Genomic DNA, 116,580 nt, shown 5'->3' with positions numbered 1-116,580 from the left:
GATGTAAACAAATTTGTGCCATATATTTGAGAGAAATAAGCTTTTTTTTGTATGGACAATTTCTAAGATATTTTATTTCAACTCATGAAACATGGGACCAAAACTTTACCTGTTGTGTTTGTATAAACAACATGCATTCAAAGATTTTACTGAGTTACAGTTCATATAAGGAAATCAGTCAATTGAAATAAATAAATTAGGCCCTAATCTACGTATTTCACATGAATGGGAATACAGATATGCATCTGTTGGTCACAGATACCTTTGCAAAAAAGATAGGAGTGTGGATCAGAAAACCAGCCAGTATCTAGTGTGACCACCATTTGCCTCATGCAGCGCAAGACATCTCTGTCGCATAGAGTTGATCGAGCTGTTGATTGTGGCCTGTGGAATGTTGTCCCACTCCTCTTCAATGGCTGTGCGAAGTTGCTGGATATTGGCGGGAACTGGAACACGCTGTCGTACGCGTCGATCCAGAGTATCCCAAACATGCTCAATGGGTGGTGACATGTCTGTTGAGTATGCAGGCCATGGAAGAACTGGGACATTTTAAGCTTCAGGAATTGTGTACAGATCCTTGCGACATGGGGCCGTGCATTATCATGCTGAAACATGTGATGGCGGCAGATGAATGGCACGACAATGGGCCTCAGGATCTCATCACGGTATCTCTGTGCATTCAAATTACCATCGATAAAATGCAATTGTGTTCGTAGCTTATGCCTGCCCATACCATAACCCCACCGCCTCCATGGGGCACTCTGCCAATGGCACGACAATGGGCCTCAGGATCTCATCACGGTATCTCTGTGCATTCAAATTACCATCGATAAAATGCAATTGTGTTCGTTGTCCGTAGCTTATGCCTGCCCATACCATAACCCCACCGCCTCCATGGGGCACTCTGTTCACAACATTGACATCAGTAAACCGCTCGCCCACACAACGCCATTTTAGTGGCCTTTTACATTTACGTCATTTAGTAGACGCTCTTATCCAGAGCGACTTACAAATTGGTGCATTCACCCTATAGCCAGTGGGATAACCACTTTACAAATTATTATTATTATTATTTTTTTTTTGGGGGGGGATTACTTTATCCTATCCCAGGTATTCCTTAAAGAGGTGGGGTTTCAAATGTCTCCGGAAGGTGGTGAGTGACTCCGCTGTCCTGGCGTCGTGAGGGAGCTTGTTCCACCATTGGGGTGCCAGAGCAGCGAACAGTTTTGACTGGGCTGAGCGGGAACTATGCTTCCGCAGAGGAAGGGGAGCCAGCAGGCCAGAGGTGGATGAACGCAATGCCCTCGTTTGGGTGTAGGGACTGATCAGAGCCTGAAGGTACGGAGGTGCCGTTCCCCTCACAGCTCCATAGGCAAGCACCATGGTCTTGTAACAGATGCGAGCTTCAACTGGAAGCCAGTGGAGTGTGCGGAGGAGCGGGGTGACGTGAGAGAACTTGGGAAGGTTGAACACCAGACGGGCTGCGGCATTCTGGATGAGTTGTAGGGGTTTAATGGCACAGGCAGGGAGCCCAGCCAACAGCGAGTTGCAGTAATCCAGACGGGAGATGACAAGTGCCTGGATTAGGACCTGTGCCGCTTCCTGTGTAAGGCAGGGTCGTACTCTCCGAATGTTGTAGAGCATGAACCTGCAGGATCGGGTCACCGCCTTGATGTTAGCGGAGAACGACAGGGTGTTGTCCACAGCACAAGGTACACCTGTGTAATGATCATACTGTTTAATCAGCTTCTTGATATGCCACACCTGTCAGGTAGATGGATTATCCTGGCAAAGGAGAAATGCTTACTAACAGGGATATAAGCACATTTCTACACAAAATTTGAGCGAAATAAGCTTTTTGTGCGTATGGAAAGATGGCAGCTATCTCCTCTGAAACAGTCATGAGGGTCCTGGCAGCTTCGACATCTGTCAGGTGGGCCTACCCATCCCCTCTCTCCTCCCCTCCCTCTTAAAAAGTAAAAAAGCTTCCTCCCTCTTCTATGCCCCATTTCAGATGGATTCCCATTCACCACATTATTGTTTATGTCCTCATATACAGAGCCAAAGACTCAGTGAAACATTTCAGTGACACGGAAAAGCAGTGGTTACGCTTTCGGCTTCAATGAGTTTGCATCACTCCAGAACTTTGTCAGCCATTTTGCCAACCAGCCTCTGCTGGGCACTGAGACAGGTTAACTTGAGACCAGTTCTACAGACCTTACTGAATTCAAACTCTAAACCTAACCATTTCCCTGCTGTATATTAATATTTTCAACTGAAATATACCCTTTGGTATACCCTTGAGACCCCTCACCTAAACCTTGACCTTCCATTCACCCAGGTACCCTCATCGTCCTTAAATGCCCATATCGATGGTGTGTAGAAGAGCCATCCATCTACGAGTCTGTGCAGGTTCACACCGCCATGCAGACAGGATGAACAGAGCGCGACCTGGTGGCTAACGCTCCATCGGTATGATAACAAGCTAATTTATGAGTGAAGCACACACGAGTTAATCATAAGTATGAAAAAATTTATGCACTCTTAACTGTAAGTCGCTCTGGATAAGAGCGTCTGCTAAATGACGTAAATGTAAAAATAACAACAGTGACTTAGGTCAAGTATCACAAACCTAAAAGGTGAGAGAAACAAAGCTTGAACTGGCTACCTCTTAGTCCAAATGCTTAACTAATGGGGGTAGAGTCAGAGCAAAATAGCCTAACAAATGAATGTTTATCGTTTTCAGTCACAGATAAAAGGAAGATGGCAACATGAAGCGGAGAGAAGAGGAGCTGACAGATGTTGACAGCCAAAATAGGCATATTCCCACAATGAACTAAAAGTTCTTAACCTCAAGACTGGTAGCTTGTCACTCCTGTTAGCCAGAGATCCTCTCTGCTCCACATAGATTAGATGACTGCCTGGTAACCTAAGACAAAAGACAAGTGGGCTCTGAACATCTAAACAATATCCATGTTTACCATGCAATTTCTGGTACATGCACAATGCCAATGTTGTAGATATATATATATATATATATATATATATATTTTTTTGTGATACTTCAGTTCCTCCAGGAATTCCTTTTTCTAAATTGACCGATATCTTTCACTGGTTGACATTTGCTTGATCTTACATTTTACTCAACAAGATGTCACCCTCATACTATGTTTTCTGTGAATATTTATTTTAAGAAAATGGCTACATAAGAGTCACACAGTTTAATTACAAAAAACACAAGTAAGGAAGGGGTTACATTCAAGTATTAGAACATGAAGGACAAACAGTACAGCATCAAGACACTATCAAACAACATGGCTCTGTTGCGGCAAGACTGACATCTGTGTGTGTGATAGAGATATTAAAAAGATGTCAGTTTCCTTTTTCATGATCTGATCACAATCTTGTGATTCTGCCACAGAACAGTCCTTTTGTTGTCAAGGTGATACTCCTATGCAACCTCCACTACCTGCCGTAGCTCTTCGATTAGTGGTACGAGCTCTTTCTCCAGACTGATGATCAAACCTACAAACAACATCAGTTAAGTTTGGATAACCCTTCAGAATGCTGTACTTTTCATCCTCATTCATGCAGAGGAGATATGATAAGTAGAGATCTTTATCTTACCTGTGTTGGCAGTACTGCTTGCAATGAAACTGATCACCAATGGTAATCGGTTAAACTGCACAATCTGGCAAAAGGAGAGGCGATCAAACAAGATTGTCAGTATAACAAGGCACATACAGTGCATTCGGAAAATATTCAGACCCCTTTACTTTTTCCACATTTTGTTAAGTTACAGCCTTACTCTAAAATGTATTAAATATAAAGAACAGAAATACCTTATTTACATAAGTATTCAGACCCTTTGCTATAAGACTCGAAATTGAGCTCAGGTGCATCCTGTTTCCATTGCTCATCCTTGATGTTTCTACAACTTGATTGGAATCCACCTGTGGTAAATTAAATTGATTGGATATGATTTGGAAAGGCACACACCTGTCTATATAAGGTCCCACAGTTGACGTCAGAGCAAAGAAACAAGCCATGAGGTCGAAGGAATTGTCTGTAGAGCTCCGAGACAGGATTGTGTCGAGGCACAGATCTGGGGAAGGGTACCAAAATAATTTGCAGCTTTGAAGGTCCCCAAGAACACAGTGGCCTCCATCATTCTTAAATGGAAGAAGTTTGGAACCACCAACTCTTCCTAGAGCTGGCAGCCCGGCCAAACTGAGCAATCGGGGGAGAAGGACCTTGGTCAGGGAGGTGGCAAAGAACCCAATGGTCACTCTGACAGAGCTCCTCTGTGGAGATGGGAGAACCTTCCAGAAGGACAACCATCTCTGCAGCACTCCACCAATCAGGCATTTATGGTAGAGTGGCCAGACAGAAGCCACTCCTCAGTAAAAAGCTGATCTGATGAAACCAAGATTGAACTCTTTGGCCTGAATGCAGAGCGTCACGTCTGGAGGAAACCTGGCACCATCCCTACCGTGAAGCATGGCGGCAGCATCATGCTGTGGGGATGTTTTTCAGCGGCAGGGACTGGGAGACTAGTCAGGATCGAGGGAAAGATGAACGGAGCAAAGTACAGAGAGATCCTTGATGAAAACCTGCTCCAGAGCGCTCAGGACCTCAGACTGAGCGATGGTTCACCTTCCATCAGGACAACGACCCTAAGGACACAGCCAAGACAACGCAGGAGTGGCTTTTGGACAAGTCTCTGAATATCCTTGAGTGGCCCAGCCAGAGCCCGGACTGGATCCCGATCTAACATCTCTGGAGAGACCTGAAAATAGCTGTGCAGCGACGCTCCCCATCCAACCTGACAGAGCTTGAGAAGATCTGCAGAGAAGAATGGGAGAAACTCCCCAAATACAGGTGTACCAAGATTGTAGTCATACCCAAGAATACTATTTAATCGCTGCCAAAGGTGCTTCAACAAAGTACTGAGTAAAGGGTCTGAATACTTATGTAAATGTAATATTTCAGTTTTTTTTTTTTTTATACATTTGCCAACATTTCAAAAAAACTGTTTTTACTTTGTCATTATGGGGTATTATGTGTAGATTGAGGGGGGAAACGATTTAATCCATTTTAGAATAAGGCTGTAACGTAACAAAATGTGGAAAAAGTCAAGGGGTCTGAATACTTTCCTGTAGGTCAGTGTTTCTCAATCCATTCCTGGGGAGCCCCAGGGAATGCACACTTGTTCTAGCCCAGCACTAACACACCTGACTCAACTTATCAAGTCACCCCAGGCCAAGGCAACAATGTAGTGTTAGGTCTAGATTTAACTTACCTGGTATGTGTTATAGTAGCAGATGATGCTCTTGTTTTTGGAGAGCCCTAGCTTACTGCCCTGGTCGGTGGCCAATGCAAAGGTGGAGAGGAAGCCTGGCCGTAGTGCATATTCTGGTGCGTTATCATTCGCCACTGAAGGAGAAAATATCAGGTACACTGAGCACAACACATTGGACATGGATAAGAGAAGGTCAACTAAATGACCTAGCTTTTAGAACAGAACCCAGTTGTGAGGAGACCTACCTTTGATAACTGGGACACCATCCCTGTCTGTCACTACGATTGCATGAAGACCTTCAACACTGGTGGATAAGGAGAAAGAGAGCAGCACAAGACATAGCTGACTAAACTCCAGTCCATGGTGAAGGAAGTTTCTGATCAACGCCAACGGAGTGGAGCAGAGACCAGGCTTTGTGGAATTCAGTACCTACTACATTGACGCGCCCAAGGTCAATACTTCAAAAAATTTAAATTATGAAACGCTTACCTTGTACCTATGTTTGTCCTCCATACTTTCTCAATAAACTTTAATCAAATGCAACCACCGACTGTTTCCTTGTTGAGATTCAAATTGGCACATGCACATTTGCCATTTTAGAGTAACAGTAATGAGCAAAGTCTGTGGATGTATGTGATTAACGTTTAATGTTAAAGTAAGGATTTCAGCAAACAAAGGCACGCCCGTAACTACAGAGGACAAACATAAATACAAGGTAAGCGTTTCATTATTTATTTTTAAGTATTGACCTTGGGCAAATCGATGTAGTTGGAGCTGAATTCCACAAAGCCTGGTCTCTGCTCCACTTAGTTGGTCGAGTTCGTCAGAAACTTCCTTCACCATGGAGTGGAGTTTAGTCAGCTACACATTACATAATTCGTTAGTCAAATTAATATTAGGTTTCAGCAACAGAAGAATCACAATGAACACACCATAATCATACAACAAACATACCTTGGTAGTTGTTTGTACAAGTATCTCTTCAAGTCCTGCAACAAATGTGTCAATGTGTTAGAATAACACAGACCAGATAGCTAACTACACTCGTGAAGCAACTGGCTATGACTTCATCTGGCTAACGTTAGATCGTTATAATTAGTGATTGTGTTCAAATAATTAATACTTACATCCGCCATGGTGGAAATGTATTTTATTCCCCCGTCAATTACTAAAAGAGAGAACTGAATTATGGCAAGGGTGTCTGTAAAACTAAATAATATCAGCAGGCATTTTTGTGCTCTCCCAAGCTTCCGTTGACAGCTAGCCATCTCCAGCTGATACTGGGTTTAGGAAGGTTACGTAATGTTAGCTAGTTAGCTGAACTTGGTTGTTTTTAATACGCACCTACTTACCAAATGGCATTTACACTAGCTACAAGGTATGACTACCTTTATCGGATACTTTTAAAATGCACAGTATTGGTGAATGCTAATGCATGGTTACCTTATTTTCTTGCTTTAATTGGAACAAAATCGTCGATGCTTTTCTGACTCAGCTTCAGTACAAAGAAATCACATGACTGACTTGATCAGAGCGGAAGGGGCGAAGCAAGAGGATTTACTCAGCCCAAAATCTTACCGCGTGCGATATGCCCTTATTTGTTTGGAGGTCTATGAGAGAGTGTCGAATTACGTAAGGCTTATTTGATCGAATAGAAGTTTCGTAATGTTTAGGCTCTTACAAATGTACTAATATAAGTGGATGCAAATGAAATTCCGGCAAATTTGATAAAAACGACTTAGTATCTGCACTCTAATTGGCTAGAATGGTCCCACCTGATCTCGCCGCCTGCCTTCCATCTTGGTCAAGTCAGAGCTATCTGCAATCCTTGGAACGTCGCTACCCATAACCCTTACCTAACCCTAACTTTAACCATTTCAAAAATAAACTTCAATGGGGTAGGGACGTCCCAAGGATTCCGGATAGCACCGACTCTTCCATCTTTGAGGACATGTATTGCCATTGTTAGAGCAGTCACTCAACTATCTTGTCAATATAATAGATGTTTGACTTGACCCATGTTGAGCCAGCAACATCCGGGTTACGCTGTTCGAAAATGCTTCAAAATAAGAGCCCTGTAAACAGTTCTGTACCACCGAGTATCCAAAAACATTGCATTTCTGCAAATGGATGTAATGTGCATTATACCTATTACCAAACCTAGCAGAATGAAAAAGAATAAAAAGAGAGCAATTAAGAAATAGATTAGATAGATAGTGGGCTACTTAGTCTGCTTCTCTGGGTTTGTCATTCCCCCAGTTCAAATATAGAAAACTATTTATAGTACACAGGCGTCAACTTTTCTTCCCAAACTCTTACTTGACAACATAATAAGAGGTCTTGCTGAGAATTTACCTCAAGGTTTGAAATCTGAATTTAGCAATAAGGCTCTGTGTGGGGTGTGATTGTACTTTAATGAAGTGAATAGACTCTGATTGATATCAAAGGCATACATATTTACATTGGCTGTTTCTTATGCATGTTTATTTAGTGTTGCTACTAGGCCACTGGTGCTGTGACTGTAAATATACTTTCAATAGGCTGGTACAGGCCTCCAGATCCAATCAAGTATGTGCTGATGCGACCTCATACTATTGAGATAAGCAATCCCAGTTACTAAATATGATCTTGCCTTAGCAGTTTGAGTGAAATCTTAAGGATATCTGGCTTGCTGTAGTGTGAATATGCTGTTGACCAAAGGATAAAGCACAATAGCTATTTGTATTATCATTTGTAGTTTATATAATGGTGATTTGGTTGACAACTAGTTTTGTGATATGTGGTATACCCCTCACTTCACTCTACTGTTACAGTCATGATCTTTATCTTAATCATTTCTGCCTACTCTATAGCAATGGGGGACTTTCAGCAATTTGAACAGGACTTCTACCAGTCAGGGTATTACATCGATGACCAGGGACAGGTGGCCTACGACTACGGCGATGGCTATGACCATAACCCAGAGTATGAGGATGAGTAAGTATATGGGGTAAACTCTGCATTCCTGAGTGGTGGTGTAAAACTATTCATTCAACTTTTGGACTGGGAAGATTTGAATGTGTCAATAAGAAGGTAAATTACATTATGTCATCATAGAAAGGGAGGGGTACAATGGGGGCACATCCCTCTCATCTTCCCCTACGTTTTTGGAAAGAAAGTAGATACATTTAGCCAGTAAGATTTGTGTTTTGTTATTAGTGGCATAGATGTGTCCATGCCTGGTGTGTTTGCCCCCTCTACGGGCCAGCCTTATACAGGACAGGCCTTCCAGCCACCAATGCCTGCTGGGACATATCAATACACAGCTGGAACAGACGGATCATATAAAGAAGAGTCTCCATTGCTGGAGGGTAAGACCTGAGTCACTAGTACTGCTCTAAACTGGGGGTTTATTCAACACATTGTTTTATCTGGGGATGAATCTTTAACAGAACTCAAATTAAAGAATAACATATTTCAATGTGAAAGTGTATATGGGTCTTCTCATATTCACATCTGTTTTTATTCATCTGTTGTTTATTTGTGCAGAGCTTGGCATTAATTTTGAGCACATATGGCAGAAGACGTTGACAGTGCTGAACCCTATGATGCCAGCTGATGGCAGCATCATGAATGAGACCGACCTGACGGGCCCTATTCTGTTCTGTATTGCTCTGGGTGCCACTTTACTTATGGTGAGGAACCTCCGGATCAGCTCATGTCCGTGTGTGTGTGTGCTTCATATTTTCACAGCCAAGTCATCATAAGACACTATTCAAATAAAAAGCATTTGTAGCTATGTAAATGTGCATGTACTGTACTGAAAGCATGTACTGTAACTAAATGCATTTACCATTTTATGTAGGCAGGCAAATCCCACTTTGGCTATGTCTATGGGATCAGTGCCATCGGCTGCATGGCGATGTACACCCTGTTGACCCTGCTGAGTTCCCTGACTGTGTCCTATGGCTGTGTAGCCAGTGTTCTGGGATACTGCCTCCTCCCCATGGTTGCACTATCTGCTTTTGCAGTCATCTTTTCCCTACAGTGAGTAGGCCTATCCAGTCCAGAAACAATAAAAAGGTTACCTAAATAATATTGCGTAAAACAACTGATATTGTCTCATCTTGATTTATTTTCTGTCATGTCCTTTGTTGTAAATTTTTTCAAATCTGACTTTTGATTTCTATACAGAGGGATCGTTGGAACTATCCTGGCCTTGCTGGTGATTGGCTGGTGCAGTTTCTCAGCTTCCAAGATCTTCATTTCCACCCTGGCTATGGAGGGCCAGCAGCTGTTGGTAGCGTACCCCTGTGCTCTGCTTTATGGAGTCTTTGCCTTGCTAACAGTGTTCTAAAGCCCACTACTGTCACTGACTGTCAACAGAGATCCCATTTCTGAGGCACTACGTTAGGCACTACGTGTCCCGTATGGGTGTCAGTGTGGTATATGGGTTATAGTTATACAACGTTTTATTTGTTGTATTCCTTTCTTTTTATGAAATGGGGACTTGTTTTCTTCATTGGGGTTACTTTACATTGTGAAAAATGTAATCTGGGTGTGTGATTGGTTGACATTTGTCCATTGGAATGTGCCAATAAATTTGAAATGTTACATTGTGTCAAAAGGCAACACTGACTTAAATTTGAATTATGGAACTAACGAAGACCATGTTTAAAAGCTATCAAACTTTTTTTTTTTTTTTTTTACAGTAATCCACTGTATCTTGTGTTTAAAAAAAGCATATATTCAGGATATGAAAACATACATTGAGTAAAACATACACTACATGACCAAAAGTATGTGGACACCTGCTAGTCAAACATCTCATTCCAAAATCATGGGCATTAATATGGAGTTGGTCCCCCTTTGCTGCTATAACAGCCTCCACTCTTCTGGGAAGGCTTTCTACTAGATGTTGGAACATTGCTGCAGGGACTTGCTTCCATTCAGCCACAAGAGCATTAGTGAGGTCGGGCACTGATGTTGGGCCATTAGGCCTGGCTCGCAGTCGGCGTTCCAATTCATCACAGAGGTGTTTGATGGGGTTGAGGTCAGGGCTCTGTGCAGGCTAGTCAAGTTCTTCCACACCGATCTCGACAAACCATTTCTGTACGGACCTCGCTTTGTGCACAGGGACATTGTCATGCTGAAACAGGAAAAGGCCTTACCCAAACTGTTGCCACAAAGTTGGAAGCACAGATTCGTCTAGAATGTAATTGTATTCTGTAGCATTAAGATTTCCCTTAACTGGAACTAAGGGGCCTAGCCCGAACCATGAATATCAGCCCCAGACCATTATTCCTCCTCCAACAAACTTTACAGTTGGCACTATGCATTGGGGCAGGTAGCGTTCTCCTGGCATCCGCCAAACCCACTCCAGAGAACTGCTCCAGAGTCCAATGGCGCGCAAGCTTTACACCACTCCAGCCGACGCTTGGCATTACGCATGGTGATCTTAGGCTAGTGTGCGGCTGCTCGGCCATGGAAACCCATTTTATGAAGCTCCCGACAAACAGTTATTGTGCTGACATTGCTTCCAGAGGCAGTTTGGAACTCGGTAGTGAGTGTTGCAACCGAGGACAGGCGATTTTACCGCTTCTGCACTCGGCGGTCCCGTTCTGTGAGCTTGTGTGGCCTACGACTTCGTGGCTGAGCCATTGTTGCTCCTAGACTTTTCCACTTCACAATAACAGCACTTACAGTTGACCGGGGCAGCTCTAGCAGGACAGAAATTTGACGAACTGACTTGTTGGAAAGGTGGCATCCTATGACGGTGCCACGTTGAAAGTCACTGAGCTCTTCAGTACGGGCCATTCTATTGCCAATGTTTGTCTATGGAGATTGCATGGCTGTGTGCTCGATTTTATACAACTGTCAGCAAAGGGTGTGGCTGAAATAGCCAAATCCACTAATTTGAAGGAGTGTCCACATACCTTTGTATATACATTTTAGTCATTTAGCAGATGCTCTTAGCCAGAGAGACTTACAGTTAGTGCATACATTATTTATTTTAATTTTTTTCATACTGGCCCCCCGTGGGAATCGAACCCACAACCCTGGCGTTGCAAACGCCATGCTCTACCAACTGAGCTACATCCCTACCCTGGACGACGCTGGGCCAATTGTGCGCCGCCCCATGGGTCTCCCGGTCGCGGCCGGCTATGACAGAGCCTGGAATCGAACCAGGATCTCTAGTGGCACAGCTAGCACTGCGATGCAGTGCCTTAAACCACTGCGCCACTCGGGAGGTTATATGTAGTGTATTGAAAAATAGCTATAATTATTAATGTATAGATAACCTTACAAACCTACATGATTCTTCTAAATACAATAGCGCAAGAAACCCTTAAAGCTGGAATCCGCATTAGGTGAAACAGCGCCACTGGTCGCACCAGGCACATTTGTTATGGTTTTTGTTTTGTTTATGAATCGAGGAGAGAAGCATCCAGCATCTTGGTAAAAAAAATCATAATACATACTCTGCTGTTCTATCACAAGTGCAATGATGTCCGAGGGAAAAAGTGTTTGTTGTTTGAATTAACATCTTTGTTGTAAAATCGCAAACGAACGTGGCAGTTTCACTGCTACGGATTCCAGCTTTAAGTATGGTTTTTCTACATAAAGAATGAATTGTTCTTTCAAGAACACAGTCTTAAATTATTACGTCCAATTTATACTCACAAAGCAGCCCACTTACAAAAACATTTAAACTTTTAAAGTATTTTAAAAATCAGCAAAGAAATATGACGCATCGATTCTGATAAACACTTTTCCTTGGTAAAGTCTAATATGCAAAATAGTTAAAGTGTCTTTTTCTTTTTTACTGATCAAAAACAGATTTGTAGGACTTTAAAGATTTGTATCCATTCAATAACACATTTCCAAAACGGGTTGGCATAGCTGATTCACACAGCCTCAGGAATAATGCTGTATTTAGTGGATTAGTCTGTTTTACTGTAGGGTTTAGATCTCTACTGTATTGGTTTTACTATTGCATTGGTTATTTACTATTATTTTAACCATTTAGGCCATCAAGCATAAGGGACAAGTGGGAGTAATTGAGACACTGGGCCTAATATGACAACCCCTGATGTAAATACATATACAACAAATATTGAAGACCAAAGGTTGTGTTCTATTTCCAGCATAGTCAGTACACCCAGTCTCAGTTCCCAACATCTTTTCCCCATGGGTTTTTCAGAAGAGGTCAGCTGCCACGCAGGTTACCCTTCAAGACAGCAGGACGAGAAAGAAACAGATAAAGGCTGTTTTAAGTACTGTAACAATGTGTACCTTCACTGTAATTACCCTGTAATTACATAGGTATTAAATAGGAACACTTAATTTAAAAAGTGTGACTAGAAAGTTAAATTGTTATTAAAGGGGAATATTACTTAAACTATTTTTTAAATATATTCTTCATTAGTCCCCTTTTGATACAGTCCACATGTCAACATTGAAGTTTCATACTGCTTTCAGTCTCCAGGAAGTAAACACAGGCCCGCTAGGATACCTATGAGGAATAATATTGTTAATCTGTGTTTGTCAGACCAGGAGACATCCCGAAAATCGTTCTTCTCACAAAAACGTCTGAAGCATCCGAATGGTATGACCCCTCTATGGAAAGATGAGACTCTCTCTGTTTTGCTCTACGACCCCTACAGGCGTATTGGTCTTCACAAAGTTCGCTGCTTCAGTGTAATGAGATATTTTTGTCAGATGTTACTATGGTATACTGAAGTATAATTACAAGCATTCCATAAGTGTCAAATGCTTTTATTGACAATTACATTAAGTTTATGCAAAGAGTCAATATTTGCAGTGTTGACCCTTCTTTTTCAAGACCTCTGCAATCCACCCTGGCATGCTGTCAATTAACTTCTGGGCCACATCCTGACTGATGGCAGCCCATTCTTGCATAATCAATGCTTGGAGTTTGTCCGAATTTGTGGGTTTTTGTTTGTCCACCCGCCTCTTGAGGATTGACCACAAGTTCTCAATGGGATTAAGGTCTGGTGAGTTTCCTGGCCATGGACCCAAAATTTCGATGTTTTGTTCCCCGAGCCACTTAGTTATCACTTTTGCCTTATGGCAAGGTGCGCCATCATACTGGAAAAGGCATTGGTCGTCACCAAACTGTTCTTAGATGGTTGGGAGAAGTTTCTCTCTGAGGATGTGTGTTGGTACCATTCTTTATTCATGGCTGTGTTCTTAGGCAAAATTGTGAGTGAGCCCACTCCCTTGGCTGAGAAGCAACCCCACACATGAATGGTCTCAGGATGCTTTACTGTTGGCATGACACAGGACTGATGGTAGCACTCACCTTGTCTTCTCCGGACAAGGTGTTTTCTGGATGCCCCAAACAATCGGAAAGGGGATTCATCAGAAAAAATGACTTTACCCCAGTCCTCAGCAGTCCAATCCCTGTCCCTTTTGCAGAATATCAGTCTGTCCCTGATGTTTTTCCTGGAGAGAAGTGGCTTCTTTGCTGCCCTTCTTGACACCAGGCCATCCTCCAAAAGTCTTTGCCTCACTGTGCGTGCAGATGCACTCACACCTGCCTGCTGCCATTCCTGAGCAAGCTCTGCACTGGTGGTGCCCCGATCCCGCAGCTGAATCAACTTTAGGAGACGGTCCTGCCGCTTGCTGGACTTTCTTGGGCGCCCTGACGCCTTCTTCACAACAATTGAACCTCTCTCCTTGAAGTTCTTGATGATCCGAAAAATTGTTGATTTAGGTGCAACCTTACTAGCAGCAATATCCTTGCCTGTGAAGCCCTTTTTGTGCAAAGCAATGATGACGTCACGTGTTTCCTTGCAGGTAACCATGGTTAACAGAGGAAGAACAATGATTTCAAGCACCACCCTCCTTTTAAAGCTTCCAGTCTGTTATTCTAACTCAATCAGCATGACAGAGTGATCTCCAGCCTTGTCCTCGTCAACACTCTCACCTGTGTTAAGGAGATAATCACTGACATGATGGCAGCTGGTCCTTTTGTGGCAGGGCTGAAATGCAGTGGAAATGTTTTTGGGGGATTAAGTTCATTTTCATGGCAAAGAGGGACTTTGCAATTCATCTGATCACTCTTCATGACATTCTGGAGTATATGCAACTTGCCATCATCAAAACTGAGGAAGCAGACTTTGTGAAAATGTGTATTTGTATCATTCTCAAAACATTTGACCATGACTGTAGTATCCGAACAGTTTGGGCATCACACTAATATGACCTCTCCATGGAAAGGTAAGACGAACACCTACATGTTTTGCTCTAGGACGCTCACAAGCCTCAAGACTTGTCTGAAGGTAGCCCGGTACCAGTCTTAAAAAATACATGGCAGTATATATGGAAGTAGTTTAGTGCCAAAAAAAAGGGGTTAAATATAGGTAAAATAATAAATAATAATTTCCTGATCTTTCTTATATCTCTCAGATATATCTCTTTTATTTTTATTTTAACTTATCTATTTTTTATTAAACACTTATTTTTCTTTAAACTGCATTGTTGGTTAAGGGCTTGTAAGTAAGCATTTCACTGTAAGGTTGTATTCGGCGCATGTGACAAATACAATTTTATTTGATATATGACAGACACTTCAAAACTTACTTCATTTTGATTTATTGAATGAATCTGTTATTCAATGCGTTTCTATGGGCTAATAGCAGTAAGGCCAAATTCAATGTTTAATCAAATACATTTTTTATATATATTTTGTATACCTAAAGGGGTCCTAAATGTCCAAATCAAATAGCTAAAGGATCCTTGGTATGACCATTTAAAAACAATTCCATATGTTAGCTTGGTCACATCTCTGTTAAGATGCGACCTCTATTTCTTTGTCTTGTGTTGAGATTGTGCCCTCCATTGGAATGCAAGAAGGTGTTTTACATGGTGCATTCTTGTAAGGCTAATAATAATATAATTTAGTGGGTGCTTATTTGTCCTATTTCACACATGTACAAGTGTGTATTAATATGCATGTGTGAATTGGAAATGTTTTTGTTGTTGTAGCATATCCTGCTCTCCCTGAGACACCTTCAGAGAGTGGGGTCACAGCCAGGGTCTGCCAAATTAGCAAAAGCGTCCCTGGTGCAAGGGTCCCCGATTGTCGGCTCGGGATTAGACAACCTTTCTGACCACCCCGTTGCAAAATAAATGTACACATAAATGTTATTTAATCATTGCATCCAAACTGCTCGCGCGCGTCTGTCTAGACAACCTCTAAAATAGAACTTGTTCTATTTGTGACGCCTGACGCGCTGCAAGTCCCGCCTCTCCCATCTCCTCATTGGTTTTTAGGTGCATATACGCAGGATCATTGAAAAATGAACTGAGGTCCACACTCCAGTCGGTGGTGGTAATCCAGTTTAAAATTGGTTGCCAACCGCTATATAAAACCCAAAGAAGAAGAAGACTGAAGGTTGTGAGATTACTAGAAACTAACTCAGTTTACCATTTTATATGTGGATTAATTGTCTGAGTAGAGGACCTTGTGCATTTCAGGTAAAATAACAACCCAATGTTTATATCCCTGGACAAATTAGCTAGCAACAACAAGCTAGCTAAATAGCCATGAAAGTTTAATGCTTTTCGACCTGTCCCCAAATTAATATAGTTAGTTGAGAGTTCGTTTTGATATTTCAACCTGCGTGTCCTGATCGCGTCTGGTGTGGATGTACAAAATCAACATGCGCTATTGTTCATTTTCCTAATTGACACGTAAAAGTAAAAAATGTTCTGAGTTTTAAAAAAACTAGTTCTGCCATGGTAACAGCTAAAACAGGCAAACAGTAAACTGATATCCCCATAATTAATGAATTGGTCAAATATCGCCAAATAGGCAACAGCTAGTTGAGAGGTCACTGCAGATCAACAACCTAACAGTTCTTGTGCCCCCACTTTCCAACGCCATACCGCCGCAACCTATCAGCAAATGAAAGCTTCAGCAGATGAAAACTTTGATGACCTATTATAATGTTGTCAAGGATGCATCTGTTTTATAGCGGCATCCCTCTATGGTAGCAAGAGTAGGTTCCAGGAGAAAAGGATAAAGTGGAGTCTTTTCTCAAAGCTTTGATCAAATATTTCCCATATAAAACTTTGCTGCCATCAACATACAATGACTACAGTGGATTGTCCCTTTAAATGGAATACCGGAAGTGACAATTTTGTTCTGCGAAAAAAACCAAACACACGTGTCTCCCCACCAACCTAACGTTAGCTATCTATCTATCTAGCTAGTGACTGAACCGTCAACGATGGGGAAGAGAAAACAGAAGAATCAGATCTTCAACAATTTATCAAAAAAGCAGAAGAAGCATCTGAAAGAATTTGGGGAGGAGCATCCATTCCATGATATGTACGCAGCAATTCAAATTCACTGTGACTTGTATTCCTCAATTAGCTATAGCTAACGTAACTAGCTAGCAAATAGCTAGCTGACTGGCTACACATCACTTGACACTGCATATATATAAAGTCCATGTTTATAAATCAAATGTTTGAAATGATTAATTCTAGAGTCACAGAAAAGGCAGAGAAAACACAAATATTGGATCTGGTAAGTACTGTCTCATCGGCTAACTAGCTACTTATTTGACTTAAAATTAGTTAGCTAGCTAGTTAGCGTTTTTGAAATGTGTTTTCTCTTTGCTACAGCCAGACAGCCCGGTGCAGTCCAGTGCTGAAAGTGACGAGGATGACGAAACTGAGCAAAAGTCAGCATACCAGAAGTTGTTGTCAACTCTAAGCAGCCATGCAGACCACGAAAGCGAAGATGAGAGTGTAGATGGTGAAGAAGAGCATCTCAGTGAAGGCAAGTCAAAGTGCACACTGATTGAAGCATAGTTTTGCTTGCAGATATATTGAATATTGTTTACGTCATGATTGTCGTTTGTCTTTAGAACAGTCATGGAGTGACATTGCAGATCAGAATTTAGAATTGTCTATGCTGCTTGATTGTAGAAGGCAGTGATGGAGATGGTGAGGAAGATGAGGAATATCAAGAAGCAGGATATTATTTGACTGTGACACCAAAAGAGGCAGATGAGGAGGAAGCAGGACCAAATGAAGGGGGTGAGGATGCTATGGAGGACGAAACAGCAGGAGGAGTGGAGTTTGAGGACAAGGAACATGAGTCTCAGTTCTGTCTGGAGAACAACTTCTGTGGAGAAGGAGAACAGGAGGGCGCAGAGAGTACTGCTAAACAAGAGGACAAGGAAGGTAAGCGAACATTGAGAACGATTTAGTCCTCCTTCATTCTGGTTTTCTATCCATTTACATTTTAGTCATTTAGCAGACACTTTTATCCAGAGCGACTTACAGTTAGTGAGTGCATACATTTTCATACTGGCCCCCCATGGGAAACGAACCCACAACCCTGGCGTTGCAAGCGCCATGCTCTACCAACTGAGCTACAGGGGACTATCCAGCTCTGGAAGTCTTCATAGGTCAGTGCAGCAAACGACTCTTGAAGGTGTCTTTGGAGTGAAAAGGCAATGCTTCAATGTGTTTCCCATTTTTAAAATATCTTCCTGTCTTTTCTAGACCCCTTTAAGCTGCACCTTGACACAGAGATTAGCGAGGAGGACGTAACAAGGATCACTGCTGGCACTAAGGTCAAGACTCAGGTCAAGGTAAGCCCACATTCGTCTGAGCTTAATTATATTTGTATGTGTTCTTGTTTAAAGTTTTACGGCCAACATTGTGTAACCTCTCGTCATGTCCACCTTCACCATCCCCTTCCGCACACACATCACACCACAGTGGCCAAAACTGGGCACCCTCCTCTGCTCTTCCCCTCTGGAGAAATTTGGTCCTGCCGGCCAGGAGAAAGACAAAAGGCCTCTTGCACTCCACAAAGTCCTGGAAACTAACTGGACGTCTCTGAACCAGACCTCCAACCCAAAGGGGGCCGTGGAGGAGGTCAGTCCACTGCAGCTGGAGCTGCTGTCTCTCATGGGTTCCTACAGGGACGTGTACTTCCCAGAGAGCTCACCACTCACCAAGGGCCGGCAGGTCCGCAGTGCCTATTGCCTCCACGCACTCAACCACGTGCTGAAGGCCAACTCCGGCGTTCTGGGTCATAATGCCCAGATGAGGGAGAACCAAGCCGCGGACAAGGCCGTGGGGAACAAGGCCAGGGTTGAGCCACAGGATGAGCCCCGGGACCAAGGCCTGACCCGACCCAAGGTAAGGCACCTGTTTACTTGTGTACTTTGTCCCAATCCAGAGTAGCACCAAGGTGTGCTGATTAGTAATCCAGCTCTGTTGGAGGGACTGAATGTCGTTTACACATCTGGTTAGTCTACCCCTTTTCACCATCAAGATATTGTAATCAGTTCCCTCATGCGTCTGTGTACAGGTTCTGATCCTGGTGCCATTCCGAGATGGAGCGCTGCGTGTGGTCCAGACCCTCATCAGCCTCCTGGAGACCAAGGGCAGGAAGATGGATGTCAGCAACAAGAAGAGGTTCAAGGATGAGTTTGGAGAGGAGCCAGTGGACACGCCGCCCAACCTCTTCAGACCAGATGACTACACCGCCATTTTTTCTGGCAACATCGACGACCACTTCAGGATAGGTCAGTAAGCAAATAGGATGTGTATTACACTGCAGGCAAACTCAATGAGAATGTTTGTTATGTTGTCGTGTGTTTATATTTCCCTAAAATACCTTTATATTTCAGTACATTTACACAAAACATAGACATTCATTCACAATAGATTGCATTCCATTTTTGCCTCCACATTTGTCTCATTGCCGCTATATCTGACCATTATCGACCTTTGACCCCCACCCTCTTCAAACCAGGCGTGTCCATCTTGAGGAGAAGCATTCGGCTCTATGCACCCTTCTACTCTTCTGACATCATCATAGCGTCTCCGCTGGGCCTGCGTACGGTGCTGGGGGTGGAGGGCGAGTCCAAGCGGGACTTTGACTTTCTGTCCTCCATCGAGATACTGGTGGTGGACCAGGCTGACGTCTTCCTCATGCAGAACTGGGAGCACCTACTGGTAGGGTTACCTAGCTATAGTGTTAGGGTTACCTGCTAGTGCGGTTAGGTAGGGTTACCTATAGTGTTAGGGTTACCTGCTAGTGCGGTTAGGTAGGGTTACCTATAGTGTTAGGGTTACCTGCTAGTGCGGTTAGGTAGGGTTACCTATAGTGTTAGGGTTACCTGCTAGTGCGGTTAGGTAGGGTTACCTACCTATAGTGTTAGGGTTACCTGCTAGTGCGGTTAGGTAGGGTTACCTATAGTGTTAGGGTTACCTGCTAGTGCGGTTAGGTAGGGTTACCTATAGTGTTAGGGTTACCTGCTAGTGCGGTTAGGTAGGGTTACCTATAGTGTTAGGGTTACCTGCTAGTGCGGTTAGGTAGGGTTACCTATAGTGTTAGGGTTACCTGCTAGTGCGGTTAGGTAGGGTTACCTATAGTGTTAGGGTTACCTGCTAGTGCGGTTAGGTAGGGTTACCTATAGTGTTAGGGTTACCTGCTAGTGCGGTTAGGTAGGGTTACCTATAGTGTTAGGGTTACCTGCTAGTGCGGTTAGGTAGGGTTACCTATAGTGTTAGGGTTACCTGCTAGTGCGGTTAGGTAGGGTTACCTATAGTGTTAGGGTTACCTGCTAGTGCGGTTATGGAGCGCTACCGGCAGGGTTAGGCTGGATTGATAAACAGTAGCCTAGATTAAGTTGCCTCCATATTTTATCAAGTTCTGTTATAAGGACAATGTTAAACCAAGCCAAAAATATCTGCTTCTGCTATTGTAAATAATGTGTACAAATTAGGGAAGTATCACTATGGCATCATACAGGCTGCCTTTTTTTGTATTTTAGTGGATTACCTTCCTGTGTAAAGGGACCTTCTACACCACTGAACTTTTCTCAGTGTTGCTTTAACCACAATCCTTGCTGTGCTTTCTTCCAGCATGTGATGAAGCATCTGAACCTGCAGCCCTTGGACCCCCATGGGGTGGACTTCTCCAGGGTGCGCATGTGGAACCTGAACAACTGGGCCAAGTACTATCGCCAGACACTGGTGTTCAGCTCTATCCAGGACCCACAGATCAACAACATAATCTCTAAGCACTGCTTTAACTACCGTGGCCAGGTCAGTGTGCACTTAGCCTGTGTGGCCTCTTCAATCCACCGTCTGTACGATTTCAACTAATGAGTTATACGCCATGCCATTAGAAACATTGTTAATTGGGTATTATGAAAGTTATGTTTTTCACATTCTTATTCTAGGTTGCCACAAAGAATATGCCTATAACAGGCTCCATCTGCCAGGTTCTGGTTCAGCTCCCTCATGTCTTCCAGATGATCAAGTCTTACAGCTTCATGGACCAGGATGCAAGGTAAAGACCCACTCTGTACTCTTCAGCAGTATCCTACGATGGTATAAAATCTGGGCAGGAAATTAGGGTTGGGCTGATATATGATTAAATTGAATATTGTGATTTTTGACATTGACAATATATTGTGATACAAGACTATACTCTGTTTGAACTTCAGTTAGGCTTTATCAATATGTTGAAAATGAAGTCTAAATTAATTAACTAAGCTTTATTTTTTGCCATACTAAGATTATTTAATGAGAATGTGACTAATATCATAAACAAGAAGGAAAAAAATGCACCGTCTGGAAATATCTAGTCATTAACGGCGCAAAACGATAATATCAGATTTGGCGATATTTGGAGTAGCACACAGTGTCTTAGAGGTCTACCCAAATATCGCCAAATAAAGAAAAAATGAAGTCTCAGATTTGCAACGGACAGCCCTGGTGTAAGACACATAGGGAATACTAGAGGGCGCACTGCACTGATACGTTCCATGTCAAGACAAGATCAACCCTACTCTGCAAGTGGCAACTTTTAATACCACAAGATCAGATCGGACTACAGAGGAAATTCATGGTTTATTTATTATAGTGAGGTTTCATTGTAAACAATTGGAAGTCATTGACTACCTCCTATTGTGCTTAAATGTTATACTGACATCTTAAAATCAATCAATGAATAAAACCTTTTCTTAATTTAACCCCGTTTTCCCTGGCAGGTTCCAATTCTTTGTGGACAAGGTCCTGCCCCAGTACAGGGACTCGGTCATGTCCCACACGCTCATCTATGTTCCCTCATACTTCGACTACGTCCGGCTGCGCAACTACATGAAGAAGGAGGAGATGAACTTTGCCAGCATATGCGAGTACTCGACCAAGTCAGAGGTGTCCCGCGCCAGGCACTTTTTCCAGAAGGGAGATAAACAGTTTATTCTCTTCACCGAACGCTTCCACTTCTACAAGAGGTAAAAGTGGTGCTCCGTTTGAAATATGTCAGGCACATTTTTGTTGTCTGTAAACAGGAAGTTGTCCAGCTGTGTATAATAATGTTGCATTAAACTTTCCCATTGAATAATTATGTCAACCCCCCTATCAGATACACCATCAAGGGCATCCAGAACCTGATCTTCTATGGGCTGCCTTCCTACCCTCACTTCTACAGTGAGGTGTGCAACATGCTGCAGGCAGGGGGCCAAGGAGAGGAGGCTAGCTGGACTTGCACAGCCCTCTACTCCCGCTACGACGCCCAGCGCCTCGCTGCCATCACCGGGGCCCAGAGGGCCGCTCAGATGCTGCAGTCCCAGAAGCCTGTACACCTGTTCATCACTGGAGAAGAGAAGGGCCCTCTGGGCCCCTAATGCATAGATGGAAAGTGACTGATATCTGTAGGTAGAAAGAGGGAACTTCTCTTTCAACAGCCACTGTGTTTTTACTACACAGGTCATCAATGATGACGATCATGAAAATGTCTTGACTATAGTCAAACATATTGAGACATTTTACATAGGCTACTGTTGTAAAGAGTATCTCTGCTTTCTAATGATACCAACTTTGTCTCTTTGAATAATATGTAATTGAACAGTGATTTTTATAGGAATACACCCAAAGTTTCTGTCCGCTAGTAGTGTTTCAAGTGCCACTGGTATTAAAGCGATGTTACCTGAGACTTTAAGTGTCTTTTAACATTATTTTTAACACCAAAAAACTAGTCTGTGAAATAATGAGTATTACCAGTATTCAAATGTTTTGTTGTTTGTCATGTTAGCATATTGTTTTTAATTACTTTAAGCGATACGGATGTGCACCTCGGCTTTGTCCTTTTGTTACACATGGAGCTACTGCAGGGATGGGCAACTGGCCCCCCTTTTGTAGGCCCACAGACCAATGTCCAAAAATAATAATAATTTAGCTTTCTTAATTTTTTTATGAACTCAGTCGGGTTCTCAACTTAGTGTTGAAAATAAGAATAGTCAAATACACAAGATGCAATTTCGAAATTTGGTTGTGCATCAATAGTTTTTCTCTTATGTCAGTCACTGACAGTCACTCAATTAGCCATGTCAGCTAACAAGTTTTAGATTGGTAGTTAGTCTAGCCAGCTATCTAAATACCGACCGGGCACGCAGGGCATGTGCCCAGGGGCCCTGACCTCCAGGGGGCCCTCATTGATTTTGTTAGTCACGCTCACTCAGATATCATATTAACATGGCATAAGTCACTGCAAAATGTGTAGAATTGCAGGAAATCTGCTTTAAAACTGCTAAAATTAGTCCACCCCATAGCAAAATGGATAGAATTGCAGGAATGTAGCTTTAAAACAGCCAAAACTTTCTCTGCCCCATGGCAAAATGTGTAGAATTGCAGGAAATGTACTTAAAAACATCTCTCTGCTGTCAAGATGGGGACCAGTCAAATGTTTTGCCGGCGAGGTGCCCCCCCCCCCCCAACCAAATCTCCCTTAGGGCCCCTAAAAGGCAAGGGCCGGCCTACTAGTAATAATGCATTTAAAATGTAACTTTTTGTGTCACCCAACCAAATTCACATATAAATGAGTTATAGATATTTCATTCTCATCGAAAGCAAGTCTAAGACATATTACATCTATTCTATGTGCGTGCTATTTCTATGCTTCCCATTCTTAAATAACATTTTTGCACCTTCTACTTTCGGTTTTGTACACCAGCTGAAAATACAATATGGAAAATATATTTCACAGCGGTACAATGATTATCTACACAATGACTGCTTGTTTTGTCACAAACTGAAATTAGGCAACTATTAGAATTTTTGCAACCGTGGAGCGATTTCTGCACAGTGCATTAAGAGTTAAGTAGTTTAACTCCACAAATGGATTGATTGCACAAATCAGTTGACTGACTGCATGTGTGGGACCTACACCTGCGAGCCACTGCGGTCCCTCATGAGTTCAGAATGTTAAATATACACTGAACAAAAATGTAACGTGTAAAGTGTTGGTCCCATGTGCTAAAATAAAAGATCCCAGAAATGTTCCATACGCACAAAAAGCGTATTTGTCTCAGTTTGTGCACACATTTGTTTACATCCCCGTTAGTGAGCATTTCTCTTTTGCCAAGATAATCCACCCACTTGACAGGTGTGGCATATCAAGAAGCTGATTCAACAGCATGATCATTACACAGGTGCACCTGGTGCTGGGGACAATAAAAGGCCACTCTAAAATGTGCAGTTTTGCCCCACAACACAATGCTACAGATGTCTCAAGTTTTGAGGGAGCGTGCAATTGGCATGCTGACTGCAGGAATGTCCACCAGTTATCGCTAGAGAATTTATTGTTAATGTCTCTATCATAAGCCACCTTTGTCGTTAGAGAATTTGGCAGTACATCCAACCGGCCTCACAACGGCAGACCCCATGTATGACGTCGTGTGGGGAAGCAGTTTGCTGAAGTCAACATTGTGATTAGTGCCCCATGGTGGCAGTGGGGTTATGGTATGGGCAGGCATAAGCTACGGACAACGAGCACAATTGCATTTTATCGATGACAATTTGAATGCACACAGATACCATGACCCTGAGGCCCATCGTTGTCATTAATCCGCCGCCATTACCTCATGATAATACACGGCCCCATGTCGCAAGGATCTGTACACAATTCTTGGAAGCTGAAAAGGTCTGTTCTTCCATGGCCTGCATACTCAGACATATCACCCATTGAGCAGGTTTGTGATGCTCTGGATCGACGGCGTGTTGCAGTTCCCGCCAATATCCAGCAACTTCTTGCTCTCCATTTACTGTGGATCAATCGCGATGGAGGACATCTAGTGTTTTGCCTTCTTTCAGCTCTCCCTTCATCTCTGTCACTTCCGCTCCACCACTCTGTCTCGAGGTTGTGAAAGGTAATGGTTTACCTTTTGTGTCACAAAACGCCTTCGTACTGTCAGCATGTGCACTAACAGTTGACATTTAGATTGTACAATACTTATTTTTCTTATTTAATTTTAAATGGTACTTCACCTGTTTTTACTTGATTTCTTTGCAAACAAGTTTGTTTCCACTCTGTAGTTTTCATTACAGTTTCCCTGAAGGGATTATTTAAAGTTTACGTTCCACAATCAACAGCCTGATCAACTCCATGCGAAGGAGATTGGTCGTGCTGCAGGAGGCAAATGGTGGTAACACCAGATACTGACTGGTTTTCTAATCCACATCCCTACTTTTATTTATTAAGGTATGTGACCAATGGATGCATATCTGTATTCCCAGTCATGTGAAATCTATAGATTAGGGTTTAATGAATGTATTTCAATTGGCTGATTTCCTTATAGGAACTGACACTCAGGAAAATCGTTGCATTTATATTGTTGTTCAGTATAGTTAGTGAATCACTACTGTGGTAATATCCTCAAGGTGTGTGTTATCCAGTGTCCAATCACCTCTACCCAAAGGACACTGCCTTTTCTCCAGAAAGGACCACAACGTTATTCAGCGCTGCACCTACATTTTATTCATAAAAAAAATAAAAAATTTACAAAAGTTTCCATAGGAAAGCAATACAAATGTGCAATCCCATCTCTTTCGTATCCATTTTCAAATGCATCTTCAATACTAATAATTATCATTAACTGATGTACTACCTAGCAACAAACCAAAAAAAAAACATTAAATACAGAAAAGTAGAAGAGGAGAGGGACAGTCTGCATGTTGAGTCCCTACATTGAATAAAGGGTTCGGTGTGAAAGAGGATTCAGAGAAAATGTTGTACCTGGCGAAGTAATCCACCCTCAATCAGCCCTTTTAGAGTCATGAGATGTAGTAGTGGAGTCAACTGAAACTGGGAGCCTTCTAGGAGTCGGCGTTCAATTCCCACAGGGGGCCAGTATGAAAAAAATGTATGCACTCACTAACTATAAGTCGCTTTGGATAAGAGCGTCTGCTAAATGACTAAAACGTAAGAGAGATTCAGCCTCAGCTCAGGATTAGATCTGTCTTTCATACATAAAAGTGAGAAATGTGCACCAACATGCCCCTCTCATCCTCCAGTCAAGTAACTGGCCTTTCAACAGTACGAGTAAACAGAATAGGAAATGAATAAAAACACAGGATACTGGGCCCGTAGAGTGGCGATGGGTATGTATGGAATTATGTTTGTGTTGTGTTTAGAGCACACAGGTCTGGCAAGGCTTGGTGGGCAGCTCCAGGCTGCTCTCATGGCCACAGCTGGAAGTCACACAGGACACCTCCTCCACAGGAATGGGCATCCCATGGGCACAGATCTGCTGCATGCACTGCCTACACAGGACAAGAGAAAATCGATTTAGAAGCAGAAGGAAGGTTGAGGATTGATGATACATCACTGTATGGAGACATGCTGCCACAATCACATTCCATTTGTCTCTACGTATAATTATACTACATTTCCAATAACTTACCAAGCTGTGCGGGACATGATGTAGTAAATGTCTGGCTTCTGGAAGCCGTTGAAGGTAGAGGAGGCAGCCACTGTGTAGGCCCCCATGTTCTCAAACAGCAACCACTCTCCCACCTGCATGTCAGGCAGACTGCACACCTCAGCGATGCGGTCCAGGCCATCACAGGTTGGTCCCCAGATACTGCAGGGGTACATACGCTCATCTGGCTTTGGCTTCTGTAGGAGGATGAAGGGAGCAGGGATTAACAAACAAACTTATTTAATTGGTTTTATACATTTGCTTTTTGTGTGAGTTTGGTTGAAATGAAGTGTTTATGAGTGTTAAATCATCTTACCTTGTGCAGGGTAGGCAGGGGGTGAGCATGGTCATACAGAATACAGTTGAAGGAGCCGTAGACCCCATCGTTCACATAGTACATCAGAGTCCGGTCACTGGTCCAATCGTCATCCTCTGTAGGGGCAGAGAGTTGAATGAAACTTTGCTAGCTATTACTTTGGGTTGCGTGATGCAATTTTATTTGGCACATCAGGCAGTAGCCACAAGTTTGCAGATTGAGTCGAGTTTGCTGTTACCGTCAGAGGCAGACTGCTCGTTCATGATAACCTTCTTGGCGATGATGTTAACAGCTAGGGTGTAGGCAGAGGCCACGTAGTAGCGGCCTGGCTCTGCAATAATTCGAATCCCAGAGTCGGCAGGAAAATACTTGTCCAGCGCTGGGTTGATAACTGCTGTGATCTCCTCAAACTTGAGCTTGGTCTCCTCAGACCCAGGGAAACCGCCACCAATGTCCAGGAGGGTCATGTTGAAACCCACCTCAGCCTGAAGAAAACAGAACAAACAAAAGATGAGTTAGGCCTACCGCTGAGGGCCAACTGTGTCCCTTCTCTGGACGCGAACCCAACTTACCAGGTTATGGGTCCATTTATAAAATTGATCAATTCTGGTGATAAGTTAAAGCAGAGAAGGAAACTCACCCCCAAGTCGAAGACACAGCGGGCGTCAGAGATGGCCTGGCTGTAGGTGTCTGGGTCGGTGCAGCCGCTGCCCACGTGGAAACTGACCCCGATAACGTCCAGGCCCAGCTCCTTAGCCCGCTCCAGGAGACCCCGGCAGGCCTTCAGGGTGGCACCAAACTTCACACTCAGCCGGCAAACTGCCTTGGAATCATCTGTTGCAATGCGCAGTACCAGTCTAGACAAGGAGAGAGAAGTAAGAGGTGTACTTTCCTAGAGTAGCCAAATAAGTTACTTACAAATCCAAGTGTTTTCAGTGTGGCTAAAGAATGGTGGTGGAGGTATCTCTTACTTGGCATCGTCGTGGCACCGAGCCACCTTCATGAGCTCCACATCACTGTCGAAGGTCATCATCTGCACTCCGTGAGCAGAGGCATACTTGATCTGGGACACCTGCTTGCAGGGGTTGGCGTAGATGATCCTGCTAGCATCCACACCCAGAGACTGAACAATCTGGATCTCAGTCTGATGGGACAAAGACTGGGTCAGTACAAGAAACACACATTCACAGGGCAGTAGGGTTTGGAGGGGGTCAAGGCCATTTCAAGTCAGGAGCCGTTTAGAAAGAGACAAACCTTGCTTGCACAGTCAAAGCCGGCGCCCAAGGAGGCCAGGGTCGTGACAACAGCCCGGCTGTCGTTGCATTTGACAGCATAGAAGGGCGTGACGCGAGGCATGGCACGCGCCCATCGCATGTGCTTCTTCAGCACGTCACCCAAGTCGCACACGTAGAAGGCATCTTTATCATCCTTGAGGGGCAAAGACATGGATGCAAGGGATTAAGAAATACATACATCTTACACTGACAAATGCCTCGGCATCAAATCACACATCTCACACCAAATGCAGCAAAATCACAGACAACAGGAAGTTGTTCTTACCGACATGGACGTCTCGTTGATCTTTTGCTCAACAATGTCACGGGCACAGAAACCCTCCTCCAGGAAGGCAAAATCATCAGGAGCAAAAGTGTTCATGGTGGAAGAAAATGAAAACTGTGGAGAAAGGAAATCTGAGTTTAAATCGTAGCACAGACCCGAAAAAAACTGTCTCGTTGTTATCCAGTTTATCAGTGGGCTAGTTGTTCAAGGAATATCAATGTTGGCTCAGTGACTTGCACACTTTCCAAGGGCAATTCCCTGATAGTAAAATGCTTGTACAAGACTGCACATTGTCATCTGGAATGTGCCTAAATTACTAGCATAATTACTCCGAGCTACAGTACACCAATTACAACCAATCTCATAGGCCTGTACTGTAATATCTATTCTAGAATATATTGTGACATGCATGATGGAAATGACAGTGGATTGGAAAGCAACACTTACTTGGACAAGAAAGAGATGGAATTTGGCAAAGTAGTTTAATCAGGTGCAGAGCAGCCAAGGAGGTTCACCAGTGAAGTTGAAACCTTTCAGATATGACTCTAGGCCGGGGCCTGCAGAGTAGCCAGTGTGCGCTTTCCTAAAGCGATTATTCTGCAAACAGAAAGATCAAATATATGAAAATACAGTAGCATTAAAACAGGACAGTCAGTGTCATATGCTGTGTTAGCGTTTAATGGCCATTTCCATTATTCATTCAACCAGGCCCGTTAATAATATGCCATTTAGCAGACGCTTTTATCCAAAGCGATTTACAGTCATGTGCGCATACATTTTTACGTATGGGTGGTCCCGGGGATCGAACTCACTACCCTGGCGTTACAAGCGCCATGCTCTACCAATTGAGCTACAGCGGGTTAGATAATCATATAGCCTAGTATGACTGAGGAGCAGTTAACGTACTGTTAGCATCATCAGCAACAGTGTTATCAGAGAGCATTAATGGCCAATATACTTGCTTTTATACATTATCGGACAATCTGAAGGTTTTGTTTGTTGAACAACCACACCCTAGAGTAGGCCTACTACAGCGCGATCTTTTCTTCAGGTCTCTACTAACCCGCAAGTGAAGAACCGCCTCTATGACAAGGACGCGGCTAAATTATCCAATGAGCAGGGAGACCGTGGCTAAATCGTTAAGCGGCATGAAAAAAAAAAAACTATCAGTAAAGACTGACGCAGAAATTCCGCTTCTGACTGAACCAATTAGTATTTTATCTGCTTGGCGCGCCATTGTATTGGGCGCATTCGAAATTGCAGCCGACTTTAAAGGAGAGTCGAGACTGACCTCCAAATCACCCTGCCTCATAAATAATAACTACTCAATATTACTTATAGATTCGTTAGTCTGTCACAATTTACCCATGATACCTCATGGTTTTGATGCTCTCGAACACGGCCCAAAATTCTTAATTCATTCACACCATGCCAGCATGGCCACACGAGCTTCGTCAAAGTAGCCTACTAATGTTACCGGAATGCATTTCATCATGAAAAACATTTTAGCAAGCTAGCTAAAGACATTGTGTGGGGATTGGGAGTTGTTCACTTATGTAACAAAAACGTTCACCGAGTTTTGGCCAATCTCATTTCCGCGGTCCAAACCATACTCCAAACCCAACCCCAGGTTCGCCAAAGTATACACGTCGTCCCTTGGGGCTGCTCCAAACCCATCACTTCAATCAAACCGAAAAACCTATTATTAGAAGATAGTTAAGTAAAACTAGCCACTCGTTTTACGATGTGACATTGCCCCTTTACCCCGGGAGACCTGTACTGTTACACAGATCAATGTAATGTTACAGGTCTCCATGAGCGAATAGGCTAAATATGTCATTACCATAATATTACTTTAGCTAAACACAATTTGACTAAGCCAACGTGGATATCGCAAAGATTAAATGAATGCGATAGCCTACCTAGCTAGCCTGTTTAAAATACATTAAGTTACTGTGAAAATGTAGAATACATTATTGAAGAAGGCTTACCTTAAAAAGCATTTACAAAGAGTGTGTCCATTAGACCAGAATCCTGGAAAATATGACTCGTTTTTCCCTTGTCAGCCGAGTCTGTCACGAAACTGTGTAACGTTCTCTAGCTGAACTAGAACTGGAAAGTTGAGCCAAGCGTTTCGATACTACCGTATTTATAGAGGTGCTGTCTCCAAGGCAACACGCCAGCTGAAACCGGCCTTCAGTCTACGTAGGAACCGGTTTAGTCTTGTCACCGGCTCCATGTGCTCTTGGAGGAAGTAGGTTGGGGTAGCTAGAAATCCGTCTCTTAGTTCTCCTTCTTCTTCTTTGGTATCATGGCATTCGCACATTTTGTTTGTACATGCCGCCACCTACTGTGTGGTAGTGTGTGGTCAATCACGTTACATTTGTGATACTTTATTTTAAATTTTTGTAAGGGGGAAAAGGAACAAAATTGCACAACCAACTAACCCTACACCTATATACCACTATTTCACAAAAATAAAAACCACCACCCCATTCCACTACTTTGACCCTAACTGAACCTACACCAGGCCGACGGCCTTGGAGGACAGGACTCTTTCGTTCAACACACGTTGTATCTCTTCTGCAGTAACCCTTACAAAAAAACATTGCAGTTTTGAAACTACAGTAAAAGTGCAGTAACTGCAGTCGACTGTGATATTTTGGATGCAGTAATTGCAGAATAAATGCACTGTACTGCAGAGTCTGCAGTTACACTGCAACATTACTGCAGTAAAAAAAAAACAGTGTTATTTTGGAGGCAGTATTTGCAGCAAACTGCAGTTATACTGCACTCTAAGTGTACTGCACTTTGACTGCAATCTTTTTTCTTAAGGGAAAACCTTGTACACACAAGTACTTAATAATAATAATAATATGCCATTTAGCAGACGCTTTTATCCAAAGCGACTTACATGACTGCATACATTTTTGTGTATGGGTGGTCCCGGGGATCGAACCCACTACCCTGGCGTTACAAGCGCCGTGCTCTACCAGCTGAGCTACAGAGGACCACTTCTCTGCAGCTGCCGCCACAACATCTATTTTCTGTGATTTATGTTCAATTTCTGCAGTACAGTTGATAACCATGGCAATGAATGCTAAGAAGTCAACCTTACTGAAGTACAAATTCATATCACTCTTGTCCCATCATCCTCTTCTCTCTTCACTGCCTCAGCATATGATATATTCTGTTCTACTCTGACCCTGGCAACCTCAACCTGTCTCTCTTGCACCGGGCACTTCTGATCACCAGCAACATGGCCACCCCCACAATTGACACACACATTTTTTTCCACCGATACTACACATTTCTTTGTCTCATGCCCTCCTGCACACTTCTCACATCTTGGAACCTCCCTGCTACACACTGCTGCAACATGACCATAAGCTTGGCATCTGAAACACCTTAGTGGGTTTGGCACAAAAACTCTCACTGGAAACTAACATATCGTAACATGACTTTGTCAGGTAAAGACTCTGCTTTAAAACTCAAAAGGACAGAAAGTGTCTTCTCAGTTTCACCACGCTCGCCACCGGGTCTACACTACCGGTCAAAAGTTTTAGAACACCTACTCATTCAAGGGTTTTTCTTTATTTTTACTATTTTCTACATTGTAGAATTATAGTGAAGACATCAAAACTATGAAATAACACATATGCAATCATGTAGTAACCAAAAAAGTGTTAAACAAATCAAAATATATTTTATATTTGAGATTCTTCAAATAGCCACCCTTTGCCTTGATGACAGCTTTGCACACTCTTGGCATTCTCTCAATCAGCTTCACCTGGAATGCTTTTCCAACAGTCTTGAAGGAGTTCCCTCATGTGCTAAGCACTTGTTGGCTGCTTTTCCTTCACTCTGCCGTCCGACTCATCCCAAACCATCTCAATTGGGTTGAGGTCGGGGGATTGTGGAGGCCAGGTCATCTGATGCAGCACTCCATCACTCTCCTTCTTGGTAAAATAGCTCTTACACAGCCTGGAGGTGTGTTGGGTCGTTGTCCTGTTGAAAAACAAATTATAGTCCCATTAAGCCCAAACCAGATGGGATGGCATATCGCTGCAGAATGCTGTGGTAGTCATGCTTGAATTCTAAATAAATCATAGACAGTGTCACCAGCAAAGCACCTCCACACCTCCACACCTCCTCCTTCATGCTTTACGGTGGGAACTACACATGCATAGATCATCCGTTCACCCACACCGCGTCTCACAAAGACACGGCAGTTGGAACCCAAAATCTCCAATTTGGACTCCAGACCAAAGGACACATTTCCACCGGTCTAATGTCCATTGCTCGTGTTTCTTGGCCCAAGCAGGTCTCTTCTTATTATTGGTGTCCTTTAGTAGTGGTTTCTTAGCAGCAATTCGACCATGAAGGCCTGATTCACACAGTCCCCTCTGAACAGTTGATGTTGAGATGTGTCTGTGACTTGAACTCTGTGAAGCATTTATTTGGGCTGCAATTTCTGAGGCTGGTTACACTTATCCTCTGCAGCAGAGGTAACTCTGGGTCTTCCACTCCTGTGGTGGTCCTCATGATAGCCAGATTCATCATAGCGCTTGATGGTTTTTGCGACTACACTTGAAAAAACTTTAAAAGTTCTTCAAATGTTCCGTATTGACTGACCTTCATGTCTTAAAGTAATGATGGACTGTCGTTTCTCTTTGCTTATTTGAGCTGTTCTTGCCATAATATGGACTTGGTCTTTTACCAAATAGGGCTATCTTCTGTATACCCCCCTACCTTGTCACAACACAACTGATTGGCTCAAATGCAATAAGAAGGAAAGAAATTCCAGAAATTAACTTTTAAGAAGGCACACCTGTTAATTGAAATTCATTCCAGGTGACTACCTCATGAAGCTGGTTAAGAGAATGCCAAGAGTGTGCAAAGCTGTCATCAAGGCAAAGGGTGGCTACTTGGAAGAATCTCAAATATAACATATCTTTTGATTTGTTAAACACTTTTTTGGTTACTACATGATTCCGTATGTGTTATTTCATTGTTTTGAGTAGGTGTTCTAAAACTTTTGACCGGTAGTGTACATTGTACCGAACGGCGGGCATCACAGACACAGGGAATCTTCAATTTCAGTTGCTCCACCTCAACACTTAACGCCACAACAGTAATCACTATTTTCAAAGGCGCCCTGCTCCGGAGAGCAAAGCAAGTCACAGCCTTGTCCCTAGTCACGTGACATGAAGCGCCCGCTCCCTCTGGACAGAAGAAACACAGAAAATCATCACAAGTACACTTCGAGCTACCTTCACCGATTTCACAATACCCTACTTATTTTCAACCCAGGCTGAGAATACATATGGATCAGCCAAAAGGCAGGGATCCACTTTATCCAAAAATGTCACTCCCACTGGGCCTAAATCATCCTTTGCATGACCATCAGGGTGAGGCTCGGACTCAGAGGTCTTCACCACACCTGCCACCACAAGTAATTCATCCTCACTCTCGTCAGATTCAATTTCTGAGCTATCAGAGTCAGCAGAATACGGTTTGTACTTGGCGCTATTCTTCTTCAACACACATCTTCCCACTGCATTCGGCTCTTCTCCTTCTTCCTACTGTCCATAACCACATCTATCCATTCACCACACTGCTTGCAGAACACGCACTGATAACCTTTCTCCAATACCCACCTTCTGTTCCTTAGCCCAATTTAGTAGTCTAGCTATCTCTGGCCTCTCCATGGTCCCAAAATGTGCCACAGTCGTCAGCCAGATCTCTTCCTCGTCATCCATCTTCGTCACCTCATCTCTTCATTACCCGGCTCATGCCTTGTAAATGTCTTTCATAATGCAAACCAAATGATAGGCTACTTTGCAGTGCAGACCAACATAATTAAAACACAAAATGTGAAATGTTTAACATTTAAGTTTTACAACTTTAAAATAATTCTGAATATAAAATAATAATTGTCTTGCTATTGTGCCTTGAGCTAGAGAGCCACAACAGACAAGAATGCTTGCCATGATCAGTTCCACAACTTAACTTACCTGTGTTGGTTCTGAAGATGTTGTGTAAAAAATAATGTTTTTTGTTTAGAAACTTGCCTTTAGGGCAGTGCATTGGCCAAATTGGCCAACCTCCTTTCTTCAAGAATGACATCCACTGAGTTTAAAGAACATTAAGAACACCTTCCTAATATTGAGTTGCCCCCCCCATGGACTCTAAGAGGTGTCAAAAGGGATGCTGGCCTTTATACACAGCGTGAAAACCCCAGCAGCGTTGCAGTTCTTGACATAAACCGGTGTGCTTGTCATCTACTATCATGCCCTGTTCAAAGGCACATAAATATTTTGTCTTGCCCATTCACCCTCTGAATGGCACACATACACAATCCATGTCTCAATTGTCTTTAACCTGTCTCCTCCCCTTCAGCTACACTGATTGAAGTGGATTTAACAAGTGACATCAATAAGGGATCATAGCTTTCACCTGGATTCACCTGGTCAGTCTGTGTCATGGAAAGAGCAAGTGTTCTTAATGTTTTGTACACTCAGTGTATTTTCTCAGGAAGTTTTATTTTTCTGACCACCTTTATTTGTCGTCACACCTCTGATGGTCATTTTGCTCTTTCATTTGAAAGTGGGTCACATTTGGCATATCTGGACAGCATTCCGTGTCAAAGTGACATGACAAAGTTTGTCAAGACATGGGCTGGTTACTGATACTGGTTGACTTACTATAAGAACAATTCAGGATTTTTTCAAATAAAATAATATTTCCAAAGTGAATTCACTGAAGCATAGCCTACTGTATATAGAAGATGGTGAGGGTGCCCAGAGTACCAGCATCTTATACCGGCTCAGTCCTGAATGCCCCGGTCTTGAACAATCCAATAATTCAGTGACTGACTTGGTACTGTTATCACAGATGTACATGACATGTAATAGCAGCCCAGGCTACAGATAAATGCATCAGCTGTCGGCTGTAGAACCTTATCTGTGTCTGATAGGCCTCTCTGGATTTATCTCTAGAGGTCACTGAGACCAGCATAGGCTAACCCAGGCACTGTTATTGAGCAATAATGAGAGGCGAAATGGACACCCAAAATAGGTCCATTACTCTACAAATCTATTTTGTTTGGAGGTACTGTAATTGTAGAGTACAGATAGCCTCTCCCAATAAATCCCACAGACATGCTGATACAGTAGGCTACACATGTTGGTGGGGTCACGTGTAGACAGTGCCCTTGATGCTTAGTTGTCTGGCCCCGTTGGTGATCTGTGACCGTCTGATGCCTGCAGTGACAAAAGGTCCCACTGAAAACTATCCTTACAGAAAAGAACACAGGATTTCATGTGGAAACGTGTTTTTGGAATGTTATCACGTGTAGTTTAATGTTATCACGTTGCTTTACATGTAATCACACGTTATCACATTTCTTTCACATAAGATCACATGTGATCACATGAAAACATGTGTTTTTGGAACACTTTGAGTGTTCACATATGAAATTCATGTGTTTTTTCCATAAGGGTAGGAGCAGCAGGATATTAAGCTAATCAAACCGCGGTTAAACCATGTCACGTTGTATAATGATTAGAAGACAGGCGCAGGAATACGTATTAGGGGTTTTATTTACTCCACCCAACCGCAAGGTACGTCATGGAAAACGACGGGGATGAAGCCCAAAACAAACACGTATATATATAACAAAGGGATGTAACCCAAACAAAAGAGCGAGGTGTAACCTCTACACAATACACGGGACGAGATCCGTCATAACAAGAGCACAATACACGGTACTCACGAGACAATAATTTACAAGGACAATGGGGAACAGAGGATATACATATATATACACATACTAATCAGGGGGAATGGGAACCAGGTGTGCATAATGAGACAAGACAGTCCGGGATTGGTGGTAATGAACCAGATCAGTGATGCCTAGAAAGCCGGTGACGTAGACCTCCAGAGCTGGTGAACGGAATGAGCAGCAGTACCGGGGGGATCCGTGACAGTACCCCCTGCACCAGCGGCGGGACGACACCGGCCTCGGGGACAACCACAGGAACGCGGTGCGGGTCGATCAGGGCGCCGACGGTGAAAATCCCTGGTCAGTGAAGCGTCCAGGATGTCCACCGCAGGAACCCAGCACCACTCCTCTGGGCCGTACCCCTCCCAGTCGATGAGGTACTGGAGACGCCCCGCCCGACGCCTCGAATCCAGGACTTCACAGACTGAGTACGCCAGACCTCCCTCGATGTCCAGAGGAGGAGGCGGGGCGTCACTGGGTCCAGCCTCAGCAAGGGGACCAGGCACCACTGGCCTGAGAAGAGACACATGAAAAGTCGGGTTAATGAGGTAATCAGCAAGGAGTTGCAAACGGTACGTTACCTCATTAACCCTCCTCAGGACTTTAAACGGCCCCACAAACCGCAGGCTCAGCTTCCGGCAGGGCAAGCGGAGGGGCAGGTTCCAGGTGGAGAGCCAGACCCGGTCGTCTGGAGAGAAAACAGGCGCCTCACTGCGGTGGAGGTCGGCCTGTTCCTTGTGCCAATGCACGGCCCGCTGGAGACGAGTGTGCGCAGCGTTCCAGATCTCCTCAGCACGCCAAAACCACTCGTCCACCGCAGGGGCCTTGGTCTGGCTCGGATGCCAAGGTGCGAGGGCCGGCTGATACCACAACACGCACTGGAAAGGAGTGAGGTTAGTGGAGGAGTGGAGGGAATTATGCGCAAACTCAGCACAAGGTAGAAAATCCACCCACTCCCCCAATCAGTCCTGACAGTAACACCTCAGGGACCTGCCCACCTCCTGATTGACCCTCTCCACCTGCCCATTAGCTTGAGGACGGTACCCTGAGGTGAGACTGACCGTGACCCCCAGGCGTTCCATGAAAGCTTTCCATACGCGTGAGGTGAACTGAGGACCACGGTCTGACACAATGTCCTCCGGGATCCCGTAGTGACGGAAGACATGCGTAAAAAGAGCCTCCGCGGTTTGCATGGCCGACGGGAGCCCAGGCAGAGGAAGGAGGTGACAAGCTTTGGAAAACCGGTCCACAATGACGAGAACGGTGGTGTTCCCCTGGGAGGGGGGAAGGTCAGTGACAAAGTCCACTGAGAGGTGAGACCAGGGTCGTTGTGGAACCGGCAGGGGAAGGAGCTTTTCATAAGGGAGGTGTCTGGGTGTCTTAGACTGGGCACAGATGGAGCAGGAAGAGATGTAAACCCGTACGTCCCTAGCCAAGGTGGGCCACCAGTACTTCTCAGTCAGGCAGGCGATGATACAGCCTATCCCAGGATGACCAGACACAGGCGCTGTGTGCGTCCAGGAAAGGAGGCGGTCCCGCACACCCGTGGGCATGTAGGCGCGGTTCTCTGGGCACTGTGCAGGTGCGAGTTCTGTACGCAGGGCCTGCCGTATGTCGGCGTCCACGTCCCACACCACTGGCGCGATGATACGGAACGGAGGGATGATGGGGATCTACTCTCCTTGCCTCTCCTCTGCATCATAAAGGCGAGACAGGGCGTCCACCTTCACGTTCCACGAGCCTGGCCTATTAGTGGATAGAGGGCAGGTCGGGGAGAAATGACCCCTTTCTCCACCATAGGAGCAGAGGCCCAGATTCCTCCTTCTCCTACGCTCTGCCTCGGGAAAACGTGCAGACCCCACTCACCTCATATTCCTGACCAGGTCTACTATCAGGACAGGGGGACATGAGTAACACTGTTCACTTTAGTGAAAGACTGATTGTTTGACCCCGATCCGTCTTCAAAGTTTCTTCCTAGAGATTCCTGGAAATAACAAATGGACCACTTTTCCATGCCGCCATCGGTCCAATGCTTGCTTTCTGAGACTTTGGGGTTGGGAGTAGGCTAGATGTTAACACTCTTGGGAAAACTAAGAATTTGGTCATTAGTTATCCAATAGCACATATGGATACATTGGCATTACACTTTTAAGAGGCTGGTCATATGGGTTTCAGTTCAAAGCCTCTCATAGGAAATGTAATGCATCATGAAGACTACATAGAGTATCTGCGGTTTTGTGAAATGTATTCTCCAGATAAAAATGGGTCACAATCAAAGTAATAATATAATAATATGCCATTTAGCAGACACTTTTATCCAAAGCGACTTACAGTCATGTGCGCATACATTTTTACGTATGGGTGGTCCCGGGGATCGAACCCACTACCCTGGCGTTACAAGCGCCATGCTCTACCAATTGAGCTACAGAGGACCACAATTGGCATCGTCTCTTTCATGACCATAAGTTAGTTTCCATTCAGACTTCCACATTTACCGCCTGCTAGCATATGAAGTCATTCTTTAAACTATGCCTCAAAACCCCAAGAACCACACTGTTTTTGTTAATGAAATACAAAAGTTGAAAAGACGAAGAAGGGGTGGGGTAATGGAGGGCAAGCCAGACAACACAATCTGCTATGCTCCAGTTGTTGCTTTTTAAAAAATCCTTCCTTGGCGGGAAGCTCCGCCGCCGCCCCTACCCTTGCTTCTTATCTTGTTCTGGCAGATGGACACCCACCTACCCTGAGAAGCACACATTCCTGAGAAGGAAGTAGGCCTCAGATTGGAGGCTAATTTATTTACCACAGACATTTATCTGCTTGTTTAGAATGGCAGGGTCATGGGATATGGAGTGTGTAGCTGCAGTGACCCTGAGTTGAGGCAAAAATAATGCCCCCCTCTTCTCCTCTACCTCACCCCATCTCTCACTCTATTTATTTTTCTCTCTTTTCTGGTTCTCTCTCATTCTCTCCTCCCCTACCTCATGTAGCCTATTTTCCATCTATCTGTCTTCCTGGTGTGTATGGAGTCTCTGTTATCACTTCAGTGGTTTGCCATGGCCCAACCCTATAGCGAGGCCTCACACAAAGGTGATGATTGTTTAAGCACAAGGGCTGTGTGTGTGTGTTATGTATTGGTGTGTGTACGATTCTGTACGCCTTGACCAGGACACCAAATAGTAACTTTGTTTACACCTGTACCCAGGACACAGACACACACTGTTACACCAAGTATTTTCCGATTATTGACTCATGATGGAATTTCATTTTCATGAATTGCCATGGTAAGATGGGACGAGCCTTAATATGTCATGCTTATTACACAATGATGATGGGTTTACGGTGACATATTAAGGCTTGTCCCATCATATCATGACTCCAGCCCCTTGTCATCAAATCAAATCAAATGTTATTTGTCACATGCGCTGAATACAACAGGTGTAGACCTTACCGTGAAATGCTTACTTACAAGCCTTTAACCAACGATGCAGAATTTTTTTTTAAGTAAGAAAATATTTGCACAAAATAGTAATAATAATAATAATAATAAACAAAAGTAAGAAAAAAAGTAACATTATAAAATAACAATAACGAGGCTATATACAGGGGATACCGGTACTGAGTCAATGTGTGAGGGTACAGGTTAGTTGATGTAAATTGAGGTAATATGTACAGGTAGGGGTAAAGTGACTATGCATAGATAATAAACAGCGAGTAGCAGCAGTGTAAAAAAGGAGGTCAATGCAAATAGTCCCGGTAACCATTTCATTAACTGTTTAGAAGTCTAATGGCTTGGGGGTAGAAGCTGTTAAGGAGCCTTTTGGAACTAGACTTGGTGCTCCAGTACCGCTTGCCGTGCGGTAGCAGAGAGAACAGTCTATGACTAGGGTGGCTGGAGTCTTTGACAATTTTTTAAATCTAGACGATTCTGTGCTTCCAACTTTGTGGCAACAGTTTGGGGAAGGCCCTTTCCTGTATCAGCATGACATTGCCCCCGTGCACAAAGAAATTGAGCAACATTTCCATGCCCTGAAGACTTCAGGCTGTTCTGGAGGCAAAGGGAGTCCAACCCGGTACTAATAAAGTGTATATCTCCTGTGAGTCTGTGGTGTAAACAGTTTGCCTACGTGTCACACGTACTGACATGAGGTCACAAAGCTCTAAAGTTAATCCACATTTCCTTATTTCTTCTCTCTTTATCTATCCCTCTCTCTTCCCACTAAGTAGTAGAGCTCTATTGAACCAAACAAGATTAGTCTGAGCTGGGACTGCTGTCACAACAACAATAATAGCATCCACACATTGACTGCACTGGAAAAGAGGTCTTAACATTAGAGCCAGATCAAGGCAACATGGATATAGCAATTGTTAGGCTACATTATGAAATGACTATACATTTACGAAGCATTTGCCTGGTTTGATCAAATAATTAAGTGTTAACTCAGGCAGGTAAGATGAGATCTTATGAGGTGAGCCAATTAATGCAGTCTGACCTATTTGGCAGTGATGTGTTTGACTATTACTGAGTGTGCACTGATACACCAGTGTTCCTATCTTTGCACTCAATAACTCTCAGCCTCATGTGTGCACATCATGCTCTAGTAACATATTAGCTATGCCACTGCATCACTAGTTAAAAGCCCCTTGTAATAAACATCTTAGAATATGATAATTTGGCAGAAACCGCTATCCAACGTGATTATCTTGTGCCAAAGTAGAATTAGTTGTTTGAATGACCATCTATTATCAGCCCTCCATTAGTTGTACAATGTGTTGGACAATCACTTAACCTTTCCCCTTTGCTAATGGAATACCCTCAGTTGCAGTTCGGTTAGATACTACTTGCTTCTCTCTCTCTCTCTCTCTCTCTCTCTCTCTCTCTCTCTCTCTCTCTCTCTCTCTCTCTCTCTCTGTGTGTGTGGGTGGGTGGGTTGCTGATGTAGGTCGTTTCCATGGCTCTGGTGACTATAAAATAAAATAAGGCATGAAAAGATACACAACACATTTAAACAGAGAGAGACAGTTGTGGGTTTGGTTTATGGGTCTCCACTGATTTCACGCAACACAGAAGCTTTGACCTAAAACTGTTAGGTATGGCTTTGTCTACCCACATTTTCCACCCGGCAATTTTCCTCTGCTCCAAGTTGCGATTGCTTACGAAACCCAAGCAGGAATCATTGTGTTTACACACAATCACACACACCGCATGAGTCAATGGGTGACGCAGTGCGGTGATACTTATCCAATAGTGGTGGTGAGTCACTTTTTCTGCCTTGTCACCAGGATTTCACCCGGTGAAAGTGCATTTATCATGTTGTTTGTTGTTGTCTGCAATGTTTATTGGTGAAGAATAAAGTTGAATTAAAATTGAATCAAGCTTCCTTCTTTCCTGTTCCTCTTCAGCACTGTACTGTTTTGGAACTCTCATTCAACTTACCCAAACATGAAATGATTGCACAAAACACACACTCAAACACATCTACGCATAAACACAGGCACACCCACAGACGCACTCATAAACATCCACAAGGGTACACTGACCCAGACCTCACACACATTACAGCATTTGTACAAAGAATGTATAAACCTACACTCAGTGGCCAGTTTATTAGGTACACCCATCTATACCGAACAAAAATATAAACGTGTTGGTCTCATGTTTCATGAGCTGAAATAAAAGATCCCAGAAAGTTTGCATACGCACAAAAAGCTTATCTCTCTCAAATGTTGTGGACAAATTTGTTTACATCCCTGTTAGTGAACATTTCTCCTTTGCCAAGATAATCCATCCACCTGACAGGTGCGGCATATCAAGAAACTGATTAAACAGCATGATCATTACACAAGTGTACCTTGTGTTGGGGTTCGGGGACAATAAAAGGCCACTCTAAAATGAACAATTTGTCACACAACACAATGCCACAGATGTCTCAAGTTTTGAGGCATGCTGACTGCAGGAATGTCCACCAGAGCTGTTGCCAGAGAATTGAATGTTCATTTCTCTACCATAAGCTGCCTCCAACGTCGTTTAAGAGAATTTGGCAGTACGTCCAACCAGCCTCACAACAGCAGCATGTAACCACGCCAGCCCAGGACCTCCACATCCGGCTTCTTCACCTGCGGGATTGTCTGAGACCAGCCACCTGGACAGCTGATGAAACTGAGGAGTATTTCTGTCTGTAATAAAGCCCTTTTGTGTGGAAAGACTAATTCTGATTGGCTGGTCCTGACTCCCCGGTGGGTGGGCCTGGCTCCCAAGTGGGTGGGCCCATGCCCTCCCCATCCATGGCTGCGCCCCTGCCTAGTCATGTGAAATCCATAGATTAGGCCCTAATTTATTTATTTCAATTGACTGATTTCCTTTTATGAACTGTAACTCAGTAAAATCTTTGAAATTGTTGCATGTTGCGTTTATATTTTTGTTCAGTATAGTACCAGGTCGGAGCCCCCTTAGCCTGAATTCTTTGGGGAATGGACACGTGGCTCAATTGGTATCAAGGGACCTAACGTGTGCCAGGAAAACATTCCCCACACCATTACACCACCGCCACTAGCCTGTAACGTTGACACCAGGCAGGGTGGGGCCATGGACTCATGCTGCTTATATCTTGACTTTAGCTGATAAGAGTGGAACCCAGTGCTGTCGTCTGCTGCAATAGCCCATCCGTAACAAGGACCGACGAGTTGTGCGTTCTGAGATGCCGTTCTGCACACCACTGTTGTACTGTGCCGTTATTTGCCTGTTTGTGGCCCGCCTCTTAGCTTGCACGATTCTTGCCATTCTCCTTTGACCTCTCATCAACGAGCTGTTTTCACCCACAGGACTGCCACTGACTGGATGTTTTTTGTTTGTCGCAACATTCTCGGTAAACCCTTGACACCAGGAAAAAAGACCAGAAGGCCAGACTCTTTTGAGATACTAGAGCCTGGCACCGACGATCATACCACGCTCAAAGTCACTTAGGTCAATTGTTTTGCCCATTCTAATGTTCAATCAAACAGTAATTGAATTCCTTAATGCCTGTCTGCTTGCTTTATACAGCAAGCCATGGCCACGTGACTCACTGTCTGAAGGAGTGAAACATTTTCGTGAACGGGGTGGTGTACTTAATAAACCTAATAAACATTTTATTAGTACTGTAGGGTTTAGAATGTGATCCCCCATAAAGACAACACAACCCTTTATTTCCACTCAACAATGAGTATGCCTCTGGACAAACACATCTGCTGTAGGAATTCATCCCCAATTCAATTTATTACAATCCTGCTTCAGTTCTTTTTTGGCATGTACATTCTCTCCTTGCGTGACTTCATCCCAGAGATCCCACAATCACCTCATCTCTTTGGTATTTCCTTCGCAGACACACATGCCATTAAGTTTTGTCTACACCCGGGCTCCTATTTCCCATCCCTCCCATGATGAGCATGCTTCGTCTCCGATTCAGTTGCTCCTGGCATGAGATGTCAGTGTGAAATTACAAAACATTTATTTTGTTAACCCCACCCTCTTGCGCTAAACAATCTCTGTGAAGTTACAGTGTTATTCATTTGGGGAGGAGTGTGTCAGTGGGATGTTACAACTATTCATTAATTGGGAAAGGGAATTAATAGGAATGGAGGATGTTCCACTAATTAGCCCCCCAGTCACACAAAACGTGAGACGTGTTGTTGGGGGGTGGCGTGGCTGCCAAAAGTAAACTTGAGGCGGCCTGAGTGCTCCACCAGCTACTACTCAACTTGAAGCACCTAGCGCGTCCCATGTGTTCTCTCACTCATAACTGGCCATGAAGGAGAGGAAAGGAGGCAATTTTAGGCTATTGGCATCTAGGCCATCTCCTCCCACTATACCGTACTACCTCCCTCCTTCTCTTCCTGTAACCTTCCCTCCCCAAGGCTATGCACATGTACAGACGCATAGTGCTCAGATGTAGACATCTGTTTGATTCACTATTCCATGTGTGACCTACACTGAGTGTACAAAACATTAGGAACGCCTGCTCTTTTCATGACATAGACTGACCAGGTGAATCCAGGTGAAAGCTATGATCCCTTATTGATGTCACTTGTTAAATCCACTTCAATCAGTGTCGATGAAGGGGAGGAGATAGGTTGAAGAAGGAGTTTTAAGCCTTGAGACAATTGAGACACGGATTGTGTATGTGTGAAATTCAGAGAGTTAATAGGCAACACAAAATATTTAACTGAACAGGGTATGGTAGAAGGTACCAGCCACACCGGTTTGTGTCAAGAACTGCAACGCTGCTGGGCTTTTCACGCTCAACAGTTTCCCGTGTGTATCAAGAACGGTCCACCACCCAAAGGACATCCACCCAACTTGACATAACTGTGGGAAGCATTGGAGTCAACATGGGCCAGCATCCCTGTGGAACACTTTCGACACCTTGTGGAGTCCATGCCCCGACAAATTGAGGGAGTTCTAAGGGCAAAAAGGCGTGGTGCAACTCAATATTAGGAAGGTGTTCCTAATGTTTGGTATACTCAGTGTATATATGTGCCATTCAGAGGGTGAATGGGCAAGACAAAAGTTTGAAGTGACTTTAAACGGAGTATGGTAGTAGGTGCCAGGTACACCGGTTTGAGTGTATCAAGAACTGCAGCGCTTTCGACACCTTATAGAGTCCATGCCACGACGAATTGAGAATGTTCTGAGGGCAAAGGGGGGTGCAACTCAATATTAGGAAGGTGTTCCTAATGTTTTGTACACTCAGTGTCTATACACACTAACTAAGGGTGTGTTGGGCTGAGAAACCTTAATGTTTCTCAGGTCCATCTGTGTGTGTAAAGCGGAATGTTTATCTCTATGATCATTGCCTGAACTCTTGTGCCAAGTCCCATTGGGGTCATGCCAGGACATGAGAACCAATGGGGTGACTGTCAAAGCAGCTCACGACAGTGCACTGAGTATAGTTCAGAATGCCATCCGCCCTACCAAGGATGCCAGCTAAAGTATATGTATCTAGACAGACTGTCACAAATATCAAGTGATAGATTTCACCTTCGGGGATCGATAAAGACTTTACTCACCAACCAACAACTCTCTGTAAAAATGTATTCCTAGAAATCAGCCTCACACACCATACATTTATTTTGAAAGTGCAGTAATGCACATTAGCTCAATGCTCAATAGCATGCATGCATACTCAAATGTACAGCGCTGCACCAGTAACTCAGTCGTTGGTAGAACACACACACCTTCATAGCATCTGCAATGCACACTTGCATATATAACATTTTACTATTTAAAAGAGTGGAGGGGAGCTCACACACTTGTGAAATCTAATTTCACATCTTGACACATTTGTGGTTCTTCCTTGTTTAAAGTAAGTTATATTTTGACGGTAATTCATGAATTTGTTTTCGCTGCAAGGAGGCTATTCAGTCAATGGTAGCACACAGATAAAACCAAGTCATAGCGAAACAGTCAGGTTGGATTTTGTGACACTTGACTGGACATATTCAACCTTTACTACCAGTCCATGCCACTCAGTCCACTGTAGTGGGCCATTAGTTGCATAAGGAAGCCTTGTCCAGGCCTTTTCTGCCAACTCAGCATGTCTCCCTACCCTGGTTGACGGTCACAATGCTTTCATCTCTGAGCCGTCCCTCCCTGGGCCTTTCAAGTCTGGGTCATCCAGAGTTAGATTTGTGGTAGGGCAGAGACAGAGCGGAAAAGCTACTTTTTTCATGGGATATATTTTATGACTATTTAACGGTGCATAGGGGTCGAGCTGCTTGGGTTCTCTAGCTGCGATGGAGGAGGGCAGCAGCGGAGGTAGGAGAGATGCCCAGACGGCGGTGAGATCATTCTCTCCAGCCAAACGCCATGTGGGAAAGTAGGGAAAAATGCCCCACATCAGCACATTTCGCTCCACCCATCCTTCTGGAAGAGGAGGAGTTGAGACAAAAGAGGGATCAGAGAGAGAGAGAGAGAACGAGGTGAGAGAGATGAAGAGAGGAAAGTGTTTCCCTCCAAAAACGCCTTCTCCCTCTCTTTATGAATTACTACATTACTTTTCATACACTTCTCTCTCTATGTGTATTCTGACCTTAAACTTAAGCATGGGGGAAATTCCCTAATAATTCCACCACCTTTATTACATTTACATTTTAGTCATTTAGCAGACGCTCTTATCCAGAGCGACTTACAGGAGCAATTAGGGTTAAGTGCCTTGCTCAAGGGCACATTTACGTCATTTAGCAGACGCTCTTATCCAGAGCGACTACTAATTGGTGCATTCACCCTATAGCCAGTGGGATAAGCACTTTACAATTATACTATTTTTTTTTTTTTTTTTTTGGGGGGGGGGGGGGGGGGGGGATGCGTGAGGAAACCATGAATAAGGTTGAGCGAACCTGCCGTTTCCAAGTGGAAAAAGCATCTACTTTATTTTTTCCGATAGCAATAACAGCATTCTCCATGCACTGTAATGTATAAATTGATATGATAAGAGCTAGGTAAATGAGAAACCGGTTTGGATAAGGGGATTGTAAATATAGGCTAAATGACAATTGTTTTAGATCTACTTCACCTTATGATTGCTGGAGATGAATGAGAAACCAGTCATATGGCAGAAAACTGAAAAGCAAATCAACATGACAAGTAGGTCTATTTATGCCCCTTTCCCACAGTGAAGAATGAAATGCTGTGCCATTATGGAGCATTTTAATTGTATGGCTTTATAACTTGCAGTGATACATTTTAGATCACTAGCCAAATTGGATGACAAGGCAAAGAGTCGTGCCAAATGTAACCTTTGTGCTCTCTAGAATGTTTTAATCATATGCCCCGACTTTTCCTGTTTCCTTAAATGTCAAATATAATTTGCCACTATCGGTAGCGACCGTAAGTAATAACCACGAATATTTAACTGCCAATTTAGTTTTTGTTCCCTTCCCTACATTCGTATAATTCCATTCCAATGTTTTATTTAGCCTAACTTTGATTTTCTCTGTAAACGCTGTCATGTCCAGACTGTCATGTCCTGAGGTTGTGGCTCAGGGTCAAGTAATAGTGGATACTGTTTAATGCAAATTGAAGTAAAAATGCAGGCTTATTAAATCATTATGGGGCTCAAACCATTACTTTAAACTTGGCCCACAGTGCAAGACTTGGCACATCAGTGCGGGTAATTAAGGTATATTTATGTCATACTATTGTATACTCTTCTCCATATTAAAATGATATTGTAGGCTACAGTACTTCCAACAAAATGAATGTGGCAATTTTCAAAATGAATCAAACCACCTTTCTTTCGTTTGTGCGTAAAGGCTCTATTTTTCCATTAAGTAGGACTCATGATTATTCCCTAAACATAAATGATGTGTAAAATCTGACTGTTTTTAAATCTACCCATGAGTTCTGAAATGGAGACAAATATGAATATGTTTGTCACGGCTATCTTTCTATATTCTGAACGCATTCTCTAGTCTACATTCAAGTCTTGTGTCAAATTCAAATGAAAGGTACATCATATTTAAAGGGATTGCTTTAGAGAAAAGAACAGAAAAAAACGAATTTAATAAAAACTTCCTGATCAAATTGGTAGGCCACCCAGTTGGTGTGTTTTCTGGGGTTATTTCAAATGTATTCAGTGCGCGCAAGGGAACCATGCTCTAGGAAAGGCGTAAAATGTCCTATGTCAGAATCGGCCACATGGGGATTTGTCCACACACTTATGAGCATTAGTAGGCTACACAGTTAAAATCTTCAGCATCACAACATTCCCACACAATGTCACTGCTAATTACTAGGGCAAAGGCTGAAGTTTACGTAGTGACAAGAAAGGAACAACAGAGCACCCCTGTCATTTGAACCCTGGTTTGCTCATTAAACCAATAAAAGTCTCCATATGCCCCAGAAGACCTATGAAAGCGCTGACAAAGAATGTTCCAAGTGATGATGCAAAAACTTCCCAGGGTCAAAAAGCAGTCAGAAGTAAAATTTTTATATCTTTCCTAAAAATCCCCCTCTCCCCTGGCCCCTGCTCTTCGCTTTACACACTATGTAAGAGCTCCCTAACCCAACGTCAGAGCTCAGACGGTGACGTGTGTGTGGTCGCTTCTCAGGGAGGCCCATTCAAGCACACAGTAGAGGGGATTACTCTGTGAAAGCAGCCCCTCCTCGTTTGTTTTCTTCTCTGGGCTGCTTTGGCTGAAGCAGTGCACGCTGGTAAAAATGCCCATTTTGGTTGCCTCAATGCAAAATGGGAGAGCTCTTAATGACTGGTCTAAGGAAGTTACTGTTCGTCTTGCTGTGCTGTGAATGAGTCAGTAGTTCAAGATAAATAAATATAATGATTTGGTGACTCGATCAAATACTTTTCCAATAAATGAATGACGGGATTGTAGTGAAACAATCTTTCACACGTTTTTTGGAAGCTCTTTTGAATGTTTATTCAAAGGAGTTACATCCCAAGTTTTCAAACTGTCATCTTAGGTTAAATAATAAAGCATTTGAGTTAGTAAGCAGGTCAGTTAATTGGCACATGGGGTATTCAAGATAACACCAAATCAAATTCAAATAAGCAGTAGGCCTACAACCGCCAAAAAAGGTCAGAGGTAACATATCAATACACTGATCTGAGCTGATTTTAGACAGCCTAAACAGAAATGCATCCTATTGGTTATTTCAGTGTTCTCCTTTCTTTGTAATTTCTTGGAAAAAGAGTGATGTGCTACAGGAAATGCCAACTTAGCCTGACCCACTTCCTGTGGCCTAGATCTGGCGTATCCATGTTGATGGTTTTGTTGAGCAAAAAAAGAGGACCCTGCCAAAAAAATCAACAAGCGTGACCAGCTGTCCAGACCTGAGAAAGATAGACTAACCATTCCTACATCAGTCGGTTGGTTTGCTGTCTGAGGATAAGCTATCAAATGACAAACACAACCTCAGGCCTGAAAGAAATCAATTTCTCCAAAGTTCACTTTTTAACATCTCAGTTGACGGCTTGAATGAGCCTCTTACGTAAGTATGATTGTGGTGACACGCAGTCACCCTCTCACTTTCTTTCCCTCTTTTCTTCCCAAACAATGAGAAAAAGTAGGCCGGGGCGATCAGCTATGTGACCCGCTGACAGCACACAGCAGTGGTTGAGATACAAAAGGCTAGGGAAGCTACTGCATCTCCATTGTTCAGATCTAAATCATCTACCCACTGCCCATGCACCACTACCCATCACCCCACACACAACTGTGCCATGAAGAAAGAGTCCCCTGTTCCTGACCAACTGAAATGCATGTCATTATTGTATGAAGACCACAAGCCTTAACTCCTCAAAGACAGTCAAGATCCCTCACTAGTTCCGTATAGTCTCTGACTGCCCTCTATTTCTCTCAGCTTTACTACACACATTACTATATGGTCAAGGCCTTCCTTTTGAATGATACCATTGAATCTTGAGATATACTTGCATAACTTGGACGTTTGAGTAAATGCATTGACGTTAATAGGAGATTTGCAGACATTTAAGAGTTAGGAAGTTGATATGTCATAGTAGATAATTCATTGTATTTTGCATTACATGAGTGGAACAGTTTTCCTTTCTTTGTTTCGCCTGTTATACATCTCACTCTGCAGCAACCAACAATGGAAACTAGAATGCACAGCTTAAACTTTCTTTAGACATCTAATCTTTGGATTACATTTGTATGTCATACTCCACTCGCAATGAGCTGGGCAAAGTAAAATGAGCAGGGACGGCCTGTTCAATAGGGCGATATGGGCGACGCACTGCCAAACGGGAAAAGGAAGGGATTTTTTTTCTAATCAATTATATCACGGCAACAGTAGTTATCAGTGTTGTAATCTGATCTGACTGCCACTAAATGTCAAATCAGGCTAAAGTCGTGCTTCAAATGGCCCCGCCCGTTTTTGGGCGATTTCAGTCAGGTTGAAAATCGCCCAGAAGTCTCTCATAGCCTGTCATGTAAAATCTATTTTTTTCAAATTTCAAAGCTTTCAATACATTCTCTATGGGTGTCTGTGGGCTTGCACTTACGCGCTTTCGTCATACGTGACGTAACCATGAACGTAACTAAGCAAATAGCGGCTAGCAGCGTCTCTTTGCGACCTGCAGTGTGGCGTTATTTTATGTTTTTAATTTGTACACTTAGTGGCGTTATTTTATGTTTTTAATTTGTACACTTAGTTTACAAACATTCTGCCAACCATGGATTTCGAGTGGTGGGTTTTGGACTGATCTTGTTGATCGTGTACATACCCGCTACGAACGGACTAAATAATGAAAACGTTGCTGGCAGCGGAATCCAATACAGCTGGGAGACTTGGCTGGATGACAGAGTCCCGGACAGAGAAGTGGAGCCGGCCGGCTTCACCCTGGTCGGAGCGGACCTCGATCTGACAGTCACAGGGAAAATCGATCCTGGTAAGAGAGCGACTCTGTACCCCGAGCCCCGACATTGAACTGCTTTCTGTGTCACTGTGACCTTACTATCTGCCCCGTGAGTTCCCCCAATTGTTTGTTACCGTTGTGTACTGTTGATAATCACAAGTTTACTGGAGAACTGAGACCAAGTAGAGACTTTGGACAGGGTGGATATGCACAAGATTTTAGTCAGACCAAGCTATAACATTATATATTTACTACGACAGTACATTCAACCAAAAGCTAATATAACAAAGGCATCAGAGATTATTTATAATCTGTCACAGAAACTGGAATCCATCTCCCCAGATCAGTCAATAAATGCTTCTGGTATTGACTTATATGCTGCCCCTGTCTTCATGTTGTTGCTGGACATATCTTTTTTAAAATGTGTGTAGGTCACCTAAATCATCAGAAAAATTGCCCCTCCTGAGAATTTTTTCAGGAGCCGCCACTGAAAATGAGTATAACAATTCTAAGTGGGACTAGCCAGGGTAGAGGGTCAAGCACCAAACAGTCGGGAAGGAAGAGCAAGGGAGGCAGACAGTGCCTAAAGCCTCATGGTTTGAGGCCCCAGGCAGCAGTGTTTTAGGGAGGGGGTCGGGGTGAATTGCACAGCACCTCCTCCCATTTCAAAAGGGCCAGGGCAGGAGACAGGAGGGCCAGCCATGTGTGAACTGGGGGGATGAGAGGTCAAACGGAGAAAGCTGCTTCCAAGAATTGGGGCTCCATGTTCCCAGGACTTTTCTTCACCTCCTTTTTTCGCTTCCCTCCTTTCTTTTTCCATCTGTCTGGACTGGAGTGAAATAGTGGCCGTTTAATATCCACAGAAAGTGTTATGTCATACCAAGGAAGTCAAATATATTTGTGAAGCCCTTTAGAGTTGTTGGACATGCCAGTGGATGGACATGTATTATTGGGTGCTAATCATTATAAATAGTATGTCAGTTAATAAAATAAAACTCTCCCCATTCAACTGAGGCCTTGGGTCCAACTGTTGGACTTATTTTTGGATAGCTTTTTCCAGCATAGAACTGCATGTCAGTGCAATTATCCCCAGAGACCATAAGGCCACTATAAGAACATAACACAGACCAGGGAGGTATAAGTTTAGTAAAAATCGTTTATGGATCAGGCACGGAGCATAATACAGACATGTTCAGTCTGCACTACAGGAAATGTAGGATTGTGAAGTGAAAAAGAACACTGAAGGTCAGGAGCTTCTCACAGACACACATGGACACATACGTACAGTGCCGTCAGAAAGTATTCATACCCCTTGACTTTTTCCCAAATGTTGTTGTGTTACAGCCTGAATGTAGAATGGATTAAATTGAGATTTGTTTGTTACAGGCCTACACACAATATCCCATAATGTCAAAGTGGAATTATGTTTTTAGACATTTTTAAAACAAAAAGCTGAAATGTCTTGAGTCAATAAGTACTCAACACCTTTGTTATGGCAAGCCTAAATAAGTTCAGGAGTTATTAATTATACTTTGGATGGTGTATCAATACACCCTGTCACTACAAAGATACAGGTGTCCTTCCTAACTCAGTTGTTGGAGAGGAAGGAAACCGTTTAGGGATTTCACCATGAGGCCAATGGTGACTAAAACAGTCACAGAGTTTAATGGCTGTGATAGGAGAAAACTAAGGATGGATCAACCACATTGTAGTTACTGCACAATACTAACCTAATTGACAGAGTGAAAAGAAGGAAGCCTGTACAGAATACAAATATTCCAAAACATGCATCCTGCTTTCAACAAGGCACTAAAGTAATACTGCAAAAAAATTTGGCAAAGCAATTAACTTTTTGTTCTGAATACAAACTTATGTTTGGGGCAAATCCAATACAAGACATTACTGAGTACCACTCTCCATATTTTCAAGCATAGTGGTGGCTGCATCATGTTATGTGTATGCTTGTAATCATTAAGGACTGGGGAGTTTTTCAGGATAACAAATAAATGGAATGGAACTATGCACAGGCAAAATCATAGAGGAAAACCTGGTTCAATCTTCTTTCCACCAGACACTGGGAGATTAATTCACATTTCAGCAGGACAATAACCTAAAACATAAGGCCAAATCTACACTGGAGTTGCTTACCAAGAACACAGTGAATGTTCCTGAGTTGCCGAATTACAGTTTTGACTTAAATCTACTTGAAAATCTGGCAAGACCTGAAAACGGTTGTCTAGCAATTTTGCAATCAATAGATAATACACATTGTATCCTTTCATAGCAGCTCCACCAACATATCTTCATAACTGTGTTACAGGGCAGGTCACAATTGGTCAGCTCACTTTTGCATCACAACCTCTCGACTCCCAGACGGTAACAAAGTGTCATTCTACCATGATTCAAATAGACTTTGAATCATTTGACTTTGGGATTCTAAATCTCAGTAGTGTCACAGAGTCTGCTACCTCTGCCTCTACCTCAGTAGTGCCCCCTGCCTCTACTCCCTCTACTCACACCCCTACCTCTAAATCCGCCTCTACTCCCACCTCTGCCTCTAAATCCCCCTCTACCTCTACCCCTGCCTCTCTCACTCGATAGGTGTCCCGCGGACCTCCTCAGCTTCTTCCTCTCCTCGTGGTGATCACGCTCCGCCTGCTGCTGCCGCTGTTGCTGCTCCGACTGAAGGAGATCATTGAGAATGGAGAGGAAGAGAAAGGAGGAGAGGGAGGCAGAGAGAGATACTTTTAATTGGAGTATGCTTAAGTGACCTTATGCAAAAAAATAAATCGCTTTTCTATTATCAGACCTGTAATCAACATTGACCTTGGCACTCTGCTTCCTCCAGCTCACACTGTAGTACAGGGCATTTACCCAGCAGACAGACTCAAGTCTCTCTGCACGTGAGGGAGCCTTAGCCAAACCTAGCTTGGCCTTGCACCATCTGTGTCCCGTGCAAAACCAATGTTATTATTTTTTTAAACTGCAATGTCCACGCAACTCATTGATAATTGAAGCATTTTTCGAAGGGTGCTGACACAAGATACAAATACAAGACACAAGAGTCAGTCGCTGACCTGATTTGGGGGATCGACCTTTATCTGGGGTTATAACAACACAAAGTCAAAACAGCAGTCAAAAATGATAATGATCAAAGAATGTTCTGTGCCATTGGTCCTCTTCTGCGTGCACCATTACAGATTATACACAGTGGCTACTCTGCAGTGTCAACCTTAACCTGTACTTTCATATTTTGTGTAAATATGTATGTTTGGGGAAAACAGACTGATGGAGGTAAAATGTCAATGACAAGCTCTCTTTGTTACTGTTACTGAACCCAGGATCAGCAGAAATCCTGATTAGTAGTCAGTAGTCAAATGGAAAGTTGACCTCACCAACCCACAGTCACCCACACACTTCAAGATCACATTCCTCATTAATCATTCTGACTGAATGGACTACAAGTGAGAACAAATATGAAAAGGACTCTGGATAAAAGAGACTGCTCTATTTGAAAAGACAGGACTGTGGAGGTAGCATATGTTACACGCAAATCACACTGTCCCTTTCGGTGGCTTATTATGTAATGGTGTCACTGTCATGACTTACCTTCTTGAGGGTGAAGGTGAGCTGTTTGCTGCCGACAGCAGTGTCAGCCACGTTTACTGTTCCAGAACGTTCCTCCAGCTTCAGACGTTCCTCCAGTGACGCTCTGTTAAGACAGTAGACACATATGTCAACATGGGACACATAGGCAGTCTATCACGAGCATGAACAGATACATGCACACACAATATAATGGTGATTAAATGCAGTACCTAGAAAGCCTGTTTCCTATACTGCTTTCTCATAGGATTCCTGGTATTTTGCCTGTAAAAACAATTGTGCAATATTTCTTTCAAACAGCCCTATTTTTAAGTCTTTCTTGTCGGCATTCACCTTTTATATAGCCATTGCTTTTGCCGGGAAGGAGCAAGAGACGTTCCATTTTGACCCGGTTGTTGCGACCGTTGTCATGGTAACCTGACAGCTGCACGTTCTAAATTAGTCCGTTTAAATTCAGACCCTCCACTGCTTTAATTTCTTCACACTCACAACAGTAAAGCGAAAAACTCACCAGAAGCAGACGGACAGAGCAAGCAGAGAAAGGTGGGTGGGAAGGACGGGACAGGCAGAGCAGTGACTGTATGCTAGCATGACAGTCCATATCTCCAATCATCTTTGCTGATAGCGATGTGTTTCCATAAGTGGATGAATTGGTCTAATTTAGCATGTATGGTAAAGCCTCAACCCTTAGCTACCTCTTCCAATTCAAAAGAGCCAAAAAGCGTCAAAGAGGACAAACGCCCGCCCGGCTTCGGTTGGGTCATAATAATTCAAAACAATGCATTCTAAAATAAATCACACACACGCCTGTGTGGAAAAACTAATTCTGATTGGCTGGTCCTGGCTCCCCAGTGGGTGGGCCTGGCTCCCCAGTGGGTGGGTCCTATGCCCTCCCATGGACTGCGCCCATGCCCAGTCATGTGAAATCCATAGATTAGGGCCTAATGAATTTCTTTCAATTGACTGATTTCCTTATATGAACTACAACTCAGTAAAATCGTTGAAATTGTTCCATTTACATTTTTTTAAATGCCATTTAGCAGACGCTTTTATCCAAAGCGACTTACAGTCATGTGTGCATAAATTTTTACGTATGGGTGGTCCCGGGGATCGAACCCACTACCCTGGCGTTACAAGCGCCATGTTCGACCAATTGAGCTACAGAGGACGACATTACTATTATTATAGGACGACATTTACTACTATTTACCATTTAGTCTTATTTCACGCTAAACTAAAATATTTACTAAAATATTTGCTTTTTAATGAGTTTGAAGCACGAGATCCATGTAGAGGGTGTTTTACATAATGGGAGGTAACCCTTGGGATACCCTTCCCTTCCTATATTCGACCCTTGTCCTAATTTTTCCTGCTGCTTGCTGCATGTGTCCACCTGTCAATACAGTGATGGATGTGACAGCCGCTCTCAGGCCGTGACCAAGGCAGGCCACACATTTCTGTCTGCTGCAGAGAACACAGCACAGTCAGGCACCTTAACACAGTCATGTTTCCCTGCTAATCATTGTACTGGCAAAAAATAACTGACTACTCTATATACCATGTCCATGTGAGGGTTGATTATTTGTGCTGACTGACAGTAACAATGTGAAAATGAGTAACATTTGATGCAATCACTGTAGTACTACTCCATGCTTGCTTTGGATTGTGTGCTGTGACGTTCTGTGGCATCTATTCAAAATGTTATGGTTCAGAGGTTGTTCCTAGAGACTAGAGAGCGTCACAAGAAGCTCACAAAAAAAAAAAAATCTTACTAACTTCTGCAACTTCTGCTTGCGTGCCACGTCCCCGAAGCTGCGGAACTCCTCACCAGCCTTGATCTGGAAGAAGCGGGGCTGCTGACCCGGTTTCCTGCCCTGAGCCTGGTTCTGGGTGGAGTCCTGGTCCAGCAGGGTGGTGTTGCGGTCCTGCTGCTTCCTCTCCTGCCGCCTGCGGTCCCGTCCCTCCTCATATATGAGGCGCCGCTGCTCCCTGACCTCGTCCACCCAGCTCTTATCGTCATCAGAACTCTCGTCTGAGCTGCCACGCCCCTCTGGCTCCTCCTCTTCCTGGTCTGGTTCAGTCTTCAGAGAGGAAGAAGAGGGAGGTGGTGACATTGTAGAATTAGAATGGGTAGAAAGTTTGTTCACCTTGAAAGCCACAATCCATTTTCGGTGTAGGCTACGATTCAGAAGCTTATCTATCAAACTTCGGTATGGGTAGAAAGCTAGCTAGCTAGCCTTGTTACCTTTTCAGAGTCAATGGCTTGTTTGGCTAGCAGCCGCAGCTTCTTCCTCCTCTTCTGGCCCACTTTGGACACGATGGGGTTGAGCAGGCGGAACTCCTCACTCTGCTCCTCCACCTGGTAGTCTGGGTTCTCAAACATCACCTGGAAACGCTCGTCGCTAAGGATGCTGGGTAGAGCCTGGCAGAGGGGGCAGAAAGAGTGAGAGAGGATTTGATTAACAGTTTAGGCAGCTGACATTCGCTGGATGAGCATATTTGAGATAATATGTAACTGACAAAATAATGGAAACAAGTAAATGAGGGATACAAAGTATATTGAAAGCAGGTGCTTCCACACATATTTAGATTAGATTTTAGTCATTTAGCAGACACTCTTATCCAGAGTGACTTACAGGAGCAATTAAGGTTAAGTGCCTTGCTCAAGGGCACATCGACAGATTTTTCACCTAGTCGGCTTGGGGATTAGAACCAGCGACCTTTCGGTTACTGGCACAACGCTCTTAACCACTAAACTACCTGCCACAGGTGTGGTTCCTGAGATTATTAAGCAATTAACATTCCATCATGTTTAGGGTCACGTATATAAATGCTGGGCAGGCCATTATGTTGGCTACCATGGCTATGCCCCCATAAGATGGCAATGCTCCCATCCACAGGGCACGAGTGGTCACTGAATGGTTTGATGAGCATGAAAATGATGTAAACCATATGCCATGGCTGTCAGTCACCATATCTCAACACAATTGAACACTTATGGGAGATTCTGAAGTGGCGCTTGAGACAGCATTTTCCACCACCATTAACAAAACACCAAATGATGGAATTTCTTATGAAAGAATGGTGTCGCATCCCTCCAATAGAGTTCCAGACACTTGTAGAATCTATGCTAAGGTGCATTGAAGCTGTTCTGGCGGCTCGTGGTGGCCCAACGCCCTTTTAAGATACTTTATGTTGGTGTTTCCTTTATTTTGGCAGTTACCTGTACATGCCAGTTTCCTCTAGATTACCTTAGAACCAAAAATATATAAACCCAGCCTACAGCTCTGAAAATACCAGTATAGGGCTGTCCCCGACAAAAAATTAATAATGTTTTGGTCGACCGAGAGTCGTCTGTTCTTTCGACCAATCGATTGGTCCAAATGTTTCGATTAGTGTTTTCCCTATATAGACACACCCCATGTGTTTTAAACCCCCTAGAGTGTATGTCCACCCATAATAAAAAAATCCCCATACAAATCTGTCAATTTAAGCTAGAGATATCTGTTCTTTTGCATTGGCTGTGTCTCAATCCACCGCATCCGCCTATGTAACACTTCCAAATCTGCGGTGAAATGTGACAGAGCTAGAGCTGTGTTTGGCGGAGTATGAGACATCCCGAAAATCGCCTGTAGCGTCCAAACAGTTTGGGCTACACACTAATATGACCCCTCCGTGGAAAGGTGAGACTCTCACGAACACGTCGGTTGCTTTGCTATTGCCATTGCCGACTATGTAAAAATAGCCTACATAAAGCCAATAAATAAAAACATTGCAGGCTGTAAATATCCTGTAAATCACATTGGCTACGCATGGCCTGTCTGCAAGGAACCTGAAACATTGTATCAACTATCAACTTGGTTCGGCCTGAAGCTCTTGCTAGCAAACTTGCAACATTGTATAAAATATTCTGGGTCCTCCGTTTTCTGCACCAGTGAGCTCCGGACAGACACAGCTTTAGGCTATTCCGCAAGGGATAAGAAGTAATCAGGTAAGCCTATTTTATGATGTTTCCACCGGATCAGAGCATGACATTTTTTTCCCCTTTCACGCCAAGAGGTTTATGAAAGAGAGCTGGAAAGATTTTTCAAATAGGCTACGTTGAAGAACTATTGTCATTCTCAATGGACTTCGTTTACTTGCTGTTTGAGATGAAGAAAAAATTACTTTGAGAAGCGCAACAGTGGTGGTGAGTTATGAAATCCCCAAATGGGCATATTTAAATGCCTACATTTGCGCGCAGGCCAGGTAGCATAGGCCTACTTCTATGCATAATCAGGTGCGTGTCCTTACTCAACATTGACAGGAGATCTATACAAAAAAAGATAATGAATAAATGGACAACTAAATGGAATTAAATAAAACAAAACTTGTTCCTCACAAGTGTAGCCTAGGTTGTGCAGTCCGCAAACAACGTGTCCACTCCGACAATAAGAACGGTAAAAGACTGTAATAATAATATATTGAATGCATTAACAGAAATGACCATAACCAAGCAAACATTTTAGATGAGAAATGATGGGAATTAACAGTAAATGGTGACACTACTGGTGATCCATCCCTGCAGCCTCCGCAATTAATTAGTCCACTGAGACATGCGTGAATCAGACAGGTGTCTTGTGTGCCATAAAAAAAATAGATAGAAATACAGTGAGGGAAAAAAGTATTTGATCCCCTGCTGATTTTGTACGTTTGCCCACTGACAAAGACATGATCAGTCTATAATTTTAATGGTAGGTTTATTTGAACAGCGAGAGACAGAATAACAACAAAAAAATCCAGAAAAACGCATGTCAAAAATGTTATAAATTGATTTGCATTTTAATGAGGGAAATAAGTATTTGACCCCTCTGCAAAACATGATTTAGTACTTGGTGGCAAAACCCTTGTTGGCAATCACAGAGGTCAGACGTTTCTTGTAGTTGGCCACCAGGTTTGCACAGATCTCAGGAGGGATTTTGTTCCACTCCTCTTTGCAGATCTTCTCCAAGTCATTAAGGTTTCGAGGCTGACGTTTGGCAACTCGAACCTTCATCTCCCTCCACATATTTTCTATGGGATTAAGTTCTGGAGACTGGCTAGGCCACTCCAGGATCTTAATGTGCTTCTTCTTGAGCCACTCCTTTGTTGCCTTGGCCGTGTGTTTTGGGTCATTGTCATGCTGGAATACACATCCACAACCCATTTTCAATGCCCTGGCAGAGGGAAGGAGATTCTCACCCAAGATTTGACGGTACATGGCCCCGTCCATCGTCCCTTTGATGTGGTGAAGTTGTCCTGTCCCCTTAGCAGAAAAACACCCCCAAAGCATAATGTTTCCACCTCCATGTTTGACGGTGGGGATGGTGTTCTTGGGGTCATAGGCAGCATTCCTCCTCTTCCAAACACGGCGAGTTGAGTTGATGCCAAAGAGCTCGATTTTGGTCTCATCTGACCACAACACTTTCACCCAGTTCTCCTCTGAATCATTCAGATGTTCATTGGCAAACTTCAGACGGCCCTGTATATGTGCTTTCTTGAGCAGGGGGACCTTGCGGGTGCTGCAGGATTTCAGTCCTTCACAGCGTAGTGTGTTACCAATTGTTTTCTTGGTGACTATGGTCCCAGCTGCCTTGAGATCATTGACAAGATCCTACCGTGTAGTTCTGGGCTGATTCCTCACCGTTCTCATGATCATTGCAACTCCACGAGGTGAGATCTTGCATGGAGCCCCAGGCCGAGGGAGATTGACAGTTATTTTGTGTTTCTTCCATTTGAGAATAATCGCACCAACTGTTGTCACCTTCTCACCAAGCTGCATGGCGATGGTCTTGTAGCCCATTCCAGCCTTGTGTAGGTCTACAATCTTGTCCCTGACATCCTTGGAGAGCTCTTTGGTCTTGGCCATGGTGGAGAGTTTGGAATCTGATTGATTGATTGATTGCTTCGGTGGACAGGTGTCTTTTATACAGGTAACAAGCTGAGATTAGGAGCACTCCCTTTAAGAGTGTGCTCCTAATCTCAGCTCGTTACCTGTATAAAGGACACCTGGGAGCCAGAAATCTTTCTCGACCAACAGCCTATCGACCAAACAATCGACCAGTTGACTAAATGGGGTCAGCCCTAGACTAGTATGTGAAATCTGAGTATGTGCGCAGGTGTATTTGCTCCTACCTTGCCCTTCTTCTTCCTGGCAGACAGTTCCCCCTCGTCGTCTCCCTCCTCCATCAGTTTGAGAGCCAGCCCCTTGTTCACCTTGGGCAGCTTCTGTCTCAGCAACACAGAACATTTATACAACACAACACACAATATATTAGCTATATACATTTCTTAGATAACAACGTCTGTATCACCATGTCCTTCAATTAATCAATCAAATGTACACTACATGACCAAAAGTATGTGGACACCTGCTCATCGAACATCTCATTCCAAAATCATGGGCATTAATATGGAGTTGGTCCCCCCTTTGCTGCTATACAGTGCATTCGAAAATTATTCAGACGCCTTGACTTTTCCCACATTTTGTTACATTACAGCCTTATTCAAAAATGGATTAAATTGTTTTTTCCCCTCAATCTACACACAATACCCCATAATAACAAAGCGAAAACAGGTTTTTATAATTTTTTGCAAATGTATTCAAAATAAAAACAGAAATACCTTATTTACATAAGTATTCAGACACTTTGCTATGAGACTTGAAATTGAGCTCAGGTGCATCCTGTTTCCATTGATCAACCTTGAGATGTTTCTATGACTTGGAGTCCACCTGTGCTAAATTCAATTGATTGGACATGATTTGGAAAGGCACACACCTGTTTATATAAGGTCCCACAGTTGACAGTGCATGTCAGAGCAAAAACCAAGCCATGAGGTCAAAAGAATTATCCGTAGAGCTCCGAGACAGGATATTGTCTAGGCACAGATCTGGGGAAGGGTACCAAAACATTTCTGCAGCATTGAAGTTACCCAAGAACACAGTGGCCTCCATCATTATTAAATGGAAGAAGTTTGGAACCACCAAGACTCTTCCTAGAGCTGGCCGCCCGGCCAAACTGAGCAATCGGGGGAGAAGGGCCTTGGTCAGGGAGGTGACCAAGAACCCATTGGTCACTCTGACAGAGCTCCAGAGTTCCTCTGTGGAGATGGGAGAACCTTCCAGAAGGACAACCATCTCTGCAGCACTCCACCAATCAGGCCTTTATGGTAGAGTGGCCAGACGGAAGTCACTCCTCAGTAAAAGGCACATGACAGCCCGCTTGGAGTTTGCCAAAAGGCACCTAAAGGACTCTCAGACCATGAGAAACAAGATTCTCTGGCCTGATGAAACCAAGATCGAACTCTTTGGCCTGAATGCCAAGCGTCACATCTGGAGGAAACATGGCACCATCCCTACGGTGATGCGTGGTGGTGGCAGCATCATGCTGTGGGGATGTTTTCAGCGGCAGGGACTGGGAGATCGAGAGAAAGATGAACGGAGTAAAGTACAGAGAGATCCTTGATGAAAACCTGCACCAGAGTGTTCAGGACCTCAGACGGGGCGAAGGTTAAACTTCCAACAGGACAACGACCCTAAACACACAGCCAAGAAAACGCAGCAGTGGCTTCGGGACAAGTCTCTGAATGTCCTTGAGTGTCCCAGTCAGAGCCCGGACTTGAACCCGATCGAACATCTCTGGAGAGACCTGAAAATAGCTGTGCAGCAACGCTCCCCATCCAACCTGACAGAGCTTGAGAAGATCTGCAGAGAAGAATGGGAGAAACGCCCCAAATACAGGTGTGCCAAGCTTCTAGCGTCTGAATACTTTCCGAATGCACTGTAACAGCCTCCACTCTTCTGGAAAGGCTTTCCACTAGATGTTGGAACATTGCTGCGGGGACTTGCTTCCATTCAGCCACAAGAGCATTAGTGAGGTCGGGCACTGATGTTGGGCGATTAGGCCTGGCTTGCAGTCGGCGTTCCAATTAATCTCAAATGTGTTTGATGGGGTTGAGGTCAGGGCTCTGTGCAGGCCAGTCAAGTTCTTCCACACCAATCGACAAACCATTTCTTTATTGACCTCGCTTTGTGCACGGGGGCATTGTCATGCTGAAACAGGAAAGGGCCTTCCCCAAACTGTTGCCACAAAATTAGAAGCACAGAATCGTCTAGAATGTCATTGTATGCTGCAGCGTTAAGATTTCTCTTCACATGAAAAACAGCCCCAGACCATTATTCCTCCTCCACCAAACTTCACAGTTGGCACTGTGCATTGAGGCAAGTAGCGTTCTCCTGGCATCCTCCAAACCCCGATTCTGTCGGACTGCCTGATGGTGAAGCGTGATTCATCACTCCAGAGAACGCGTTTCCACTGCTCCAGAGTCCAATGGCGGCAAGCTTTACACCACTCCAGCCGACGCTTGGCATTGCGCATGGTGATTTTAGGCTTGTGTGCGGCTGCTTGGCCATGGAAACCAATTTCATGAAGCTCCCAACGAACAGTTCTTGTGCTGACGTTGCTTCAAGAGGCAGTTTGGAACTCGGTAGTGGGTGTTGCAACAGAGGACAGATGATTTTTACGCGCTTCAGCACTTGGCGGTCCCGTTCTGTGAGCTTGTGCGGCCTACGACTTCGCGGCTGAGCCGTTGTTGTTCCTAGACGTTTCCACTTCACAATATTTTTTATTTAACCTTTATTTAACTAGGCAAGACAGTTAAGAACAAATTCTTATTTAGAATGACGGCCTACACTGGCCAAACCCGGACGACGCTGGGCCAATCACAATAACAGCACTTACAGTTAACCGGGGCAGCTCTAGCAGGGCATGTGACGAACTTACTTGTTGGAACGGTGGCATCCTATGACGGTGCCACGTTGAAAGTCACTGAGCTCTTCAGTACGGGCCATTCTATTGCCAATGTTTGTCTATGGAGATTACATGGCTGTGTGCTCGATTTTATAAAACTGTCAGAAACGGATGTGGCTGAAATAGCCAAACTAATTTGAAGGGGTGTCCGCATACTTTTGGTGATGTAGTGTATTTTATAAAGCCCTTTTTACATTAGCAGTTGCTATTTTATAAAGTTATTTTTACATCCTTGTCTGTCTGAATGTATTATGTTTTTAACAATCACACAGAGTATAATATCCCACCTTGATTTGTACTCTCTGGGCCCTGGACTCTTCTATCTTTTGGCGAATCTTGTCCTTGCGGTACTCATCGTAGGCAAATGGATTGGCCATGGTCTTCACCTGGACAAGTCACACAAAATGTATTTAGACACACAACTCAATAACATCGACAATCAACTAAGAATATGCAGTTATACACACACACACAACCTACCTTATGGTACAGTCTGATGTCCATGAAGAAGCCATGCATGTAGGCCCGCAGTAAAGAAGATCCCACCAGGTGAGACAGACCTATAGTTGAACACAGGCCAGGTAACATTATAGATTGCATGTACATTAAACATATTTCCTGAACATGAGTGAACAGCTACATTATACATTTGTACAATGATTGATGATTTATTCATTTTATACAGTGCATTTTTTTTTATGTGCCTCAATCTACACACAATACCCCATAATGACAAAGCAAAAACACATTTTTTATTATTTTTGCAAATGTATATAAAAAAAGAAGAAATATCACAATTACATAAGTATTCAGACCCTTTACTCAGTAATTTGTTGAAGCACCTTTGGCAGTGATTACAGCCTCGAGTCTTCTTGGGTATGACGCTACAAGCTTTGCAACACCCGTCTTTGGGGAGTTTCTCCCATTTCTCTCTGCAGATCCTCTCAAGATCTGTCAGGTTGGATGGGGAGCGTCGTTGCACAGCTATTTTAAAGTCTCTCCAGAGATGTTCGCTCAGGTTCAAGTCCGGGCCCTGGCCGGGCCACTCAAGGACATTCAGAGACTTGTCCCGAAGCCACTCCTGCGTTGTCTTGGCTGTGTGCTTAGGATCGTTGTACTTTTGGAAGGTGAACCTTCGCCCCAGTCTGAGGTCCTGAGGGCTCTGGAGCAGGTTTTCATCAAGGATCTCTCTGTACTTTTCTCTGTTCATCTTTCCCTCGATCCTGACTAGTCTCCCAGTCCCTGCTGCTGAAAAACATCCCCACAGCATGATGCTGCCACCACCATGCTTCACCATAAGGATGGTGCCAGGTTTCCTCCAGATGTGACGCTTGGCATTCAGGCCAAAGAGTTCAATCTTGGTTTCATCAGGCCAGAGAATCTTGTTTCTCATGGTCTGAGAGTCCTTTAGGTACCTTTTGGCAAACTCCAAGTTGGCTGTCATGTGCCTTTTACTGAGGAGTGGCTTCCGTCTGGCCACTCTACCATAAAGGCCTGATTGGTGGAGTGCTGCAGAGATGGTTGTCCTTCTGGAACGTTCTCCCATCTCCACAGAGGAACTCTGGAGCTCTGTCAGAGTGACCATCAGGTTCTTGATCACCTCCCTGAACAAGGCCCTTCTCCACCGATTGCTCAGTTTGGCCGGGCGGCCAGCTCTAGGAAGAATCTTGGTGGTTCCAAACTTCTTCCATTTAAGAATGATGGAGGTCACTGTGTTCTTGGGGAACTTCAACGCTGCAGACATTTTTTGGTACCCTTCCCCAGATCTGTGCCGAGACAATATCCTGTCTCGGAGCTCTACGGATAATTCCTTTGACCTCATGGCTTGGTTTTTGCTCTGACATGCACTGTCAACTGTGGGACCTTATATAAACAGGTGTGTGCCTTTCCAAATCATGTCCAATCAATTGAATTTAGCACAGGTGGACTCCAATCAAGTTGTAGAAATATCTCAAGGATGATCAATGGAAACAGGATGCACCTGAGTTCAATTTCGAGTCTTATAGCAAAGGGTCTATATACTTATGTAAATACGTTTTTTAAATATATATATATATATATATAAATTAGCAAACATTTCTAAAAACCTCTTTTCACTTTGTCATTAAGGGGTATTGTGTGTAGATTGATGAGGAAAAACAATTATTTAATCAATTTTAGAATAAGGCTGTAACGTAACAAAATGTGGAAATGGGGGTCTGAATACTTTCTGAATGCACTGTATATCTCTATATTCAACCTCCCTTGGGCAGGCTACATTTCAAGTGAAACTCATTAAAATATTTGTACTCTTTCAAATTGGCTGACATGACAAGGACAGTAAGGCTTAGTAATTAACTTTGAGAAGCAGCCTGTTGGAATGTGCTGGAAGAAAATGACATGACTGTAGACAACTGGTTTCTACAGTTATTTGCCCTGAGGCAAATCAAGGCTGTTTGCTCCCATTTAAACTGACACAATCAGGACAGTAGGAAATAGAGGGTAGGCCTATAAGTGGCGATTAAAATCTTAAGCTTTTACTTCATATAACAGATTTTCATTTATCAATTATGCAACAACTGTTTTGTCAAAGCTCATGTCTTTCAACAGGATTGTAGCGATAGCTTGTTACATTTTTCTGCCAAAATAGGCCTTTCTGCTAACATAGCCATTTCAGCTATTTGGTAAGAAGACTTTTGAGAGAGTTTAGATAAAGTAGTGTAACATCAGCCGCCAGACACCATTCTTTCAGCACTGAATGAACTTGAGTTAGTGACTACCATGAGGCTTTTTGGTCTCTGCTTAGTTCACTGTAAGATCACTTTAGTTCAGGAATGTGTAGGAGTTGTGGCACACAAGGACTGTGTGTGTTTGTGTGTGGTAACCAGATAGAAACCCGCCTTCGTCAGAAATCTTACTCTATTCGCCCCGCTGCCGGTCTGTTACATAACAAGGACACATTTCACAGCTGCAGTGAACTGAACTCCCCTCCGCCCTAGTCCCTCTTCCCCCCCTCATCTACTCCAACCCTCTCTCTCCTTCCCTCCCTCCTTTTATCCCTCCCCAATAACCGCATTTCTCCTCCATGTCATTTGATCTCTTTAGTGCTGACCCAAGCATTCCTCTGTTCTTTCAACCCCCTCTGTTCACCACCCCTTCATCTTTCCCTATCCCTCCTTCCATCTCTTAATTTCTCTCTCCATTCTGCCAGTGTTTCCCTTTTAGGCGGGATGGGTAAGTCTGGGGTGTATTCATTACGCCGATTCTGTTGCAAAACATTTCTTAAATGGAAGGAAACGGGGGGAGAGACCTACCTAAATTTTTCCAATAGAAACTCTTGTTTTAGTTGCAAAAATGAGTACACCCCTGGCCTAGCGGTGTTGCCCCAACCTGCCTAAATACAAAATGGCCTCCACTGAATGAAAAGTGTAGTGTACACAGCCCTGGAAGGTTCCTCAAGAACTTTAGGCCAAAAATAACTTGAATGGCCCATTCCAATTCAAGGCCCTACCCTCTACGTAATAGGCACTTGTATTTCTGTACATTTGATAGGAACAAATATGTAATATCTGATAGGTAATATGCCAATAGCGTACTTCCACCCCCCTCTCACCCAGATTCTCTAGGTCCTTGCGGGTGACAAACTTGTAATCATCGTAGACTGTACTCTCAGGGCTCTCCTCCAGCTCCTCTGTCAGGTTGTCCAGGAAGGAGCACCAGCGAGGAGCAGGCCCCAGTGCCTACACAGGGACAACATGTAGGGGAGGAAGGAGAGACAAGAACAAGGGATGAAGTGAAGGAGGGACAAGGAAGGAACATTTGAAGAATTCTAATTCAATACATTTCTCCCTTTCTACTGCTCTTGAGGGCTGGTAAGGGAAGTAGGTGTTGGCAACATTCCAGTTCCTAGGTGTAGTTTCTTGTACCTATCCAATCCTTTAAGGGCTCTGAGGATGAATCGACAAGGATTGCCTGCGTTATCAGATTGGAATCACCCCTTTACTTAAGATAATTTAATGCCACTGGGTTCAATCCAAACTGACTTCTGTTTGTCTATCAAATCAGAGTTCAAAGTCTACAGAATGCCCCCTTCCTCAGTGTAATCATTGACGAGCCAATGGCTAATGTTAACTTCCAAACCTTTCCCTAATGTTCTATAGGCAGCGAAGGAGGCATGCATTGGAGGCCTTTGCACACCACCCGAGTTAAAAACCTAGGGAGAAACGAGCTCTCAGGAACTGGAATCATGCTCATCTAATCTATCCATGAATGATAGATTAGATTAGTAAACCAAACTAGTTGACAACTTTGTGTTATATTTGAGGTTACTGTTGATTCCATAGCATACCGGAGTGAAAAATGTAGCTATTTATTCAGGGAAGTTTGAGCACTGCTATGTGAATGTTTGATATGGGCCGCTGAAGTATTCCAAAACTCGAATAACCAAAAATATAATGTGTTTGCTGTTAACAGATAAACACAATATTTCCTAAGTTCAGTATTAGCTCTTTGTAGGCCCAAACACACGCTAGTTAAGAGCTTGTTGTTCCGTAGCTCAACACCACAGTGATCTAATCAGTGGTTGATGAATGGGACAGTACTTAGAAACAAATCGTGTGTCAGGGTCACCACATCATCTTTCTAAACAGAGACTACTTTACAGTACACACACATCATCTTCCTAAACAGAGACTACTTTACAGTGTACACATGCTTTTCCTAGAATAACTGAAAAGCTGGTATAGGGGTAGACACAAGACAACCTGTTGCTGAAGAACATTCACAACCCAACAAGGGCACTTTCTAGGTGAAAGCAGGTGGGCGGTTTTCTATGAATAGTGCCCTTGGTGTTTTTTTGCAGACCATAGAACACCAGCCAAACCAAACTGGACAAATGAAAGTCTCAAACACTAAAGCCCTCAAACAGAAATCGTCCTATCGTGCCTTCTCTATACTGCCTTGGTCTGTTTGGTTTCAATTCACACCCTGGAGTAAATCTATCTCATGGGAAGATTTACCTTTCAAACCAAACCTGCGGTACACTGAGGTATGCAAAACTAGCCTGAGGGAGCGTGAGGATTGTAGAACTCACAGGGATGTAGAACGTATTCATCTTGGGGTCTTCATTGGCAGTGAAGAGCATACCTGTGAAGTTAGGAGAGAATAAAAAAAGCGGGAATGAGTGAGATGAGCTAACGAAACAGACAGATCTTTTTCAGATACTAAAGTTAGCAAAGTAATAAACTAAAAAAGTGGAACTGTACAAAAAGGCTCATTGTCTGCTGGTTTTGTTTGACTCTAGTTAAAAAGCCTAACTTCATGTGCATGCAGTAGAAAAGTAGAAAGCAGCAAAATAACCAAAATGTCTTGTTGGGTTTTAAAATGTGTGCTACCATTATTGACAAAAGTGTGGCTTGCTCACATCTTCATCTGACAACAAATCATTAATATAAATGGTTCTGTGGATTTGCGAAATATGTGAAATTACAGCGATTACATCCTGAATGAATCCAGCTGAATCCAACAGACAATGGGCCTTTTTGTACAGTTCCACTTAGTTTATTACTTTGCTAACTTAAGTATGTGAAAAAGAATGTATGTACGGTTTGACAAAAACAGAGCCCTGCATGAGGGCCTCCGTCAATCCGGAGGACTGGGTGATCTCTCCGAGGCTGACATGAGTAAAGTTTTTAAACGGGTCAACACTTGTAAGGCCGCAGGGCCAGACGGTATTCCAGGGCGTGTACTCAGGGCATGCGCAGACCATCTGGCAGGTGTCTTCACAGACATTTTCAACCTCTCCTTGTCCCAGTCTGTAATCCCAACATGTTTCAAGCTGACTACCATCATTCTTGTCCCTAAAAACTCTAAGGCATTCTGCCACAATGCCTACCACCCTGTAGCACTCACATCTGTAATCATGAAGTGCTTTGAAAGGCTGGTCATGGCACACATCAACTCCATCAATCCCAGACACACCGGACCCACTCCAATTTGCATACCGCCCCAACAGATCCACAGACGACGCAATCTCAATTGCATTTCACTCTGCCCTCTCCCACCTAGAAATTAGGAATACCTATGTGAGGATTCTGTTCATCGACTACAGCTCAGTGTTCAATACCATAGTGCCCTTAAAGCTCGTCACCAAGCTCGGGACCCTGGGACTAAACACCCCACTCTGCAACTGGATCCTGGACTTCCTGACGAGCCGATTACAGGTGGTAAGGGTAGGCGACAACACCTCCGCCACGCTGACCCTCACACCAGCACAGTCGTGTAGAAGGCACGGCAGTGCCTCTTCTCCTTCAGGAGGCTGAAACTATTTGGCATGGCCCCTCAGATCCTTAGGAACTTTTACAGCTGCTCCATCGAGAGCATCCTGATTGGTTGAATCACCGTCTGGTATGGCAACTGCATCGCCCCCGACCAGAAGGCCAGCCATCCAGGACATACATGCCAGGCGATGTCTGAGAAAGGCCTTTAAAATTACCAAAGACTCCAGGCACCTGAGACATGGACGGTTCTCCATGCTCCAGTCCGGCAGACAGTATCGGTGCATCAAGGCTCAGACCAACAGACTCCTAAACAGCTTCTATCCCCTGGCCATTAGACTGTTAAATGGCTAACAACTATTGCTCCCCCTCACACCAACGCTGCTGCTAAAATGATTACTGATCATATTTATTACTACCTGCTGTTCATTGATTTTATTACCATTAGTATCTATCTATTTATCCTGCTACTGGTCACTATTACTCCTGTTAACATGTACACTGAGTGTACAAAACATTAGGAACACCGTACTAATATTGAGTTGCACACCCTTTGCCATCAAAACAGCCTCAGTTTTTCGGGGCATGGACTCTACCAGGTGTCGAAAGTGTTCCACAGGGATGCTGGCCCATGTTGACTCCAATGCTTCCCACAGTTGTGTCAAGTTGGCTGGATGTCCTTTGGGTGGTGGACCATTCTTGAAAAACCCAGCAGCGTTGCAGTTCTTGACAAACTGGTGTGCCTGACACCTACTACCACACCCTGTTCAAAGGCACTTCAATCTTTTGTCTTGTTCATTCACCCTCAATGGCACACATACTTTAACCGGTCTCCTCCCCTTCATCTACACTGATTGAAGTAGATATAACAAGTGACATCAATAAGGGATCATAGCTTTCACCTGGCTAGTCTGTCACGGAAAGAGCAGGTGTTCTTAATGTTTTGTACACTCAGTGTAGGTCAGTTGAGTAGTAGCTGACGGAGCACTACGAACGCCTCAAGTTTACTTTTGGCAGCCACGCCACCCCACAACAACATCTCACATTTTGTGTGACTGGGGGGCTAATTAGTGGAACATCCTCCATTCCTATTCGTTCCCTTTCCCAAGTCAGTCACTTTCAGTCACTTTCTTTTAGTCATTTAGCAGACGCTCTTATCCAGAGCGACTTACAGGAGCAATTAGGGTTAAGTGCCTTGCTCAAGGGCACAGACAGATTTTTCACCTAGTCGGCTCGGGGATTAGAACCAGCGACCTTTCGGTTACTGGCACAACGCTCTTAACCACTAAGCTACCTGCCGCTCCCACTGATACACTTCCACACCCCCCTACACACTGGAACTTCACAGAGATTTCTTAGAGCAAGAGGGCCAGCAGCACCTGAATCGGAGACAATGCATGCTCATCATGGGAGAGATGGGAAATAGGGGCCCAGGCGTAGACAAAACTTAATGGCATGTGTGTCTGCGAAGGAAATACCAAAGAAAGTAGGTGTGTGTGTGTGATCTCTGGGATGAAGTCACAAGGAGAGAATGTACATGCCAAAAAGAGAACTGAAGCAGGATCGTAATAAATTCGCCTGGATTCACCTTGTCAGTCTATGTCATGGAAAGAGCAGATGTTCCTAATGTTTCGTACACTCAGTGTATATTACCACTAGTCAGTGGCGGCTCCTGAAAAAATTCTCAGGAGGGGCAATTTTTCTGATGATTTAGGTGACCTACACACATTTAAAAAAAGATATGTCCAGCAACAACATGAAGACAGGGGCAGCATATAAGTCAATACCAGAAGCATTTATTGACTGATCTCAAAAGTGTTGGCTTACCAGGGTTGGTGGAGCCCTCAGTTTCATCTTTGCCTCGCAAAGCTAACTCAAACACTCCTAAAAACTTCACACACTGGATTAGCCGGCTGAGGATGTGGCGGTTCTTGCTAATGTCGTAGTAAATATATTTGTTATAGTGAATATGGAATATGATATGTTGAGTAAAATGTTGTGCTAAGATCTATTTAGGTCAGGAGCTGGTTATAAGTTCTGTTCCTATCCAATAACAATGGACAAAAGGGTCCTATCTTGTCAGCCTTGTCAGCAGGTGGCCAAGGACAACACCCACGCCATAGGCCTCTCAGTTCTTCCAACTCACGAGTTCTTGCTCTGAGGACACACACACACACACACACACACACATCATCACTGTTAAACACACACACACACACACACACATCATCACTGTTAAACACACACACACACACACACACACAAAAATCCCCTCTCTTAGGCTGAACATTTGAAGACAGAGAACCCGACTCAGAGCCAATGCAACAGTGACAGTAGCCTGCAGGGGACCTCGCCCAACTCATCAGGACCAATCAGAAGATCAGAACTACTAGATTGAACCTACTTCATTTATTGCATAAAATGTCTGCACACAATGTTTGGGCTCTCTTCAGATAATAATAATAATAATAATAATAATAATAATATGCCATTTAGCAGACGCTTTTATCCAAAGCGACTTACAGTCATGCGTGCATACATTTTTGTGTATGGGTGGTCCCGGGATCGAACCCACTACCTTGGCGTTACAAGCACCATGCTCTACCAGCTGAGCTACAGAAAGTGGATACTCATGGATGCGCATTGCAATTGTAAAATGTCAACACAATTGGAGACACCACGTCATTTTTGGAGACATGTTATTGACAGTAAACTATTGTAGATGCGACTGCTAACTAACTAAAACATTTTAGCTGGCTAGCTAATCATCTTAGCTAAATGTGGGGCAAACAATTCAGTTATTTACCGTTAATTTGAGGGATTGGGGTGAAATAAATCGAGTTACATAGTGATACTTTACGATATACTGTATTGACAATATCGCAATATTTTAGCGCTAGTTGGCTGTACCTGCACCAAAACACCATTATTGTTCCTTCATAGCTTGTTCTCAATCTTTTCACATTGGGAGCCAATTTGTTTTCAGCACTTTTATTTCCATGACTGATCAAAACTCGTTCTCATGGCTTTCTGATCCCTCTGCAACAGACATATGGTGCGCAATAAAATCACAGTATCGAATCGCAATACGTATAGAATCATGAGACTCGCAATGCTGATGCATATATCTTATCGTGAGGTTCCTGGCAATTCCCAGCCCAAGTTCATTTGCCACAACAAATCTCTTCGCTAGCAAACGCGATGTCTTCTCCAAAACGGCAATGTGTCTCCAGCAATGTTTACTTTTTTGACGTTCTATGGCATCTCCACTTTCCAAGCATATATGACCACATGTAATATTTTGGTAAGTGATGCAAATAGTGAACTATGTAGGGCCAGGATGTAAAATATATGTAGCTGCAGCAATTTCTCTTATCTGATATGGTAAGTAATGGGGCTTAATTTATAGCTCCCTAAGAGTTTGACGAACGGGTCCGTGAACGCGATTCCAGATATATTTACCTCTGAATAAACTGCCTTTATTACACCATATCCACATCCAGTAAACTTGTGATTATCAACACTAACCTCATCGTTGTGGCGGCGGACAGCTAGCCTGTATCCCTCGTCATCCAGTTGAGTGAGTGGCAATGTATTTTTTCGTTCGTACCAATTTTTGGAAAATCCTCGGGTGTAGGACTTTCCGCCTTTAGTAGAAACCTGTTGAATTATTAAATTTGGTCTGGGAGGTCCTAATTGTTTCGTTGCCAATTTATCTTCATTTGTTCGCCGACAAAAAGGAACTTATTTCAAACAATCCACTCTTTTCTCAGTTACGTTCATGGTTACGTAACGTATGACGAAAGCGTAAGTGCAAGCCCACAGACACCCATTGAGATTGTATTGAAGGCTCTGAAATTTGAAAAAATAGATTTTACATGGGAGTCTATGACAGAAGTTCTGGGCGATTTTCAATCTGACTGAAATCGCCCCAAAAGGGGGTGGAGCCATTTGAAGCACGACTTTAGCCTGATTCGACATTTAGAGGCAGTGTGGCACTGTGGCAGATCAGACGTATAGATTACAACACTGATAACTACTGTTGCCGTGATATAATTGATTAGAAAAAAAATCCCTTCCTTTTCCCGTTTGGCAGTGCGTCGCCCATATCGCCCTATTGAACAGGCCGTCCCTGCCACTAGTATATTACCATAAATATTGATATATTACTGCTACGATTCACTTTCCAGTCCTGTTTACATGTATATCCGCCTATCACGCCTACACTGACACTCTTGCACACACACACACACACCCACCACTTATGCTGCTGCCATACTGTTGACTATTTATCCTGCTACCAGTCAATTTCTCCTAATACCCAGCTATATGTACATATCTACCTCAAATACTCCAGTATCCTTGCACATTGTAAATTTGTTATTGGCACTGACCCTGTAAATAGCTTCCCATCTTACAGTGGCTTGCGAAAGTATACACCCCCCCTTGGCATTTTTCCTATTTTGTTGCTTTACAACCTGGAATTAAAATGGATTTTATGGGGGTTTGTATCATTTGATTTACACAACATGCCTACCACATTGAAGATGCAAAATATTTTTGAGCGTGCATAACTATTCACCCCCACCAAAGTCAATACTTTGTAGAGCCACCTTTTGCAGCAATTACAGCTGCAAGTCTGTTGGGGTATGTCTCTATAAGCTTGCCACATCTAGCCACTGGAATTTCTGCCCATTCTTCAAGGCAAAACTGCTCCAGCTTCTTCAAGTTGGATGGGTTCCGCTGGTGTACAGCAATCTTTAAGTCATACCACAGATTCTCAAGAGGTCTGGGCTTTGACTAGGCCATTCCAAGACATTTAAATGTTTCCCCTTAAACCACTTGAGTGTTGCTTTAGCAGTATGCTTAGGGTCATTGTCCTGCTGGAAGGTGAACCTCCGTCCCAGCCTCAAATCACTGGAAGACTGAAACAGGTTTCCCTCAAGAATTTCCCTGTATTTAGCACCATCCATCATTCCTTCAATTCTGACCAGTTTCCCAGTCGATGAAAAACATCCCCACAGCATGATGCTGCCACCACGCTTCACTGTGGGGATGGTGTTCTCGGGGTGATGAGAGGTGTTGGGTTTGCGCCAGACATAGAGTTTTCCTTGATGGCCAAAAAGCTCAATTTTAGTCTCATCAGTACCTTCTTCCATATGTTTGGGGAGTCTCCCACATGCCTTTTGGCGAACACCAAACATGTTTGCTTATTTTTTTCTTTAAGCAATGGCTTTTTTCTGGCCCCTCTTCCGTAAAGCCCAGCTCTGTGGAGTGTACGGCTTAAAGTGGTCCTATGGACAGATACTCCAATCTCCGCTGTGGAGCTTTGCAGCTCCTTCAGGGTTATCATTGGTTTCTTTGTTGCCTCTTTGATTAATGCCTTCCTTGCCTGGTCTGTGAGTTTTGGTGGGTGGCCCTCTATTGGCAGGTTTGTTGTGGTGCCATATTCTTTCAATTTTTTAATAATGGATTTAATGGTGCTCCGTGGGATGTTCAAAGTTTCAGATATTTTTTTATAAACCAACCCTATCTGTACTTCTCCACAACTTTGTCCCTGACCTGTTTGGAGAGCTACTTGGTCTTCATGGTGCCGCTTGCTTGGTGGTGCCCCTTGCTTAGTGGTGTTGCAGACTCTGGGGCCTTTCAGAACAGGTGTATATATACTGAGATCATGTGACACTTAGATTGCACACAGGTGGACTTTATTTAACTAATTATGTGACTTCTAAAAGTAATTGGTTGCACCAGATCTTATTTAGGGGCTTCATAGCAAAGGGGGTGAATACATATGCACGCACCACTTTTCCGTTATTTATTTTTTTCATTCCACTTCACCAATTTTGACTATTTTGTGTATGTCCATTACATGAAATCCAAATATATATCCATTTAAGTTACAAGTTGTAATGCAACAAAATAGGAAAAACGCCAAGGGGGATGGATACTTTTGCAAAGCACTGTATTTCTCGTGTTTTCTTTATTATATATTTATTTTTTATTAGTTAAACTATTTTGATATTGATTACGGCACTGTTTGGTAGAGCATGCAAGTTAATCATTTCAGTGTACTTGTGCATGTGATAAAAACTTGAACGAGAATCTTAAACACCTTAACTCAAGTGCTCACTAAAGATTGCTGTAATAAGACATCATTGCTGGTAGAGAAGCTGTCAGTGGATAGAGTGGCAGTCTTATTTCAAAAGCACAGTCCATGCCCTCATACAGTAGCACGGGGGTAGGCAACTAGATTCAGCCGCGGGCCGATTTTTGTTGGAGCGAATGGTCGGGGGTCCGGAAAATAATAATAATAATAATTAGTACACTGCAAATTGACCACAACTAAGCCCAGAAATAGGTTGTTATTTTCAAATACAATAATTTCTAACCTTAATCACATTGAGACACAATCACATCTTTTTTTTCTTTTTTTGTAGGAATACCTGGGAACAGATTTCCTAAATTATTATAGTTTTTTGATGAATTCCTGGTGATTTTACTGTTTTTTGTAACCTAAAACTAAATCACTTGCGGGCCGGTTCTGTTGCCGACCCCTGCTGTAGCATATCTCTGGAGCAGAAGAGGTAAGGACTTGTTGAGGTCACTGGGCACCATCTAGTGGTAGTTGAGCATTCTGGTAAATGACTACAAAGAAAATAACAGAGTGCCTGTTGGCCAACCCTCAGAGATAAACTTGGTACAGAAGAAATGTTTAGTATATCTGGCTCATTGTTAATAGAATATAACAGTGTGTCTGAGGTGATCTCACCAGAACCAGGGTAGATGCACACGTCGTTGATGTTAGTCTGGGGCTCAATGGAGGAGAACACTTTCCCCTAGGGTGAAACAGACCAGAGGTATGGTTAGAATATCAGTTCTAGCACTGTGATAGTCAATTAGTGGTCTGTCCTTCATCAACCAACTGTCCAATGACAAAGACATTTTTACTATAAAAAATGCAAAGGCATTTCCCCAAAATTACCACAACATTTAAATGGTAAATACTTAAAGCTGGAATATATTCCTTTTTGGGCAACCTTACCAAGTTCACATAGAAATATGAGTTATAGATATGTCATTCATGAAAAGCAAGTCTAAGAAGCGGTAGATCCGTTCTATGTGCACTGTTTCTACACTTCCCATTCTTAAGTTTAGTTTTTTTGTGTCTTTTATTTTCGGTTTTGTACACCAGTTTCAAACATCTGAAAATACAATATTTTTGGTTATGGAAAACATATTTCACAGCGGTTTAGATGGTACAATGATTCCCTACATTGCTTGTTTTGTCACAGAAACTGAAATTAGGCAAACTATTAGAATTTTAGCAACCAGGAAATGCCGGAGCAATTTTTGCATATTCAAAGTGAGTTTGGAATAGTGCAGTTGGCAATATTCTAAACCAGCATAAATCATCTTCGCTGTTTTTGCAACATCCAAGCAAAAAACATTAAGGTTTTCAAATGTCCAATCTGTCAAAATGGTACCAAATGTCTGGTTTTAAAAAACATTAAATCACATTTTTTCAACATTCATAAACATTTACTGTGTCTTTGTTCCAGATCTTGATGATCTTGGAGTCTGCAGTCAGAACCAGGTCTAGGTGGTCCTGGAAGTTGACAGACTTGATAGGAAGGCCGTAGTAATGGTCTTTTACCAGCAGGGGGTGACTGGAGCGCAGGTCGTAGAGGAGGACCTACAGTACCATGCAAACCGATTGTCAATAGGGAAAGTTGTGGGGAGGGCTACATTTAGGCAATAAGTCAAATTCAACATCTATTCCAGAGTTTTGTGCAATATCCCAGCTATTAGGACACAAAAGACACCTTCATTGTAAAAGTTCATACCTGCCCAGTGCTGGTTCCCACAGCCATGGTGAGAGAGCCGTTAAACTTGAGTGCGCTGACCGACGGTAAGCCCTCCACTCTAAAGACAAACACATTCAGATCATGGATTAGAACAATGGTGTTTTTCTAGATACATCTAACTGTTCATGTTCTAGTGGTGTACTTACTCTGCTCCTTCTGTGACGCTGCTCAGGGCACAGTCTAGCATCCCCACCCGACTTCGTACACGAGGGTCCCAGCACTCCACTTTTCCCTAGCCACCAACAACACAGGGAACACGGTTAGACACACACAGGCACACACACAAAATGTCCAATCCTCTTTGCGGCACATAGGCTCCACCCACCTCCGCTGTTCCTGAGGCCAACAGTTGATGGACAGGGTTGATGTCACACACATTGTGCTCCCTGTCAGTCATAGAAAGGGCAAAAAGAGACATGATCACAGTCTAGCATCCCATGCATAATGCCGAGTCTTGTAATGACTGTGTTTACTGTATTGTGTATTGTATTTTAATGTACAGCTGCCTTCACAAATAAAGTAAAGTATTGTACATGTATACTTACACAGCATCTGTCTGAAGGGAGTTGAGGAACCTGCCTTGCTCCAGATTGAGTCTGAATATCTCTGAGCTGAGAGAGAGGAAAAAGGTCTGTCTTACTGTAGAGTCAACAGTAACAAAACTCCAACTTGTCAAGTTGAAGCCAAGTCTAATGATACATAGGAAATCAAGACAGTGAATGCTCCACCTTCTTTTGGCTTTTAACCCTTACCTTGCCCCAACAAAGTAGAGGTCGCAGGAGGGGTAGTGGTAGGCAAAGTCCCTACCAAACTTGGGAATACGCGTCTTGTAGTAGTGTCCATGCTGCGAGTGGAACTCCACGTACCGGTTACAATGCAGAAACACCAGCTATACACACACACACAACAATATCAGGTTACATTTATTTCTTGAAAAAATAAAAGTTTAGGTAACCCCCACTGCAGGAAACAACCAAGGAAGTCTGTCTTACCTTCGAATAGTCATCGGACAGAATGTCAAAGGCCACAACTGTGAAGGAAAAAAACACTTTCAGAACTAGCTACAAGAAAAAATTATATCTACCGGCAAAGACTTTCGCAGAATGCAAAAGCTGTATTTATTGGTGACCATCACAGCATGGCAATTGTGTATGTTGGGTGTGTGTTTACTGAGAACGTGTGCCTGACTGCACCCTAGTTAAGTATTAAGTGTGAGTGTTCATTAGAGTCAGGACTGACTGAGACCATCACTGAGACAGCTGGATCCTCTTCCTATGGACCAGCCACTCACTTCACAACAAAAGGAGGGACGGATACTTGCAGGGATTCCCATAGCACACCGGAGTTCTAGAGGACCATAGAAGCAAAATATTTTTACATATACAACTAGTGGGTCTATCACTTACCGTCTGAATCCAGACACCGCTCAAACTTCAAGGACAACTGATACGTGTCATAGCATCGGATCCTGGGTTTGTATGTGCCTGAAAGGATGTTAAAAGAAGCTGACAAATCCATACATAACAGTAATTACTTAGAATACTGTCTACTCTAGTGATATGTGCCAAATTTAATCTGAAAGTGACAGCAAGCCAAATGCTCACCTGCTGCTAGAATGAACTGCCCATCCCTTGACACTTTGATGGAGGTGCACACTGTGGGCATCTCAAAGTCTTGGATGAGCTCGATCCTGCGTTGGATGTCTGAGAAAAAGCAGTTAGATAGGTGAGGCATTAAATAATAGTCTGACCACTTGGCCAGCACACAAACACCTGTAAGCCATTAGTTAGTAAAGGAATACTCACCAACATCTTTCTTTTGCAATGCCCTTTTCTTCCGATCTGAGAGCCACTGGGAAACAAATATTGAGACGTGTGTTATCACATACTCTGATTGTTATGTGAAGCTACTGCTTAATTTGTGACCTCATACACAATATCACAGCAATATCTAAACCTCCATGCTTGATGCCATGGCTGCAGCGTTAGCCTACTGACTGGCTAGTTGCCTAGCATGCCTTTGTTTCAAGAGAGCAATAGCTAAGGACTTAACTACGCAATTTAATAGGTTATCAATCTGTGATCAAATACTATTAGCAGTAGCTAAGTTAACTGGCTTATTTTTTATTGTAAATTAGCTTGCTAAACTATTAAGAAAGCTAGCTAGCCAACGTTAGCTAGCTAGCTACTAATGCAAACTTACCTCTGGAAGAGACTTTCCGTGGCTTAAGTTATAAATCTTCACATCATTCACACTGGATATCTGCATTGTCGAGGCTGTCAAAGATACTTTCCACTCATAACACTAATGTACAATAATTGTAAGTTCTGAGTATTAGTAAATATTCATGCCCCACGTTGCTACAAACAACGTTGGTCTGTACTTTTAGGTCCGTGTGGAAACGTGGACGCCACAAAACAGTAGATGGGGTTCCCATTGATTTCTGTGTAGAAAGTCTGTAGGTTTTGTTTTTGGATGTTATATCAATTTAAGAATATTGATGTACTAATTATTATACTATAAAATAGCGCAAACGGACACACTAAAGCATGGTAATAATTACAATCCTCCTGATAATCATTTTTACATTTTAACATTCTAGTCATTTAGCAGACGGACTTACAGGAACAATTAGGGTAAAGTTCCTTGCTCAAGGGCACATCGACAGATTTGTCATCTAGTCGGCTCGGGGATTCGAACCGGCGAAATAATTAAACTCCACTGTACCATACTGTACTGTAATGGTCACTCACGCATTCACTTAAAAGCATCCTGGTCTCATAGACTAGACATAACATAGTAAATGTAAATCTGAGACACTTAAATTTGTATGATATGTTATGTTTGGTATGGTTACATAAGACAGATGGTTACTTAAGGCAAAAACGAAAGTATGGTGGATAGGTGGGTGTATAACATGAATGTCTAGCAACCCAAAGATTGCTAATTTATCATTTTAGCTAATTAGCAACTTTTCAACTACTTTTTAGCTACTTTGCAACTACTTAGCATGTTAGCTAACCCTAACCCTAACCTTAGCCCTTTTTGCTAACCCTAACCCTAACCTTAACCCTTTAACCTAACTCCTAAACTTAACCCTTAACCCTAAAGTGGTCTACACAGAATACGCAAATAGGGCCAACGGAGCGTAGCGCAGTGCTGCAATGTCGTTTTTCATCACAAAAGGGGCGGCTCCTTGTAAGACAGTCCGTCATTCAACACAGTTTTTTTTCTACCTGGAAATTGAGACCCGACGTATCATTCCTTGCGAAGACTGAGGGGCAGTATTGAGTGAGTATTGCAAGGGAAGTCCCACCCCTGTATCTAAATCACATATTTTCCAGTATCCATTGTGGTAGTAATGTAGGCACTCACTACTGTAGTTCGCTCTGGATAAGAGCGCCTGCTAAATTACTAAAATGTAAATGTAAAATGTAAATGGTATAAACACGGAAGAGATGGACTTTCTGCTACTTCGCTTCTACTACTTGCAAGCTTCCTTTATTGCGCTTTTTTTTATTTTTTTATTTGCTGCGCGCAATGATGTCTATGTCTCTGTCCAGTTTTGAGGAGCCTCTATGCAAACTGGTGAGACATACGAGAACAACCCTTTGATGCGGTTGTATTCGGACAAGCACACAAAAGACAACAGCTGGAGGGAAATATAACGAAAGTTGAACACCGATACTGATATCAAAGAAACATGAAGAAAGATTTTTTATTTTATTTTTATTTTTTTAACCTTTATTTAACCAGGTAAGTTCTCATTTACAACTGCGACCTGGCCAAGATAAAGCAAAGCAGTGCGATAAAAACAACAACACAGAGTTACATATGGGGTAAACAAAACATAAAGTCAAAAATACAACAGAAAATATATATACAGTGTGTGCGAATGTAGTAAGTTATGGAGGTAAGGCAATAAATAGGCCATATTGCAAAATAGTTACAATTTCGTATAATACTGGAAAGATAGATGTGCAAAAGATGATGTGCAAATAGAGATACTGGGGTGCAAATTAGCAAAATAAATAACAATATGGGGATGAGGTAGTTGGGTGGGCTAATTTCAGAAAGGCTGTGTACAGGTGCAGTGATCGGTAAGCTGCTCTGACAACTGACGCTTAAAGTTAGTGAGGGAGATAAGAGTCTCCAGCTTCCGAGATTTTTGCAGTTCGTTCCAGTCATTGGCAGCAGAGAACTGGAAGGAATGGCGGCCAAAGGAGGTGTTGGCATTGGGGATGACCAGTGAGATATACCTGCTGGAGCGCAGACTAAGGGTGGGTGTTGCTATGGTGACCAGTGAGCTAAGATAAGACGGGGATTTGCCTAGCAGTGATTTATAGATGACCTGGAGCCAGTGGGTTTAGCGACGAATATGTAGTGAGGGCCAGCCAACAAGAGCGTACAGGTCACAATGGTGGGTAGTATATGGGGCTTTGGTGACAAAACGGATGGCACTGTGATAGACTACATCCAATTTGCTGAGTAGGGTGTTGGAGGCTATTTTGTAAATGACATCGCCGAAGTCAAGGATCGGTAGGATAGTCAGTTTTACGAGGGCATGTTTGGCAGCATGAGTGAAGGAGGCTTTGTTGCGAAATAGTAAGACGATTCTAGATCTAACTTTTGATTGGAGATGCTTAATGTGAGTCTGGAAGGAGAGTTTACAGTCTAACCAGACACCTAGGTATTTGTAGTTGCCCACATACTCTAGGTCAGACCCGCCGAGAGTAGTGATTCTAGTCGGGTGGGCAGGTGCAAGCAGCATTCGGTTGAAGAGCATGCATTTAGTTTTACTATTGTTTAAGAGCAGTTGGAGGCTACGGAAGGAGTGTTGTATGGCATTGAAGCTCGTTTGGAGGTTTGTTAACATAGTGTCCAATGAAGGGCCAGATGTATACAAAATGGTGTCGTCCGCATAGAGGTGGATCCGAGCATCACCAGCAGCAAGAGCGACATCATTGATATACACAGAGAATAGAGTCTGCCCGAGAATTGAACCCTGTGGCACGCCCATAGAGACGGCCAGAGGTCCAGACAACAGGCCCTCCGATTTGACACATTGAACTCTATCTGAGAAGTAGTTGGTGAACCAGGCGAGGCAGTCATTAGAGAAACCAAGGCTATTTAGTCTGCCAATAAGAATGCGGTGGTTGACAGAGTCGAAAGCCTTGGCCAGGTCGATGAAGACGGCTGCGCAGTACTGTCTTTTATCGATCGCGTTTATAATATCGTTTAGGACCTTGAGCGTGGCTGAGGTGCACCCATGACCAGTTCGGAAACCAGATTGCATAGCGGAGAAGGTACGGTGGGATTCGAAATGGTCGGTGATCTGTTTGTTAACTTGGCTTTCAAAAACTTTAGAAAGGCAGGGCAGGATGAATATAGGTCTATAACAGTTAGGATCTAGAGTGTCACCCCCTTTGAAGAGGGGGATGACCGCGGCAGCTTTCCAATCTCTGGGGATCTCAGACGTTACAAAAGAGAGGTTGAACAGGCTAGTAATAGGGGTTACGACAATTTCGGCGGCTAATTTTAGAAAGAAGGGTCCAGATTATCTAGCCCAGCTGATTTGTAGGGGTCCAGATTTTTTAGCTCTTTCAGAACATCAGCTGTCTGAATTTGTGTGAAGGAGAAGCGGGGGGGCATGAGCAAGTTGCAGCGGAGGGTGCAGAGCTGGTGGCCGGGGTAGTGGTAGCCAGGTGGAAAGCATGGCCAGCCGTAGCAAAATGCTTGTTGAAATTCTCGATTATTGTACATTTATCGGTGGTGACAGTGTTTCCTAGCCTCAGTGCAGTGGGCAGTTGGGAGGAGGTGCTCTTATTTTCCATGGACTTTACAGTGTCCCAAAACTTTTTGGAGTTAGTGCTACAGGATGCACATTTCTGTTTGAAAAAGCTAGCCTTTGCTTTCCTAACTGATTGTGTATATTGGTTCCTGACTTCCCTAAAAGTTGCATATCGCGGGGCTGTTCGATGCTAATGCAGTACGCCACAGGATGTTTTTGTGCTGGTCAAGGGCAGTCAAGTCTGAGGAGAACCAGGGGCTATATCTGTTCTTAGTTCTGATTTTTTGAATGGGGCATGCTTATTTAAGATTGAGAGGAAAGCACTTTTAAAGAACAACCAGGCATCCTATACTGACGGAATGAGGTCAATATCCATCCAGGATACCCGGGCCAGGTCAATTAGAAAGGCCTGCTCGCTAAAGTGTTTTAGGGAGCGTTTGACAGTGATGAGGGGTGGTCGTTTGATCGCGGACCCATTACGGACGCAGGCAATAAGGCAGTGATCGCTGAGATCCTGGTTGAAGACAGCGGAGGTGTATTTAGAGGGTAAATTTGTCAGGATGATATCTATGAGGGTGCCCATGTTTACAGATTTAGGGTTGTACCTGGTAGGTTCGTTGATCATTTGTGTGAGATTGAGGGCATCTAGTTTAGATTGTAGGTTGGCCGGGGTGTTAAGCATATCCCAGTTTAGGTCACCAAGCAGTACGAACTCTGAGGATAGATGGGGGGCAATCAGTTCACATATGGTGTCCAGGGCACAGCTCGGGGCTGAGGGGGGTCTGTAGCAAGCAGCAACAGTGAGAGACTTATTTCTGGAAAGGTGGATTTTCAGAATTGAAGGAATGATGGATGGCGCTAAATACAGGGAAATTCTTGAGGGAAACCTCATAGTAATGCACGCTCAAGTTTTCTGTTTTTTTTGTCTTATTTCTTGTTTATTTCACAAGAAAACATATTTTGCATCTTCAAAGTGTTAGGCATGTATTCACCCCCCAAAAAAAAAAAATCAATTTTAATTCCAGGTTGTAAGGCAACAAAATAGGAAGAATGCCAAGGGGGGTGAATACTTTCGCAAGCCACTGTAATACTGATTGTAATTCGTAACATACTGTATATAGGCCTAAGGCCGAGACAATAAAAAGACACAGTAGCAGAATAAATTCAACCACACATTTGTTTCATTATAAAACCGGAGAGCAACATCTGTCCGGTGAAGTCCACAAAACATATTGTAATGACAGACACTGGGAGACAGGAAGCAAGTACAGGGTGATGATTTAATAATAAATAGACATGAAACAAAGCAAGAACAGCGTCTGGATGAGAGAAACAAAACAACATCAATGCAACACGGGGATCAAACTAAGGAACAGACAGATATAGGGGAGGTAATTAAACAGTGATGAATTCCTGGTGAGTCCAATGAAACGCTGATGCGCGTAATGATGGTGACGTGTGCGTAATGATGGGTAGCCTGGTGCCCTTGAGTGCCAGGGAGGGGGAGCGGGAGCAGGCGTGACACATATTGCATGTAACAAACAGTTACATGACCTAAAGCATGGTCAAGCTAGGTAACGTTTCCGACATTTTCAGACAACTACTGATTTAGAACAACGGAGAGTTACCGCAAGTCGCAAAGAAAACAGGAGCTGACCCACTATTTCAGTACCATTTCAACTTCAACATCATCTAATCACCTATGCTTAGTCTAATACAGTGACAACTAAAAGATACCAAAAACGATTTAGTCCAATCAACGTAAGCTAAATATGATGTGGCTGTCCATGGCACTGATTTCTCTCTGTGTGTGTGTGTGTGTGTGTGTGTGTGGACATGTTTAACTATACTTGTGGGGACCAGAAGTCCCCACGAGAATAGTAAACAAACAAAAACTTGACCAAATGGGGACATTTTGTTGGTCCCTACAAGGTCAAATGCTATTTCTAGGGGGTTTAGGGTTAAGGTTAGAATTAGTGTTAGTGTTAGAATTAGGTTTAGGGTTAGGGTTAGGAGCTAGGGTTAGTTTTAGGGTTAGGAGCTAGGGTTAGGTTTTTGGGGTTACGGTTAGGGTTAGGGTTAGGGTTAGGGTAAGGGTACGGGTACGGGTACGGGTTAGGTTTAGGGTTAGGGAAAATAGGATTTCGAATAGGACTGAATTGTTAGTTGTACAAGACTGTGTGTGTGTGGTGTGTGTGTGCAAGTAGAAAAAACATGTTGACTCACCCTACTTAGAAACGCCATCCTCCTCTTCATGTTGCCTAAACAGTCTATGACTCTGTCATACAGTACACGCTTTTAGCTTTTGTTGTCTTAGATTACTTGGTTAAAATACTTGCTCGCTAGCCTAACTTCCTTTCATATGCCAGCTAGATAACATTAGCATTTTAGCTACATCTAGCTACATGTTGAACTTCCATCCTCTCAGGCCAGGGGTATAATGTACAGAGAATTAAGTAAACCACAAGTCCAAATCCCTATCTCCATCGATGGCTAATTTAGGATAGGGACGATTTTAGCTAGCTAGCCACCGGAGGACAACAACACGAGATGCAACAATTCAAGTTTTTTTCTGTCAATAATGACGTTTAGCTTGTGATGTGATTGGTCTGAAGCCAAATCCAAACTGGCTTCCCTTTACACTTTGTTTTGGTGCGCCAGGACCATTCACAGCTGAGCTCACTCAGTTTAGCTCAATGCTGATTGTCTATTATTTTATAAATGTTTTATTAAGGGAGGCAACAATGTCATACTCTTTCTGACCAGATAGCATCAGATAGATATGCTACACATACTAAGACAGAGGGGCGCTGTGAGATACATTCAGCCTCTTGCGAATTGAAGGACATTTATGAAACACAGAGAGATGAAAGATAAATAATTTTGTATGCTTTTTTCTTTTTTTTGTGTCATTTTTGGGGGGAAGCCTGGATTCCCTTGGCAGACATGAATACACACCCATGCATACAGAACAATACGAAATGCTCTGAGACCAGGTTGTTAAATGAAGTCATTGCATGGATATGGGAAACTTGAGAGGATGCCTCTGAATGAGCAATGAGTCACTGGCCTTATGTAAATGTTTGCGCATTTACCTATTCGTTCTCAGTGATGTAACAATGCTCATCTTAGCGAATGGCTGTCCTGTCTTCGCCCAGAGGTTCGGCGCGGGAAGCTGTAAAATTCCCTCTCCCCAAGCCACCAACGTCTGAACGCTGTGAGCGTAGCTTGGAATAGGGGATGGGCGCTCAAAGCTAACGGTAAACGGATTTGTATTTTTACAGTAACCTTAGCTGTCAAATGTGTTTATTTTCTGATGTAGAACACCTATTGACATGTCAATTATTAGCTTTTGTCAAACTATCATTATGGCGATGGACTCAATGATAACAATATAGGGAAGAAAACAGAGACTGAAGTAGGGGCTAAGTGGCAGAATTAAAGAATGTTCCACGGAAAATCCACTTGAGCTGGCCTGTTAGGCTAAAGTGTATGGTTCCTCATTATTTTATTAATGGCCATGATGACAAAACCATGTGCAGTAGCTACATGTTCAAATTTATTTAATAAATTGCACTATTCTATGGTGTGTTATAAAGCTGCATTGTCCTATATAGCCTATATTATATGGAGTGGGGTCCACATAATAAATTACTGTTTTATTTTCTAGGTTTTTGGAGATTAGGGGACCCCACATGTAAGGCAGAGAGAGGTGGCACCAGGGTGCACAAGTCATGACAGACTTCTGGTTGATATCTGTTCCTCTGGACAGGACCAGCTCACAGTCTCTGGAGAAACTCAAGCATTCTGTAGCCAAAACCAAACTTGCCTCCAGCTTCAAGTTTTCCATCCCAGAATTGAAGGTTAGGATTTGTGCCGCATAGCTACCAAGAGGCTCAAATAGATGAACAAGGCCACTTGACTTGGATTGTACCGCCTTCATCGACCTTCCAAGCATGACATAACTTCCGCATTTCTTTGTACAGTAGCAATTCACATCTGACAACACAGCAGCTCTATGGTAATGAATGACAACACTGCGATCCACTAGAAATTAAAGTTGAATGAGACCACAGTTGGACAAGTTGGACAAGTATTTCCACCTCACAGTCACTATACTACGCAATACATCTGTGATAACTGTTCAGGTCAGCAATGGTCAGATTCAGAGTATTGTATATTTACAGGACAAAGGTGTTCAGTTGCCTTCCCTGGTGAAGTGGTGGGCTCATATTTCACTCTTCAAGTGATGGTTTGGAGTCTTTCAGAATGTTTTCCATTTGACCTCTTTCACTCAACTTGATCGATAAGGTCTACTAGCCTGTCCTAAGTTTCAATTGGGGGAAAAAGCTAACTGAAACCTGCTCCTTGTTTTGAGGCTAAGTGAGATGTTACAATGTAATTGCAGCCTGCCAGTCACCTGTTATACGTTTACACTTCAAGTATTATGATTGTAACATTTCCACTTCTAATCTCCTAGGTTGGAACATTGGACATCCTCCTGGGTGTGTCAGATGACCTCTCCAAACTGGACACTCAAGCTGAGAGGTACAAGACACTTTCAGGGTCATGTTGGTGTGTTTTGTGCCTGTGTGCTTCCTCACTATGTTATAGGCTAGTAGTAATTTACTCTACTAACTGTATACCTCTTTAAGTTCTTCTTTCATTATTAATTTATGCTTGGATGATGCTGACATTTTGTTTCCTGCTTTTCCATTGGCTTGAATATGAGCTGGGCAGGCTGAAGTTGTTAGTTAGAAGTTCCTTAATAGTTTAGTGTACTGATCAGTGCTTGACTTCGGCAGGAGCTCACCGAAGCTGTGTACCGGCACCTCAACTTTTCTGCTGCTTGAGCTCCTGTTCCTCTTATAGAATATTTGCTCAAAAGTATTGTAGAGCTCCTGCACCTAAATACAAACAGTACCGGCACCCAAAATGAGAACCGGAACCTATTTCAGTCCAAGTCATGCATTGGTACTGATTATAAGGATATTGGGAAGGGCTTTGCTCTTATGAGCCCCGGAAGTCTGAGTTTACTTTTAGGAAACTGTAGTCTCTTATTACAAGTGCTAAGCACATCCCCTACCTATAAAGTGCTCTTGGGAAATTGGTACTTGTATAAAGTTTTGTTTGTAGAGCTCTTCATCTTCCTTGTGATATACAAATATAACAATTTGTTAAGTCATAAGGCTCTGGTGATGTTTATTTCCTGTCATGATAAGTGGCTTGTCACCTCCATGTTCTCCAGAGTAATGCAGAGGACAGCTCAGTGCATGGCGGAGGTGATGGAGCAGGCCAGTGATAAAGTGGTGGAGAATGCCCTGGCTAACGGCGGTGAGTCCCAGTGACAGTTACCCTACCCTGGGTATAGGGCATGAGGGCCTGGGGGACCGGAGTCAAACAGTATAGTATAGTAAGCACCTGTAGCAAGACGCTGATCAAACAGCACAGAAGTGCGTGTGCACGTACATGCGCATACACACTACACATACACACGTGCTCGTGCACGCACGCACACACACATACACTTTTACACACACACACGCACATACACACACACATGCACACACACATGTAGCCGGCAGGTAGCCTAGTGGTTAAGAGCATTAGGCCAGTAACCAAAAGGTTGCTGGGTCAATCCACCGAGCCGACTAGGTGAAAAATCTGTCGATGTGCCCTTGAGCAAGGCACTTAACCCTAATAAATAAGTCGCTCTGGATAAGAGCGTCTGCTAAATGACTAACATTTAAAAAATGTACACACACACACCACCCTGCTCCAACCTGCTTGTTCACTTCAGATCTGGGTACATTTATGTTGTGTTTGCAATAAGGAGCAATTTGCAAATGAACACACCCATGTTTGTTACAGTAGCAAACTATGTTTCCACCTCACTAGGTCATTGTTAATACAACATTGTCTCTTGGTACTTTTTTGTACTCTGTAGAATTAGTTGTTATGTTTTTTTTTGTTCCCTTTGTTTGCTTCTATGTTGGTGCTACTAGTTATTATGCAGTTATTACCATTAGTTATTACCATGACCATTACCTAAAGGTTTCTGATCTAAGAAAGTTCTGACAGCTGACGTTCTACAGCTAAGAGACTAGTAGTAGTATGCTCATCGTTCTGCCCTCATCTCCCCACCACGTCTCCCCTCATCAGACCCCAAGACTCATCATAAAGTCTCCCAGTCACCCTCGAAAGCCTACTTCAAGACCTTGCTGGGTATTTTGGCTTGTGTTTGGGATTTTATCTGCTTCGCTTGCAGGATTGTAGGATTGTAATGCTGATGCAGAGTTTGGTTGGTTTGAGTGGTGTGTTTTGGATAGTTTTCTTAATTTAGTCTTTACTCTCATGCACATGTATACTGAACAAAAATATAAACGCAACATGCAACAATTTCAAAGAGTTACAGTTCTTATGAAGAAATCAGTCGATTGAAATAAATTCATTCGGCCCTAATCTATGGATTCCACATGACAGGGAATACAGATATGCATCTTTTGGTCACAGATACCTTAAAAGAAATGAGCCTCACAATGGGCCTCAGGATCTCGTAACGGTATTTCTGTGCATTCAAATTGCCATCAATAAAATGCAATTGTGTTCGTTGTCCATAGCTTATGCCTGCCCATACCATAACCCCACCACCACCATGGGGCTCTCAATTCACAACGTTGACATCAGCAAACCGTTCGCCCATAGAGCGCCATACACGTGGTCTGCGGTTGTGAGGTCAGTTGGACGTACTGCCAGATCTTCTAAAATGACGTTGGAGGCGGCTTTTGGTCGAGAAATGAACATAAAATTCTCTGGCAACAGCTCTGGTGGACATTCCTGGAGTCAGCATGCCAATTGCACGATCCCTCAAAACTGGAGACATCTGTGGCATTGTGTTGTGTGACAAAACTACACATTTTAGAGTGGCCTTTTATTGTCCCCAGCACAAGGTGCACCTGTGTAATGATCATGCTGTTTAATCAGCTTCTTGATATGCCACACCTGTCAGATGGATGGATTATCTTGGCAAAGGAGAAATGCTCACTAACAGGGATGTAAACAAATTTGTGCCCAACATTTTAGAGAAATAAGCTTTTTGTGCATATGGAAACTTATGGGGATCTTTTATTTCAGCTCATGAAACATGGGGCCAACATTTTACTTGTTGTGTTTATATTTTTGTTCAGTGTAGTTGTGTTGTGTATTGTGATGCCACGAGAGGCTACCGCTTCCAGCGGGGTTGCCCAAGTAGTGCAAGGAGTCCAGGTTCAACCAAAACAAGGATTTTTATTAAAGGTCTTCGGCAACTAACGAAATTATAACACAATTCTCTTCTTCCCCGAGCCCACCCTACAGACCGTGTCTCTTCCCTTCCAAAACAACTCCAGCCCATCAGCCCCTCATTTGTTTCAGCTGCGTGGGAAGATTGGCCATAGAGGGGTGGAGTTCCCGACCATACCAGCAGATGGAGCCATAGCTGTCTGGGTTTGCAGCCACCTCAGGGGGATGTAACGTCCCTCCAGGACACAGCCTCTCGTGACATCACACATCCCCTCCTCGGGACCGACGTCCTCGTCTGGGTAAAGGCAGCGAAGAAGGCATCACGCCGGGAGAGGGCGTCCGCATTGCCGTGGTGCTTGCCAGACTGCTCTCTCTTCAACTCCTCCAACTCTAGGACCAGGGACTCCGCCTCCTGTTGTCTCTCTCCTTGAGTTTCTTACTGAACGCATCAGCCTTGGTTTTAGCAGAGTTTAGCTTCTGTTGAGCAGCTTTCAGTTCCTTCTCTCTCTCTGCCTCCGCATTCTTCATCTTGTTCTCCAACACCTTGTACTTCTCCTCTGCCTTCTTCTGGACCTCCTTACTACTGCGCAGGGTCTCCTCACACTCTCGATGGTCCTGCGCAGCCTCTCCAGCTCCTCCTGTTGCTTAGGGAAGGAGCTCTGTTGGAGTTTAGCCTGGAGGATATCTAACTCTTCTGTCTTCATGTCTAACTGTTGCTTTAACAAACGATACCTCTCAGCGGTCCCCTTCAGACCAGACAGTTCTTTGTCCAGATTCTGTAGCTCCGTCTCTGTGTCGGTCTGGGCACCTGCCATCCCTATCAGAGCCCGGGCGGGGAGTGAGTAACTCGGAGGATTGCACCGGAGCCTTCCCAGGATGAGTCTTGCCTCTCCGTTTCCGAGGTACTCGGGTTATCCTCTCCTGAGACTCTCTCCAGAGTGGGTAAAAGGCTGGGCAGTCTCGTCCAATTAGGACAGGGACGGGGAGGGAATCAACCACCCCCGCCGTCGTGTGTATGGTTCCCCGTGTGCTGGTCATTGTAAGTTCAGTAATGGGGTATTCTCTGGTGTCCCCATGGACACAGGGAAACTGGGAGGACTTTCCCCGGGGTCAGACACGTTGGGCCCACCAAATCCCTACGCACCAGGGTGGCCCGGCTACCAGAATCCAGTAAGGCCTCCACATCATGGTGATTCACAGTTACCGGGCAGGTGGGGGGTCGATCTGGGCCGCCATCTACGACTCCCAAGAGCGAGGCAACCCGGTGTGTGGGTGCTGAGCTGGAGGACTCCGCAGTGGGCATAGGTTCATCGGCTGGTTTCCCACACTGCCAGGAGATATGTCCCATCTCCCCACACCGGTAACACTGTCGAGTTTCCCCCTCCTGGTGTACTCTTCTTGGACCCGCCTGGTTTCTGGCTCCCCCTGGAGCCGGGATAAGTCCTGACGTGGCTGGGTTCGAGACCTTGGGGTCCTTTGGACGGGTCCTTCCCATTTGTGGTGGGGCCGCACTCCTGGGGTCTTTTTCGGGAAGCATTCAGCATCTCCGCTGTGGCCTGGTACTTTTCCACAGCTTCCACGGTCAGATCAGCCGTGGTCAAGGCCTGTTGACTGATGAACCGTTTTGCCTCACAAGGCAGGGCGCGTAGGTAACGATCCACCACAACGGCCTCCACCACCGCCGCTGCTGTATTCCTCTGCGGATCCAGCCATTTCCTTGCGATTCGGACAAGTTCATGCATCTGCGCCCGAGGAGGTTGGTCTGGTTGGAAGGTCCAACTGTGAAAGCGCTGGGCCATACCAAATTTTGTGAGTCCATATCTGCTGAGGATCTCAGACTTCAGGGCATCATAGTCAGTAACCTGGTCAGGGCCCAGGTCCCCGGACAGCATTCAGCGCTTCCCCGGTTAGAAAGGGGGGCTAACAGACCAACCCACTGTTGCTTGGGCCAGGCTTCCCTAGTGGCCGTGGCCTCAAATGCATGCAGGTATGCCTCAATGTCATCGGTAGCTCCCATCTTAGATATAAAAGTCACTTGCCTTTATTGGGCGGGTATTTTGGACCACCCTCTGTCTCTGCAACTGCAATTCCTCTGCCTTCAGAAGGTTGGCTTTCTTTTGCTCCTCCAAGAGAGCCACGTTTGTTTGCATCTGGGCTTGCTGGCCAGCAACAAGGGCTTTCAATATGTCCTCCATTTCAGTCGGCGGGGAGCCTACGGCCAGCTTGGAAAACTGGGTGATCAAACCTTCGGTATCCTCCTCTGACATGCACTATTACCGCTTGAGCGTGCCTGTATTCTCCACCATCTGTGATGCCACGAGAGGCTGATACCGCTTCCAGCGGGGTTGCCCAAGTAGTGCAAGGAGTCCAGGTTCAACCAAAACAAGGATTTTTATTAAAGGTCTTCGGCAACTAACGAAATTATAACACAATTCTCTTCTTCCCCGAGCCCACCCTACAGACCGTGTCTCTTCCCTTCCAAAACAACTCCAGCCCATCAGCCCCTCATTTGTTTCAGCTGCGTGGGAAGATTGGCCATAGAGGGGTGGAGTTCCCGACCATACCAGCAGATGGAGCCATAGCTGTCTGGGTTTGCAGCCACCTCAGGGGGATGTAACGTCCCTCCAGGACACAGCCTCTCGTGACATCACAGTATACATCTGTGTTTGTCTTTGTGTGTGTGTATACGTCCATCTGTGATTCTGTGTGTGTGTGTCTCAGCATGTCCCTGTTTGCTGAGCTCTGTTTTGTATGGAGCCCTTTTGTTTTGTGTCACTGTGAAATTGATTGCCTGTGACATGTTGTCTGTGCATCTCAACAGTGGATCTGGTCAGTTATGTGACAAAGTTCCAGTGGGACAGAGCCAAGTACTCCACTGCACTGCCTTTTAAGAGCCTGGCAGACATCATAGCCAAGGTATCCCTCTACTTGTTTTATACATACTGTATACATTATGTATTAATTCATTCTTACATTCAAATGACTGTGTGTGTGTGTGTGTGTGTGTGTGTGTGTGTGTGTGTGTGTGTGTGTGTGTGTGTGTGTGTGTGTGTGTGTGTGTGTGTGTGTGTGTGTGTGAGCGTGCATTCGTGCGTGAACTGGCTGTGGTACTAGTACTACTCAAAATATATTCCTGATAATAGATCTATTTTTTCTAGTACATTCAGGTTAGAAGCAATGTAAGGCAAGATACCCCATCTGGTACATGTGTTTGAGTTCAGGCAGAGCTGGGCAAACAAGTAGCACAGAGTCTCTCTCTCTCTCTCTGTGTCTGAAGGTCAGACTAACCGCAGGTATAATGTTACCAGCAGAAAAGAAGAGTGAGTCTGACCACAGCTCAACTCTATTGCCAGTACTGCTCTCATTGGCTCTAATTGTGTCTGTTAATCCCTTTCATTTGTGAGCCAGACAGACACTGACCTCAAGTCTTAATGTAAGGATCATGCAGTGGTGTACAATGGCCTTTTTATTAAAAAGGCAATCAAATCCATAGAGATCCTATAATTTCTAATTGTATGATCACATCATACCATCTGGTTTAATAATAAACAAAATAAGATGTTGTTACAATACATTTGGTATGTAGTGTGATGACTATATAAAGTGGGTTTTATCAAAGTAAAACTCAATATGTGCCCAAATCTCTTACCTGATGCAATGTTGTTGTGATGTTGACATAACTTAGCGATGTGTGTCTACAGGAAGGTCTATGAGGAGGGCGAGGAAGCCATTTTCACTGTTACCCTTTTCAAGAAGGACAGGTAATTCAGCAGCAACTTAGGACATCACTTGATACTTTTCTGAACAACAAGAAGTAAATAACTAATTTGATCTAATGTGGTCATGGCAACAGGTTCACGATACGAGAATTTTGTTTCGATCAGGTGGAGCTTCAGAAGCGGGAGATGAGCCGTCTTCTTGTGGACAAGAAGGAGCAGTATGTAAGTGAAGCATTTTGAGTGTATGTAGGTGGATTATAAGTAACTTGTGGATGCATATGTAGAGTATGAGTTTGTGTGTATACGTATGTGTGTGTCTTCTCCGAAGGGAACCTTTGTGCGTTGGCTCAAGGTGAACTTCAGTGAAGTGTTTGTGGCCTGGATCCACCTGAAAGTCCTGGAGGTGTTTGTGGAATCTGTTCTCAGGTCAGTCAAATACATTTATTGTCAAATTCAATTGATGTCATATGATAACCATACAGTTACTAGTTAGTCTGTACTTGGTCAGGTATGGGCTGCCGGTGAGTTTTCAGGCATTGCTGCTGCAGCCAGATAAGAAGCGTACAAAGAAATTGAGGGAGCAGCTGAGTTCTCTGTTTGGACACTTGGACCCTACAGCTTCTGCCATGATCTCCAGCAAGCCTGAAGTGAGAGTAATTTCCTTTGTTCAACTTTAGGTGTTTTATGGGATTGTCTCTCCCATAGATATATACACTGAACAAAAATATAAACGCAACATGCAACAATTTCAATGATTTTACTGAGTTACAGTTCATATAAGGAAATCAGTCAATTGAAATACATTAATTAGGCCCTAATTTATGGATTTCACACGACTGGGAATAAAGATATGCATCTGTTGGTCACAGATACCTTAACAAAAAAGGTAGGGGTGTGGATGAGAAAACCAGTCAGTATCTGGTGTGACATCTCCTCCTTTGCATAGAGTTGATCGGGCTGTTGATTGTGGCCTGTGGAATGTTCTCCCACTCCTCTTCAATGGCTGTGTGAAGTTGCTGGATATTGGCAGGAACTGGAACACGGTGTCGTACACGTCTATCCAGAGCATCCCAAACATGCTCAATGGGTGACATGTCTAGTAGGTATGAAGGCCATGGAAGAACTGGGACATTTTCAGCTTCCAGGAATTGTGTACAGATCCTTGCGACATGGGGCCGTGCATTATCATGCAGAAACATGAGGTGATGGCGGCAGATGAATGGCACGACAATGGGCCTCAGGATCTCGTCACGGTATCTCTGTGCATTCAAATTGCCATCGATAAAATGCAATTGTGTTTGTTGTCCGTAACTTATGCCTGCCCATACCATAACCCCACTGCCACCATGGGGCACTCTGGGCTGGCGTGGTTACACGTGGTCTGCGGTTGTGAGGCCGGTTGGACGTACTGCCAAATTCTCTAAAACAACGTTGGAGGCGGCTTTTGGTAGAGAAATTAACATTCAATTCTCTGGCAAAAGCTCTGGTGGACATTCCTGCAGTCAGCATGCTAATTGCACGCTTCCTGTGAGAAAACTCAACCTTTTATTATCCCCAGCACAAGGTGCATGTGGAAAATTTCGGGGGTCTTTTATTTCAGCTCATGAAACATGGGACCAACACTTTACATGTTGCGTTTATAATTTTGATCAATGAAGTGGATTGTCCCTCCAATCACTGCGGGTAACTGTTGAGATATTCTGCTCTCTGTCTCCCTCTGTCTGCCAGGTGGCCCTTGACGTGCCAGGATTGAGCGCTGTGTCTCCGCAGGACTACTACTTCTACATCTGTGTCCAGATCAGTGTCACGCTTCTGGATCCTAGCTAGTAGCCAATGAGGAGTGGGCCCCAATCCCAAATTAACCATTTCCCTAGGTCCCTGTTGACTTCAAAGCCTAAATAAGTATTAACAATATGGTGAGCCTCTACCCTGCCACCAGAGGGTTAGGATTGAGAGATTATCATATTGCTAATACATATCTAGTCCTTTCAGTTGGATGAAGGGAAGTCAAAAGGCTCTAGGGTTAGGAAGGAGGGATTGGTTTGGGTTTGGGTTGTCAACGCATCCTGAACTCCCCGTGGACTAGAATAAAGCCTGTAAAAATACCAAAACCCATTAAATAAGTGGTTGATTCTAGCAAAGATTTTTTAAAGACATAGATATGAATAATATCAAGGTAGCCAGGAATTAAAATTTCAGATACACTTCTTCAGCTTTGATGATCTTCAATGACTACAAGCAAGCAACCTTTTTCAGATGTTGAGAATGCATTTCTAGACATGATCTACAGACCAAAGAAAATCTATGTATTGCTGATCCTTGATTTGGCCCCACTTGGCCTACATGGTATTATGTGACCATATGAATGTATACACAATATATTGAAGGTCGGGACCAATGATATACAACAGAAAATACATCCATGTTCACCCTAAAAGTGTGGACTAAGCTACCAAGTCAACAGCAACAGTTCTATTTCTTGCGTCCAATCCGAAATCCACCCACTTCTGGACTCGATCTGAGAGGATTGGTATGAAGCTAAATCCTCATGACACCAATTATCTTGTGTGTATATCAATTAAGGATGTGATTATTACTTATTGCTGATACATGACTGTGGATCAGTGATGTTGTGATACTGATCTTTTTCCCTCACAGAAACTATCACAGTAATGTCACATTTCTACCCTTTGTGACTGCAATAAAAGTTTTTGTATGGTAGCTGTGATGTCCTTGTGTCATCTATAATTGTTCATGCTGAACATGTACAGGTAACTAACAAAATAATGGAAACATGAGTAGGCTTAAATGAGGGACACAGAGTATATTGAAAGCTGGTGCTTGCACACAGCTGTGGTTCCAGTTAATTAAGCAGCTAAAATCCCATCATGCTTAGGGTCATAAATAAAAATGCTGGGCAGGCCATAATTCTTTGCCATTATTTTGGCTACCATGGCTATGCCCCCATAGGATAACAATGCCCCCATCCACAGGGCACAAATGGTCACTGAATGGTTTGATGAGCATGATGCCATGGCCGTCTCAGTCACCAGATCTCGACCCAATTGAAAACTTATGGGAGATTCTGGAGCATTGCCATCACTAACACACCATTCGTGGAAGAATGTTGTCACATCCCTCCAATAGAGTGCCAGACACTTGTAGAATCTATGCCAAGGTGCATTGAAACTGTTCTGGCTCATGGTGGCCCAATGCCCTATTTAGACACTTTATGTTGGTGTTTCCTTTATTTGGGCAGTTACCTGAAGTGTAGCACACGTGTGTGTGTGTGTGTGTGTGTGTGTGTGTGTGTGTGTGTGTGTGTGTGTGTGTGTGTGTGTGTGTGTGTGTGTGTGTGTGTGTGTGTGTGTGTGCGTGTGTGTGTGTGTGGGGGGGGGGCTATATAGGAAAATGCCCTTTGTCAGTTGTGGAAAGATGAGATATCTCGTGCTCAGGTCCTGAACCTATCACCATACATTTAATCTGACCCTCTGGACTGGAATCTTACAGTATGTCCGAGCATCTCGAATTGTGCAATTGTATTTGTTGTCAGCAGAGAGTGTCATATCTCCATTTTCTGGAGACGTGCGTAATTGCGCGGCTGTCCAAAGTTATCAAAAGGGCAACAGCAGATACTGATGTCATTTAATGGTAACGCTTTGACATTACCCCTGACAATAACTTCGTATTAATTTCCCAGATGTCTTTTTTCTTCTATCTGTTGTCAAGACAGATATGTATTGTAGTGTGCCATACGCTCACCAACAAGTTCTGCATCAATTCCCACTCACACAGTAGCGATTTTAGCATGTAAATCTTGGTAGGGCAAACCCCCCAAAACATTTTTATGCATGCCAGCAAAGCCACTACAAAACACAACACTAAACAATACATTAATTGCACTATAACGGTGACAAACAGTGCCCACAAACTGTTAGGGCCTACATAAAGCTGTCTCAACAGCAGAGTCCCAACAGCAGTCCCAACACCTTACCACTGCTACACCTGGCTATCAGCGGAGCCTTGTCTGGCAGCAAAACAGTTCATTCAGCCTCATTTACTGACTTTTATAAAAACATAGCTGATATGGCTGACTTGCTTTAACAAATTTGGTTTCTATTGACAATTGAGATGGCATAAGGGGACGACCAGCAGATAAGAGGCAATCCGTAATTTCAATTAAGACATAAATGAGCAAGCTAGGATGGACGTAGTCAATATAACTATTTGTTCAGCACTTTTGAAATGACAGAATTCAGAACATGGGCCGTTCTTACAGTATTCTCTGTACACCAAGTCAGAACTGTAAGATAAATAAAGGGGGCATATAAGCAGACAATGAATGCTCTTAAAATATACAATAATGACATTTCTCTAAAACAGGCTATGTGCTATATGTGCACCACCAAGTCAGAACAATAGGCTAAGTTATGAGGGGAAAAGGGACCAAATTATTAGGGTGAGTCACATTGGCTACTAACAGCTTACTACACAACATACACTTAGTATTACTTTCTTAGCTACAGTATACATATCTCCCTGGCATATTACATAATTTATGCAGCAACATACAATAATTTTTTTGACTCACCTTGTTGTGCTGTGCTCACTTGAACAGGAAGGTGGCGCGGCGGTCCTTTGTGGGGACATTTTGTCATCAAACTTTGTCATCAAAGTCTGGCATTATCTGGATTTATGGTGCTTTCAAGACAACTGGGAACTCTGAAAAAAACAAGGTTGAATCATGACGTCAGTGATCTTCATGTCGGAGCTCTAAAAAGAGGCCCAAGTTCCTGACTTGGAATTCTGAGTTGGATTGCTGTTGAAAACCTATTTTCCCAGTCGGAGCTAATTTTTTTCTGAGTTCCCAGTTGTCTTGAACTCACTGAAGTCTGAGATTTCCCAGTTCCGAATTTCCAGTTATTTTGAACGCGGCAGAAGTCATGCTGGATTGACAGCATGGCCAAAGTTGAATGTTTATCATTTTAAGCTTGGAAAATAGACCCTTAAACCCAGACTTGGACCACACCCTCACCCCACTGAATAGCAGGCCAGTGATTGCTTTGCAATGCTTGCAGTTAGCCACCTATTCCTTCCAAACCACTCATTGTTGAATTTGCGTTTTCCAACTTGTTGTGTAATGTTTATGTCCAATGGCCGATGAGCACCGATACGTTTTATCTATAATTTCTCTTCATAATTTCTCTTCATATGACAAGGATTGAAAATGATTTGCCAGTAGATTGTCGACTTGAATCAGGATGATGACTTCTAGCTTGCTAGCTAAGATGTTGAAATTATGATATTGACATGATCAGTCCAATCAAAGCTATGGTAGATATAACGTGATTTGAAATGATTTTATCTGTGGCCAATGACCTTGAGCCTTCTTGGATGGACACTTCTAATGTAACTCTATGGCTTGAATTTTCGAGCTCTCCCTGTAGATTTTGCGGTGACATAGTGTCCCCATGAGTGACAGAACACTGAGCCAATCACAGCGCAACTAGAGAACATTACTAACCCCTACGCTCCGTATTTTACGCTGGCTGCCCCACCACCACAGAAAGCACTGAGCTAGGCTGAAATACCTGCATTTTGGAGCTGCCTTACTCAAGAAAGCAAAAAAGAGACCATGTTTCTATGCGGCTTTAGTAACTCAATTATTATTTATTTTTTACATTGTTTGTAAACTGAAATGTGACACCTATTAATGCCAAAATAGCATGCAAAACAGGCACACAAAAAAACCTTAACAGGTTTGAATGACGGGTCGCCACTGCACTCACATCATATCACCTCACTTCAACCATATGCAATAATTGTGTTAATTGCCCAAGCCGGTTTGGTAAATTCAAAACTTCAAGCAGAGTGATATCCGCCCACAGAGAATATCCGCCCACAGAGCTCAGAGCCGCAGCAGCAGTGTGTGTGTGAGTGTGAGTGTGAGTGTGAGTGTGTGTGTGTGTGTGAGAGAGAGAGAGAGAGAGAGAGAGAGAGAGAGAGAGAGAGAGAGAGAGAGAGAGAGAGAGAGAGAGAGAGAGAGAGAGAGAGAGAGAGATTACTTAATTGCCGCTTTGGATTTGGGAGAGCGCAGACCGGGGTTTTGCGCAATGGCTTTCCTCCTTTTTAAAATTAGTCTACTTTATTGGCTACCTGCACTTTAAACTGTTCATGCACATGAAACATAAGTCTGTTTATTGCATTTCGACATTTTCGACGCCGAAAATAGCATACGACAGCAGGAAAGATGTGGACTATACCCAAACCCCGATATAAGAACTGCAACAGCTTGGACACGAGGGATGAAGCCGAGATAGCCGTGAACATTGGCGGGGTGAGGCTAGTTTTATACGGGGATGTGCTTAACCGCTACCCGGAGAGTCGACTTGCAGAACTTATCAACTGCTCAACTCTGAATTACGACATTATCTACTCACTTTGTGATGACTACGACCCGGGTAAAAGGGAGTTTTATTTTGACCGGGATCCTGACGCTTTCAGATGTATAATTGACGTGTATTACTTCGGTGAGATTCACATCAAACGAGGTATCTGTCCCATTTGTTTCATTAAAGAGATGGAATTCTGGAAAATTGACCAAAGCTATTTGGACGAGTGCTGTAAAAGTGACCTGACTGAAAAAGAGGAAGAGCTGGCTGAGATTGCCAACAAAGTGAAGCTTATCTTGGATGATCTAGATGGGGTCCCTTCTGTTAACCGCTCAGCGCGGTGCCAAAAGTTCCTTTGGAAACTCATGGAGAAACCGGAGTCCTCATTGCCTGCGCGCGTTATCGCCATCGCATCTTTCCTCTTCGTCCTTGTGTCATCCTTGGTGATGTGCGTGGGGACCATTCCAGAAGTCCAAATGGAGGACGAAGAGGGGGACCTTGTGGAACACCCAACGCTGGAGGCCATCGAGACAGCCTGCATAGGCTGGTTCACCGTAGAATATCTGCTGCGTTTTATGTCCTCCCCAAATAAACTGCACTTTTCCCTATCCTTTATGAACATAATAGACTTCATGGCTATCATGCCCTTTTACGTGGTGCTGACCCTTACTTACCTAGGTACGGCCATGATGGATCTGGCCAAGGTCCAGCAAGCGGTCCAGGCGCTTCGCATCATGCGTATCGCCCGCATCTTCAAACTGGCGCGCCACTCCTCCGGGCTACAGACTCTCACCTATGCGCTGAAGAGGAGTTTCAAAGAGCTGGGGCTGCTCCTTATGTACATGGGCATAGGGATATTCGTGTTCTCAGCACTGGGCTACACCCTGGAGCAAAGCCACCCGGAGACCCTATTCAGTAGCATCCCACAGTCCTTCTGGTGGGCTATTATCACCATGACGACCGTAGGCTATGGAGACATTTACCCCAAAACCACGCTCGGCAAGTGCAACGCAGCCATCAGCTTCCTGTGTGGGGTGATAGCCATCGCGTTGCCCATTCACCCTATTATCAACAACTTCGTTATTTTTTACAACAAGCAGAGATTGCTCGAGACCGCGGCCAAGCACGAGATGGAGCTCATGGAGTTGCAGTCTAGCGAGGACTCACTGGTGAAGGCCACTCGCAAGTCTGGCGCATTGGGTGCGTTGGAGAGCTCTATGCGCACCTCGCGTAGTGATAATTGTATACCACTTATTGAGGAATCGACCAGGACTTTGAAATCGAAAAAGTATTGCTCGGAAACAGAATCGTTTTAACTTGGCATAGACATAGGCCTATTGTATAGTGATGTGTTTCAATTCAATTTCCTCCTGTAGCTTCTTCGCCTCTACACAGTAAATCAAGGATAGTTGAAATCACAGTGTAAAAAGAATTCGGATTAAATTGACTCTACTGGGAGTTATCTTAATCCTCAAGAGAGTGATATGCTCCCTGGAGTTAGTGTTGATAACTGGAGTTGATTGGGACAGAGTACTTTTAACTCCCTTAAGAGTAACCAGAGACAGGGAGTTAAATATATGGAGTTATCTACGGATGTGAGAGGGGCCTCATTGGCATATTTCCCAGCTTGCTCTGTTAAAGGTTGATTTTTAAAATAGTTTGTTTCAATATCTGTGTTTTTGCATGCACATTGGTTGTTTTTGATCTTATGCTACACAAAGATAAGAAACATACATTTATCTGAACTAATCCAACTGGTAAGTGGTTGGATTTATAGTAACCGTTAGTGAGATAGTTATTCCAGTTTACACGGTGTAGTAGGTAGTCTCCATGTATTGTATTTTCTTCCCTACTATGACAGGTATTCTACAAGCAAATTGTGGGTGATGTAAAAGTGCTGGATATCTTCATGCAAGTTGGATTCCAATTGAGAATGCATATCACATTACAAACCACCATAATGTGAAACACTAAGAAATATTCAAATACGTTTTTACACCCTTATAATGCAAAGGAAGTAAACCGAAAGAGAAATGTACTCTGCTGGAGTTGATTGTTAATTCAAAACGACACTGAAAATAGTAAAAGGGCAATTGGTGTTACATTTAAGCAACTCTCTGAGAGTTGGACATTTACTCCATTTAGTGCTGTTTTAAATCCCCAAATATCAACACCATGACCAGAGTAGTTTTATCACAAAATGGGGGTGGGACCATATAAACCCCAAAATAGTGTTACATTTCACTCCATAGGAGTTGAATTAACTCTTGCGATTTTACCATGTATATGTGGGTCTAGTCAGTCTACAGCAAAACAACAAGAATGGAGGACGTTTGTCCTCTGAATTTAGTTTTTCGAGGAGAATTGTAATTGTATTTATTCAATTAGCAACGAATAAAGCGTTTGAATGTGAAACATTGAAATGGGCCTTATGAGTATCCAAATCTGGAGACATAGGCATACTAATGTGGAGCTTAACCACCCCATTCCCATTCCGCTGAGGAAAGTCATTATGAAATACAGTGCTCACACTTGAGCGTAATGTGTTGTTTCTATTTCTTTGATTTTTGTACAGGGGGATGCCTGTAATTATTATACCGGTGCACATACCTTTTACGCACAGATAGCCTAATGGGTCATTTTTATCCTCAATGCAACTTAAAAATGTTATGCATTGGCTTGTCTTCTGGACCTGCAGGGGAAAGAATGGAATTTCGTTTTTTATCTGAGGTACATAAAATATTAGCCTCGTAATTACCAGACTGATTAACATTCATATAAGCTCGCAAGATCAGGCGGTTTGCGAGGCTAATGAAATATATAGTGAACATAAATATAAACGCAACGTGCAACAATTTCAAATATTTTATTGAATTACAGTTCATATAAGGAAATCAGTCAATTGAAATACATTCATTAGGCCCTAATCTATGGATTTCACATGACTGGGAATACAGATATGCATCTGTTGGTCAGAGATACCCCCAAAAAAGGTAGGGGCGTGGAAAAGAAAACCAGTCAGTATCTGGTGGGACCACCATTTGCCTCATGACGCGTGACATATCTCCTTTGCACAGAGTTGATCAGGCTGTTGATTGTGGCCTGTGGAATGTTGTCCCATTCCTCTTCAATGGCTGTGCGAAGTTCCTGGATATTGGCGGGAACTGGAACACGCTGTTGTATACGTCGATCGCCCACCTGACGCCATACACGTGGTATGCGGTTGTGAGGCCGGTTGGAAGTACTGCCAAATTCTCTAAAACTAAGTTGGAGGTGGCTTATTACCATTAGAAATGAACATTCAATTGTCTGGCAACAGCTCTGGTAGACATTCCTGCAGTCAGCATGCCAATTGCACACTCCCTTAAAACTTAAGACATCTGTGGCATTGTGTTGTGTGGCAAAACTGCACATTTTAGAGTGGCCTTTTATTGTCCCCAGCACAAGGTGCACCTATGTAATGATCATGCTGTTTAATCAGCTTCTTGATATGCCACACTTGTCAGGTGGATGGATTATCTTGGCAATGGAGAAATGCTCACTAACACATTTGTGCACAAAATCTGAGAAGTAAGCTATTTTTGCATATGGAACATTTCTGGGATCTTTTATTTCAGCTCATGAAACATGGGACCACCACTTTACATGTTGCATTTATATTTCTGTTCAGTGTATTTACCAAGGACACAACGACATCTAAGCGCCACTGAATTGATATGTGAATAAAACGATACATTTTGTCTTATAGGCCAAAAATGACAATCACTATAGTCTCAAATACCCAACTTCTAATCACTAAATCATGACATTGATGTTTATATAACTGTTCTCTCTGATTTTCTGTCATGCAAGCTCCATATACTACCGCCTCCTCCTCAGTGCGTCTGTTGGTGTCTGTCTGACTCTGATTTAAGCTCACTAATAAATGCCTCTACACATTCCCTGTCACAACATACTTTGCTAACCCCTGTTCCCATTTCCGTAAACAAAAATGGCTGTACTGTGCCTTCAGAAAGTATTCACACCCCTTGACTTTTTCCACATTTTGCCCCTTGACTTTTTCCACATTTTGTTGTGTACAGCCTGAATAAAAAATTGACTACATTGAGATGTTGTGTCACTGGCCTAAACACAATACCTCATAATGTCAAAGTGGAATTATGTTTTTCGAAATTTTTACAAATTCATAAAACATTTAAAGCTGAAATATCTTGGGTCAATAAGTATTGAACCCCTTTGTTATTGCAAGCCTAAATAAGTCAGGAGTAAAAATGTGCTTAACAAGCCACACAATAAGGTGCATGGACTCACTCTGTGTGCAATAATAATGCCTAACATGAGTTTTGAGTGACTACCTCATTTCTGTACCCCACACATACAATTATCTGTAAGGTCCCTCAGTCGAGCAGTGAATTTCAAACACAGATTCAACCACAAAGACCAGGGAGGTTGTCCAATGCCTCGCAAAGAAGGACACCTATTGCTAGATTAGTAAAAAAAAAAATCCCTTTGAGCATGGTGAAGTTATTAATTCAAATCAAATCACATTTTCTTTGTCACATGTGCCGAATACAACAAGTGTAGACTGTACCATGAAATTACTTAGTTACGAGCCCTTTCCCAACAATGCAGTTAAAAAGTAAGAAAATTAACAAATAGATAAAAAGAAAATAGTAACACAATAAAATAACACAATAAAATAACACAATAAAATAACAATAAAGAGGCTACATACAGGCTATATAGAAGGAGGACCGGTACCAAGTAAGTATACAGGGGTACGAGGTAATTGGGGTGATTGATTGAGGTGATAGTGCATTCGGAAAGTATTCAGACCCCTTGACTTTTTCCACATTTTGTTACGTTACAGCCTTATTCTAAAAATGATTAATTAAATAAAAATTCTCATCAATCTACACACAATACCCCATAATGACAAAGTGAAAACAGATTTGTAGAACATTTTGCTAATTTATAAAATAAAAAATACAGAAATAACTTATTTACATAAGTATTCATACCCTTTGCTATGAGACTCGAAATTGAGCTCAGGTGCATCCTGTTTCCATTGATCATCCTTGAGATGTTTCTACCACTTAATTGGAGTCCACCTGTGGTAAATTCAATTGATTGTACATGATTTGGAAAGGCACACACCTGTCTATATAAGGCCCCACAGTTGACAGTGCATGTCAGAGCAAAAACCAAGCAAAGAGGTCGAAGGAATTGTCAGAAGAGCTCCGAGACAGGATTGTGTTGAGGCACAGATCTGGGGAAGGGTACCAAAAAATGTCTGCAGCAATGAAGTTCCCCAAGAACACAGTGGCCTCCATCATTCTTAAATGGAAGAAGTTTGGAACCACCAAGAGGTGACCAAGAGCTCCACAGTTCCTCTGTGGAGATGGGAGACCCTTCCAGAAGGACAACCATCTCTGCAGCACTCCACCAATCAGGCCAGACGGATCTACTACTCATTAAAAGGCACGACAGCTCGCATGGAGTTTGCCAAAAGGTACCTAAAGGACACTGACCATCAGAAACCAGATTCTCTGGTCTGATGAAACCAAGATTGAACTCTTTGGCCTGAATGCTAAGCGTCACGTTTGGAGGAAACCTGGCACCATCCCTATGGTGAAACATGGTGGTGGCAGCATCATGCTGTGGGGATGTTTTTCAGTGGCAGGGACTGGGAGACTAGTCATGATCGAGGGAAAGATTAAAGGAGCAAAGTACAGAGAGATCCTTGATGAAAACCTGCTCCAGAGCGCTCAGGACCTCAGACTGAGGTGAACGTTCACCTTCCAACTGGACAACAACCCTAAGCACACAGCCAAGACAACGCAGGAGTAGCTTCAGGACTAGTCTCTGAATGTCCTTGAGTGGCCCGGCCAGAGCCCAGACTTGAACCCAATCGAACATCTCTGGAAAGTCCTAAAAATAGCTGTGCAGCGACGTTCCCCATCCAACCTGACAGAGCTTGAGAGGATCTGCAGAGACAAATGGGAGAAACTCCCCAAATACAGGTGTGCCAAGCTTGTAGCGTCATACCCAAGAAGACTGGAACCTGTAATCGCTGCCAAAGGTGCTTCAACAAAGTACTGAGTAAAGTGTCTGAATACTTATGTAAAAGTTTTTTATTTGTAATACATTTGCAAAAATGTCTTAAAACCTGTTTTTGCTTTGTCATTATGGGGTATTGTGTGTAGATTGATTAGGGGAAAAAACAATTTAATCAATTTTAGAACTAAGTCTGTGATGTAACAAAATGTGGAAAAAGTAAAGGGGTCTGAATACTTTCCGGATGCACTGTACATGTAACTTTGGTTAGATGATTGATTGAAGTACTATGTACATGTAGGTAGGGGGTGGGTTAAGCACGCAACCCTGAGGGGCCCCCGTATTGAGGGTCAGCGTGGAGGATGTGTTGTTATCTATCGTCACCACCTGGGGGCGGCCCGTCAGAAAGTCCAGTATCAAATTGCAGAGGGAGGTGTTTAATCCCACAGTCCTTCTTTTAGTGATGAGCTTGGAGGGCACTATGGTGTTGAACGCTGAGCTGTAGTCAATGAACCACATTCTCACGTAGGTGTTCTTTTGTCCAGGTGGGAAAGGGCAGTGTGGAGTGCAATAGAGATCGCATCATCTGTGGATCTGTTGGGGCAGTATGCGAATTGGAGTGGGTCCAGGGTGTCTGGGATGATGGTGTTGATGTGAGCCATGACCAGCCTTTCAAAGCATTTCATGGCTACAGATGTGAGTGCTACTGGGTGATAATCATTTAATTACACTTTGCATGGTGTATCAATACATCCAGACACTACAAAGATACAGGCGTCATTCCTATCTCAGTTGCCTGAGAGGAAGGAAGCCGCTCAGGGATTTCAGCTTGAGGCCAATGGTGACTTTAAAACAGTTACAGAGTTTAATGGCTGTGATAGGACAAAACTGAGGATGGATCAACAATATTGTAGTTACTCCACAGAGTGTTTGTGTCTCAGGGGAAGAGGGACTTGACATAGGTTAATCAAATCTACATTTTTTGTCAATTTTTGCTCAATCTTGCATGCTTTCTCAAACAGCTGTAACTGTATATGCATTCGTAAATTAGGTCCTTTCTTGAGTTGGGCTCTGGGATGTAACAACCGTTGAGCATCTGAGCTTATGGTTGATTGTGGAGGAAAGGGGTTGAGTGTGTTAGAGTATGTGCGTGTGTGTGTGTGTGTGTGTGTGTGTATCCCACATCTGTTGCAAGGGGGTAAGGATGTTAGGGAGAATATAGGATGAACCACAATAATTGTTTGCTAAAATAATAATTGCTTGACAAAAATGTAATGTAATACAATGGCAATCCGGGTTATAGGTAACAATCCTTCGCATGAACTGCCGACATTATTACACATATTAATTGATAATGATGGAAATTAAGATATGCAAGATATTTGAATAGATATATATTTTTAATAGCTATATATATATATATTGAGGTGAGAGCATTGGAAATGCTTTTGGCGGTTGACCTGATTCTCTTTTGTGGGTGGCATGTGTGCTGTTTTCGAAAGATGGGTTCTGGCCTCTCGGGGGGGCCTAGGGATCCGGGGGGACGGGGGTGGTATGCCGATCACTGGGATGACAACCCAACTTGGGATGGTGAGGGGCTTTAGCGGGGGAAATAGTGGAGAACAATTGGAGGGTTACTTAGTAGCAATGCAAATATCATGGTACAGCTATATGGACACTCAATCACTATGGTCTTTTTTTATTGGTACATTTACAAACATATATTATAATAAATAGATTTGAAACTTGTATCTCATTATGGTAAGTGGTGAAATAAGTATAGCCAATTATAATTGTAATGGCTTAGCAGATAATAACAAAAGAAGAACAATATTTACATGGCTCAAAGAGAAGGAATATAATATCGATTGTTTACAGGAAACTCATTCAACAATTCTAGATGAAGTTGTGTGGAAAAAGGACTGGGGGGCAAATAAACTTCCCCCATGGGCAAAGAAACTTAAAAGGGGTGATGATTTTAATTAACAGTAGTTTCGATCCGAATGTGCAAATTGTCCAAACAGATCCGCAATATAGATGGATGATTTTAAATATGTTATTGGACCATAAACAGACATGGCTCATTAACCTTTACGGACCACATAATGATGATCCACACTTCTTTGACAATATATATAATAAATGATCAACCCTGCAAGCAATACAAGACTCTATTACTATGGTGGGAGATTATAATACTGTTTTAAATAGCTCAATGGACCGTAAAGGAAATCACACTACAAACTATCACCCTCATGCTCTTAAGGAAATCATCAATGTCATGGATACATTAGAACTAGTAGATATATGGAGGCTTAAATATCCTGACCTAGTGAGATATACATGGCGGAGACTCAATCAAGCTAGTCGTCTTGACTTCTTTCTAATGTCATTCTCGTTGGCACCAAAAGTTTAAAAAGTGTTGATAGGGGTCAGAATGCGGTCGGACCATCATATAATTGGCATATACATTACTCTTACTGAATTTCTACGTGGGTGAGTATATTGGAAATTTAATCAAAGCCTATTGGATGACAACTTGTTTTTAACTAGGACAGAGGAATATATAATTGATTTTTTTCCGACATAACATAGGTACAGCAAATCCCCTTATTGTATGGGACACTTTTAAATGTGCCTTTAGAGGCCATGCAATTCAGTACTCATCTCAAAAGAAAAGCGATTTAGGTCAAAAGAGTCCATACTAACAAAGGAAATAGAAGGTCTAACAGAACAGATAGATAGCAATAAAAACTGTAACATAGAGGTTCATACCCATGATTCACCAAATTATATTTTGAAGGAGGAAGCAAAGTACTTTAAGCATATGTTTTCATTTTAGTCGCCTCCATCTCCTCTAACTGAAGCTAATTGTAGGGATTTTTTTTCTATTGATAATGTAAAATTAACAGCCATACAGAAAGACTCATGTGAAGGGGAAATTACAGAGGAGGAACTTCTGGATGCAATTACAGACTTTAAGTCTGGGAAAACTCCAGGGTTGGATGGCATACCAGTCGAGGTATACCAAACCTTTTTTGATATACTCAGAGGACCATAATTAGCATGTTTTAACCACTCCTATGTAAATGGTAGATTATCAGACACTCAAGAAGGTCTGATTTCATTATTACTGAAACAGGATACAAGTGGGAAATATAAAGATCCAGTCCATTTAAAAATTGGAGGCCCCTTACACTTCAGTGTTGTGATGCAAAAATTCTAGCAATGTATAGCGCATAGAATTAAAAAGGTATTGTCGGACATTATTCATTCTAATCAGATAGGTTTTTTACATGGGCGATACATTGGAGATAATATAATGCAAGTATTGGAAACAATAGAACACTATGAAAAATCTGGGAAACCAGGCCTGCTATTCATAGCAGACTTTGAAAAGGCATTTGATAAAGTACGACTGGAGTTCATATATAAATGCCTGGAGCATTTCAATTTTGGAGAATCTCTTATAAAATGGGTTAAAGTCATGTATAGTAACCCTAAGTGTCAAATAGTAAATAATAGCTATTTCTCAGAAAGTTTTAAACTGTCAAGAGGAGTAAAACAAGGTTGTCCACTATCGGCATATCTATTTATTATGGCCATCGAAATGTTAGCTATTAAAATCAGATCCAACAATAATATCAAGGGATTAGAAATCCAGGGCTTAAAAACAAAAGGTGTCATTGTACGCTGATGATTCATGTTTTCTTTTAAATCCACAACTTCAATCCCTCCACAGCTTCATAGAGGATCTAGATACATTTTCTAACCTCTCTGGATTACAACCAAATTATGATAAATGTGCTATATTACGTATTGGATCACTAAAAAATAATTTTTTTACATTACCATTTAGTTTACCAATACAATGGTCTGATGGTGATGTGGATATACTCGGAATACATATCCCAAATGAAATAAATGATCTCACTCCAATACATTTTAATAGAAAGTTAGCAAAAATAGATAAGATCTTGCTACCATGGAAAGGTAAATACCTGTCTATTTGGGGAAAAATCACCCTGATTAACTCTTTAGTATTATCCCAGTTTACCTATTTGCTTATGGTCTTGCCTACGCCTTGCGAACAGTTTTTAAATTATATGAGAAATAAATATTCAATTTCATTTGGAACGGCAAGCCAGACAAAATTTAATGGGCCCATTTATATAATGAATATGAATTCGGAGGACAGAAATTATTAAATATTAAAGCATTAGACCTATCACTAAAAGCTTCAGTCATACAAAAGTTATACTTAAATCCGAACTGGTTCTCTAGCAAATTAGTCAGATTGTCTCACCCCATGTTCAAGAATGGCCTTTTCCCCTTTATTCAGATTACAACCTCACACTTTCAGTTATTTGAAAAGGAAATAATCTCCCAAATATCACTATTTCAAAACAAGCCATAGAATGTTGGTTGCAATTTCAATTTAATGCTCCAGAAACAACAGAATAAATAATGCAAGAAATATTTTGGTTAAACTCAAATATACTAATTGATTAAATAAAAAACATTATGTTTTGAAAAAATGTTTTAAAAAGGTATAATCTTCGTAAATGATATCATAGGTAGGACTGGTGGAGTTATGTCGCACATGCAGCTAACAAAAACATAAGGAAATGTCTCCTCTACCCAAAATTACAACCAAATAATTGCAGCATTACCGCAAAAATGGAAGAGGAAAGTGGAAGGGGGAAAAAGTAAGGAACTTGTCTGTCGGCCCTGCATTAAAGAACATAATTGGTTAAAGAAAATTATGATAAATAAAAAAGTATACCAGTTTCATTTAAGGACCATAGGATTGACAGCCTTCCCATATAGATTGCAAAATAGTTTTTTGACGTACCGATTCAATGGCTCAGTGTTTATGAACTGATACGCAAAACGACGCCGGATTCAAAACTTAGAATTTTAAAATTTTAATTATTATACAAAATTCTTGCTACCAATAGAATGTTATTTATATGGGGGATACAATCGTCGCAGCTCTGCAGATTTTTCTGCGACAGAATCATTAGATCATTTGTTTTGGTACTGTCCATTTGTAGCTTGTTTCTGGTCACAGGTCCAGGAATGGCTGAAGGATTGCAATATTTACCTGGAGCTAACCCTGCAGATAGCACTGAAAAGTCATAGTCAATCGATCAATAATATAATAATACTTTTAGCAAAAAAAATTTTTTTTCAATTTACAATCTGTAGAAACAATGAGAATAGAAGGGTTCAGAACTTTTGTGAAACATCACAGTACAGTTGAAAAACATATGCCAAATAGAAATCCAATATGGATGGTGTTAAGAGATAGATGGGAGGTGTTGAATGGAGCTGAAGGATGGGACTAATAACAACTAACAACAACTGATAACAACAAGATAACTAATGTAAAGCATACTGTGTCCATAATAAGTACATAGGATATAGGTTGAGTGCTTTTGTGAAAGAGCATAGTTAGAAAGATATGGCATATAGAAGCAAACCGGATGGACATCATGAAAATGATTGGAGAGGTTGAGGGTATAGGAAGTTCAGGAGTAAAAACAAACAAAATAGAATTATTGTAAAATTGACTGTGTCCATAAAATGTATATAGTATGTATAAGCTGGAAGTAGAGGCCTAAGCATTGTTCTTCACTAGTTTACCCCAATTAGGGAAGGGGTGGTGGGGTTGGAAAGTAATAAAGGGAAATATATATTTTTAAAGGATATGTATATATATGTATTTATATGTATGTATGTACACTACCGTTCAAAAGTTTGGGGTCACTTAGAAATGTAATTTTTTTCGAAAGAAAAGCAATTTCTTTTGAATGGTAGTGTATGTGTATATACAGTGGGGAAAAAAAGTATTTAGTCAGCCACCAATTGTGCAAGTTCTCCCACTTAAAAAGATGAGAGAGGCCTGTAATTTGCATCATAGGTACACGTCAACTATGACAGACAAATTTAGATTTTTTTTCTCCAGAAAATCACATTGTAGGATTTTTTATGAATTTATTTGCAAATTATGGTGGAAAATAAGTATTTGGTCACCTACAAACAAGCAAGATTTCTGGCTCACACAGACCTGTAACTTCTTATTTAAGAGGCTCCTCTGTCCTCCACTCGTTACCTGTATTAATGGCACCTGTTTGAACTTGTTATCAGTATAAAAGACACCTGTCCACAACCTCAAACAGTCACACTCCAAACTCCACTATGGCCAAGACCAAAGAGCTGTCAAAGGACACCAGAAACAAAATTGTAGACCTGCACCAGGCTGGGAAGACTGAATCTGAAAGAATGAATGGGGCCATGTATCGTGAGATTTTGAGTGAAACCTCCTTCCATCAGCAAGGGCATTGAAGATGAAACGTGGCTGGGTCTTTCAGCATGACAATGATCCCAAACACACCGCCCGGACAACGAAGGAGTGGCTTCGTAAGAAGCATTTCAAGGTCCTGGAGTGGCCTAGCCAGTCTCCAGATCTCAACCCCATAGAAAATCTTTGGAGGGAGTTGAAAGTCCGTGTTGCCCAGCGACAACCCCAAAACATCACTACTCTAGAGGAGATCTGCATGGAGGAATGGGCCAAAATACCAGCAACAGTGTGTGAAAACCTTGTGAAGACTTACAGAAAATGTTTGACCTGTGTCATTGCCAACAAAGGGTATATAACAAAGTATTGAGAAACTTTTGTTATTGACCAAATACTTATTTTCCATCATTATTTGCAAATAAATTCATTAAAAATCCTACAATGTGATTTTCTGGATTTTTTTCCCTCATTTTGTCTGTCATCTTTTTAAGTGGGAGAACTTGCACAATTGGTGGCTGACTAAACACTTTTTCCCCACTGTATGTAATTTTTTATCATAGGTACACTTCAACTGTGTGAGACGGAATCTAAAACAAAAATCCAGAAAATCACATTGTATGATTTTTAAGTAATTAATTTGCATTTTATTGCATGACATAAGTATTTCATACATCAGAAAAGCAGAACTTAATATTTGGTACAGAAACCTTTGTTTGCAATTACAGAGATCATACGTTTCCTGTAGGTCTTGACCAGGTTTGCACACACTGCAGCAGGGATTTTGGCCCACTCCTCCATACAGACCTTCTCCAGATCCTTCAGGTTTCGGGGCTGTCGCTGGGCAATACGGACTTTCAGCTCCCTCCAAAGATGTTCTATTGGGTTCGGGTCTGGAGACTGGCTAGGCCACTCCAGGACCTTGAGATGCTATTTACGGAGCCACTCCTTAGTTGCCCTGGCTGTGTGTTTCGGGTCGTTGTCATGCTGGAAGACCCAGCCACGACCCATCTTCAATGCTCTTACTGAGGGAAGGAGGTTGTTGGCCAAGATCTCGCGATACATGGCCCCATCCATCCTCCCCTCAATATGGTGCAGTCGTCCTGTCCCCTTTGCAGAAAAGCATCCCCAAAGAATGATGTTTCCACCTCCATGCTTCACGGTTGGGATGGTGTTCTTGGGGTTGTACTCATCCTTCTTCTTCCTCCAAACACGGCGAGTGGAGTTTAGACCAAAAAGCACTATTTTTGTCTCATCAGACCACATGACCTTCTCCCATTCCTCCTCTGGATCATCCAGATGGTCATTGGCAAACTTCAGACGGGCCCGGACATGTGCTGGCTTGAGCAGGGGGACCTTGCGTGCGCTGCAGGATTTTAATCCATGACGGCGTAGTGTGTTATTAATGGTTTTCTTTGAGACTGTGGTCCCAGCTCTCTTCAGGTCATTGACCAGGTCCTGCTGTGTAGTTCTGGGCTGATCCCTCACCTTCCTCATGATCATTGATGCCCCACGAGGTGAGATCTTGCATGGAGCCCCAGACCGAGGGTGATTGACCGTCATCTTGAACTTCTTCCATTTTCTAATAATTGCGCCAACAGTTGTTGCCTTCTCACCAAGCTGCTTGCCCTATTGTCCTGTAGCCCATCCCAGCCTTGTGCAGGTCTACAATTTTATCCCTGATGTCCTTACACAGCTCTCTGGTCTTGGCCATTGTGGAGAGGTTGGAGTCTGTTTGATTGAGTGTGTGGACAGGTGTCTTTTATACAGGTAACGAGTTCAAACAGGTGCAGTTAATACAGGTAATGAGTGGAGAACAGGAGGGCTTCTTAAAGAAAAACTAACAGGTCTGTGAGAGCCGGAATTCTTACTGGTTGGTAGGTGATCAAATACTTATGTCATGCAATAAAATGCAAATTAATTACTTAAAAATCATTCAACGTGATTTTCTGGATTTTTGTTTTAGATTCCGTCTCTCACAGTTGAAGTGTACCTATTATAAAAATTACAGACCTCTACATGCTTTGTAAGTAGGAAAACCTACAAAATCGGCAGTGTATCAAATACTTGTTCTCCCCACTGTATATGTGTATATATATATATATATATATATTTGCGAGAAGAAAAAAAACATATGGGGGATTGGAAGTGATGCAGACAATTACGTTGATGGAAGTTACAATCTATCTGCAATATTAAAGCTGATCTACCCTTAAAAAAGGTTGCAGATGAGTTGCTTAATATTTGCAATGGGGGGGTTTCACAAAGCAATATTGAAGCAACTCAGTTCCTAGCAAATAAAATTGTGTGCAAGTTACATTGTGTAACGGCATCCTAACATGTATTGACTCAGGGGGTTGAATACTTATCTAATGAAGATATATGAGTGTTTATTTGTCATGTTTTTTAAAAAGTTGTATTTTTATTTTTTACAAATGTTAGAATTTTTCTTCCACTTTGACATTACTGAGTATTTTGTGTAGATCGTTGACAAAAAAATTACAATTAAATATATTTTAATCCCACTTTGTAACACAACAAAATGTGGAAAAAGTAAAATGGTGTGAATAATTTCTGAAGGCACTGTACATCACACTGACATGGCATGACTCCATCTGTCTACCACATTGATTAGATGTTTTGATTGACTGAAAGGTTAACTACTGATATGCCAATTCTAAACTACCGCAAAGGTTACATTCACTGCTTTTGGTTCCACGTGTGAAGTTGTCAAACAATATTAGTGCATTTAATTCGCACGCACACACAAAATATTTTTAAACAACGCTCTATTACCATCAGGTATCATCAGTATTCGCGTGGTTTGCTAGAGCATTGTGAATTGCCGTAGCGCAATGATCTAAGCAGTGCGCTCCAACTCCGAGCATCATGAGTTTGCGCACAGCGTTGGGCAATAGTTTTTCTGTGAGCATTGAGGAAGGCATATAGCGACGTTCTCAGGACCTTTTCAAATGTCCAAAATCACTGTCTATTTCTAGTGATCTCTCTCTCTCTCTCTCTCTCTCTCTGAATGTGCAAGACAAAATATTTAAGTACTTTTGAATGGGGTATGGTAGTAGGTGCCAGGCGCACCTCTTTGAGTGTGTCAAGAACTGCAGCGCTGCTGGGTTTTTCACGCTCAATAGTTTCCCGTGTGTATCAAGAATGGTCCACTACTCAAAGGACATCCAGCCAACTTGACACAACTGTGGGAAGCATTGGAGTCAACATGGGCCAGGATCCCCGTGGAACACTTTCGACACCTTGTAGAGTCCATGCCACAATGCATTGAGGTTGTACTGAGGGCAAAAGGGGTGCAACTCAATATTAGGAAGGTATTCAGACACCTACACTTTTCCCACATTTTGTTACGTTACAGTGTTATTTTAAAATGCATTAGAATAGTTTTTCCCCCTCATCAATGTACACACAATACCCCATAATGACAAAGTAAAAACAGGTTTTTAGAAATGTTTGCAAATTCATAAAAAATTTAAAATCACATTTACATAAGTATTCAGACCCTTTACTCAGTGCTTTGTTGAAGCACCTTTGGCAGCGATTACAGCCTTGAGTCTTCTTGGGTATGACGCTACAAGCTTGGTACACCTGTATTTGAGAAGTTTCTCCCATTCTTCTCTGCAGATTCTCTCAAACTCTATCAGGTTGGATGAGGAGTGTGACTGCACAGCTATTTTCAGGTCTCTTTAGAGATGTTCGATCGGGTTCAAGTCCGGGCTCTGGCTGGGCCACTCAAGGACATTCAGAGACTTGTCCTGAAGCCACTCCTGCGTTGTCTTGGCTGTGTGCTTTGGGTCGTTTTCCTGTTGGAAGTTGAACCTATGCCCCAGTCTGAGGTCCTGAGCACTCTGGAGCAGGTTTTCATCAAGGATCTCTCTGTACTTTGCACCATTCATCTTTCCCTCGATCCTGACTAGTCTCCCAGCCCCTGCCGCTGAAAAACAGCCCCACAGCATGATGCTGCCACCACCATGCTTCACCGTAGGCATGGTATTGTCCAGGTGATGAACGGTGCCTGGTTTCCTCCAGACGTGACACTTGGCATTCAGGCCAAAGAGTTCAATCTTGGTTTCATCAGACCAGACAATCTTGTTTCTCATGGTCTGAGAGTCTTTAGATGCCTTTCGGCAAACTCCAAGCGGCTGTCATGTGACTTTTACTGAGGAGTGGCTTCCGTCTGGCCACTCTACCATAAAGGCCTGATTGGTAGAGTGCTGCAGAGATAGTTGTCCTTCTGGAAGGTTCTCCCATCTCCAGAGAGGAACTGTGGAGCTCTGTCAGAGTGACCATCGGGTTCTTGGTCACCTCTTTGACCAAGGCCCTTCTCCCCCGATTGCTCAGTTTGGCCGGGTGGCCAGCTCTAGGAAGAGTCTTGGTGG

The 116,580-nt window shown here is 43.1% G+C and overlaps 7 protein-coding genes across 10 annotated transcripts; 4 read left to right on the top strand and 3 right to left on the bottom strand.

Moving 5' to 3' along the window:
* Nucleotides 1-3,206: 3,206 nt before the first annotated feature.
* Nucleotides 3,207-6,837, bottom strand: lamtor3 (late endosomal/lysosomal adaptor, MAPK and MTOR activator 3). Its single transcript, XM_041854944.1, has 7 exons — nucleotides 6,746-6,837; nucleotides 6,430-6,470; nucleotides 6,257-6,291; nucleotides 5,548-5,606; nucleotides 5,303-5,436; nucleotides 3,628-3,691; nucleotides 3,207-3,525 (listed from the first exon to the last, which is right to left on the bottom strand). The coding sequence occupies exons 2-7, from the start codon at nucleotides 6,436-6,438 to the stop codon at nucleotides 3,452-3,454; spliced, it is 375 nt and encodes a 124-aa protein (XP_041710878.1). The 5' UTR covers nucleotides 6,439-6,470; nucleotides 6,746-6,837; the 3' UTR covers nucleotides 3,207-3,451.
* LOC121544792 (protein YIPF5) lies at nucleotides 6,488-9,895 on the top strand. Of its 4 annotated transcripts, none has more exons than XM_041854942.2 (6): nucleotides 6,488-6,680; nucleotides 8,155-8,278; nucleotides 8,501-8,652; nucleotides 8,831-8,976; nucleotides 9,147-9,328; nucleotides 9,476-9,895. In XM_041854942.2, the coding sequence occupies exons 2-6, from the start codon at nucleotides 8,157-8,159 to the stop codon at nucleotides 9,636-9,638; spliced, it is 765 nt and encodes a 254-aa protein (XP_041710876.1). In that variant the 5' UTR covers nucleotides 6,488-6,680; nucleotides 8,155-8,156; the 3' UTR covers nucleotides 9,639-9,895. The 4 variants fall into 4 exon arrangements, with proteins under 4 accessions (XP_041710876.1, XP_041710875.1, XP_041710874.1 ...); XM_041854941.1 differs by lacking the exon at nucleotides 6,488-6,680 and adding an exon at nucleotides 6,847-6,934; XM_041854940.1 differs by lacking the exon at nucleotides 6,488-6,680 and adding an exon at nucleotides 7,577-7,663.
* Nucleotides 9,896-15,769: 5,874 nt separating this feature from the next.
* utp25 (UTP25 small subunit processor component) lies at nucleotides 15,770-22,289 on the top strand. The gene is made up of 13 exons (XM_041854939.1): nucleotides 15,770-15,787; nucleotides 16,522-16,643; nucleotides 16,805-16,844; nucleotides 16,943-17,099; nucleotides 17,249-17,506; nucleotides 17,831-17,919; nucleotides 18,050-18,475; nucleotides 18,648-18,864; nucleotides 19,095-19,297; nucleotides 20,210-20,392; nucleotides 20,530-20,639; nucleotides 21,343-21,588; nucleotides 21,720-22,289. Exons 2-13 carry the CDS (start codon nucleotides 16,543-16,545, stop codon nucleotides 21,979-21,981), a joined length of 2,292 nt encoding a protein of 763 aa, XP_041710873.1. The 5' UTR covers nucleotides 15,770-15,787; nucleotides 16,522-16,542; the 3' UTR covers nucleotides 21,982-22,289.
* Nucleotides 22,290-25,086: 2,797 nt separating this feature from the next.
* LOC121544790 (ornithine decarboxylase 1) lies at nucleotides 25,087-30,166 on the bottom strand. The gene is made up of 10 exons (XM_041854938.2): nucleotides 29,920-30,166; nucleotides 28,376-28,525; nucleotides 27,929-28,042; nucleotides 27,623-27,796; nucleotides 27,340-27,512; nucleotides 27,009-27,225; nucleotides 26,607-26,853; nucleotides 26,369-26,484; nucleotides 26,035-26,249; nucleotides 25,087-25,894 (listed from the first exon to the last, which is right to left on the bottom strand). The coding sequence occupies exons 3-10, from the start codon at nucleotides 28,022-28,024 to the stop codon at nucleotides 25,762-25,764; spliced, it is 1,371 nt and encodes a 456-aa protein (XP_041710872.1). The 5' UTR covers nucleotides 28,025-28,042; nucleotides 28,376-28,525; nucleotides 29,920-30,166; the 3' UTR covers nucleotides 25,087-25,761.
* Nucleotides 30,167-52,240: 22,074 nt separating this feature from the next.
* Nucleotides 52,241-79,040, bottom strand: LOC121544789 (nucleolar protein 10). The gene is made up of 21 exons (XM_041854937.2): nucleotides 78,842-79,040; nucleotides 78,445-78,490; nucleotides 78,244-78,342; nucleotides 78,046-78,123; nucleotides 77,632-77,669; nucleotides 77,392-77,528; nucleotides 77,185-77,250; nucleotides 76,965-77,025; nucleotides 76,786-76,871; nucleotides 76,619-76,697; nucleotides 76,318-76,467; nucleotides 75,544-75,610; nucleotides 67,592-67,644; nucleotides 66,113-66,239; nucleotides 63,001-63,080; nucleotides 62,808-62,906; nucleotides 59,846-59,938; nucleotides 55,938-56,114; nucleotides 55,469-55,773; nucleotides 53,696-53,798; nucleotides 52,241-52,768 (listed from the first exon to the last, which is right to left on the bottom strand). The coding sequence occupies exons 1-21, from the start codon at nucleotides 78,905-78,907 to the stop codon at nucleotides 52,568-52,570; spliced, it is 2,211 nt and encodes a 736-aa protein (XP_041710871.1). The 5' UTR covers nucleotides 78,908-79,040; the 3' UTR covers nucleotides 52,241-52,567.
* A 7,869-nt stretch (nucleotides 79,041-86,909) lies between these two features.
* LOC121544336 (V-type proton ATPase subunit C 1-A-like) lies at nucleotides 86,910-96,121 on the top strand. The gene is made up of 8 exons (XM_041854257.1): nucleotides 86,910-86,978; nucleotides 87,679-87,764; nucleotides 92,533-92,627; nucleotides 93,413-93,472; nucleotides 93,596-93,652; nucleotides 93,759-93,856; nucleotides 93,939-94,077; nucleotides 95,159-96,121. The coding sequence occupies exons 5-8, from the start codon at nucleotides 93,617-93,619 to the stop codon at nucleotides 95,255-95,257; spliced, it is 372 nt and encodes a 123-aa protein (XP_041710191.1). The 5' UTR covers nucleotides 86,910-86,978; nucleotides 87,679-87,764; nucleotides 92,533-92,627; nucleotides 93,413-93,472; nucleotides 93,596-93,616; the 3' UTR covers nucleotides 95,258-96,121.
* A 3,462-nt stretch (nucleotides 96,122-99,583) lies between these two features.
* LOC121544335 (potassium voltage-gated channel subfamily F member 1-like) lies at nucleotides 99,584-102,669 on the top strand. The gene has a single exon (XM_041854256.1). It carries the CDS (start codon nucleotides 99,681-99,683, stop codon nucleotides 101,136-101,138), a length of 1,458 nt encoding a protein of 485 aa, XP_041710190.1. The 5' UTR covers nucleotides 99,584-99,680; the 3' UTR covers nucleotides 101,139-102,669.
* The last annotated feature ends 13,911 nt before the right edge of the window (nucleotides 102,670-116,580 follow it).

This window comes from Coregonus clupeaformis, chromosome 29 (assembly GCF_020615455.1).
Source record: "Coregonus clupeaformis isolate EN_2021a chromosome 29, ASM2061545v1, whole genome shotgun sequence".
Taxonomy (NCBI): Eukaryota; Metazoa; Chordata; class Actinopteri; order Salmoniformes; family Salmonidae; genus Coregonus; species Coregonus clupeaformis.
The sequence above is the reverse complement of the archived record's forward strand: the minus strand, read 5'-3'. Positions and strand labels throughout refer to the sequence as shown.

Bases quoted from the DNA above. Each gene is read 5' to 3' on its own strand.
- LOC121544336 (XM_041854257.1), top strand. From the start codon at position 93,617: ATGAGCCGTCTTCTTGTGGACAAGAAGGAGCAGTAT. The intron at 93,653-93,758 runs GTAAGTGAAGCA...TCTTCTCCGAAG, and splicing joins TGGACAAGAAGGAGCAGTAT to GGAACCTTTGTGCGTTGGCT. The intron at 93,857-93,938 runs GTCAGTCAAATA...GTACTTGGTCAG, and splicing joins TTTGTGGAATCTGTTCTCAG to GTATGGGCTGCCGGTGAGTT.
- LOC121544792 (XM_041854942.2), top strand. From the start codon at position 8,157: ATGGGGGACTTTCAGCAATTTGAACAGGACTTCTACCAGTCAGGGTAT. The intron at 8,653-8,830 runs GTAAGACCTGAG...TTATTTGTGCAG, and splicing joins AGAGTCTCCATTGCTGGAGG to AGCTTGGCATTAATTTTGAG. The intron at 8,977-9,146 runs GTGAGGAACCTC...CATTTTATGTAG, and splicing joins TGGGTGCCACTTTACTTATG to GCAGGCAAATCCCACTTTGG.
- lamtor3 (XM_041854944.1), bottom strand. The intron at 3,692-5,302 runs GTAAGTTAAATC...TCCTTTTGCCAG, and splicing joins GCTACTATAACACATACCAG to ATTGTGCAGTTTAACCGATT. The intron at 3,526-3,627 runs GTAAGATAAAGA...TGTTGTTTGTAG, and splicing joins AAGCAGTACTGCCAACACAG to GTTTGATCATCAGTCTGGAG.
- LOC121544789 (XM_041854937.2), bottom strand. From the start codon at position 78,907: ATGCAGATATCCAGTGTGAATGATGTGAAGATTTATAACTTAAGCCAC. The intron at 78,124-78,243 runs GTGAGCATTTGG...ACATCCTTTCAG, and splicing joins GCAGTTCATTCTAGCAGCAG to GCACATACAAACCCAGGATC. The intron at 55,774-55,937 runs GTAACAAGGCTA...TCCTCTCTGAAG, and splicing joins AAGCCATTGACTCTGAAAAG to ACTGAACCAGACCAGGAAGA.
- utp25 (XM_041854939.1), top strand. From the start codon at position 16,543: ATGGGGAAGAGAAAACAGAAGAATCAGATCTTCAACAATTTATCAAAA. The intron at 19,298-20,209 runs GTAGGGTTACCT...GCTTTCTTCCAG, and splicing joins AGAACTGGGAGCACCTACTG to CATGTGATGAAGCATCTGAA. The intron at 20,640-21,342 runs GTAAAGACCCAC...TTTCCCTGGCAG, and splicing joins TTCATGGACCAGGATGCAAG to GTTCCAATTCTTTGTGGACA.
- LOC121544335 (XM_041854256.1), top strand. From the start codon at position 99,681: ATGTGGACTATACCCAAACCCCGATATAAGAACTGCAACAGCTTGGAC.
- LOC121544790 (XM_041854938.2), bottom strand. From the start codon at position 28,024: ATGAACACTTTTGCTCCTGATGATTTTGCCTTCCTGGAGGAGGGTTTC. The intron at 27,513-27,622 runs GTTTGTCTCTTT...TTGTCCCATCAG, and splicing joins GCTTTGACTGTGCAAGCAAG to ACTGAGATCCAGATTGTTCA. The intron at 26,485-26,606 runs GTAACAGCAAAC...CTGCCCCTACAG, and splicing joins CGAGCAGTCTGCCTCTGACG to AGGATGACGATTGGACCAGT.